Source organism: Vigna umbellata, chromosome 5 (genome assembly GCF_029865625.1).
Source record: "Vigna umbellata cultivar VRB3 chromosome 5, Vumbellata_1.0, whole genome shotgun sequence".
Lineage (NCBI taxonomy): Eukaryota > Viridiplantae > Streptophyta > Magnoliopsida > Fabales > Fabaceae > Vigna > Vigna umbellata.
The window spans coordinates 19272446-19416624 of NC_142169.1; the positions used below are offsets into that span (position 1 = coordinate 19272446).

The 144179-nt window shown below is 31.8% G+C and overlaps 8 protein-coding genes and 1 long non-coding RNA gene across 15 annotated transcripts; 6 read left to right on the forward strand and 3 right to left on the reverse strand.

Annotated features, from left to right (window-relative positions):
* The first annotated feature begins 1848 nt into the window (after positions 1-1848).
* On the forward strand, positions 1849-6874 carry LOC148197889 (uncharacterized). 2 transcript variants are annotated; one of them, XR_015786978.1, is made up of 8 exons: positions 1849-2595; positions 2671-2786; positions 4681-4806; positions 5225-5336; positions 6075-6160; positions 6232-6283; positions 6360-6494; positions 6640-6874. It is a non-coding gene; the product is annotated as an uncharacterized LOC148197889 (long non-coding RNA). The 2 variants fall into 2 exon arrangements; XR_015786977.1 differs by lacking the exon at positions 4681-4806 and having other exon boundaries at positions 1851-2595.
* Positions 6875-21522: 14648 nt separating this feature from the next.
* Positions 21523-24752, forward strand: LOC124848605 (cyclic dof factor 1-like). Its single transcript, XM_047326323.2, has 3 exons — positions 21523-21646; positions 21804-22125; positions 23079-24752. The coding sequence occupies exons 2-3, from the start codon at positions 22033-22035 to the stop codon at positions 24399-24401; spliced, it is 1416 nt and encodes a 471-aa protein (XP_047182279.1). The 5' UTR covers positions 21523-21646; positions 21804-22032; the 3' UTR covers positions 24402-24752.
* A 12291-nt stretch (positions 24753-37043) lies between these two features.
* On the forward strand, positions 37044-39580 carry LOC124830766 (peroxidase 44-like). Its single transcript, XM_047304572.2, has 2 exons — positions 37044-37323; positions 38635-39580. The coding sequence occupies exons 1-2, from the start codon at positions 37123-37125 to the stop codon at positions 39376-39378; spliced, it is 945 nt and encodes a 314-aa protein (XP_047160528.2). The 5' UTR covers positions 37044-37122; the 3' UTR covers positions 39379-39580.
* A 6931-nt stretch (positions 39581-46511) lies between these two features.
* LOC124830764 (peroxidase 44-like) lies at positions 46512-47894 on the forward strand. The gene is made up of 2 exons (XM_047304570.2): positions 46512-46902; positions 47072-47894. Exons 1-2 carry the CDS (start codon positions 46702-46704, stop codon positions 47801-47803), a joined length of 933 nt encoding a protein of 310 aa, XP_047160526.1. The 5' UTR covers positions 46512-46701; the 3' UTR covers positions 47804-47894.
* Positions 47895-69977: 22083 nt separating this feature from the next.
* On the forward strand, positions 69978-72436 carry LOC124825825 (WUSCHEL-related homeobox 11-like). Its single transcript, XM_047298538.2, has 3 exons — positions 69978-70722; positions 71791-71990; positions 72175-72436. The coding sequence occupies exons 1-3, from the start codon at positions 70059-70061 to the stop codon at positions 72190-72192; spliced, it is 882 nt and encodes a 293-aa protein (XP_047154494.1). The 5' UTR covers positions 69978-70058; the 3' UTR covers positions 72193-72436.
* Positions 72437-107666: 35230 nt separating this feature from the next.
* On the reverse strand, positions 107667-110375 carry LOC124825827 (uncharacterized). Its single transcript, XM_047298541.2, has 3 exons — positions 109465-110375; positions 108904-109320; positions 107667-108117 (listed from the first exon to the last, which is right to left on the reverse strand). The coding sequence occupies exons 1-3, from the start codon at positions 109880-109882 to the stop codon at positions 107876-107878; spliced, it is 1077 nt and encodes a 358-aa protein (XP_047154497.1). The 5' UTR covers positions 109883-110375; the 3' UTR covers positions 107667-107875.
* Positions 110376-116503: 6128 nt separating this feature from the next.
* LOC148197890 (protein ANTAGONIST OF LIKE HETEROCHROMATIN PROTEIN 1-like) lies at positions 116504-117931 on the forward strand. The gene is made up of 3 exons (XM_088115666.1): positions 116504-117088; positions 117180-117405; positions 117480-117931. The coding sequence occupies exons 1-3, from the start codon at positions 116504-116506 to the stop codon at positions 117929-117931; spliced, it is 1263 nt and encodes a 420-aa protein (XP_087971792.1).
* Positions 117932-129280: 11349 nt separating this feature from the next.
* On the reverse strand, positions 129281-135891 carry LOC124825826 (26S proteasome non-ATPase regulatory subunit 2 homolog A-like). Of its 6 annotated transcripts, none has more exons than XM_088091451.1 (10): positions 135617-135891; positions 135470-135530; positions 133149-135190; positions 132909-133013; positions 131865-132086; positions 131568-131679; positions 131252-131464; positions 131030-131089; positions 129780-129865; positions 129281-129548 (listed from the first exon to the last, which is right to left on the reverse strand). In XM_088091451.1, exons 4-7 carry the CDS (start codon positions 132948-132950, stop codon positions 131427-131429), a joined length of 414 nt encoding a protein of 137 aa, XP_087947577.1. In that variant the 5' UTR covers positions 132951-133013; positions 133149-135190; positions 135470-135530; positions 135617-135891; the 3' UTR covers positions 129281-129548; positions 129780-129865; positions 131030-131089; positions 131252-131426. The 6 variants fall into 6 exon arrangements, with proteins under 6 accessions (XP_087947577.1, XP_087947578.1, XP_087947575.1 ...); XM_088091452.1 differs by having other exon boundaries at positions 129780-129854; positions 135608-135891; XM_088091449.1 differs by having other exon boundaries at positions 135608-135891.
* Positions 135892-141257: 5366 nt separating this feature from the next.
* On the reverse strand, positions 141258-142417 carry LOC124825824 (uncharacterized). Its single transcript, XM_047298537.2, has 3 exons — positions 142085-142417; positions 141928-141980; positions 141258-141683 (listed from the first exon to the last, which is right to left on the reverse strand). Exons 1-3 carry the CDS (start codon positions 142167-142169, stop codon positions 141540-141542), a joined length of 282 nt encoding a protein of 93 aa, XP_047154493.1. The 5' UTR covers positions 142170-142417; the 3' UTR covers positions 141258-141539.
* Between the last annotated feature and the right edge of the window lie 1762 nt (positions 142418-144179).

A 144179-nucleotide genomic window follows, 5' to 3' on the forward strand; every position in this document is an offset into this window, starting at 1 on the left:
ATTTTAAATTAATTGTCTCACTCATTTATTAAATTATTTTAGAGTGTTAACATAATTAAGATATCAAAATTTATTTATTTGGATAAAAAATTGCATCATATTTAGACATTTGCTTAGATAAAATGAATCAATAATTCAACCAAGCCTATAGAAGTTTTTAAAATTCATAGGCAATTTTTTTCTCGGATTTATTTATTAAAGGAACAATGCTAATGGCATTATGGTTTATCTCATAACTTCGATTGACTTCATTTAGAATTTGTTCACAAGATTTAAAGTCCAATTTGCAAAGTGAATTTCATTTTGCAACATCAATCACCAAACCTTAAGCAAAGAGAAAATAAGTCTCTTCACAAATTCATGGAAGGATTCGTCTAAAAATCTCTCATGGTGCGAAAACTTTTACCTCATGTTATGTATACAATAAATACTAGGTCGTAATCTTGTCCTAAAGTATATAGTTTGTACATCGATTGTTTAAGAGATATTATAAGCTAAACGTATGAGCTTCTTAGTATATTATGTTAGAGAAAAATAACAAGATGAAAAAGAAAAAATAAAGTAGAATCAAACTTGTAACCAATGGATTGATTCAGAAGCAAAACCATAAGTGGTAAATAATAGCAAGATAAAATTCATATATGTCACTTAAGCCCATCAAAGACACAATAACTCAAGAAGCGTTCAACCTTCAAATATTATCAATTTCACCACCTCTTCCTTTCACCAATAAATGTGAAGTCAACCAAACAATGTTAATATCATCATAATACAAGTCATAGACAATCAAGGAACCTAACAAGTTCAACAATAAAAATCTTAGTATATTCGAGTAAAAATTAACACATTTTTTATGACTTTATTAGAGACAAAAGTTCAAATTTGACTAGAAAATGGTACCTTCAAAATATTTAAAAACCTTACCAATGAATTCTTCTTCTTTTTTTGTAAATATTTATTTTTTAGACAACATACACTAATAGCAACTTTAGTAACAACAATTTGTCACGGGAACATTCATCAATCAGTACTACCATTTTCAATTGCAAGGTGAGAAAAATGTGTATAGATCAAAGAAGTTTGACCAATAAGCTTTATCAAAAAACATCTTTAAAACTCAACATGTCATGTGACTTGTTGAGCCATATTTGAAACCTTTTCCCAACTTTGCAAGTAAATATCAACTAGAGGATTCATATATATTCTAACATCCAATAATTCTAGTGAAGAATGTCAAAATCTCATGATCGTATATATTTTAATTTAAGTTGACATTATTACAACATCCCTACCAAATGTTTATCATTAAATGAATTGATAGTTACTACTTACACATATAACATGAGAATGAAACTTTCAATCATAAATAATCATCATCATAGTCAAGGCCAACCCCAAAGAAGCAAGGGAAAGTTATACAAATACCTTATAAGTCTCACATTGGTGTTACCACTTGGATTGATGTTATCGGTGACAACTTCACTCGAACACAAATAATGGAGTTAGCAACAAAAGTAACTATACCACTACAAGAAATATGGCTATTACATACGGATTATTATATACGGATTATAATCCGTATATAATATATATATTACATACGGATATTATATACGGATTTTAAAAAGAAAATTATATACGGATATTATATACGGATTTTTACATACGACAAATCCGTATATAAAAGTCGTATATAACGTTGGCGCGTGATGGTGGAAAAGTTATCTAAGGATAGATCCGTATATACCTCCAATTATTTGTACGTAACTCTGTCCACGTTTTAGCTACCAATTTTACATACGGATTGGGAAAATAATTTACTTAAAAAAATTCTGATTCAAATGAAGCCAACCTTAAGCAAACCTCAAAGCCTATTCTTCTCAGAACCCTCTAGCTTTTCTCTCTCCCTCGAACCCTATTCTTCTCAAAACCCTCGATCTTCTCTCTATCCCTCGAACCCTATTTGATCTCTCTCTCAAACCCTCGCGATTTCACATCTCTCTCTGAAGCCCTCTTTGCTCTCATTGTCCCTCTCTCAAGCCCTATTCGCCTCGCTGTCCCTCTCCCGAGCCCTCTTCACTGTCGCTGTCCCTCTCTCGAACCCTTGCTTCTTCCCCCTTTCTTTCTCGAACTGTCGTCGCATAATAACGCAGCAATGTCGTTGTCCTTCGTTGATGAAGCAATCACCTTCATCGTTCGTTTCGGAGTCGTAGTTCGACGCTGAGAGAGTACCTTCATCCACCCTAGGTTCGTGATAATACTCCAGGAGCGGGAAGGGTTCGGAGAGGAGTGAAAAATAGGAAGATTGTTCGGTGAGAAATGCGATTTAGGTCGCGTGTTCGGTGGAAAAGGAAGATTCAACGGCTGAATCGGTGAAATGGTGCAAAAATGAGGATGTAATCGGTGGATTCGATGGAGAAGGCTATAGTGATTTATCAGAAAATATTCCGGAATTTATGTTCTTTCTCTTCTCTTCGACATTTATGTAAATGTTTTTGTGCAGGTTCAAGAAGTGTACGAAATTTCAGCTGAGTATGAAGAAAAGCGTGACCCTAAGAAACTGGATATTTGCACTTTTAAGGAAAAGAAAATGATGTTTGTACTGGATAACTGTTACTATTAGTTAACGTGATTGCAATGAATAGTGATCATAAATCCATGATCTTGTAGATACAATTGAAGTCATTAGCAGAGGAAATGCAAGCAATCATCAGGGGATTAGAAAAGGTTAAGAGGAGCTGACTGCATCAGAAAACGATGGCCCAGTGACTGAAGTTTTTCGTAAGGTGATTAGTATTCTTGATTCTTCATTATATCATTTGAAGTACACAAAGTATTTCCAAAATAAGTGTGTAAAGGTCTCTCTAGGCTATACAATAATGAAGTTATTTTTATAAGGAAGACTCTCACTAAAGAGGATAATACAATGCCACCTTGTGTCTTGTGTGTTTTTGCTTCGTTTTACTGATGTCCTAGAAGGACCGCTGTGACTTGTGTGTTTTTGCTTGTCCTTGTGTCACACCTTCAAAGAATGTGTTTGACTTTACACTAGAAAATCCCACTGTTACCCTCTATGCACACGGTAAAGAGCAATATTTGTCTCTGTAGCTACATCTACTCTTTTGATAGCACGAAAATGAACATAGAGACTCAGAATTTAGGTGTGCGTGTGTCAGAATATTCTCAGGGAAGAGTGAGCCAACTTTCTTTTATATGTATTTAGATTACCTATACCTATTACCTATTATAGTAAATTAGTATTGTGAATCCTGTGAAGTCTGATATGTTGGAGAAAGTTTTGTTTGAATTGGAAGGAATATTGAAGTGAAGTGCACAAATTAGAATATAAGTGAAAGTGTGAGGTTTGATTACTTTATCCAAATGATTTTCATTTCCATTTGGATGAGATTGGTATTAAATTTATGTTGCTAAGGTTTTAGACATGCAGAGATATTGTTATTAAAATGTTAGAAGGATGAACAATTATAGGCTTTGTTTGCTAATATCAATGCAGAGATATTGATTTCTTTGTAAGTGCTTCTTTGCTTAGTGATTCTGTGATACATCTTTTATTGAAATTTTTTTCAGGAATATTGAGAGTGAAAAAAGAAAAGCTCTAAAACTATTTTTGTTTCCTTTTCAGTTTTTATTTATATTTTATTGAAACATCTGTTAATTAAAAAACCGCTAATTCTTCAAAATAAGTTCAAACAACTGGCCTTATAATTCCATCTTTCTTAACAGGTATGCATTTGATATTGTTTCACATTTGATAATGACATGAAGATGATATATATGATTGTAGCAAATCTTAATTGTAAAAGATAAACTCAAGTAGGGAAAATAAAAGAAACTTTTGTTTGGGGATAGGAAATTAGAGAGTATATACCGACACATGTACTTCTTTAGCAGGTTTCAAGATTTTAGATATCAAAATAGAGAAGCAAGTCATATTATTATTATTATGGTTATAATTTTTGAATTATGTGATGTATAAAAAACTCAATGAAGTAAATAGAAACATGCTGTTAACTTTTGAATATGATGTATGTTCTAGATATTGTTTGTACAATGAATTTCATCAACAGCAAACAATTCTCTTTTTCATAGGTTTTTATGGTAATGGTCAAGAAATGTGGTCTAAACATCCAAAGTTCAGAATAATTTATTTATAATATGTATACAAAAGAATCCAAGTTAAATATAGCTAACATACTAATCAATAATTAAACTAACATACTAAACCATTTAATATTTATCTAATACATAAAAATATTATGTGATTACATAAAATAAATAATTGAATATTATAATTACTTTGGAAGAGGTGAAAGTAAGATAATGGCAATGACATGTAACGGGGCAACAAAGTTGAAGTCAGAAATATCAGAAAAATCATATTAAAATGTGTAGGCTTTCTCATCACATACACTTGCACTTTGTGGATCTATTTAAATATTTAGGAGATGAACCGAACACAAATCATAATTCTACAATAATATTTTGATAAGAGAAAAAAAAAAGCAATTATATAAGAAAAAGAAAGGAAACACAGAAAAGAAACAGAAGTTTAGCAAAAGGAATGAAAAGTGCTCAAAATGTATGGGACATTGATGGTTACATACTTTTGTCTTCATCTTGAATAATTTTTAATTCACTAGTTGAAACTTGTAACTTTAGGCAATTATCTCTGGATGTTCTGTGCTGGAGAGTTGGCTGCAATTTTAAATTGTGATCGATTCAAATCACTACTACCTAGAACAACTAAGTGAAATGCCTTGCAGATGCTGGTTATTTTATCAATGTGTAAGCTTATTTGTCATCTTTTTACTTATCTTTCTTTGTAAATGGAGCCCATGATTCATGGCAGGTCATATTATTCTCTTTCTAGAAAAAAAAATCATTTTAATTCTGAAATAGTGTTATGTATTGTTCCAACTTAAAACTGATACTATGTTTATATTCATTGATCAATTGGTGCTAGTTCTGTCCTTTATCTCACAAAATTCATATATGAGGATTTATACAAAACAATGTGATTAATTTTTCTTAACATTCCCAGTTAAAAAAAAACTATGATTATTTAATTAACTCTAGTGAAAATTCGGCTGTCACAAACTGAGCCAAGGTTTTTCTACAGAAGCAGGTTACTTATAAATCAACCAGTAGATGTGTCTTTTATGATCATTATTCTATAGTGCAGACTCAGAAATTCTTTATGCAGGTGGACAAGCTTAAAGGGGAACTAGAAACACAAAACAAGTAGAAAGGGAACACGAAAACTCGAGTGTTTGTTAGAGAAAAAAGTTAATGACTTGAACTCAAAATTAGAAGATGTAAGTTTTACGTTTACCAACAATTCTGTTTTAACTAATGTGCCTTAAGTGCATCTTATTATTGTTTTAACTAATGTGCCTTAAGTGCATCTCATTATTGTTTTAACTAATGTGCCTTAAGTGTATTACTCCAGCATCATCATCAACTGCTAATAATATCTACTCCTGTTGGCTTTAGGTTGATCCTACTCTCATTTTAGATCTAAGAGAATTACTATTGAGCTCTATTACTTCCAAAAAACAAATTAAAAACCATTATGTCATTATTTTTCACTAGTTACCAGCAGTAATTGATTTTCAAGTTATTCAAATATATTATGTCTAAGGATGATGCATCTATGCTCTAGTCTGTAGAATATTAATCACCATTGTCTCTATGGACTCGTGCTTTTACATTTAGATTTTAAGTTTCTGAAAATTTAATGCAATGCAGGTAATGTTTTGAAAATATTACTAGATGGTATTTTATCAAATCACGTGGCAGCTGTCTTACACAAATCAGATGATGTGTTGGGTTAGACGTGCCCAAATTAAAGAAGCTTTTGCCTGGATTCTCGAAGTTTTATAATTCTCCAAATGTTTGACACTTGTGTTTGAAAATAATTTTTTGTAGATGCCTTTATCAAAGAGTGCTTCTGCTGTCTAGCCGTAAATAATTCCATGTGGACCACTAGACTTTAGATTAAGTATTCTTTCTATCTGTTGACTGATTTTCTTTTTATGTTTTGATTGTTTTAGGATGTAATTCGGTTAAGCTTTTTCTCTCAACCTGATGGCCCACTGATGGGGAATGGTTCCTTTAAGTCCTCATCACTAGTTCCAGGGTATGTGAGTAGGTTTGTAGCCTTGGTTTAAATTTCTTCGTGTAATTGTGTTGACTTTTGCTTATTGGCAGTATAAAAGAAGGGCTGTATATTGGTCCACCACAAAAAGAAAAACTTCCCAAGGTACATTGTTATCCCCTGTCAACATTTCAGATATTGCTATTGACAGTATATAACGGTGTTTGTAAAATTTCTGCAGAATTCTCCACCCGGATCTGTATTGCTAGGGACAATTTCATATGGGAATCTATAATTTGCTGGTCAGGGAGAAAAAACAAATCCTGAAAAGCACCCTGCTTCATATACAATTTCTTATATAGTTCCCCCAAATAAGGTCACTCTCCGCCTTATAAAATTACTTTCACATCCCATACTCATAACTACTATTTGAGCAAGCATTGAACTGTGCTGTTGTTGCATCAACTATCATATCATATGTAACTAAGGCTATTGTCTAATTACATGTTTTCTTTTGAAAGATTGACGAGGACAAGGGAAAAGGTTCTTCCTTATCTTCCAAGAAGAATGTTACAGAACGCTTAAATGAAGAGGTACTATGAAAAGTCATACATTAGCAGAAGAACTTCCTTTGGTTATTTGTTTTCTGTTTTTACTTAAGGTTCAATTCATGCTCATTTTTGCATAACTTTTCTTAAGGAAATTGTGTTCTATTCGATATTTGCACCTTATAAAAATTCAGCATTTGAAATATTAGTTGACTTCTTTTTCATAATATTTTAGATAAAAACTCTTAAGAAAAGAAAATAAGAAAAAATCTGCTGAAAATTCTTTGCTGTTTTGATAAAAATGTTGCAGGAAATTATTTGATATTTGGATATAAAAATGCTGCAGAAAATTGTTTGTTGTGTTGATTCAAATGCTACATAAATATTTTATTGTATTAGTTGGTTAAAATCTTGTTTAATATATATTTGTATAGTGTGGATGCAGGGCATATATATTTATTGTATGGGATGTTAGTCTTGATTGATATATTGTTATATATATTACATTTATTACGTTATATAAGCTAAGATAAGTTTTCGAAACCTATGTCTTATTTTTGATAAATGTTGAAAGTTTTCAGTGAATTATATCTTTTATTAAATAGTTGTAAATGTTTATCTATATTAGATGATTTTTGGCAATTTGTTAGTTATGTTGACTTTTATCAGAAACTCATAACTATTAAATGCAGATGCAGAATCAACTATTTTTTTTTTATAAAATCATAAATTATATACGGATTTTTCCGTATATAATTATATACAGATTTTATATACGGATTTTTCCGTATATAATTATATACAGATTTTATATACGGATTTTCCGTATATAATTATATACAGATTTTATATACGGATTTTCCGTATATAATTATATACGGATTTTATATACGGATTTTCCGTATATAAATTATATATGGATTTTTCCGTATGTAAATTATATACGGATATATCCGTATATAACTTAGCTACGCTTCTTTTATATACGGATTTTTGTCCGTATATAATTCGTATGTAATATCATTTTATATACGGATTTTGGAGGTTATATACGGATTTTGACCGTATGTAACTGTGATTTTTCTTGTAGTGTACCAAGAATTTTGACAAATGGAACAAAGTTGAAGTATGTTGGGTAAAACTTTTTTTGCTTAACCTATTGTGATTTTGTTGCTTTAAGAAGAGTACTTGAATCTTGATATGCTCTAAGAACGTGTTAATGGTGTCATTAACACAATCATACGGAGATCGAAGACATCTAAGATGAAATATCTCTTTTCCCAATGCGTTGATGGTACTTTTGTTTTTTCATCTTCTACCGATCTTACACTTTTGAGTGTCTCAAAATCCTATTTTGACAAGTCATTTTGTAGAAAAAAATTTGTTGTTTTTAGTTGGCTAGTGATGTTCATTTTTTTTAGATTTCTAGGTTGGTTCACTATGTTGAAGCAATTGTACTTAACGCTTTTACATATGTTATTCAATCAACAAACGCAAATTCACATTGGGAATTTGAACGGACATAAATTTATGTTTCCCATAATTATGTCAAATCTATAATAGTCGTAAAAAACCTAAAATAATGAAATTAAAAGATGAGATTGTCCCATTTGGACATATATTTTAGTCGTTAACTATAACATGTAAAGACAATTATTCAAACCAATAGAAAAGTCAAATTAATAAATCAAAGCTTACTACAATTACTTAAGCATAAGAATAAATCATAAACAAACCATAAAACACTCATTAACATATGAATCAAATTTAAAAAGCGCACAACTAGTGATAATTAGATTCTATGTTTAAACTCATATGATATTTCCTCTGTTTAATATTCACAAATACACAAATGAGATAGATAACATCATATAATTCAAGGATATTACCATTGTTACTAGTTGTGATTTTTTCATCCTGATAGTTCCACACCTACTTTTGAAAAATTAACTTTAAGGTAATAAACTTGTTCAAAGTTTTTTAAATGTATTATTCGAAGAAGTCTTGTCTAAAATTATTATATCATCAATGAATTGAAGTAATCAAATCTAACGTTACCATCACTTATGTTGTAACTCTTGTACAACTCTTTTTTGCTAACTCTAGTCATCATTTCACTCCATCCTTTTTATTTCAATTGTGATAAGAAATGTGCTAGTAGATCTCTAGTCTTAGTCCTCTCTATATCCTAAAATCATTTGTAGAACTTCCATTTACTAAAATAGATATGGAACGTGAGTCTATATGTTCCGTGAGACAAAGTCATGTGCCTTCTCTGTAAGCAATTCTTTAATTTTCAATTGAATGAAAAACACACCAGGATCTTGAATTTTCATGATACTCACTATTCTCTCATACACAGTAGAAAAGAACTTGTATGGATCCATTATACAATTTCTTCCTGTCAATGTTCTCCCTTCTCTTACTTCTATTTAATGCTTTCTTGATGATATAGAAATTCTGAAGAATGTCTTTTAAGGTCATTTAAGTCATTCATTTAAGTTCACCTTTTGGGTGATTCTTAAACTGACAAATTCTATATATACTTTAATAAACAATCAATCATACTTAAGTCTATATGTATGTTATCTTTGGATATACAAACATATTTACTAATGTTTTCTTGATGATATAGAAATTTTGAAGAATGTCTTTTAAGGTAATCATTTAAGTCATTCATTTAAGTTCACCTTTGGGTGATTCTTAAACTGACAAATTCCATATATACTTTAATAAACAATCAATCATATTTAAGTCTATATGTACGTTATCTTTGGATATACAAACATATTTACTAAGTACATGAAATGTCTCACTTTAATGTCATCAATTCTAAACAATGGTTCACCTTTGGGTAATCCATAACATCCCTATATCAATGACTAATAACTATATATACATATATATATATATATATATATATATATATATATATATATATATATATATATATATATATATATTCATAATTTAACATCCTTTATATTATGAATAATTTTCACAATAATATGAGTAATTTAAAATAACAGTGGAATTGCAAAAACTTTTATATTTTATTAGAATTATAACTCATCCGAAATTCAACTTAATTGAATTTCCTTCATCCAAGATTAATAAACAATTACATATAATTCATAAAACAAAAAATTATATCATACATGTCAGTAGATGCACTCTTCAATTTAAAAACATTTGAAACCTTCAAACTTTTAATTCACATTTAATTTTCATTCAATGCACAACAATGTTAAAAATTTAACATAAGCACAACAGTAAAAGTACTTTACTGTGAGAACATGTGCATAACCATAAAATTGCGTGCAACATTAAAATTGCTTTAATGCAACAATGAATAAAAAATAATTTTCCAGGGTGAATGAAATTCACGTTAATTGAAACAATCATGCAACAGTAAATGCAACAATCAAAAGTTAAAAAACTTGCAGCAATGAGATACACGTTACAGTGAATTGAATAAAACCCTACGAATCAAATTCATGTTACTTGCGACAATGAATTGAATTCTCTTTCATCAAGATTTTAACTTTTGGCATTAAAATTGTTGCGTACGAATCAAATAAAACCCTACGGCTGGATCAAATTCACATTACAGCGAATTTAATTTTCTTTCATACCAATAAAATAATTAAACATCTGAAAAATTAAAATCCCTAAATTTTCACAATTCAAAAATTAGGGTTTCAAAAAATTGAGAAAATTACCATTCATGGAGAATCATAAAATTTAGAACCTGGCTCTGATACCAATTTGTAAGCAATTCTTTAATTTTCAATTCAATGAAAAACACACACGATCTTGAATTTTCATGATACTCATTATTCTCTCATACACAGTAGAAAAGAACTTACCTGGATCCATTATACAATTTCTTCCTGTCAATGTTCTCCCTTCTCTTACTTCTCTTTAATGTTTTCTTGATGATATAGAAATTATGAAGAATGTCTTTCTCTGTCAAAGTCACAGTTTCCTTCTTCCTTTTCCTGAGAACGTTACTTCTCTCTTTTTCTTTTCAGAAACTTAACATCAACTGCAGTAAAACTTTTTTCCCTCTTTTATGATATTTAATCAACTTTAATAAAATATCAAAATGCCCTTTATTGAAGTGAGAAGAGAGGGATTAATTTTAATAACTCTAAAATAATCCCTATAACTTTAATACCTTATATTCTAATAATCATCACATTAGAATATTTACATCAAAGTTATACTTTAAATTACATGAATCAATCTTAAATATTAATATAATTTAACATTATCTTTTTATAATCTTCTAACTTCATCCACCAATGGTGACCACCCATATACTATGCAACATGTTTTATATCATCCAAAAATGAACTTTACCTCTTACAATCACAATGGGAAGAACCTATTTGATTTTATTCATAAGGACCTTTAACATAATTGTATACATACAAACCATATACATGAAATCTCCTAATTCACTTAAATTCACTAAAAGCAAATACATAAAATCTCTTAATCCTTGATGACTATATATCTTTAATATCAATGTTATAATCCTTTAATACCTTCCTTTATCATTTGCTATAAATATTTGACAAATATAAAATCATGATTATGAGTGGAGACTTTTGTTACTTCTTTATTTTTATTATCTCTTTCAACTCTTTTTTTCAAAAGAACTTACCTAATATTCTTACATTTAGAGATTTTTCAAAATTTACCTCGTTCAATAATGATATTATGTCCATTGACTTTGTTATGCCTCTTGAAAAAAAAAACTATTTTAATATATCACAAAATGATTTTTTTAAGAAAATAATTTACAAAAAGTTTAAAAATTACAACTTAACCTTTTTTGTTATATTATCATTTGACTTACATGTATGTATTATGTATTGAAGTAGAAAAAGAAAGAAATTTTGATAAATGATTAAGAGAATAAAGTATTAGAAAAAGACAAAGAGGATGGAAAGGAGATGAAAAGATGAATGGACAGGGTTGAAATTCACATGTGAAGGTACTCGAGATGCGAAAAAAGTGGTAGCTTATGCATGTGAAAAACAAAATGCCTTTTATAAGGTTATTAGGAGATGGCTAATCGTTTCCTTTGGCTATTAACAATAATTTGATGACTAATGTTTTTTTCTTTTCAAGATTTAATGACCGACTTAGTGATGCTTATACATTTTCCAAATCACCTCTTCTATTTTATCCTTCATTTGTCTCAAGATAAATATATTTCTTCACATTATTAATATTATTTACTCACGTCTTAATTTTCACTAACAAAATAAAGAATAGTGTAAAAATATTTTTCACCTCATAAATATAAGTATAAAAACTTTTTTCTTCATTATTTTATAAAATACTAATATAAAAATAATTATATTATCTATTTTGTTTTTTCTCAATTTCTTTATATTTTTAGTTATTAAGATTGTTAGGTTTATCAAGAAAGACACAACGTTAAAATCTAAAGTGAGTCGTTCAAGAAATTAACATCACTCTCTATCCAAAAATAATAATTTAATAAATATTTTTATTTGACATGAGACTTTTGACTCAATATTGATAAACTTAAAATTTAATTTTTTTTATTTATCCTTTGAAAAATTCCATTTCTCCTAAATTATTCACCCAAAATGTCATTGTTTATACCATTGGAAAGGGTAGAGGGACCCAACCTCCTAATGGCTTTTTTTAATGTTTTTTTTAAGGTTTAATACCCAATTTTGTCCCCACTTTGGTTCGGAAATCTCAAGTTAGTCCCTTTATAGAAATGTGAGTGCAATGGATCCTTACTTGTAATTATTTGAGTCTAATGAGTCCCTTCCGTTAAATAGAAGGAAACGGAGTTAGTGGGCTGATGATGTGGCAGTTGTCTTTGGTGAGGTATCAAGACGCAATTGTTTGCGTGCTTACGTGGTGTTAGGGTTCCCCATTTTCAAATTGGGTTTTATTAAAAATTGGGGATAAAAGGATTTGGGGGTGATTTGTTGGAGATTGGGGGAGGATGAGACCTACCGCGCGACGCCAACCCAAGGACTCTTTCCTTCCTCCACCGCCACCCACTCCAGTCGACTTCCACCGCCGCCAGTACCCCTCCCGCGACTCCGACGTCAGCAGCCGCCCCTCATCCGTTGGCATCGACGGACGCCCCACTCTCGATTTCTACAAAGACCGCCAGTTCCAACAAACGGTAGTTTCCACCATCAACTCCTTCCTCTCCTCGCACAATTTCCCAATCACCTTCAAAACAACCTTCCCCTCTGCCAAAGACATCCTCGAAACCCTAAAATTCCTCCTCTCTCTCCTCGATTTCCCCTCCTCCAAACTAGAAGAGGATCTTCCTTTCCTCCTCAAACGCCTCAATTACCCTTTCAAAATCAACAAATCTATTCTCCGTTCCCCAGCCGCGCCTCACCAATGGCCAGGCTTCCTCGCTCTCATTCACTGGCTAGTACAGATCGCCAAATTTCACTTCCACGTCTCTTCTTCTCCCAAACAGCACAACGCCATCAACCAATACACTGTCAACAGTTACATGCACTACATCCGCGGCGACGACGATGCCGTCGAGGAAGTTGACCGCAACATCTAGGAGAAGATCCAACACCAGGGTTTAGGAGAAGATCCAACTGAAAATACATGGCAGCTGAAAATACACACGGACACCCCCAAATCCTTTTATCCCCAATTTTTAATAAAATCCAAAGCCTCTTTCTAATTCAGGGTATAGGGACCCAACTTTCACAATGATTCATTTTCTTTTTGTTTTCAAAATTTGTTTGTGTATATAATTTTTTTTATTTAATGAAACATACTTTAAATATGGAACTTCTAATTTGAGTTTACTAGGGCCCAATTGTACTTTTGATTCCTCTAACTTAATGGACAAGAAATTTTGCTTCTCGTTATTTTAATGGCTGGGATTTAGTCAGTATATTTAAAAGATGAGTAATTTTGGTTCAAATAATTTTAATCGACCGGTTTTGAATCAGAACGAGCCATGTCAGCGGTTTATCATCGAAATTTTTAATATATGTTATCATATAATAAACTCACACAAACATCAATATGTCAGATTAATTATATATTGATGTTTACAAATGTAATAATTTAGTATTAAACATTAGATAAATTATTATTAAATAAATTAAAAATATAAATGTCAAAATAGAGAAAGCATTATCCAACTTCAAAAAAATAATGATAAAATGTTTGTTTTTAAATTAAAATAGTCAAAGTTGCAGTTCAACTTAAAGATGTAACTTAATCAATTCGAGTGTAGCATCTTTTTCAACTGAAAAACATATGTCCTAACTTTTTGGATTCTATATAATAAAATTCATTACAAAATAGATGGAAAGTTAATTAATATTTCCTACTTCTTAAATAGCGACTAAAATGGAGCAGTTAAAACTATGGACCACTAAAGTAATGTATTATATAATCTTTATTATGCGGTTTCATCAAATTTCGAAGTAGTAAAAAAATAATGAAAAACAAGCCAAAGTAAATTCACGGTATAATTTGATTGAGATTCATTTATGTTTGAATTTATACCCGCAATTTGTTGAAAAGTGCACATATTTTCTTCGGCTTGTTATATACTATAAAAATAAACTAAAAGTTTGTGTTTACGTATAATGAAAGTTTTGAGTTGATGTGAGATTTATAATTAGTTGGTTTTTTTAAAGTGTTAGAAATGTATCGATAGAACACTTTTTATTTATGAGCACTTAAAATATTTTTTCTTTTATATATATATATTGGTACATTTGATTATTAATTTAATGAAGAAGATTTGATTGTATGACTTTATTCATTTGAGATAAATGTACCTTGTTGCAAGATACACAAAAACGTCGAAAGAATATACAAAAAAATTAGTATGATACTAAATCTTTTATTTTTGAAAGTTACATTATAGAGGAAATAATTGAGTTTAGTTTAAAGAACATGTAAAATATTGATCAAATAAAAATTCTTAAATCTTAACAAGATGGAAGATGTCAAGGTAAGAGTATTTCGGACTTAAAATACTTATTGAAAGAGGTGGAACAAACACATTTATACATATTGAATAATAATAATAAAATAATCTCTTACATATTTGGTCACATAAGAAAAATCAAGTAAATACGTGAATGAATGCGCATAACAAGATTTACTTAGGTTAGTTCAAGAAAAAAATGTAAATTAGGACGATAAACCCATGAGCCTTATAAAAATGTCATAAATTTTATTTATATAAAGACAAAATATGAAAAAAAGTAAAGTACAAAATGGTGAGATTACCATTCAATATAAGTTCAATTTAGCATGACAAAAGTTGAATTATATGTCACCACTTACATTCATGTGAGGGATATGCATTGTTAGAGCAAAGACTTATGAAGGTTAGAAAAGAAACATTAGGATATGAAGAATTTGTAGACCCTTCATATCCACTTATATAATATGAGATATGGAAGATTGTTAACAAAAAAATCATACGAGAAAATGACTTCTAACTCAACACGATAGATTGTTGATGAGATTGTATGTATTATAATATGTTTTAGGATTCTTTATAAGATTATATTGATATCTCAAGTAGCTAAGAATATACTTATACATTTTTTATATATCACTACAAAAATATTATATGCAGTAAAGTTTATTTTGTTGAGATTATAAATCTTTCACAAATTAACATGATTTAAGATTATTACGGTAAGTTGTCTAAAAATTAATAATAGTGCGAGTTTCAATTCTCAACAACAATTTTCAAAACCTTAAACTATTACATAAACAAGATAAGAACATTATTAGAACAAAATCTTTGATCTTCTATTCTTTAATTGGCTTTGACCCAATAAAAATCCCCATTGGGTTAGAAATCATCAAATACAATACATATGTTATCATTAGAGTGGTGATTGATAGCAATATTACTAGTAGAAGGCTAGAACAAAACAATCATATATTCTGAAATTAATAGTGAGTTTTAATACATACATTAATTAGTTCATTTACAACATTTGTAATATTTTATTTATTAGATACAAGTCATAATTATTGCTAATATTATTGATTATTCGAAGGAGGTAATATACAATACACATATATACTCTAAAAATTTAACATAAATTAAGATTTATTTTTATGATAATGAAGTATTAATATGTTTCAAATGTTTGAATTATTTCAAGATATGATCATATTATTTGACATTGATTCGTTGCATATACAACATCAATAAACAACATATCATACGTTTAGATTTTTTTTTTTAAATTAAGTTAAAATAGAGTCAAACTTGTTTTAAAAAAATAAGTGAAACATACTATGTTAGCTTGATTTTTGTCAATATATGTTTTAGGTTTACTTGAGAAACAAAACTATATATTTGAAAAACCATATCTTTTTTTAGTTTTGACCTTAATCAATGTATATATAGATATGTCGGTTTTTTAGAAAGGAAAAAATTAGGTCGTTTAAACTAAAGAAAATACATTCTTACAGAATTATACCAATAAATAATATAAATTGATGCATTTAACTAGCATAAACGTCGAATATTTTGGGCTTTTAACGGCAAAATCGCGAACAACGTCATGTTAGGAGATGTTAAATTGACGTCGAATTTAAAAAATTCGACGTTAACGTTGGATTTTTTCAATATATAACGTTAATGTTAACGTCGAATTTTGTCAATATTCAACGTTAATCAATTTTTTTTAATTAATTGTGATCCTTTTTTACAACTTTACGAAATCTCAAAAGGAGAAAAACAACAAATTTCAGTTTTTGGTATTTTATAAAACATGAACTATAAACGTGTAGTGTAATATCAACAACAAATAATAATAATCAACAACAAACAAGTTCAATCAAACAACAACAAACAAGTTCAACCAAGCAAAAAACAACAAACAAGTTCAACAAAAAAAAATCAAACAAGTTCAACACATAAGTTCTTCAAAACGAAAACGAAAACCAACCTTCAAAAGGTGGGTTCATCGGAATAAAGTTTTGTCACCAGTGAGAGAGAAAACAGAATGCGCCTATGAAGGACAAGAGGACAAAAATAATCGGTTAAAACAAACAAAAATCATACATAAAGTAGTTAATAAATCTGCATTTGTATCAAATGAAAGAATGATTACATGTGATGCTCGTCAAACTTCGTTCGAGAAAAGTTTGAGAAGAGAAGAGGGTATTGTGTGCTAAGATAAAGTGAATGAATTTTCAATCTCCCACTCAAATTTTTATTGAATTCACTAACCTTTTGACGACGTTTAATAATTGCATTTATTTACAAAAATGTCACCGCTCATTTTTAACGTTGGTTATTCAGTGGTTGGACATTGAACGCGTAACGTTATACGCTGTTTTTGTACTAGTGAATTTTTTTTTCACTAATCTATATATCATTTAATTTATAAACTAAAATAAAACAATTAAAATTATGCAAACCAAATTTTGTAACATCCCATTTAAATAGTATAAAACTACTAAAATTTAAAATGTTACATATATGATAATAAAACCACTAGATGAAAACAAACTTATTAAAAACGAGAGAAATCTACCTCTATAGAATCATCTAACAACCTATCTGCTTCACCCTCACTTCTCGCAGAAAACACTGAAATGATGTCATCATAAGCTCACACCATTTAGGTGATTATTGCAAAAGAGAAAATAACATATAGACAGACAACACAAAAGCAAGGGTAAGTTAGTGCTAAAAAAGCTCATCATAATACAATAAAATTCCATTAAACCTTATATCACACAAATAATAATCATTTCATGACATTAGACTTGACTCATCTGGATATGGTATGAATGTCGAGCTATGGTGGTTCTACACTTGTGGTGGGCTCTACTACCCTGTAGAGCCCTTGCCAATGGGTTTCACCCTACCACACACAAGGTTAGTTCTTAAACGCCCTTTTACCAAATGAAGAAAGACTCCTCAAGCTAAGACCTCATGTTACTCTCCATGACATAACCATTCATCTCTACTTGAATTGGGGTTATTGAGAGTGTCAAGATAAACCTCTACCGTAACTCTGGCCATTCATATCAACAATAATACAGGGCACCACCATGTATCCTCTCCATGAGGATCATGAAATTACGTCCATCAATACCATTTACATAACTATTCACATATTCCTCATCATCATAACCATCTCATAATTATATATACATATACTTCACACACACATTGTCTACTATCACATTAAACTTCAAATCATTCATCATAAAACCATAAACAATCCCATCAAGCATCACCAAGTAGTTGATAATAAAATTGATTTTCTATTTCACAATGAAAATTGATATTAAGATTTCTTAAGATCATAAGAGAACAATGAAATACCTAGCTTATATGTATATAAGTGAATTTGGTTTAGATTGATAAAAAAAATGCACATTTCTGGTGGTATTAATCGATTAGATTGGTAATATAATCTATTAAGGCAAGTCAGAATTCATATAAGGAAAAATAGGACAAAACTACCTATTTTAATCTATTATGTTATTAACATAATCTATTAGACTATAGTTTCTGTTTTATTCTATTATGTTATTAACATAATCTATTATATTGTAGTTTATGTTTTAATCTATCATGTTATTAACATAATCTATTAGATTGCAGTTTTTGTTTTAATCTATTATGTTATTGTCATAATCGAGTAAAACAAGAAACTACGGCCAAATAAATTTTTATGACTTTGAACACTTTAGCCATAACTTTAATTGATTCTTAGGACCCTCTAAACGTAGAGAAACTCATAAAACACCACTCTAACTCAAAATGACCACTCCAAACCAAATATACTTCTTTAAGTCACTTAAACTCAATTATACTTCTTATACTCCAAAACTTTGAAGGTTAGGGGTCTACACTAGTTTGAATAGACTTAACAACTCACCCAAACCCTCTAATTCAACCCAGATACTCTCCCTTAGAAAGTCACTACCCAAAACCTCCTCATTTATACTAAAAACCGTGCAAATACACCCTCACAAATCCTCTGCTACATTATACATTAGATTTTTACTGGTTTAAAGCTCTAACAAGTCTTAAATGACTTCAAAACACTTCCCAAACTTCTATTTTACCCAACCAATCCTTTTCTCATAATTCCACCTATTGAAACCACTAAGATAACATCTAAACAACTTGGTAATCCTTCCATAATGACCATCATTCCACTATAGACCATTTATTAACTAATTCTCATTCTAATCCAAACACAAAAGATCCAATTAAGTGTTCTAAAACTTAAATCTTTATCTTAGACCAGTATTTCAACAATTCATATCTCAACATATCACAAGTTTATACTATCAATGGACTTATAATTTTACTTATGCTCTTTTCTCTTAACATATAACCAAGGATCACACCATTATCATCATACCAATTACCTTCACTAGATCTCACACAATATTATACAAAGAATTAAGCATCATTCAGTTTATTATTTTCACATCAATTATAATTAGCACAAAAACAAGCATTTCATACATACATACATATATATATATATACATACATATATATATATATATATACATACATATATATATATATATACATACATATATATATATATACATACATATATATATATATATATATATATAACAACATACTCACAATTCCAATTTTATATATTATAATCTAATTTAAAAACAAACACTAGTTTCCTTTACTTTACACCGATCCCACTAAACTTTAAGAACAAATACGCTTTGCTTCCCATACAAGGAACTCTAGAAACACTTATGAATCACCAAATTGTGATAGGAAAGAATCCTTAAGACCACAAATTGACAAAGAACCAAGAAAGGAACACCAATGATACATGTGTCGGGGTTTCTTAATCATGATCATGAAAAGAAAACGAAAGAAAAAGAGGTAGAAACATACTTGTTCTAAACCAAGAACTGATCAGTTAGAATTAAAGATTATTTGTTGTGATCTCATAGGAACATCCTGATCGTCAAATAGATGATCAAGGACTAAGATAATCTAGAGAGAAGATAGAAAGAACTGAGAGAAATAGTTTTAAAAAGATGATTTGTGTTTTAAGTAATGAGACGAGTTTGAGAAATTCTATTTATATTAATGAATTATTTTAAATTTTAAAATACTCGGTCTCAATATTTTTGAAACACTTATAAACTCTAATACTTTATTTTCTAGGTTTTCACAAATTTATTTTCACATTAAATTAATAAAAAGATTAAAAAGTAGTATTAAACCAATTTCAAAACTCAATTTATATATTAAAATTTCAATATGTTTTATATCTTATAAAGAAAGAAAATTAAAAAAACATCACAAATGTTTCAAGTATTATGATGAATATATGAAGCCTCTAATTTCTTTTTTTTCTCTCTAGATTTTTTTTTATCTTCTCTTTTATTAATTCTACTCTTTTATTTTTTTTCTTATTTCTTATATATCCAAACCTTCCTTCAAATTCCTTTCTGATTATCACAAAAACTTGAGTTCTAATTACATATTAATTACTCATTTAAATAGAGATGATAATCTGGGATTAGTCATTTAAATGCACTAGCATGCATAAGTCGGCATAAGCCAGCTTGTCTGTCTTTTAGCTCCTTATTTATTTTTTAAAATATTTTTTATTATATAAATATAACTAAATATTTTATACATTATTTTATCAATATTATATTATTATTGATACAAATTTAATTTAATTTTATGATCTATTTTAATATATTTTCGCAATAAATTATATATTTCCTTAATTATTTATAATAAATAAATTAATCCTTAAAATTTTCTTTTAGTTATTATAAAAAATTATAAATTAAATATTTATATTTAAAATATTTAAAATTATAAATTAATTTATATTTTTTAATTTTTATTTTAATTCTATGTAACGGACGTCCACATTCACCAACTCCAATTACAAGAATTAATTAAAAATATCTTATAAAAACCACCTACATTTAAATACTCTTACTTTAATCCTAATAATTTCCAACACAACAATAGTTATTCAAAAACTACTAGAAGATGTGAAGAAAAGAAAATATAATAATAAGAAAAATAAAAAGATTTTGATATGCATAATCTCACATGATGAGAATGCGATGTATTGGCATGGTATGATAATAGTAGCAGTGAGAGGTGGGAAAAAGCCATAAACGTTGAAGGCGGCGTGAAAAGATCGTACCCATTTGCTTTGAACTTGCCAAATGAAAGCCATCACTTTTTCTCTTTTCCTTTTTCTCTTTCTCTTTCTCACGTCATCCTCACCTTTTCCCATTCCATTCTTCGCCATCATTTCCACCTTCTCCTTACTCATCTGCCACCTGTCTCCACCCCCTTTCCCCTCTTCTTCCACCCATTTTTACCAATGCTTCCACCCATGTTATGCTCAATAACACACTCCTCAATGCACCCATTTTTCATCCATGGAAGCAAATAAAAAATACACATTTTATAAAAAGACTCCATACCCTTCTTAAGCTTTCTTATAATAATCATACAACTAACCATTTCAACCAACCATACTTAAAAAGACATTAACTTTTCATGATGTTAATTTAGTAAATACCTTTTAAAGTCTTAAATATTTACTGGGTATCTCTGGTTCGAAGACACCCTGTGTACACTTTTATTTAAATAATATTTGTTGAAAGTAAAATAATTATTGTATTTATCAAGGTTCAAGATCATTTAGGAGATGATAATGGTTGTAGTCGGTTAGCATTGATTGTTATTTATGTATTCAAATATCAAGGAATAAATAATAATTGAAGAATTTTTTTTTTGTTGAAAGTAAATAAAATAAACATACTAAATTCTTACAATGAGGAAAACAAGAAACCAAGTGATACCAGAAGCATTTTATATTGTGTGGAGTAGGGTCACATGTTTGAACCCAAACGAGAAGCAAAGAGAAAAGGCGACACTTTTTTCAAAATTTAAAAAAAGGTAATCTTTTTTAAAAGAAAAAGACTTTGTATTAGAAAAAAAGAGAAAGGGAAGAGAGAAAGGTGTTTTTTTCTTTTAATTTTAATGAAAAAACATAAGAGATGGTACTGTAGAATAGTGTGTCTTTGATGCCTCACGTTGTTTGTGCTTTTTGCAGGGTGAGACTTTTTCTCCAGAGGGATTTTAGTGCAAGTGTGATGTCTGTCTACACTTGAAAAGTTGTCTTGTGTGGAAACAAATTCGGAAAGAGAAAGAAAGCCACTTTTTTGTTTATTTTTCTTTTTCTCTTTGTAAAATATTTGATTTTCTTTTTTCCTCTGCTTCCTTCTATGTAATGGGTGTTGGAGGAGCTTAGTTTCAAAGTGTGCAACACAATCACCATCAACATGTCTCAGACAGAGAAGGATCCGGGTATCAGGCTATTTGGCAGGAAGATTCCGGTGCCGGAATGTCAGATTCCGGCCAACTCTGGACCCACGGTACTTGCTTCTTTACTGTAGCCGAAGATAACTGTTTGAGTTCATTTCTTCTTCAATCGTGTATTTTGTGTTTTTATTCCTTGTCTGTATAAATGGGTTGGTCGTAAAATTGGATTTTGTTTTTCGTTTTATGTTTGTTGTGTCTTCGTGATGTTCTTAATATTCTTAGTTATTTTCTGGTCTGTCATGATAGTTCATTTCAAGCTTCAAAACCTGGTGGAATTTGAAGGGTGGCGTTGTATCTTAACAAATGAAAACTTTAGTTTGGCTGAATTCAGAAATAGTATATTGTGTGTTTAAGGTTCAGAGATTTGATTTGTTTACACAAATTAAGGCGCTGTCAAGAGGAAGCAAGTTATTATTCCTATCAAACGCAGCTTTGAAATTGTTTCATTTTGAATTGGAGCATCTTTAGCTTATGGTTTCGTTGTTGTTGGTGTGAAGAGGTTGTCTGCTTCATCTGAAAAACAAAAGCATCTTGTAACTGATTATTTTCACTAGATTAGATCTTGTGGTATCTTATGTATCTCTTAGCTTGATTTGTAACAAAGAATTTGGTTAGCTTCTTAGTATTGAAGGCATTTTCTACACTAACTTTCTTGGTGTTCTTTCTGGCGGTTTCTTTTGGTATTTATGTACAGTAATTGCTTTGAAACCTTTATACTTAAATAGTGAAAACCTTTTGTCTAGTTGTTTAAGTACATGAATTCATTTGAATGGTTACGCTGATATTGCATGGAATAAACTGGATTCGAGACAGTTAGTATATAGAACAGACCATGGTTATCCACCAAAAGAACTAAAAGATCATGACAGATGCATGTTAAGTTGAGGTATCAAAGAAGATTTTCGTGTCTGCTATGTGGTCTTTTGTAGTATTTGATGGAAAATGGGTATAACATGATCATTTTGTATCTTTTTGCTCGATTTGTCTGACTGGTTTAAATTTTTAGGATGCTTTGAGCAGCATAAAAAAGGAGGAGGAACTGGGAAGACCCAGTGAATGTGGAGAAAACTCTGAAAAACAAGAAAAATCATCTGATTCAAGAGATAGTAAACAAGAGTTAGAGCATAAAGTGCAGGAAAATGAGCCAATAGTAAATCCCAAACCCGCGGAAGATAACACGGAGAATGGTGGCTCAGACCAAGATAAAGTCTTAAAGAAACCAGACAAGATTCTTCGGTGTCCACGATGTAACAGTTTGGACACCAAGTTTTGTTATTTTAACAACTACAACGTTAACCAACCTAGGCATTTCTGCAAGAACTGTCAAAGGTATTGGACTGCTGGTGGAACAATGAGAAATGTTCCCATAGGTGCTGGGAGACGGAAGAACAAACACCTAGCTTCTCAATACCGACACATTATAGTATCCTCTAATGGAATTCCTGCCTCCAGACTAGAAACTGAGGAAGCATCTGGTTTCCAACATGTCACAAATCTTGAATCCTCGGTTCCTTTCAGGTCTTCAGCAGATAGCAGCACTGTTTTGAAATTTGGGCCAGATACCACTCTTTGTGAATCAATGGATTCAATGCTTAATCTTAGAGACGAGAGAAGATGTGTTGATGCAAGTTCTATAAACCGTGCAGAGTATGTTGGGGAACCATCTTTATGTGGGTCTTCTGTGACGAACAACAGTACTCAGGGAAATGAATTATCAGAACACAAGACATCAAATTGGTTACAATGCTACCCTGTTCCTCCATGGGTGTTAACTTATCCGGGTTGGAATAATGTGAGTTCCGTGGAAGCAGTTCATCAGTCTTCAGCACCAATGTGTAGTCCATACAACACTGGTCCTGCAGCAATGCAATGGTGTCCCACAGCAATGGTGGCAATTCCTGGCATGTGTCCACCCAGCATTCCTTTTCAGGTTGTTCCACCATCATGCTGGAGTGGAACACCTCATTGGAATGCTGGAACTGGGTCAGTGTCCATAGGATCCAATGCTTGTCTTTCGCCATCGTCCTCCACCAGTAACAGTTGCTGCTCAGGCAATGGCTCCCCAACCCTTGGAAAACATGCAAGAGACACTGTTTTTGCTGATGAAGAGAAATCAGAGAAGTGTGTTTTGGTTCCAAAGACCATCAGAACCGATGCCTCTAACGAGGCCTCAAAATGTCCTATAAGGGCTGCATTAAGCATCAAGCCTGATCAACAGAAGAAAATTGAACCAAAAGAAGGCAAAGATCGTGTGTTGGGTGCCTCTCAAATCTTGGAAGCCAATCCAGCAGCTATTTCTCGTGCTCATGCATTTCAGGAGAGCATATAGTGATTTTCTAGTTTCAAGTTTCTTCCAATTGCTATTCTTTTGGTCAAATAAGCTAGTACATATTACTGGCTTTTGTTTCACTTGCAGAAATCTAATTTGCAGATAGCATTATTGTGTAACTTTCAATGGTGTACTTAATCTATATTGAAATATATTCACTGCTAATGATGGTTTTGCCTTTGCCACAATAAACAACAAATTGATAGTGATTACTTCCTGCAACCCTTCTCATTTAAGGCAGTGTATATGGAACTTACAGAATGTTGTGAAGTTATGCAGTCCATGTCCAATGGTTTGAGATAATGAATAAATTCTGAGTGAAGCAGAATGATTAAAGGGTATGAATTTGATTCCTTTTGTCAATTTAAGAAAAGAGCAGTGGTGAGTTGAAATTATTTCCTCGGAAAGCACTATCTACTAAGGTGGAAAAGTGATGAAATTATATTATAGTATGTGAAATTTGATCATGTAAAAGAAGTGTCTTTTACGCTGGTGAAGTCATTATCCTTTTTCTTTTGGGGACACTACCTTTGAATTTGATTTGTGTAGGAAGGAGCAAGTCATAATTGAAAATGGTTTGAAGTGCAGTTGTAACCAGGCAAAGACTGAAGGTCCTTTTTTGCAAGTGCTTTTACTTTATCACTTTTTCCCATCTTTCTTGGTGCCATTTATCTTGTTTACTTAACCAAAGTTTGTATCTGTCCTAAAAGCCTTGTTTTAAGGCCCTACTTTTTACATGAAAAGATCTCTATACCAAACCAATAGAGGTATCTTCTTTTAGGTAACACAACCAATGGAATATATGCTTTTTTGACTCATGTCAAAAGAATGCCCAAACACTTCATTTCACACCATACATTCTTTTCACTTATTCAAGAAAAAATAATTAATCATTTGCAACACCATTTTTTGTTCATCATCAATCATGATGGGCCTTCTTTTGTGATCGCAAACTTTTCTTAGGCCTGCATAGCCTCCAGTTTTTAAATGAAATACTGGGTGTAAAGCCACCATATTTAACTTTTTTTTTCTTCATAATATTTTCAAAGTAAAAAGTAAAAAGTAGGGGTGAACCTTCATGGGCAAAGTAAAGTAAACATGCTCCTTTTATATAATTGGTTGTTACACACTTTGGTAGTTTTTTCTTGCACCTCCCTATTACATATGTATGAGGAAAAATAACCTTTTGAAATCTTTTACACTTTTCGAAAAGGGTGATGATTTATAGAAATTTAACTTTTTTTATTCTACACCTATTATAATACCAATAGAACTATATTATTATTTTAAAATATAAAAAGAATAGTTTTTTATTAAGTGTTGAATAAAGGTAAGAAATTTGAGAAGTTTACATATATAATTTTATTTTTAAAAAATTAAATTGATTGGTATTTTTTAAATTAAATCATGCAAACGAAAAGTATTTCAATGTTCTTGTTTGTAGAATTAATTTATTCTATTAAGATTTTCATCAATTATTTTTTTGTACTCAAATTTTCAATCTTCCACAGTAACTGCTTAAATATTATCCTCTTCTATTAGCAATGTATATATAAATGACAAGTGCGTTAGATTATAATGAATGTTTTAATAATGAATGTAATTAATGTTCTATAGAACGTGTTGTTTATATTATTAGACCTTTACTTGGATGGTCCAATAATCTTGTTTTAATCTTTTGTTAATCTTGTTTTAATCTCACCTTGTACTTAGACATATATAATTCTTATACTTAGATGGTTGATGTGTGTTCAAACATGTGTAGTACACTAGACCCTAGACTTAACATGCCATGTTGAAATCTTATATGCTATTATCATAATGTCAATTTTTGGCTTGATTGCTATGTGCAAAGAAAATTAATAGTTTATTGGTTATCTAATCTTATAAGTATAGTAGCCTTTCAATTTGACTAAACCGTTGTTAGTCATGCAGGAAATAATATGACATTGGAAGGGCAAAAATGTGTAATCTTTGAGTGTTAGATTTGAGAAGATTTGACGGTTGGGATGAAAGAGGTGGAACATGAAAGGTTACTATGAATGTTGTATAAATATAACATACATTTGTCTCACTTGATCACTTAAGTTAGCATCCTTTCTATACTGTCAATATACACTTCAAAAGTCTATAGTTATTGTAGTGTCAACTAGAATCATGTATGTCGTATAGTAGTTCTAATATGCTTGTTAGGAACAATCCAGAGTTGAGTAATAGTAGTTTGAATTTTAATTGTTCTTAACGGTTGTCCATAAGTATATTAATTACCTTGTTAATCTTACTTGTAAAATCCAAAGAAAAAATATAATGATAAAAAAATAATAATATAGTAAATTAATTTATGTATTTTATTTTATGGTTTTGTGTTATAACGGTAGATGGATAAATAAATTTATTTATAATTTTATTTATATATTGGGACTAGTACTCACTCGATTTGACTTGGGCCTGAACAAACTTAGTTCGACACAACTTGACCTAGTCTTGGTTTAACTAGGATTGACTTAGCCTTGATCGATCTAGGATGACTTGGGCCTAGCCTAATTAGGCTTTATTAGGACCCCAAGCATCCTAGGCTTAAGTTGGACCTAGATCGACTTGACTCAACCTTGACTCAGATCGATTTGGCTTGACTCTAAGTATGGAAGACTCGACCTAACCTTAAATGAGCCTAGTTCGGGTTAAAGTCCTTGAATCTAGCTAGATTTAACATTTTATAACTTGAAAATAATCACATTTACTAAAAATTAAGAAAAATCCAAATATAAAATATTTTGACTAAATAATATCAATCAAAATTATTACAAAAATTAATTATTTGATATTTAAGTAATTCTTTGAATTTAATGGTAATTAAAATATTTTTCTACGTAAACATATTTAAATTCACTAAATTTAAATTACCTTGTTCAAATAAAATATTTAAAAAATAAAATAATTTAAAATGAGATCAATTCAAATTCAAAACATTTGAATGTTTTAAAAATTATGAAATTTTAATAAGATTTCTATATCATTTTCACACCCAAATCAGGTTAACATTTTATGATAAAAAACTCCATTGAGGTAATAACATTTTAAATAAGAAAAAAAAATGAACTTTAAATTGGTGTTTAACATGATACTTCCTTGTTAGATGGACTTGCTTAAGCATGCAATAAACTCACTTGAGCTTGCAAATGTTTCTTCATAAGCTTCCATATCTTCAATCCCACATTTAATCGAGCTATATTTCGTATATATCAATCTCAGCTCTTCTATTTTTAAGCAAAATCTTAAATCTATTTTCACTTGCTGAGTTAAAAGCATTCATCAACCTGTACAAAAGATTCAATTTAACTTTTTTCTTTTACAAATTTAATTGTTTTATTTTCTAGACAATTAAAATTCATAATCATAGGATATATGCTTAGTATAAGGTGTTATGCTTACTAAACCTTTTTTTATAAGCCTTAGTGAAAGTCAATTTCTCACCAGTTAAGCTCGTTATTAATTATTTAATTAAGACCGTCCTATTTATTAAACACCCTGCTACCACTACTTAATATTATTATTATATATGCGAAAGTTCTATGTTATATTTTGAAATATTGGACGTACGAGCCACTGTAATTTTTTATTATTTTTGTCCAATAAACGTATCGATTAAATACACGAGGTAAAATATAATTTATTTAATATACTAAAGACATTTTTAATGAAATATTTAACTATATTGCTTTTGAACTCGCATAAATTTTCTTTTATCGTCGTTAAACCGCCAAAAACCATTTAGTTATTTTCAGTTTAAGTATTTTAAACTGTAATATTTGGTATTTGAAATGATTTGGAGAGTCTAAAATATGTATGAAACAAAATTCAAGAATATCAAACTATACAATCACGTTGCTATTAAAACTAGAATAATAAATAGTAACAAAATAAAATAAGAGATGAAAAGTAAAATTGGTTTCTAATTTTGAGATTACTTTCGGATAACTTGATATAATAGGTGGATAACTATTTGTTTCAATTCTCAACTACATTAATCAATATTTTATTACTCTCCATATTTGTATATGGAAAATACATTTTAAGAAAAATTATATTGAATTTAATTCGGTGTATATAATAAAACACTTTCATCAGCATTGAAAAAAAGAAGGAAAAGAAAGTAAAACTGTAAATGAACAGCAGAAACTAACAGACACGTTACATGTCTTTGTCGTTGGATTTAATCAAGCGGATTTTTCGAAGATTTAGGTATTATGGTTAATAAGATACGCTATTAATTAACGATATAGTTTAAACTAACTAAACTAATACATATGTTATTGTTCCAACATGCAACAACAGCTGGCAAACTACAAGACATCACCGTTGAAGTTTAAGAGTGTATTCTTGTGTGGTAGTTTCACTCTGTTAATGCATATTTTGTTTTTGTATTCCTGTAGATATCTTATTGGAAGCATACTAAACCCCTCCTAATAAAAAATAAAATGTGATACGCTACATTGTCAAGGGACACTACTTCTTTAACTAGATCCAACCATATGCAGCTTCCCACAAATATTTTTTTTTTTATTATTTTGATGAATATTGGGTCATGAAGTATATAAGAAAATTAATAGTCTCACATATTTAAAATTTTACTTTGACTTCTTTCCTTATTATAGAAGGAGTATAATGTTTTCCTAGTAAAAATTCTATTTTTTTTCTTTTCTTTTATATTACTTTAGCTTTAGTGTGGAAGAAAGTAACACAATGAAAAGTTCACATATACTTTTTTATGAGACTCATGTTTGTTCATAAAAACTCTATAATTATTCACAGATTAAGATTAAGAATCTTAAAATAATGAAAAATATTGATTTCTAATAAAATAATTCTAAATATTTTAGAAAGCAATGAAACTAATTATGTGATAGAGACTACATAGAGGTTGGATTTTGTGTTTCAATTCAATGTAAAAGCACTAAACAATATTTTCCGAATTTTTATTCTAGCAATTACAGCATAAGCTTAACAAGCCCTAGTTAGACATTAAATATTCACATGTTTATAATGACTAATAGATTAAATTCTATGTCTAAGGAAAAATTCATTAACTACAATTAGGAACAAACATAAAACATAAGTAATGAAAAAAAAATATATTGAATAATAGAAGTCGGAAAGAGTAAAAATACATTAAGTCCAATCCCAATAAATAAAGGAGTTAATTACTCCTAGACATTCTGAGCGCTAGAAAAGTGATAAATGAGAAAATAATGGTGATGATGAGTGTTTCCAACCTTCAAAATGAGTATTTGTCGTTTTTCCCTTATGCTAGTTCTATTCTCAAATATTGTTTTATAATTTTGTGATACACTCTATTTAATGTTTTCCGAAACATACAAGTCGTTGGACAAACTAGAATCTAGGCAACTTTGACCTTCTCGTTGGGCGAATTGGGCTGGCTCACAAGGGGAATGGATCTAACTGGATTGGACTTGGAATTTGCACTTGAATAAATTATAATTGATAATTCTTAATATATTTTTCAATCTTATGAGATTTTTACTTATCTACAACATATTTCATAAATAAAATCCAAATACTTATCTTTCCCAAAATTATTTTATAAAATCTTAATTAATTATCTAAATAGATAAGAATCAAAATACCAATAAAAGATAAAAAAAAATTCTAAAAGACTTCACTACTCGTTTGGTTCCCACTTTGGTTAGAACATTTAAAGTTGGTCTTCACTAGAGCTGTAAAAACGGGCCACTCGGCTCGACCCGGCTCGGCTCACTACGGGTTGGTCACTTAGTGAGCCAGCCCAACCCGGCTCATTTATTAGCGAGCCAGAAAAATTTGAACTTAAGCCCGATCCACCATGAGTTGGTGGGTAAACGGGTTAGCTCAATGGCTCACTAAATTACAATTTATTTTAAATAAAAAAATTTACAAACTTTCTATAATTCAAATATAAACAAATTTCACTCCCAAATTTCGCTCCTAACAGTGGTGTTTAATTAATTTTGAAAATAAGGAATTTAAATAATTTTTTCAAGCAAAACAATAAAGATAAATATTTTTTATAAAATTAAAATTAAATTTTAATAAAATGAAATTAGGTAGGTGGGTTGGTGGGCCAACCCGGTCCACCACGGATTCAACCCGCATGAACCGAGTTTAAATGAGCCGGGTTAAAATCTGACCCGCATAAAAAAATACAATTTTTTCAAACCCAACCCGACTCGAACTCGCGGTGAGCCAGGTTGGCCCACGGATTGTGATCCATTTTGACAGCTCTAGTCTTCACTTTTAAAAATGTTTCAATTGCATCCTAACTTTTGAAAAATGTTTCAATGATGTCTTAACTTTTGAAAAAAACTTCAATTAGGTCCTCTTAAAAAAATACTAACGATGTTAATGGCATGAGATGTGTTAATCTATGTTTTTTAACTTTTATTTTCAATTTTGTAAAAAACTTTGTTGCCACATGTTATGTCCCTATTATAACACGTGGCATTGTTAGTGTCACATGATATTGTCACGTATCAATGTCATTGTCAAGTGTCATTGTCTTAATTTCAATTTAGTCCTTATATTAATTTAGTTTAGTCTTAAATTTTTTCAAAATGGAACAATATTGTCTTTCTTGAGATTGAGACAACATTTTTTTTGTACAAATGTAATACTTTTATTTTTTTTATTTAAAATGACTTTTTAACATACTACATTATTATATATTATTAACTCATGTTTTGTTAATCATGACTTTAACCCCTAAAATTTAATATAAATATTAGTATAATATTTATATAAATAATAAATTTGATCCCAATTAAAACACGACCAAATTTATTATTTATAAAAATGGTATTAATTAATTTATTCTTATAAAAAACAAGAATTAATAATATATTAATTTTAAATACTTATGTTTTTTGTAAAAATATGTATATTTAAATAGTTTTAGTTGTATAAAAGAAACATGGATTTATAATATATAATGATATAATATGTTAAAATATCATTTTTAATAAAAATATTAGTATAAAATTTATTCAAATAGAAAATTGTCTTATTGCTCCATTTTAAGAAAAAATAGAATTAAATTGAATTAAAGAGACATATATAAGAATTAAATTGAAATCAAGATAATTATATTTGAATTAATATTGACACATGATAGTACCTTGTCACTTGACACACATAGTATCATGTGTCACACCAGGAGGGACCTGACATTTGGAAACAAATCTTTATAAAAAAAAAGTTAAAAGATTAAAAGAATTAAAAACCACATATTGATAGGTGACATGTTGTTAATGTGTTAGTAAATTTTTTTTAAGAGGACCTAATTAAAAACACTTTTTCAAAAGTTAAAACACAATTGAATTTTTTTAAAGAACCATGATGAACTTGAAGTTAATTAAAGTGGTGACCAAATGAGTAATTAAGTCTTTCTAACATTATTTAATAAACATTTAATCATTTAAAATATAATAATAACAATACTAATAAAAGATAAAAATAAACCTAATAAAAATAAGGAAGAAAATAATTTATTCTTTGAGGTCTTTCTAAAGTTATTTTTTATTTCTACTTTTAAGAGATTTTCTTTAATGAAATTTGATTGTATGTTATGTATTTTGTTCCTCTTTTCAAATTTAATATCACTTATGAGTTCTCTGGTACCTAATATTCATATCATTGACTCGTCTTTATGTTTCTCAGTTATTATCACTAAAATACTGTTGAAAAAAAAAACCTTAGTATGCTTTGTAATTGTAGCAGGTCTGATTTTTCTCTTAGAAATAATTAGTATTATTAGAAGGTGAGTTTTAAGCCTAACTCAATCCCACAAAACAGGCTTGTAAGGTGAGGTTTGCACCTCACTTATATATTATAATTTGGCCTTATTCTCTAGTCAATGTGGGACTTCCAACAAGTATTACGAAAAAGACTATATCAAAGGAGAGTTCGGACACTCTCATCAAATTTCTAAGGTTAAATAACTTCACACAATAATATTCTTAAAGAAGAAATTCTATATATTTTTTGAATACGTGAGTCCACATCGATGGCAAACCATGTCTACAATATGTTATTTTTGTAGCTTTGAACGATAAAATCCAAAATAGTTTAAAACGAGCATGTTGAGCTTATACTTCAAAGTATATCTGATTTGTAAAATCGACTCATCATTAACATTTACAGTTATTCTTGAAGAAGGATCTAAACAAAAAACATAAGTAAAAAAGATGAAAAACTCAAATCAAACATAAGTTTTAGCACAATGAAAGGTATATTAGAAAAGGGTTAAATATGTTTTTCGTCCCTGAAGTATAACTGATTTTTGGTTTTAGTCCCTACTCAAAACTTTGATGGCATTTAGTCCTCATTGTATTGAAACATGTAATATTAGTCCTTAAAAATGGACGGCATCAAGTTTTTGTTGATCTGGCAAACGACGAGGTCAGGTCCTCTGCGAGCTTCTGTCTTAAGTATCTGTCACGTTGCATTTTTAATTAATGGAATGAGATTAAGTAATTGGAACGTGTGTGGATGATTGAAATCGAGCGTTTTTCGTGAACCATGGTTGTCCTTTTGTTTTGTTTGGAGAAGAGGTGTTGTTTGCATCACCGTGATGGATCCTTTTGTTTTGTTTGTTTTTTTTTCTTTTTGGGTAAACTTACGCTGCTTTTCGGTTTGGGGAAGGCAAGAGAAGGTTGCTTGGGTGACCCAGCAGCAGCCACAAGTTCAGGACAGAGTACATGATTTGCGTGATATTGGGTATGACTATGAAGCCATGAACTGCATATGCGCCTTGCCTCATTCTGTATGGCGTCGTCCTCTTCAAGCGAAGCCCCAGAATCAGCAGGTTTCGCATTTCGGATCAGGGTCACGACCCGATTTGCAAGCTAGATCTGGCGCTGTTAACAAAAAGGGTTGCGCTGGAACAGGGGTTTTCCCTTCATCAGAACACCCAAACCCTAAATCCCCAATACTTATATTCACACGCAGAACACCAAAACAATACGTATCATCTTACCTCCTCAACAAGACAAACTCCAACCTTCAACTGAGATTGTGAAGAAGAACCCAGCTTTGCCCCAACTGAGATGATGAAGAAGCTTCGAACTTTTCCCCCAAGTGAGATGACGAAGAAGAGCTCTAATTCGTAATCTGATTTCAATCACCCACACACGTGCCAATCACTTAATCTCATTCCATTAATTAAAAATGCAACGTGGCAGATACTTAAGATAGAAGCTAGCAGAGGACCTGGCCTCGCCGTTTGCCAAATCAACAAAAACTTGACGCCGTCCATTTTTAAGGACTAATATTACATGTTTCAATACAATGAAGACTAAATGTCATCAAAGTTTTGAGTAGGGACTAAAACCAAAAATCAGTTATACTTCAGGGACGAAAAACATATTTAACCCATTAGAAAAATGTGGCTCTAGTGGGAGTAAAAATCATATAGATCAAAACCTCCAAGTAAGAAGCATCTCAAACACTGTCAATAAGGTGAGACTGCCAATAAGGTGAGAGGGACATGCAAAAAAAGATTTTTGCATTAGAAAGAATGTGGAAAATAACTTTGAAACATCAACCTTATAAGGTTGTGTTGTAAGTGTCTCAAAAGTTAGAGATATTATGGTTAGTGAAATAGTAATTAACTTTAATTATGAAAAACAATTACATGATAGGTGGATAGTGCATTCAAATGTAACCTAACACATGACTCCACATTGGGATTGATTTTACATTTATGAGTGTATCTTAGGTGGATCAATGTCTAAGAGAAATGATCATGTCATAGAGATTGTTGGAATCATTACTATCTGGATAAAATTGTATGATGGTATCATATGCATAGTTCAAGGGGTACAACATGTAAAAGACTTGAAGAAGAATTTAGTGTCTATTAGACAATTAAAACCTCATTTTATGTAATAAATTAATCATAAAAAAACATAATTAGTTTGAAGACACTAATGGAGATGTGGAAAGACAAACCAATTGGTTATGCTTCCTTATATGTGTTTTGTTGTCATATATGTACGTGATGTACTACTCCTAAGAAAGAACAAAATTGCATTCAAAATCCAATAAATCTATATTCTTGAGCTTTGATGACAATATTAAAAGGTATTGTCTGTGAGACCCCAATACAATAATGTTGTTAGTAGTAATGTATGTTTTCCAAAAAAGCAAATTTTAAAAAGAAAAAAAAACTTGATTTCTATGCTAACCAAATCTATATTAAAGCATGCACTTAAGTGTTGGTACAAAATAATTGAATTAACAATTGATTTTGAGAGTTTGATATGTATGAGGTAAACCAAAATATTTTAGGGATGCAAATTCAGCAAATCAAGAAAGATAAGAAGATTTGATTTTTTTTGAAGAATTACTTACTTAAAGTTTTGTAATGCATCAACATGCAAGATTGCAAGCAAATTTTTACCTCACTTCCTATCAATTGTTAGATATTTTGAAGTACAAGCTACAGAGAATGAAAATTTCTTGAGTACTGTATGCATCAATGATGGGAAACCATGTGTATATTATGATTTTTACAAAGCCATACATTATAGAAGGAATGAGAGGATTACATGGCAAAAGAGTATTAAAGTGTTATTTCTTAAATACATCAAAGGAACCTTATGTATTACATTATATTTCAAGGGATAATAATTAGATGTCGAAGACTCTATTGAGTTAGATTTTGCAGGTGATCTTAATTAAATGGTATCATTGTCTATTATTTACACTTGCAAGAGCGTTAAGAACTTGGTTATCCAAGTTATAGTCTACAATAAAAGTTGAGTACATAACAACTACCTGTAAGTGAGTTATCAAGATTCAAAGGTTAATCGTGTAACTCATGTATAAATAACAAAAGTTTGTTATATATTGTAATAATGAGAGTGCCTTGCTTAATAATTCATCTTATTCCTTGAAAAAACATATATGTATATGCTATTATGAAAAATAATAAATAAAGAAAATGTTGACATGTAAAAGATTCACACCGTTTAAAACCTAACATGTGTGATGACAAGGTCAATTAACATTAATAAGATCTATTAACATTCATAAGGTTGATTAACATATACCACATGAGTGACAAAATAAAATATAGTATAAAATATTTGATTAAATTCATCTAAATTTTTAAGTGATAAAATGTGAGAAAAGAAATTTTACATTAAGAAATATTTACTTTCACTAGTGCAGAATTGACCTTTAACGTCACCCCATAGACGTCCGTCCACCAAAACCCCAACGTAAATAATTGACCGGTGGCATAAATGTAAATAATTGAGTGTGGAGACGTCCGTCCTGGAGGGGGCCGGACGTCTATAATATAGTAGACGTCCGGCCCCCTCCAGGACGAACGTTCAAAAGGCTGACGGGTTCAACTACCCTGTCAACCTCTTGAACGTCCGTTCTGGAGGGGGCCGGACGTCTACTACATTATAGACGTCCGGCCCCCTCCACAACGGACGTTCAAAAGACGTTTAAAATAAGGACATACACACCAAAACGCGAACCCGCGAGGAGTTACGCGAACCTGTGAGAGTTCCCTCTGCGCCTTGCATTTCCAGGTTGGTTTTTATCTGTTTTGGACCATTTAATCTTACTTTTATTCCTATTAAATTGTTCAGTAATGAAATATCTTTCATTTGGACCGATTAAAAATCGTTTTCGGTGCGTTTTGGTGCAGTTTGTTGTGTGTTCTTGGGCGGCGTTTTTTGGCCTACGTTTTAGGTCGTGCACTCCTCCATTTCCCTCCATTTTCATTTCGAATCTGCTCTTCAGACGTGTGGCAGTGCACAAACAAACGTCCAAACCCCGTAATCCTAAATAACCCGTTCAACCATATAGACGTCCGTTTCGACACAAACGGACGTCTATATAGACGTTTGTTGTGTCGAAACGGACGTCTACATAGACGTCCGTCCTCACACAACGGACGTCTACATAGACGTCCGTCCTCACACAACAGACGTCTACATAGACGTCCGTCCTCACACAACGGACGTCTACATAGACGTCACCCACAAAGACGTCGGGGGGTCGTCGGACGTTAAAAGGCCCAAAAAACGGACGTCTATATCCCTTTCTGCACTAGTGTTTATACTTACTTTTCTTGTAATAAAAGAAACACGGTTTTCATAGTAAAACAAACAAAAAAACCTTTTTTTTTCTATTGCCTTGGTGGCTAAGAGAAAAATTAAGAAAAGAAAAATAGGTTCTCCTTTAAGATTATCCTAGTTTCTTCTTCTTACTTTTGTTTTCTCTTTAGAAATAGAAAGATATATAGGTAATCATAATTTGCTTTTCTTTAATGAAATTACATCATTATCTATTGTCTGATTTGTACTTATTCAAATATTTTATTTTAGTTTTAAGTTTTTACGTTATTTCTCTTTTTACCTAACCTGAAATAATTTAGTAATTTTCTTTTTCATGTTGCATTGTAACACTTTAAAGAAATAATACCAATGTGATGCACCTATCAAAATGTGAGGCCTATCTTAATTGAATCATTTTAAACGACAAAATCAGTGTTTGGCTGTATTAGCTGCATGAAATGGGCAATACAAAGTCATGAGGCGGCAATCTGCAGTCAGCTACACTTTCTTCTGTTTCTACATATATATGAAGTCAAATCCCATGAGTCACAGAACTTGAGCGTTAAAGAAGTACGAAATTTTAAGCATCCAAAATGATGAAGATCAATGTAATATGGTCCTTGTTTTGCATCATAGTTCCCTTAGCATTTGGGGAGTTGAAGGTTGGATTCTATGATTCTTCATGCCCAAAAGCAGAGTCCATTGTCAATAAACTTGTGCAGAATCGATTCGATCGTGACAAGACTATTACTGCAGCTTTGCTTCGCTTGCATTTCCATGACTGTGCTGTCAGAGTAAGATACACTTAACTCTGCAGAATCGATTCAATCGCTTTTATCTGTTCATTTTGAATTTCTGTGTCTAATGTTTATACTTTATGATCATTCTGTTTTTATATATCCTAGCTGATTGTTCGTTTTACTTTCTATTTCAAAATTTCAAGTTTTCATCACTATGAAATATAACTTTCCATGTTTTACAGTACATATAACAAATTTATATCTACAATAATGTGTATGATTTTGTTAAGTAAATTGATTCTCAAATATTAGTCCAATATTCTAAAACCATTAGAAAATCGAGACCTAAGGACCACATTGTAGGAGGAATTAACCGTATAAGAAAAAAAAAACGTACTAGTTTTATATGTACTTTTATAAGTATTTTTCATACTATATAACATTGTTCTTCAACAAAATTGAGAATATGTTAGAGTGGTAAGATTTGGATGAATTTCCCTATTGTAGATTTGAGAAGTAATGAATGTAAACTTGATTTTTGGAATGCGTGGGGGAAAAGAAAAGAACAGAAAAAGGATTGTAAATATAAACAATACGTGAAAAGCAAATATAGTGTTGTGTTTGAATATAATTTTTTTAAAAATATAATTTATTTTTATGGAAAATTTGAAATGCTTCAAAATAAAATAGGTTGTTTGAATAAAAAAATTTAGAAAAAAAAAAGAAATTTATAAGAATGATTTGATTTCTCAATGTTTATTTTTTCAAATTTTGATTGATATTAATATCAATTATTTTGATACTGATACTATTAAAATTATTTATTTGTCAATGACGTAAGTTATAACTATTTTTCGATTAATGTTTATCTTTCTTAAGCGATTTTAGTTAGGTTATTTTTTTGGGAAGCAAGTAGTTTTTTTTTATCATTTATTGATAATAATTTAATTTTTTGATACCACAATAAAAAAATAAAATAATCAATAAATTTAAATTCGATTCCAAATAAAATATTTAATAAATTAAACAATTTAAATTAAATATATATTTCACTTTTCTTAATTTGTAACTTTTTCTATCTAAAGAATTTGTACGAGTATAATTACTTAACAGATTTATATAGTTTATTTATTTATTAGTTTTTTTTGAATAATAACTTTAACTCATTTTTATGTCACTTTCTCCACATATAACATATTTTTTAACACTACTTTTTATTTTCATTTTTAACTGTTCCATTTATTTTTCTTCCATGTAAATTATATGTTAATGTGGTGTTATTTTCTGCATTACCAAGCTATTTGAACCAACAACAATTCACAACTAAAGTAATTAACAGACAGTTTTGTTAATTTGGATGAACAGGGTTGTGATGCATCCATACTTATAAATTCCACAACGTCTAACACAGCAGAGAAAGAAGCAGGAGCAAACAACGACGTTCGGGGCTTTGACCTAATCGATGAAGTGAAGGAAAACCTGGAATCTGCATGCCCTTCAACAGTGTCATGTGCAGACATCATAACCCTAGCTACCCGAACTGCAGTGGCCTTATCTGGAGGACCCAAATACCAAGTTCCCACCGGAAGACGCGATGGATTGGTCTCCAACGTCGACGATGTCACCATTCCAGGACCCTTCCAACCCGTTTCAGTAATTTCTCAATTTTTCAATAGGAATTTGGGCCTCACAACGCAGGAAATGGTGACCCTTTTTGGTGCACACACCGTTGGTGTTGCACACTGCGGTTTGTTTGCTGGTAGACTCTCGAGTCCTGACCCTACAATGGACCCTGTTTTGAAAGCTAAGTTGGTGAAGTTGTGCAGCAGGGGTGGTGATCCTTCTACGCCCTTGGACCAGAACACTTCTTTGCTTGTTGATAACGACTTCTACCAGCAGATTCTTGCCAAGAAAGGGGTGCTGCAGATTGATCAGCAGCTTGCCTTGGATAAAAGTACGATAGGGTTTGTGAAAGATTTGGCTTCTGACGAGGCTAAGTTCCAAAAGAGCTTTGCAAATGCGATGGTGAAGATGGGGAGTGTTGATGTTCTGGTAGGGAGTCAAGGAGAAATTCGCAAGAAATGCTCGGTCTTCAATAAACGCAGCTAGATTAGACAGTTGTGATGACTTAATATCTTGCGTTCGTCTTCTTTTCTTTTATTCTCATTCATGCTAAAATGTAAGGTACAAGTCAACGGTGTTCCACCTAGTTCATTACGATATGAACAATGAATAACTAGCATTGGAATTATCGGTTTCCGAAATGATACAAACTTTCACTCTCGAAATAGAAAAAATATATTTTGATAGTCTTCCCTACATACAACCACTAATAAACACTTTTATTAATATAATAAGGGTTAAATATGTTTTTAGTCCCTAAACTATCAAGCGATTTTGGTTTTAGTCCCTACTCAAAACATTGATGGCATTTAGTCCTTGTAGTATTAAAACATGTAAAAATAGTCCTTAAAAATGGACGGCGTTAACTTTTGGTTGATCTGGCAAACGGTAATGCCACGTCCTCCGCCAGCTTCCCTGTTCTCTATCTACCACGTTGCTTATATCGTGAAAACCCTATGTTCATCTTCCTCTGAGAGAAATGCCTAACCTAATAAATCCTCCGAGAGACGGAAATTTTTAGATTGAATTCAGGGGAGGCACAATCCACTCAAAATGAACACAACTGAATACAATTATTAAAAACACAAGCCAAATGTACTCGGTTCTAACCAAAAATCAAGCTATAAGCATACATGAAAAATTACTACCCTCCTTATAAAGCAAAACATTAAATCCCTAAATAAGATTATAACTGCATTTCTTTCTCCACGAAAAATTGCCCCAAAATCTTTACTTCATAAACAACAACTTAGAATCCTAAACCAAGATGCAGTTCCCAGGTTTCCTTCTATTTCTCACAGAATAAAAAACAAAACCAAACATTCCACCCAAACAACCAAAAACCGAAAACAGAGCACACATTCATTATTTCTATTTTCGAAACAAAATACCCCAAATCCATGGCAGGTGCAGAGCACATTGAAGGAAGAAACGTGGAGAGAGAAAAGCAAATGTACCGCGTCGAACGATGGTGAAATTAGACGAATTGGAGAAAGAAAGCGAAAATAAAAGGCATGGATTGAAGGAAAATGAGATATGCAAGGTGAGAGGGAAGAAAGGGAAAGTGAAACTTTGAATCGGAGTGTTCTGCTTAGAAAACGCCGCGTGGCAGATAGAGAACAGGAAGCTGGCGGAGGACGTGACATTGCCGTTTGCCAGATCAACCAAAAGTTAACGCCGTCCATTTTTAAGGACTATTTTTACATGTTTTAATACTACGAGGACTAAATGCCATCAATGTTTTGAGTAGGGACTAAAACTAAAATCGCTTAATAGTTAAGGGACTAAAAACATATTTAACCCATATAATAATAATAAAATATTTAAACTTTTGTATCTATTTATGTTATTTAGTATTTTATTAATTAAGGAAGCTATTAAATAATTGTGTTTTAAAAAGAAAGATGTGCTTATATATATATATATATATATATATATATATATATATATATATATATATATATAAAAGTACTATTTGAAATATCAAATAGTTTTGCAGGGTGTTGTTATCGTAGAAATTAAAAAAATATATGAAGAATTACCTGTCTATGTTCAAGTGATACAATGTATAATATAATACACACAAGGCTAACCCTAAAAGAATACAGCATAAAGCATAAGTAAATGGACTTAAAACATGAGCCTGTATTAATATACATCCTTAAACTCACAATGCTATTGTTAAATGTATTAAGAGTTGGTCAAATAAGAAAAGAAAACATAAAAGGTAAAATATAATATGTAGACCGGAAGGAACATACAATATAGATATAGTATCAAGTTGAAGATGATGACGAGTAAAATTACAATCTATTTTAATATGTTTAGTTCTTCTATCAGGAAAAACATTTCTTTTAACCTTAGTTTCATAAGAGATAAACTTCTCTTTCAATAAGAAGCTAGTTTTCTTTGCTCATAAAATCTATTGAGAGATTTCAATGAAACATTTGTTCTTAGGCGTTGTTTATAATTTTCCAATCCATTTAAATAGTTTGGTTTAGAAAGCATTATTTTAGCTCTTGGCTTCAGACGTTCTAAGATGCTTCTTTACTAGACGCTACTTGTTTCAAACAGTTTTTCTACATAGTAAGATTTCGATCTAATTGGTAAACTTCAAAACTTGGGTTACTTAGACAGTCTACTCTCTAGACGATTTTTGTTTTAACACTTTCTTCATGGAAACCCACATTATAGATCATCTCAGAAGTCCTCTTTTTCAGTTTCTTCCTTTTGTGCAAAAATGAAGTTTATTTATCAAGAAATTTGTTGTTTGTTGGGCTTATTCTTCAACTTGCTTTTAAGCTGCTACCAGACCATCCATTAATGTCTAATCTCACGCTCAAGATATATATTCCTATGCATCAGGGATTGTATTGGAAGTTTCACATTAACTAGTTATAAGGTCAATTTATAGTAGAGCTGTCAAAACGGACCACCCGGCCCGACCCGACCCGGCCCACCACGGGTTGGTCACTTAGTGAGCCAACCCAACCCGACTCATTTATTAGCGAGCCAGAAAATTCGAACCCGACTCGACCCACTACGGGTTGGTGGGTAAACGGGTTGGCTAACTGGCTCACTTAATTACAATTTTTTTAAAATAAAAAAATTACAAACTTTCTATAATTCAAATCTAAACAAATTTCATTCCCAAATTTCACTCCCAACATAAGTGTTTAATTAATTTTGAAAATAAAGAACTTAAATAATTTTTTCAAGCAAAAACAAAATAATAAATATTTTTTATAAAATTAAAATTTAATTTTAATAAAATAAATTTAAGTAGGTGGGTTGATGGGCCAACCCGGTCCTGCACGGGTTCAACCCGCATGAGCCGGGTTTAAATGAGTCGGGTTGAAATCTGACATGCATAAAAAAAATATAATTTTTCAAACCCAACCCGGCTCAAACCCGTGGTGGGCCAGGTTGGCCCGCGGGTTGTGACCCATTTTGATAGCTCTAATTTGTAGTATATAAGTGAGTACAAAAGGTTTTGTAAAGTTGAGTAGGTTGAAAGTCCACGTCTTAGCCATTTTTGTAATTTTTGTTGTAAGAAACATTATCTTTCTTATTATTAATATAATTTCTATTATTGATAAAAAAAACTCTATAAAAATAAATTATTTCTAGGTTATATATAAGAAAGTTGCTTCATAATTAAAGTTGGACAAGTGGAATAGACACACGGGAAAAATGCATGATATTTTGAACTATATTTACTACTTACTAATGGATGTATATGTACAGGGATCACTAGTGCAAGTAAAGGCTTTTGGACAGTTTATTTTGGAGATTATACTTTGATTCTTTAACCAAAACATATTCAGACAAGGTAAAATATATATAACCATCGAAGTATATTCTTTATGCTTCTATTTCTTTTAACCAAAGCTTATTCCTATATTTTGTTTTAAAAAAATATTGTTTCAATTTCTTCTATCCTCACATATCTTTCATTGTAGAACCATTGTAATCATTGTGCTTCTCATCAACAAGAGAGCCAACAATACATTTCTCACCTACATTGAATAAAATAGATTAAAAAATATTTGCATTAGAAAAAAAGAATTATGAAACAAAAAAAATGCAAGACGAAAGAACGAACCTCTAGCCACTTTCAAAAGTAGAAGAAAAGAGATGCTTAATTACAATGCGATGACACACTTCGCGTTGGCTACGAGAAAGGAAAGAAAGAGTGAATGAGTGAAAGTGGTAGCGTGGTTCACGTTTGGCGATGAAGAAGAGAACATAGTGTCTTTTGTAGTGGAGAACTAATGTAGCGAAGCAAATGAAAAAAACTTTTGTGGAAATATAATTTTAATCCAAACATATGAATAAACATTGATTTTTTTAGAACTGAAGCATATATTTATACAATATTTTAAAAAATGCCACCAATGACATTTTTGAATTATTTGTGAAAAGTAGTATTTTTGAAAATATTTATACAACTATAAACTTCGTTAAAGAATCAAAACATATACCATTATAGGCTTGGATTATTTTAAAATTGATGCCTATAGTTATACATAAAATTTCAAAAATGCTACCAAGTTTTGAAAACCTTCCTTTTTATTAAAACTCAAACATATTAAACATTTTGAAAGCCTTTTTGCACTGAAAGATTTGTTTTGTCACTTTACAGCCAGTTCTCATATTCAAAGTTCCAATTTTATACCGGTTTTATAAAGTCTTGTACCATTTCATTTTTGAACTTTTGGTTTCAAGCACCTTATCCAGTGGAATCTTAGAAAATAATAAATTAATTACGGATGAGGAAGTGTACAAGGGATGAAAACATGTTGGCATGTGACCCTTACCACTTGCCATAACCTTTTGGGGAATAATCAACGACAAAGAATCACGGATTCACCACGTTTATACGAAGTTCTTCCATTCATAATTTTATATAACATATATGTAACCAATCTACAAAGGGTAAATTATAGATTAGTTCCATTAGATGCTTTTTAGATTGATACACGTTTTAGCCATCCATGCATGTATTTGGAATGTAAGGGGTCAAAACGCGTGGTCCACAAAATCATCACTCTTCTTCAAGCAATTAAACAATTTCACGTACTATGCTTAATTTGGCAAGAAATTATAGATAGAATATAGCCTTGAATTTTGAACTGTGTATCTGCAAACATATACATCCGTGTATGCACACGCAGCATTTTAATATTGCTAGTGGCAGAACATTACAAAATAGGGTTTCGTCTGTATATTTAAAGAAAACGTGTCTGCATAATCTGAGAGTTTTTTTTTGGGAAGAAACATAATCGTTTATGCCAAATTTTCTATATTTGACCACAGCACTAAGAATATGTATAATCTTTCACATGCAAAGCAAATTGCTCTTACCATCATCAGTATATGAGTCATGTGCAGCTGGACCAATATTGTATGCAGAATATTAGCCTGATTAGTATATAACATACATACATATATATATATACATATATATATATATATATACATATATATATATATATATATATATATATATATATATATATATATATATATATATAATATAAATAGATATATGTTATTTACCTTACAATTTGTATTAACATCCGTGAACTAATGCAAAGTTAATTACTATTGTTTATTAGTTAAAGAACAGTTTATCTTTAAACGATAAAACCCTTTTAGATTCAGTAATTTCAAATTGTTTGGTGAAACATTTATTACTCAATGTGAAAACGTTTTAGATCCACAATGGTCATATTATAAAAAAGAAATCAATTTAAGTGATAAGAAAGTCATTCTTAATTTTTACAATTCATGAAAATATACTATATATAGATGATAACTTAAAATGATTTTGCACCACCATTTATCAATATATTTTATAAATAAAGCCTTAGTAAAATAGTCAAGGAAATATATGAGTGAATTAGCATTGTAAGTTTCCATCTCAAAAAGGTTATTATTGTAATTAAACCCTAACAATCATTTACTGCACCGTAGAAATGTGATTTAGCATTATATTCTTTTTTATTCAAGGGTTTGATTAGTTAAATTCTTGATCTTGTTTTTTGTTAGTGAATTGTGGATCTCACTTACAGCCACGTACTTTAAATATCACATTATGCAGCTTATAATAAAATCACATTGCTCTGAACATTGTTTTGTTTGTCGTCGACATCATCTGACAGTACAAGAATGCCATGGTTTAGTTTAAGTTGGCTATTGGCTTGTCTGAAAACAAGTCAGTCTGAAAGATTCCTAAGTAATATTAATGTGTTTTATATTGTTTTTAAAACAATACTTTTAGTTTAAATCGATCATTGTTGATACTAATATTTTAAACTTATTGTTGACCTAATTGAAATTGGTATTTTTATCTTACTGTAAAAACTAATAGCTTTTTTTTTTCTCTTATCTTTTATGTTTCAAGATCATGATTTTTTGAATTCTTTGTTTTAAACCTTTTGAGAGTGTTGCAAAGACATCTATTTGTATATTTTTTTTCTTACAACAACGACTTTTCTAATCAATATATTTATGTTAATATTTTTTTTCATCAACTTGGAGATCAACGACGAACACACGACAATAAAGAAAATATCAAACTTATAACTTTGGCTCTTTCTTTTTTCTTGTTTTAAATTACCTCAAGGTTGGACCCGATATAACAGGCATGAAAAATAACTATACATTCTTTTATTTATTTCTTCTTTATTCATTACTCAGTAATTTCTCTACAATAGATTTACTTCAACATAGTTAAACTGCTGATTTAAATTTAATTGCTGTATTATTTCATTAATTAAAATATTGATTTAAATAGATGTAAATTAGTCATGTATTAATAGAAAAAGTTTTCTTCTACAGATATAGACAAAGTCTTCTTGTTTAACGTTCAAGATTCTTATTCTCTTGACGAGAGGCATTCTTCCAGTAAAATTTGAGAACCACATTCATAAACCATTTCGCTTTAAACCACTAATGACTCATAAAAAAGTACATTGGCATATCTCTTGTCTTCCAAACAAGCAACCCCTTCATTAATGTTTCTTCTGCAACATCTCTCTTATATTAGATTTAAAGGAAGAGGAGGATGAGAAATCCCACCTCAGAAAAATATTCGTCTTCTATCATAATATATTACCTTGCAATTCCTATACAATGTCAAATCACCCACACTTTTTATACAATGAGAATTGATATATATATATATATGTGTGTGTGTGTGTGTGTGACGATTATTAAAGGCTAAATAATTATTTAATTAATTTAACTATTGATCAAGTTCAAACAAAATTAATAAAAATAAATTTGTTGTATTAATACTATAATTATTTTTATTATACTAAAAATAAAATATGTTAATATTCACTATTTTGAAGTAATTCTTTACCAACTATTTACATTTAAATGAATGTAGTATAAGGAAATTTGAGTGACTTAATGGTTATTGAGAAAAAAACGATATTATGAAAATTGAAAAAATAAAAGGTGTGGTTCATAACATATATGCATCACAAATTGCAACTGTTGTTGAGCACAAATTTAAATACACCATACCCAGTTGGCAGAACCATGAAACTTTAAAAAGTTTTGTTCTTTTCAAACTTTTTTTCATATAAACAAGTACCACCTAACTAAACTCATCTTTTTACCGGCACCCTTTCTGAAATATTCATACCAAAATCCATGTGCACTTTTCACAAAACCAAACAACAAAAAAGCTATTATCACAACTTCCACTCGTGAACCTTTTCCAGTGCCCAAACTATATATACACACATAAGCGTTTTCAGTTTCTGTGAAACACCACAAACACTAAAACACAAAATGAAGTACCTCATAACCACCATTCTTACGTTGTTCTTTGTGTTTCCCTTTGCATTTGGTGATCTGAGAGTTGGGTTCTATGGCTCTAGCTGCCCCAGAGCAGAGGAAATCGTTCGACAGATTGTTCAAAGGAGATTCAACCGCGATCGATCCATTACTGCAGCCTTGCTTCGCATGCACTTCCATGATTGCTTTGTCAGAGTAAGACCAAACTAAACTACTTTCAACTACTTCAATCATCATATTGCTTTAGCCTTTACTACATAAACAACGTAAGATTTTACAAATGTAGTGTTTTTTACGCTCATGACGTGATGAGTTAATTTTTAAAGTTTCAGTGATTCAATTCTGTTTACATTTTGTGTTTCAGGGGTGTGACGCGTCCATATTAATAGACTCAACCAGGGGCAACCAATCTGAGAAAGCCGCAGGGCCAAACGGCACCGTTCGGGGGTTCGAGCTAATAGACGAAATAAAAAAAGCGTTGGAAACAGCGTGCCCTTCAACGGTTTCATGTGCGGATATAATAACCCTTGCCACACGTGATTCCGTTGCCATGGCAGGTGGGCCCCGATACGACGTTGCAACGGGAAGGCGTGACGGCCTCGTCTCGAGAATCTCTGACGTGTCGCTGCCTGGGCCACGTTCCACTGTGTCGGCGGCGCAGCAAGCGTTCGCCGCAAACGGCATGTCGTTGGATGAAATGGTGACGCTGTTGGGAGCGCACACTATCGGTGTGGCGCACTGTAGTTTCTTTAGCGACAGGCTCAACGACCCCAATATGGACCCTGGTTTGCGGGCCAAGTTGGGCCGGATTTGTAGGCCCAAAAAAGGCGATCCCACAAGTTTTCTGGACCAAAACACGTCGATGGTTTTTGACAATGAATTCTACAATCAAATTATTTTAAAGAGGGGTGTACTTTTTATTGATCAGCAATTGGCTTTGGACCCTTTGTCGAGTAAGTTGGTGTCGGTTTTTGCTGGAAATAGTGCTGTTTTTGAAAGGAGTTTCATTAATGCTATTGTGAAGATGGGGAACATTAGGGTTTTGGTGGGGACTGATGGAGATATTAGGAAAAATTGTAGGGTTTTTAACAAATGAGAATTTGTGCCTGTGTTTCTGATTAATTGTGTTTCAATTCATTGCTTCAGTGATGGTAATGTGCAGCGATTTCACTGCAATGTTGTAACTTCTTCTTCATGTTGGTACAAGATTCATAGATGTTTGAATTAATGATTGATCACTAACATTTTTTTTTCAAATATTTAATATAATTGTATTTGCACCTTGAAGTCAATCGTATTAATTAAACTAGAAGAACTCTTTAATAGATCTAAATATTTTCTAGATTATATAATTATTCTATTTACCAAATGCAAATTTAAGTAGATTACATACTTTTACTTTTTTATTTCATAATTATTTATTTTAATCATTTTAGAGGTTTTTTTAAGTCACATCAATCTCAATTTTTCTTATCTCAATTAGATTTCTAATTTTGAAAAATTGGAAAATTGGAGCAATTTGACTCTTGTAGTCAAATTGGTTGAACAAAGTTAAGAAGACAATGATGTGACTTAATGAATAGGTTAATGTTGTGGAATAAAATTAATCAAATCCTACCACGTCATCATCTTCAACCTTAAATCAGAAACCCTAACCACGAGACCATTGTGACACTACCATTGAACCATATCGTCAAGTACCATTCACCTCCACGCGCAAACACGCCATCACTATTCAACCTACATCGTGACCCAAACCACAAATCCACCTCGCGCATCCATCTTCCATGAAGAGATGAAGGAACCATTTCACACATTTGCAGCAACTACAAAAAAAAACCACACATTAAAGTAGAAACCACCACACGAGCAATTTTGCCTTATCCATCGCATAACTCATTCGCGCCACCACCATAGAGCCACAAGCAACCTACAAGAACGAGCAACCATGAACTACTCCATCACTACAAAAAAACTATTAATTAGTGAAGTGTAATTTGTGAAGGTTTTTATCCTTGGCAAATCAATTTTCGAAGGTGTTTCAAACTCTTACAATTAGAGTCGCCACAATCGATTTGTTGAGATTTTTCATGACCTTTGGTATCGAAGTTATATTGAGGACTTTTTTTGTTGAAAGGTGTTAACCTCTTTCAGTGATTATTATTTCGTGGAGGTTTGAAACCTCCTTTATTTATATAATTACCCAACTACGTTAGTAATTTCTTAATTTAATGAAATCTTTTTTTATAATAAATAAAATATATGAAATTGTAAAGTACACAAAAATTAATCAAAATGAGTTTTATTGATAATTTAAGATAAAGGAAATTCATTGACAATTACGATATAAATATTAAAAAAAGAAACATAATGTTTAAAGAACATTACAAGATTGACTAAAAACTATGGCATGATCGAAAATAACTCTACATTGAAAACACATTGGTTAATGTTGATGACCTAAACAAAGTCACTAAACATCATCTGTTTAGGAGTGTAGAGTTAGTCCTTGCATTTATATAGCTTGTTTGTTTTTCTCTTCTTTCATAGATTTTTGTTTGAGTTCGAGGCCTTAGTGGTCTGATTGGTTTTCTTCCTGTGAGCAATTGGTAAGCATGGATCATTCCTCTGCTTGTGGTAATTTCCTTTTCCCTTACAATGATCCACCACAAAGATTTAACATGTTTTTTGAGTCTGTTCCTGAGGAATTTTTGCAGCCAATCAATCAAGATTTCCAGCAGCAACCACCACCTTGTTTTCTACCCTATGGTGAGCAGCCATCCTAGCCTATGCAGCAGAATCAATTAATTTAAACTTTCAAATCGATATATCTTGGACTCATTAAGTTTGTTGAGCTTTCTTTATGTTTTTACTATTTGGTAGGTACTTCCAATAATATTTATGAACTCCACTAATATTTTATGGAGTATATGCTCATGTAAGCCTCTAATAAAGCCATCAAACAAATAATAAAAAACCACAATATTTACGTTGTTTTTACATTATGAAAAGAAAAAAAATGTGATCTATAATTGAGATAATTATTAGTACTATGATATGAAACGTGAATGTATAACAATTCATGGATAAGTTGGTAACTCTATAACTTTTATGAATCTAAATCACAAATAACTAGATTTTTCAACAGAATAGAAAGTTACCTCGATAAAGTCATCATACTGAACAACAACAAAATCTGTTTCATTATCAACAACATAATTTGCTTCAATTGCTTCAATATCTTTGCTGGAGGACTCTGAATTTACACTCAAAACCTAGAAGAAAGCAATGCAATTAAGTACCCTTCTAATCACATAATTGATTAGTTTTGTACAAATTTCTGAAATCTTAATGCTGACATTTTGCTTGTGAAAGTAAATATAGGCTTCAATTTCCTATATAAATGGATACTCCACTATAATTGATCCATTATCAAGCAAACTGCCATTGCCTCTACAATCTAACAAACATTCATAGTAAGTCTTTGATATAGAGCACAAGAGAAGTAATGGAGAATAATTAAGAAAACAATAACACTAATAAAATTTTCAAATCAGGAGATATAAATAAAGCCCTGCAGGTTTTGGAAAGAATGAGTGTTGCTCCGGATGTTTTTACAAATAACACCATTTTGCGTAGTTTGTATCGTAGTGGGAAATTGAAGGAGGCAATGGAGTTTATCGACAGGAAGCTACAGAGGAAGTGTTATCCTTGAGTTACAATCCATTGCTTCATGGGTTTTGACAAGAGAAAAAGATGGATGGAAAAATTGAGTATTTGGAAATAATGGTGTCAAAGGGTTGTTACCCGGATATAGTGACCTATAACACCTTTCTTACAACACTATTCAAGGACAGGAAGGGAAGGTGGATGCTGCAATTGAAATACTGAATCAATTGAGTAACAAGGAGTAGTCTCCTGTCTTAGTTACTTATAACAAAATCGATGGTCTTGCAAAGGTGGAAAAAACAGAGTCTGTGTTGAAACTCTTAGATGTGCACTGACATAATTACATACTCTTCACTGTGTCGTGGACTTGGCGTAAAGGAAAGGTTGATAAGGCTATCAAAAATTTTCGTGACATGGAAGGATTAAATATCAAGCCCAATGAACTTACAATTCTATTATGTTCGGACTTTAGAGAGAGCATTTAATTAAGGTGTACTATATGAAATTAGAGTTGTCAAAATGGGCCACTCGGCCCGACCCGGTCCGACCCGGCCCGGTCTACTACCGGTTGGTCACTTAGTGAGTCAACCCAACCCGGTTCATTTATTAGCGAGCCAGAAAAATTCAAACCCGGCTCAACCCACCACGGGTTGGTGGGTATACGGGTTGGCTCACTAGCTCACTTAATTACAATTTTTTTAAAATAAAAAAAAATTACAAACTTTCTATAATTCAAATCTAAACAAATTTCACTTCCAAATCTCACCCTTACATGGGTGTTTAATTAATTTTGAAAATAAGAAACTTAAATAATTTTTTCAAGCAAAAAAAAAATAATAAATATTTTTTATAAAATTAAAATTAAATTTTAATAAAATAAAATTAGGTAGGTGGGTTAGTGGGCCAATCCGTCCCACCACGAGTTTAACCCACATGAGCCGGGTTTAAATGAGCCAGCTTGAAATCTCACCCGTATAAAAAAAATACAATTTTTTCAAACCCAACCCGGCTTAAACCCGTGGTGGGCCGGGTTGGCCCGCGGGTTGTGACCCATTATGACAGCTCTATATGAAATATGTCGATCTGCGCTAATTGTCATTTATGGATAATTAACAGGTATATTAGCATATATTAATGATTAATTAATGGTTTGATTGCCGTATCAAATATGAATATACGACATTAATGGTTTGATTGTCGTATCAAATATGAATATACGACATTAATGGTTTGATTGTCGTATCAAATATAAATATACGATATTAATGATTAATTAATGGGTTTGATTGCTACAAACCCTATAAATATACTGTTAATATCCACGTAAACATATTTTGATCTATCCTAATTAAATTGAGACCTCTTTGAGAGACATATCTGACTTGAGCATCTGAGTGTCTTTTGCAGGTTAACCTCCACTTGGTCAAGATTACTTGAAGGAGTTGGATCATTACGACGTGGAGTACGGACAATAATCGATCGGAGTGAATTACGTTCTTGGAGAGGATTGGACGATCGAAAGAGAGCAGAGCAAGGAAAGACAACCGACCCTCAACCCTTTTCAATTGAAAATTTTGGGTCCACCATTGGATCGAGCGACGTCCCCATGAAATCACAAGAAACCAAATGAGCGCTCGGTCTCGGTATCACTACTTTGGATCAGAACCAGGTTTTGCAACAAGAACAAAAAATTCAATAATAATTTCTAAAGACATGTCTTTTGTTTCAGGAATTTTCAAGTAAATAAATATCCATTGAAATTTAAGCTACACATGCATACCAATATGTATATGTTAGTTTATTATTATTGTTGGCTCGCAAAGTGAAAGCTACACCACACATGGGCCACAAACTCCATGTGAAATTTCATCATCAAGACATGTATATCCCGCACATGTGCCCTCAGTTTTTGCAGAAACCCTTGGAAAGATAACCACAATTGATAACCATTAAAGGTTTATGAGGCAAAAAGTTAAATGCCTCCACTTTCTTCTTAAACTTTAATTAAAAATGAAAATGACTTTTCATTATAAAACTATATTATAAAATATTGAAGCATTTACTTTATTTTGTTTGACATATATTTTTGTGAGTGAAAAGATCTTGCACAGGAAAGTTCAGTCCCTTCCCGCTCAACAGTTGGACCACTTATGTTTAGCCTTGTTAGGTTCTAATGGTTTGGCTCTCATGCGAGAATCAACTAGGCACCTCTATCCTCGTTCAGCGTAAGCGGTGCCTATTTATATTATCATAGTCACCGCCTTCATTTATTTTGCAGGTCATAAGGCAGTAAAGCACCTACAACTCACCGTGACACATCTTAACGTCGCTTTCTCATTTTGGCCTTCAAATAATTAACCGAAGACCGAACAGTCTCGCTTGCATGGCCATTTGGCCTTATAGCATAATCTATTTTGATATTAACTGTCTAACCTCATAAATGCATTGGTTTGATTGGCTATACTTTTTCTGACAAGTTCAAATTCGAATTGTTATTTTTCTTCAGTGCAAATAGCAAGACCCTGCATACAAATCACTTGGCCAACCTCGAGCATACCGCTCGGTGATAACGCTTTTGTAGCTCTTACTTGAAGCCTCTTCAACCTAGGGATTGCTTTCGTAGATCCTAGTGTCCGTTGCTCGATGAGAAACATTTCCGTAGCTCTCATCGACCTAGGGAACGCTTCTGTAGCTCCTAGTGTCTATCGGTCGGTGAGGAACACATCCATAGCTCTCACTGAAGCCTCATCGACCTAGGGAACACTTCCATAACTCCTAGTGTCCGTCGCTCCGCCGCTCAATAAGGAACGTTTTCGTAACTCTCACTGAAGCCTCTTCGACCTAGGGAATACTTTTGTAGCTCCTAGTGTCTGCCGCTCGGTGAGGAACACTTCTGTAGCTTTCACCTGAGCCTCTCCGACCTAGGGAACGCTTCTATAGCTCCTAGTGTTTGTCATTCGGTGAGGAATGCTTCCGTAGCTCTTACCTGAGCCTCTTCGACCTAGGAACACTTCTGTGGCTCCTAGATTTCGCCGCTCGGTGAGGAACATTTTCGTAACTCTCACCTGAGCCTCTTTAACCTAGGAAACATTCTAATTGAACTCCTAGAGTCCACCGCTCGGTGAAGAGAGGAATGAAGAGTTAAAGTGCATCAAAAATAAACTCTCTAATATGACGTGAGCCTCCACTCTTAAGCTCATAATAATCCTTGCGCACCTCTTCCAATAAAGAGCTTGTTTGGGCTTGGGGGACTTGTGTACTATATGAAATATATCGATCATCGTTAACGGTCATTTACGAGCAGTTAACAGGTATATTAGTAGGTATTAATGATTAATCAATGATTTGATTTCTGTATCAAATATGAATATACGACATTAATGGTTTGATTGTCGTATCAAATATGAATATACGACATTAATGGTTTGATTGTCGTATCAAATATGAATATATGGTATTAATGATTAATTAATGGGCTTGATGGCTATAAACCCTATAAATGTACGATTAATGTCAAGGTAAAGACACTTTGATCTATCCTAATTAAATTGAGACATCTTTGAGAAACATATCTGATTTGAACATCAGAGTGTCTTCTCCAGTTCAACGCCCACTTGGTCAAGATTACTTGAAGGAGCTTGAATCATTACGACAAGGAATAAGGAAGGACGATCGACCCTCTATCCCTTTCAACCGAAAGTTATAAATTCCAAATATGTGAGAAACTATAGTTACCAGCCAGTGAGCGTGACTGAACAAACTCAGGTGCATGCAATTTTGAGAAAGCCTCACATGCCCATGAAATGTGACCATCTGCAATCACACTGCCACCACAAGAAAATAATTGAATCAACAAACTAGAAATGCATGCTCAAAGGTATATTCAGTGATGACTTCAGTTGAAAACAAGGATTTACCGATGCTTCTGTTCAAATGAGTTCCTCACGTGCATGAAATTCTTCTCATCCTTGCTCACGACAACAAAATTTTCAAGCATCTGCAAGGTATCAATACCAATAATAGAAAGAGCTACAACAGACATTTCATAATCCATGGCCCTGGCTCAACCCAAACCTATGTTGACATCTGTTGGGCCTATATGGCAGTTGGGCTTACAAATAAAGTTTATAAGAAAGAACAAGGGTGTATTTCTCCCCTTGTCTTGATGCATTAACATTTGTGTTTTGAGCCTCAACCTGATGGTGGAAAATCATATTGCCAACTATTGAAGACAAATAAGAGAAGGAAAGAGTAAAGCAAGTAATAGGTGATGAAGGATAAATGCCTTTTCAGTTTCAGTTTCAGACAACTTATCTACTGTGACATACTCAAATTCAGAAAGAAATCCAGTCACTTGTTCCACAACATTGAAGACCACACCACAAGTTTTAGTAGCTCCACAATTACTTCCCACATCTTTGTAGACATCCCAATGCCCAATATCTGCACATTTCCAACCAATTAATTTATTCATTTGCCCAAATGAAACCACGTACTTGACTATTTTAAGAAATTATTAAAAGGTTTACCATCCAGAATTTCGGTTAATCAAAGGAAGCTTACTTTTATAAGAGGATGAGAATAAGATCTTATATATTTTATATAATAATTCTCCCATAGAGCCTGATCAAGCTAGTGATAGGTTTTAAAGTTAAAAGAGTTTGACTACCAAAAATTAAAGTAAAAAGGTATAGTTCCAAGCGTTTACGAAAGGTTTAAAAGAATATTTTGAAACTAGAATTATTGTTCCTCAAATCTGCACCAAATGCCCAAGAGTATTGGTATTGTTTATTATAGAATGTATCAAGTATTTAAAAAAAGGTTTAATTATGTCGGACATCCCTATTTGTGCAGGTTTTTCTCAAATAGGTCACCATATTTTAAATGGTCTCAATTAAATCTCTTATTGTGTAAAATTGAATTAATTTAGACTTCGCCATTAATTTGACTAGACGACGTTAAAAAATGTTCTGCGTGGCAGAGTGACATTATCCTGTTTTACTGACGTGACAGAGTTTGATCGACTGAGTTGGATTTGTTTTATTTACCAATTTACAAAACTTGAATGAAATCAAAACACCATATTATAATTAAGAATTAATTAGAGTTAAGATCGTATTATAAAAAATTAAATGTCTAATAAGTTGAACCCTAATTGAATTCTATATCAGAATTTTCTTCTCCAAGATTTAGTTAATTTCCTTGGAAGATTCAGAGAACCCTAATCACAGTCTTTTTTCCAATTTTGGGTTCTCTTCCTTCACGGCCAAACCCAGTTTTGGGTTCTTCTCCTTCTTTGTTCATTCTTTCTCTCGGACAAAACTCAATCCTAAGGCTCTTCGTCTCACACGAGAAGCGGATTAAGGGAGCACGAGCACCCACCTTCGTCTTCTCCTTTCTTTCTTTTCGTTCAGAAACTTCTCCTTCCCCAAATCATTTTTGGCCTTGCTTCGTTTTGCAAGTTGGAGGCTCTTTTTCTCCTATCTCTTCCTTGGGTTCTGGGGCGGTGCTCGAGTTCGTTGAACCAGGCGCGACAAAGGTCCAGTTAGGGTGTTCTCGTCGGTGGGAATCGCCGAAGCCTCTTGGTTCAGAGCTCACGGCGGGTGAAGTGCAGACAGTGTCGCGGTGGCGGGCGAAGGCGGCGGCGTAGTGTTGCGAGAGGTACCGGCGCGGTAGCGAAGTGCGTTGTGTTTCCGATTTGGAAATTTTTGGGTTTTTGGAGTTTGAAAACATCAAGGATTTTATGTCTTGGAATATTATTCCTATAATTGAGCTTGAAAGGAAGGATTTTTGGTTTCTGGATTGTCCCTTGAATTTGTTTTCTTTGCCGTTTTTGGTTTCTTTGTTTCGTGGATTTGGGGTTTCATAGTGGTTGTTGGTGGCTGGCGGGTAGCGTCAATGGAGATGGTGGTGGATGTCAGGGGGCTGGTGAGAGCAAAACACCTTGTCAATGAAATGTCTGATAATAAGACAAAGAGAATTAAAATAATAAACTTCTGATTCTAAAAATAAATCAATAAAGAAAAAGGAAATTGGAAATAAAGTTGCGTTTTGATTTCATTCAAGTTTTTTAAATATGAAAATAAAACAAATCCAACTCAGTCAATCAAACTCTGCCACCTCAGTAAAACTTGGTCATGTCACTCTGCCACGCACAACATTTTTAAACGCCGTCTAGCCAAATTAACGACGAGGTCTAAATTGATTCAATTTTATACAATAAGGGACCTAATTGAGACCATTTAGAATACGAGGACCTATTTGAGAAAAACCTGCATAAATAAGGATATCCGAGATGATTAAACCTTAAAAAATACATGCATTCATACATATAGCTTCAGAAATGTCTTGTATAAATGTCCAGATCAAGAAAGAAAAATAAATGACATTGACATAAACTTTACCTACTCTATTAACATTACCAGTAGTAAGTCTACCAACTCTTCCACCCTCCACCGAAACCCCTCCCATCCCAATACGAAAACCTCAACATCATCGGCCGCATTGAAATCCTACCTAACCTCCTCAGCCTTTGGTACTAATACGTATGATAACGTTGTTGTTGATGCAATCAAATTAATACTATTAAATTGTATTAGCTTCAGTATTACTAAGATAGTAGCTAACAAAATAGAAAATGTAAATTTAACCTTAAGTCATCTTCTAACAAACAGGGAATTGATTATCAATCAATTAGTTCTTATAAAAACTATACAAAAGAGTTAGTAATAAAGAAAATAAAAATAAAGAAAATATTAAAGAACGAAGTAACAAATTTATAAAGAGATTTTAAAAGATAAAAAAAATCAATAATAAAGAAAATAGGTTGATTTCACTATTTTTTCAAAATAGGATTCATTATTGGCTATCTAAAGATTATTGTTCAATTAATTATTATCTTAGATTTTCAAATTAATCATTGTAAATTTTCAATTAGTTTGTTGGCGTTCTCAGTTTTAACCAAAGTAAATTCTAAATTAAAAGCAAGAACTTTGTAGATTAATCATAGTAAATTTAAACAAAGTACATTCTCAATTAAATATTACTATGCCTAACCATGTCTATACCTCTTATATCAAGTAAAAAACTAATTAACCAAAGTACATTCTTGATTCATTCTTGTTAAACTTTTACCACTAATCAAAGTACATTCTCAAGTATTGACAAAAACTCATTCAATCATATGAAAGTTTCTAACTTTAATCAAAGTCAAATAAAATTAAAAGTTATTGAACTCATATGATTGATAGCTATACCCTATTCAATAGGGATGGAGATAATACAAAAATTTCATTTTATTGAATTTGAATATGAAACGAAAATGATTTTTTTCTTTAAAATAGTTGAGATAACGAAACTTGTCATAGTCCCACCTTATTCTCATCCTACTTATAACTCCTCTTATACCTCTTTTATATTTGTTTCATTGAAAAAAAAAATTTAAAAAGATTGTTTTTAATTTCAAAAGATATAACCATATGTTTATCAATGGTTTAAGAAGTAAAGGTCAATTTTCTCTAGTATGATAAACTCTCCCATTAAGTAATATCTCAATTACATAAACAATGGTTACATTCACTAACCAAGGCTTCAACAATCTTATACTTTTGGACCTCTATGATCAACTCTATACCAAGCAATACAACATTCCAATTTCATATAATCAAACATTTCAAAATAAAACAAAGGAAAAATGATGTAATCATATCGGTTGCTGATCAGTTATTTTGGAATATTCAATTTATTACTTTCAATTTGGTCCGTGCTTTAAGTAACCACAAATTTTGTATTACGCAATTTATTTTTACCTGCTTCATCGGTGTGAGTAATCACATATTTGGATTATACAATTTATTTCTACCTATTTTTTCGGTTCTCTGAATTATCATCTATTTTGTATTATGTAATTTTATTTATTTATTTAGTCGGTGTTCAAGTTATCTCATTTTTTTAGCAAAAAAAACTAAAGACGTTTAATAAAAATGTTAGTCTTCTCTAAAAATAGTGATAAAACTTGAGGTTGTTACGTGAAATTGAAATGAAAATACAACATTAGAAGTACTTACATGTGAAATAGTAAATGAACTGTCACTACAAAAGCAACGTCAAAAAAGTTTGAGATTCAACTTAAAATTAATGGAGTCTAACTACTTGAGAACAAATGTTAATATATTATCATTTTTGAAGAAAAATAATTTTGAAAAAATAAAAATCAATCCATGAAATGTTAATGGGAAACAAACACATCAATGTAAAAGTGTCATATTTATAGCCCAGTCTAAATTTAATAGTAAGTAAACAACTTTGTAGAAAACATTTTTCATGAAGGCAACCATGGACAAGCTAATTAATTTAGGAATTGATAATAGAAAATGGTTTCAACGATTTAGTGTTTAACCTCTTATCATTTAGTTTAATTTTTTAAAAATAAATATCAACTTTCTAACTTTTCATTTTTGTTTATAATCTATTTGGAGGGAATTTGTTTTTGTATTTTTCCTAGTATGAATTTTGGTTTGTCTCTCATGTTTTTGTTTTTATTTCTATTAGTAATATATAATTAATGAATTTTGGAGTATCGGTATAATAATAATAATAATAAATGACTATCATGAACATAATTTTAATAAAGAAACAACTTCATAAAAGAAACATTTATTAATGTCATATTTACTTCAAACTAAATTAAGCAATTCATTCAATGATACAAGTTATTATTTTTCTGTTATTCAAAAGTATCATTTTAGTTGAGGTAATTTGGCAAATTAATTATATTTTAAAATTATTATACCTACTTTAATCATAAACCTATGGTTTAATTAAGGTGAGTTACCTCCTTAGCTCTTTTCTTGACTAAACAATCTCTTTAATCAGCAGTCAGTTTGGTCAACCACATTTTAAAAGATAAAACAATGTGTTGGTTGGTAGTTTGAAACTAAAACAATTGAAAGAATTCCTCGAAAATATAATTTTTTTTTTCATAATCCTTAAATCTAAGCTTAGTTGCTTATTTTTATACTTTATTTTTGAAGCACATCTTAATATGTACTTATGTTACATGACTTCTTGGATTTTGGACTACAATAATTGACAGATTACTTTTTCAAAAACTTTTGTTTTTATCTTTTCAAAAATTTACCCTGTATACTTATTATAGTTCAAATTTTTATATAAATTTTTCAAGATTTCAACCCACCAACTTTTATAAAAACAATGAAAAAAATTATTGTTTTTATTAAATACCCATTTTTTACAGTTTCTCTTGTGAGAAATTTGATAATTTATTTTCAAAAAGTAATTGCACCATTTAGTTTTGCAGGTGTTTATTTTAGTTTTCGAAAATGCTTAGAAGATCCTTTGACTATTGCATAAGTTTACTGAAATAAGTTTGTTTCTTTTAGGGGCTGTTTCAATTCAGTTTATTTTCTTAAATTACCAAAACTAGCTACTTTAGAAACTACTAGTTTTTTTTTTCGTTTTATATCCTCACTATAATTTATCACACCTAATTTGTTTCAAAATTCTATAATATGTTATTTTATATAATTTATATTTATCAACTAGTGTATTAATCAATTTTATTAAATACTTTTAAATTCAATCTACTTAGATCTTCTTTTTTAAGCTCGTAGTGTATATATAGCGCATAAACTTCAGCTTTAATTATTTATTAATTTTAACAAACCACCCTGAAAATTCTAAAATACAATCAAAATCGAAATTTTAATGAAATAACTTTCATAAATTCAGTTTTGTAAACAAACATAATCTTAAATTCTCCTTTTTATTTTTTTCAAAAATTCTAAGAAAACTAATCACTATCTTATACAAAAATCTTTTGAGATAAAACAAATATGTTTTATTAAAACTACACATAACGTAAAAAATATTTTAATATTTATTAATAATATAAAATTACACATAACGTAAGTGACTATTAGTGAATGTATTTATTAAAATACAGACAATTCAATTAATCTTTTAGCCATTTTAAACAAAAGTAATATTAAATTTAACATTTTATAACTACTGAGAATTTAAGTGTGAATAGAAGTTTTAAGTTCAATACAAATGAGAAAGTGAAATAAGATATAAGATAAATATCTGTTAATATATTGTCTTAATATCTTAAATTGAAAGTGATATCAATATTTTATGTGATTAGACTTAAATTTTGGTATTGTGTTTTAGTGATAACTATATATTATGATCAGTAAACCAAAGAACTACTTGATCTTGAAGACTGATTTAGTGAAATATAAAAAATGCACTAGTGAAGTCAGGGGAAACGACAGCGGTTATTTTCGCTGATAGGCACCAGTTCCTGAACCTAGGCATATTCAAGCGAGGTAAAAGTGGTAGACTTTATGCCTCGGTTCCGAACCGAGACATAAAATGGTAGGATTTTGCCTCGGTTCAAAATTAACCGAAGCAGTAACACTTTTTATTTTTTTAAATATTTTTTTCGCTGGACTTTATGCCTCGGTTCCATGATGAACCGAGGTCGTTTCTCCCCCTCTACTGTCTCGGTGGGAGCTTGAACCGAGGCAGTAAGGTCTTTTTTTTTCTTCTTCTTCAGCCCTGCCATGCTCAGGCCGAGGGGGTGTCGCCTTCACAATCTGGCGTTCGATATGCACAATTTGTCCAACAATGTAGTTAGGTCTGCTTGGAACATGTTTTGCAAACAGGGCTACAGATTCATCAGATAAGTAATAATTAGAGCAGTTCCTGGTAATTGCCTCATAATACCCAGCATAAGTGAGCACAAAGGCTGCTATCTCATGAACTTCCAGGAAACCAAAACAAATCTTCTCTTTATTTGCCTGTAGAATGTCACAAGCAAAATATAACTCAATCCACAATTTTGAAATGGGTAAAAAATACAGTAAAAAACCATCCATGCAATCAAGTGATCATCAGACATTTGTCTGTGGATAAAACTTAGATCATCTCAGAGGCTCAAACATTTTATTGTCACATTAAGAAAACAAGGTAGTACCTGCTTCTCAAGTTGATGCTTATTGTAATAAGTTTAACTCAACCATTTCTATCAACGCTCGCCAAAACTAAATACGTTTCATCACTACAAGCCTACCACCACAAGTCATTTTATATTTTCAGTGGGAATGAGCATAGTATAAGTAAATTACTTGGCCAAAGACTGCGACAAATTACAAAGGGAATCTGCAAAACCAGCCACACCACTGGGAGAATAAACACAAGTCTTGAGTCTTTCAAAAAAGCTGCGTGTTTTAACGACAAATTCATCAGGCACCGTGTTTCAAATTTATATATCAATTTACATTATCAACTAATTCAATCCTAACAATTCAAAATTATTAAAACCTAATTCAGAATTATATAAACCAATTAATACAAATTATATAATACAAATTATATAAAAAATTATAATACAAAAACTTACCAGCTAGAGCACCACTCTCAGCTTTTGTTTGATCGAAATCATCGAAAAGCCATAGGTCGGAGTGATCATGTGCGCCAGTGAAGTAAGTCTGTCCGGAACTAGCAAATCCTAATTGCCTTGGAAAGAAAGTGAAAGAGATGATTTGTGTGTTGGTGGGACCGTACAAGAAGAGTTGCTTGGTTTGGATGTGTCTCTGATAGCAAAGTTGGCAACTGATCAAATCCAGCAGAGGAGACCCACGACGTGGAGGAAACCGTGGAGGAAGGCGCCAGACCAGCAGTGCAGCGGGGGCGGTTTTGCAAGGCGTCGTGCAGTTGGTGTGGAGCGCGTGCAACAGGCAAGCCAGTGCAACAGAGGTAGTAGCGTGGACTCGTCAAGCGGAGCACCAAAGAGCAATGGAGGCAGCGACAATGGTGAGGGAGACGAAGATGAAAGGGAGTGATGAATGAAGCAGAAGAAAATGGAGGGCAGAAGAAAGAGAGTGCGCAATGAAGAGGAGAAATGAAAATTTTTGAATATAGCTATTACACCGGTCCTAGAAATAACCGAGGCAATATACATGTATACGCCTCGGGTTAACATCAACTCGATGCCTATGCTGGTATAAAAAAATAAAAATAAACTCTGAAATCACCTTATAGGCCTCGGTTCTCTTCCACCCGAAGCATAAAAACATTTCCACACCGGTTCTGGAGCAACCGATGCCATAAGACTCGTGACAGACATGACAGAGCAGGTCAGGTGACAAGGAAAAAGGTGATTTTGACAGACTATATGCTTCGGTTAGACCTTTAACCGAGGTAATAAGAGCTATATGTTGCGGTTCTGCCATGGACTGAGGCAGTAGAGCAAGTAAAGGCCAAATATCAGCTTTTCAGAGAGATGTGAGAGTGTGTTAGGTATCGGTTTCGTCTTGAACCGAGATAATAAGCGTATATGCTTCGGTTTCACCTAATCCGAAGCCTATGCCCTTTTTTTACTAGTGATGATTACTCCCAAATTATATATTTTTGATAAATTTGATGGGGTGTTGATGAGGTTGATATAAAGACGGTGTGTGTGAAGAAAAGCACAAGGTGAAAATGGCGTTTTGCGTTTTGGTTCACAGAACACGATGAAAAAAAGTTGTTGAACAGTGCAGAATGGTGGAAGGGTACAGGGAGAGAAGCATTGCCCTCCTTTCGTTTATTATAAAAAGTTTGCAGAGAAAGGGGAAGCTTGCAGTGTTTGCTTAGCTTCACCACTAATAAATTATTGCATGGTTTCTTGCACCTACCCTTTGGATTCTTCCCCCTTTTTTTATTACTTTCTAACATCATTTTTGCTTCATCCTTTACTGCGACCCAGCTTTCCATGCATATCATCACATGCACTCCTTACTCCCACAACACAAACCCTAGCTTCCCCTTCTTTTTTTTCTTCCATTCACACCTCTTCAATATCTCTTATCTTTTCTTTTTCCCACCCACCAAAGATGAGCATGAATGAGATGAGTAAAGATAATTTATAGCTAGCTAGGGCATGCATGTGCCAGATAAGAAAACAAGTGCTTATATTATTTGGGTGAATCATAGATGGTCAGAAAACATGTAACAATGTCAGAAGACATATATATATGTTTCTAGTATCCACACTTGCACACGGTAAGAATGCCTGGATCAAAAGTAACATTATAAGATGGTCACAATAATAAGAGTTACATGGTCAAATCCTCCTTTTTCTCTTCGCCCTGACCTTCCCTTAATTATAGTGTTCCCGAAAACAAGCACTCTGTATACAAACACTTTTTATCTTTCAATTATCAATTATCAGGTAGCCCACATAAAGCATATCAATCATCATGAATAATGTGAAGCCAAGTTTCCAAAAATCTACCGTCTCACAAGAATATTATTACACGAAACATTCATGATCATACTCATACATAAATAAGTCCCAGATTTATGTTATATCTTATAAAGTTGTCATTCAATTTAAACGACATTCAAATATTCAAATTTAAATGGGTGTGTCTAGAGAGGAACGATGAGTGTTGGAAATTTATGTTTTGTTATCAAATCTTTTTTATTTTTTTTTACCACAATTATATTAATAGTGAACTTCTTCACATTATATCATATGAACTTACGTGAGAATAAGAACATGCACTGTTGAATGTAAAAGTTCTGTTAGACATATAATGTTAAGAAGGAAAACGATATTTTGTTGATTTTAAAAAGTAAATTTTAAACTTAATTCAAAATCAAAAATTGATTTGTAAGATGAAGTTTGTACTCATTTATATATTTGAATTGATTTTATCTTTAGATGATGTTAAAAAGTTAAATTTTAAGCATAACCCAGCCTAAAATAATCGACTTATAAGATGAGGTTTTCACTCACTTATATATTTGAATTGATCTTATTTCTAGTTGATGTGACACTTCAAATACATCACCCTCAGGTGGAGACATACACATCTCGTGCGTGAGACTAAATAGTTTTGAGTGGTCCGATAATAGATTAAACAATATACACAACAAACATTAAATTTCGTTAAGATAGACTTTTAACACATGGTTTTGTCACCATGTTAAGAAGTGAACTTTAAGTCAAACTCAATCTTAAAAAACCGACTTGTAAGGTGAGATTTTGCACTTACTTATATATTGTGAATTGATTTTATCTTTAGTCTATACAAGACTTTCAATAACTTATGACCACCTATAATGTTGGAAGTTTCATATTAATTAAAAAAAAAAGGGTAAATTTAGAATATATAAGTGAATGCAAATTACAAGTTAATTTTTTGTGGATAAGTTAGGTTTAAAGTATTACTCCATGTAAAGTCTATCATAATTAAATCTACATTGATTATAAATAAAACAAATATTAATTATATAAATAAATACAATTTTTTAGAATTAAATTATACTTAAAAAAGTTTACCTATATATAATATATATAAAATCGTATATTTGATTGTTATTCGACATATGAATTATAATAAGAAAACATTAAAACGTTACTCTAGAAGATTAAAATTATAGGTTTCTTAAATTTTAAATTAACTTATAATACACAAGTTAATTTATAGAAACTTATCATATAATTCTTAAATATATTTTTAATTTATATATAAGTTAATTTTCTTTAATTTTATTTTTATTTGCTTTCGACTTTATATATACTTTTGAAAAGCTCATCTAAATACCTTCTATATCCTTTTTCTTCTTATTTCTCTTTACCAGTTTTTGTAACGCATAAAATTTTATTGTTATATTTTTATCTCTTTCTGTAACAATAACTGTTTCATGTGATTTTCTCTATATTGTTTTCTTATATTCCCTTACTGTATAAAAAAAATTGGAAAAAAAAACTGTACAAAACTTATTTTTTATATATGTTAGGGGAAGAGAGCTGTATTTTTTTTAAAAGATTAATAAAAAAAAGAAGAAAATAGATTTAACACTCAGTTTTATAGTAATTACTCCTTTAAAATTAAGTAAAAGTGTATGACTAAAAATAAACACGAAAATGAAATATGTTAGTATAATACACTAAAAAAAATCATTAAATAGAAAACAGTTTTAGAAGCCAAAATACTAATTTATACATCATCTAAAAAGTTAAAAAGTTTTAGTATCTAAAATATAGTTTGTATCATATGTGAAAAATTATAATTGATTTGAGAATTAAAGTTTTAATTGGTCTTTAAATTAACTAACAAGATTTTAACTACTTAGTATTAGTCTCTAATTTTAAATTAAAGACTAATTTAGATACTAATTCCTAAATCTTGATAATTAATATTAGATATCAATTTAAATTTTAATTTAATAAATTTATTATAATTTTTAGTTATAATAAAAACTATTTTAAATACTACTAATTTTTAATTTATAAAATAATATTTAAATTATTAATTTTTTTGCCTCTAAAATCAACTACTATTTAATGTTCTTTTTAATGATAGTTATAAATACTATTTAGAACTATTATAACTAGAAATCAATCTCTTCATTAAAAACACCAACTTTACCTATATATATTATAAAAAAATCATTAAATAATAATTAAACTTAAAAACAAAAACAATTAATCATCATATGATTAAACACTAATTTATAAATTAAAATTTAATGAAAGTTAATATAATTTATATTATTAATAAAAAAATTATAATTAATTTATAAATTAAAATTAAAATTAATCTATAACATTATAAATTTTAACTAAGTTACAATAAATCAGTTTCTATATTTTTAAATTAGAAACTAATTTAAGGGATCAATCCTGAGGAAATGTTCTCTTTATATATACATATATATCCATTTCAAGTATAGTTTAGATAAGCATAGTATATGATTGTTTTGATATTAGAGTTAGTTTTTAAGAGTAAGACGAAATTTTCATTAGAAGTTAGATTTGACAGATAAACATATTTATGGAAATTTTGCTATGAGCTTAAAATGAATGTCCAGTTTTGTTTTTGTTTTTTGTCCTAAATAATAAGGAATAGTATATTGAAATATTTGATGTGAGAAAATGTGTAAGATAAAAAAGAGCATAGAAGGACTTTCGTATGAAAAGGGAAAGTTTCGACCTTCTCAAAAGTAATGAGCCTATGACCTGTTATGAAGACTGTCTTAATGATGTTACGGAAATTCGCTTTGAATACGGAATTTCTGGAATTCTGCGTTACCATCTTTTCATTTATTACTCCTTCAAGAGCTAAACTGATATTCCACCAGCTACGACAAAAATTATAATCATCTCAAATATTTCAGAGAATGTCCTTAACATTTTCATGGAATTGGAAAATTAATTTAAGTAAAAAGGAATACCAATATTGAGCTACAAAATGGATACATGAATAACTAAAATCAGGTAAATGCACTTATTAAAACAGATAGAATCAACGTTTATTAATAAAATATGTAATAATACAAAATAGTCTATGTTTTTTTAACATGTTTTCATATTATTGTGTATATATATATATATATATATATATTTTAATAATTATAGTACCAGTTAGAAAGACCTCATATAGATAGGTTAAAATTAGCAAAATAAGTATATTGTTTCATTCTACTTTGCACAATTTAATTTCATGCCATCTAAAAGAATTTTGTTTGGGACGCATGCATAATGATAGTGATCAGACAAACATCTTTTAAATAATTTTTTTAAAATTAAAAAACTATTTTATCAATTTTCCTTTTTAAGTGACATTTTTTAAATTTAATTATTCTTTTATTGAATCATTGTTTTAAATTTAACAAATTTTTTAATTATAAAACTACTTAAAAAACAATAAAATTGTAAATAAAATTATTTATGTTTAATTTTATAAGTATAACAATAAAAATAATAATATATATACCACTAGTATATACCTCTCTCTCTCTCTCTCTCTCTCTCTCTCTCTCTCTCTCTGTATATATATATATATATATATATATATATATATATATATATATATATATATATATATAAAGGAATCTTTTTTTTTTGTGATTACATTTTATTTTCAGTTGTATCCTTTAAATAAAAAAATTAAACTAAAATTATTATTTATCAATTTTTTTCTTTAAGAATTCGTTTCTTATCTATAATTATACATAAAAATTATAAAAATTATTATTTTTTAAATTTAAATAATAATTCATAAAAAAAAGACCATTTTTCAGTTTTATCATTTTAGTAACAACGTTTTTTAATTTAAATAATTATTCATTATAAAAGAATTATTTATTCTTTTATCATTTTGGTAATCCTTTTTTTAAATTAAAATAATTACTCTAATAAAAAAATTATTACAACAATATTATTTATAATGTCTTTTATTTCAATAACTAATATTTATTTTATCCATAATTATATCTATAACTATATATCTATAATTATATATATTTTTTGTTTTTTTAATTTTACACTTTACTATTTTTAAAATTTAAATAATTTGTAGATATTTAAAAATGTATATACCTGTGTTTACTCTAATATACATGGAAGAGGTTTCCAATGGTGTCCGTATTTGATTTCCAATTTTACCTTTTAAACAAAAGAGATTAAATTTAAATTATTGTTTATTAATTCTATTCTTTAACTAACCGTTTCTTTAAATTTAAGCATTATTTTTATTTAATAGTTTTTTAAACTTAATCATTTTTTTAATTATAAACTACCTTCAAAATAAATAGAAAGTTATAAAAATTATTTACATTGAATTTTATAGTAGCAATAATAATAATAATTTTATTTTTTTATTATCATAAAAAAGGGAACACAGGTGTGTATTCACACGTATGTTTTCACTAATATATCCAGAATGTATCTTTTTGTGTTCATATTTGTTTTTCAATTTTATCTTTTAAATAAAATTTTTTCCTTTAAATTTTTTTTAAGCATTTTAAAATTATATTATCAAACATTTTATAATAATAAAAAAAGGCTTTAAAAATATAGAGATTCAACTTTCATAATTCTTATCATATCTATACTTTCTACTTTACTTTTTTTTATAAATAAATTACAAATAGTTAAAAATTACAATATAAAATAATTATAGATATAAATATACTGTAAATATAGAACCTCTAACTGGTGCTGTCAAAATGGGTTGTAACTCTTGGTCTAACCCGGTCTATTACAAGTTTGAACCGGGTTGGGTTTGCAAAAAATATAATTTTTTTATGCGGGTTAGTGTTCAACTCGGCTCACTTAGAACCTGGTTCACCAGGTTGGCTCATCAACCCACCTAATTTAATTTAATTATTTATTATTTTGTATTTCAATATTATATTAGTTAGGATATTTTTTATTATATTGTAGATAGTGAAAGAAGAAGATGTTTCAACAGAGAAAAATATTATAGATTTATCTATTCAAAACTCTAATATTATAATTGGACAAGTGATACAAAAATTATCAATATTAAAAACATATTTGTTTGTCTTTTGTACATGTTTTGGATGAGTGTATGATACATTTTATTTATTTATTTTGAATTGCCTTTGAAGTTTAACATCATTTTACTATGAAATTTATTTAAATTTGAATTAAAAAAATTGTAACTTTTTTTTTATTTCAAAAAAACTTATAATTAAATGAGTTTGTGAGTCAACCCGTTTAACCCACCAACCTGTGGTGGGTCGGACCAAATTTAAATTTTTTCAACTCGTTAATAAGTGAGCCGGGTTGGATTAACTTACTAAGTGACCAAAACCGGGTTACCCATTTTGACAGCTCTACCTCTAACCATGAAAAACCTTCAAAAGTGATATCATATATATTTGTTAATTGCTAATTAACTCAAAATGTACTATACTTAATTTTGTTGAAGTTCAAAATTTTGTTTTAAATGGATTAATTCTACCTTGTGAAGATTCACTGCTCTCTTACTTGCTATCTTGAAAAGATTCTTTGACAAAATTACAAACATTCATTTGACATTGATGGTAGGGATATTATAAAAAAGTAAACTTATGTATTTGTAAAGAAAAGAGTAAAGGACAGTAAAGGATAGTTCTAAATGAGTGTAAAAATTAATGTCCTTGCTATCTAGAAGGAGTTCATGATTTAACCAACAGTTATTTGACTGTGATTGATAAGCATAAAAAAATATAGTATCCGCATCTTTAAAATGTCTTGCTAAGTTGTCATTATTATTAGAAGGGTATTTATGTAGGACTATAATAAATAGATTGAAGGATCCTATAAAGGTAATTTCATCCCTTAGCATTCACCACCTCAACTCTTATATAAATTAAGACCCTGTTTGTTTTATACTGGGAATCAATTTCACACACACACTGTACACACTCTAATCCCACAACATATTACAATTGGACACACATTCCCATCACCAGCATGTTTGGTTTCGAGGTTAAACGCATGTTTGACGTCAATTTCTGAATATAAACAAACCTTATTAATTATATATAGCTTCTGTATTTAATTTTTTGACCAATTTAATACATTTTCTTGCGTTACAAACGCGTGTACCAAGTCCAAATAAACGCTAGTTCAACCAGTCAAAATTAACTCTAAGCAATCAAACATTAAAAGAAATGGAATAAATATTATTTCTAGCATTAATTTTCCATAAAAAAAAAATGAGTGCATTAAAGGAGTTCACTGTGTTCAGCATATGATTTATTTATATATATGTATATACATATACACAGAGATATATGTGTAATAGTATTATTATTTTACCTAGGTTTCAGGTTCGTGAATCATTTTGATATTTGTTGGTGTGTGCATTGGAATGGAAGATGAGAGGCAGAAAGAGGCAAAGAGTCCAAGGCATGGCCCTGAGAAGAGTGAAGCGGTTCGGTCGAGGTGGACTCCCAAGCCGGAACAAATTCTCATACTGGAATCCATCTTCAACAGTGGCATGGTGAACCCTCCCAAAGATGAAACCGTAAGAATAAGGAAGCTGCTTGAGAAATTCGGTGCTGTGGGTGATGCCAACGTCTTCTACTGGTTCCAGAACCGCCGCTCCAGATCCCGCCGCCGCCAGCGCCAGATGATGCAGCAGGCAGCCGCCACCGCTGCTGCGATTAACCAGCCTCAGCCACAGCCTCAGCCACAGCCACAGCCTCAGCCTCAGCCTCAGCCTCAGCCTCAGCCTCAGCTTCAGCCTCATGGTCTTGTTGCTGGTGGTGCAATTCAGCATGATCATCATCATAATCAGGTTAACCTTGTTGCAAGTGAAAGTGCTACTTCAAACATTGGTCTTGGTTCTTGTGTTTCTTATGATCTCCTAGGTGGTTCCTCTTCATCGTGTAGTGGTGGTGGACAACAAGGCATGGGTGGTTTCTTTTCTGGTTCTTCTCCTCAAATGGGTTTTCCTGAAATAATTGATCACACCCCACCTTCCCCATCAGTTTTGTTCCCTCCTTTTGATCCCAATTTGACCTTCCAGACTGGTAATTAAATTGCATGCTTCTATATTATTACTCAATTTTTTAGAGTTTTTTTTTATATATATGTATATTTTTTCACAGAAAATCTTGTTTGGATTAATTCTCATTCTTGTGTGTTTGTGATTCAGAATTTTTAGATTTTAAAAAATTACATTTTTTTTTCTGGGAGAATGTTAAATTCCATTAGGGATTCGTTTCCAGAAATTAACTCTTTTTTTAAGTGTAACAGGAGGTTTAAAAGGGGTGCTGTGAAATAGAAGTTATGATTAATTGAAGTGTTTATTACCTTAACAGTATATTTTAATGAGTTTTGTTTTTAAAAGTTCTTATTTTTCGGCTGACTGGTTTCGGGTGGGCTACAGAATAAAGTAGCAACCTTTTCCCTGATTTGACAGTTCTGTGTTTGAATTGCATGAAAGTTGTACTTTCCGGAAAAACATGAGGCTACTTTCTGGTTGCAGTTTCTGCTCCTTCCTTTTTATTCTCTCACTTCTTTTTCTGGTTTCTTCAAAACTTCTGTACAAAGATTTCCAAACCCTAGATTGTTGTTTTTTACCCTCATTTTCATGTTTTTTTGTTTCTTTTCTCCTTTTCTGTAATTTGATTTCTTCTTCCCTGTATATGCATCTCTCACCCCATGTTACTGATTCAAAGGAATCTACTATGTTCATCATATTCATAAGAAATACATTTGTATTCACTCTTTTCAATTTATTTTTCTTTTATCTGTTTTCCTTTACATCATTTATATTATCTCATTTATTTCTCTCCTAATTTTTTTCTTTATCTTTTTCTATTACTAACTATATGGTAATAAGCCTAATCTTTTATATAATTTATAATATTGTGTTTTGACTTTTTTTTTCACCTTAATATTTATAATTAGCCTAAAATTTGAGGAATGTATATATTCAGGTTCAGAGCATTTTTGCTTAAACATTTGTAGGATCCTCTTGCTTTGTTTTACCATCTGAAAATTAAAATTTTAAATCAATCATACTATATATATCCTTACGTGAGAACTGGCTGAGGTTCTAATATTGATAACCATTGTTTTATTTTGTGGGGTAGGATATGGAGGCACTGATATCTCAGCATTCATCACAGTTTTCATCAATGGGATTGCAACAGAACTTCCAAAGGGACCAATAGACATGAAGACTGTGTTTGGAGAAGATGTTATGCTAGTTCATTCCTCTGGAGTGCCTATTCTCGCCAATGATTTCGGATTCTTGATGCAGAACCTTCAGCATGGAGAAAGTTACTTTCTGGTTGGCAGAATCTTCAAATCAATTGCTTCTTTTCCAAATCATGTGTTGCCACTTTCAATTTCTTGTTTATTCTTTTACTTTGAATAATATAACTTTGCCGATTTTCTAATATATCTGAAAAACCCTTTTCTGTTTTTCTTTTATTTATTATGCAAATTAAGTCATTAGCTCTTATTTTCTACAGGTATCAAAGACAACATAAATATGAAAGCATCAGCCATAGCAGCAACAGAAGCTTCCTTTTGGAATTTATCAGATTGGCCTTGGCTGCTCCTCTTGTTTCCTTTTAACTTTTGTTAATGTCGTAATTTTATATATGTTCTCAAATAATAGACATACTCTATTGTGTGATTATAGGATTCAATATCTATATATGTACCCTAGAAAATATATATTATATATTTATATATACTGTACCTTCTTGGTTTTAGTACAAACATGCGTTTAGAAACCCTATATATATTATCAACTTGTGTAACGCATATTTTGACTAGCCTTTAATAAGGGAGAGTTGTCTTTTTGATACATGATTTCGTGAAGAAAAAAAAAAGTGTTTTCGACTTTGAATAGGGGTGTGACGCGATTTACTTACGTTTCAGATTGGACTGAAACACACGTGTTATTAATGCATCTTCCATGAATTTCTCAAAAAAGTTCTTTGGCATGCATCTGAATAAGTTTTGTGATTAAAATAATGAGTTTACATGAATCTTCTTATAAGAAATTAATCAGAAGCTGATTCAAAGAATTTTAAGTGCTGAGATGGGTTTTGTAAGCGGTGCTGATAAATATAAGGATAAATAATGGAAGAAGAAATAATGAAGACCACATGGAATGTTACTTTTGATCCTTAAAATGGTGATATAAATAGAGACAAGGAAGTGGCGGTGGGGAATTAACAAACCAAAGTGAAACATTAGTACTCGGTTGGAAACATATCTAACTTTGTTTGACTTGTGTTGTCTATCTTTTTCCCATCTATTCCTTTCTTAAGGAGCAAAAGAGGGGAATTCAGATAATTGTTGACGATCACATAGACACAGCTACAAAGTCTATGTTCATTGAATTTCATTCATGTTCAGTTTACGATATTGTTTTCTTTTCATGCACATACCAATCACTGTTCATCAACACTCTGCCCTTACTAGTGGAAAGTGATGAGACATAGTGCTGCTGGATGCTGGTTTCATCTTCAAAACAATTCATAAACTTGGCTCGTTTCACAATTTTTATATGTTACAAAATTTTGATTAATTCTTTTGAAAAAAAAAATCAAGTAAATACAACAGTAATAAGACAGTCTACAATTTAAAATATTAAGACAATAAATTTATAAATATTTTATTTTATAAAATATATAATTTTCTTCTATACTTAATATACTAGTTAACCTTACACTCTAATTTCGAATAAAACTAGATGAGATAGTTTATCAGAATTAACATGGTTAATTTTAAATTTTGTTTGTGGATTATACAGATAAATCTTTCAGATAGTTTATTAAGAGATATGATTTTATTAGTGTGAACTGTGTTTCAAGAGAATTGAGAATTGCTTTTGGTGTGCACGTGACATTGGAAGATAAAAGACACTAATTTATTAAGAGAGAATATTCTAACATTTTAAGGCCACTCCAAGTGTGTAAAGCCTTCTTTTATCATCTGCTACATTCAAAATAATTCAAAAGAAGTAATGAATGTATTAGCAGCCTTATTTTTTTATTTTATAATATATCAAGTTAAAAAATAGTCTATCTTATGTTATTGCCTCTAATGATTTAACATTTATGTAATAAAAAATAAAACTATTATCAATATAGACATTGAATCCTATATTTATCATTTACAGGGATTTCATAGGTATAAAAATAGATTTTACAATGTTTATACTATATATATTACTTTAATGTTTTCCACTCAGATAGGGTTCATACTAGCTAAAACACTGCTGTTAAACATATACAAATCTTGTAGTCATTAACTATTCTATATAGGTGTCTCTTTCCACTTTAGGTAATAGTGTCAAATAACCGAATTTGTAACCTAGGCACAATTTTATGACTTTTGTAATGTGATTAGAAAAACATTTCTTAAATATTATCTATTATAGTTATTTAAAATGAGTTTATTAGTCCTACTCAAAACATGTTGATGTTACATATTCAAATTAGTTGTGCATTAAATATGCTTATTAGACACCTGTTTTATTATATATCATTATAATTAGTGTACCAAATAATGCATTAAATATTTCAACAAATATTCTCATTAGAAAAATGTTTTATAATCTTTTAAAATCCATATGAAAAGTTTTCACTTCATATAAAAAAACCATCAGTAGAAAGTACATTATATCTTTGAGTCTATGTCTTATTAGGTTGATAATATAAACAACGTTTTGTAAACTCTTATATTTACAATATACAAATGAAAAAATTAAGCTTAACTTTAATAGAAAGATTTTTTTTTCTGAGATTTAAGCAAAAATTCTATTATTATACTTGAATTTTCAATTTAAAATACTCAAGTTATCTATATCTATATATATATATATATATATATATATATTATATATATATATATATATATATATATATATATATATATATATATATATATATATATATGAACCATACATTCATAAATGTAATGTTATTGCATTAATTTGTGATAGTTAACAATAAATACAGTCAGTGGAACCGATATATAGAGTCAATGAAACCGATATTTAAACTGCCAAAATCAGTTAACTTTTTCAACTTAATTAATCATATGATTAGAAATAGTCTAATTAATTTTTTTTTTTTGTGTTATTCTTAATTCTCATTTAAGTTTACAATTAAGAATATGATAATAGGTCAAACTTGCAAGTAGTGTTTAGCCGCTACTTACTCCATCTAAAAGATGTTAGCTCATTACTAGTCTCACTAGTTGGTATCTATGAAAAACTATTCGTAGATTTTTCTTATGCATACACTGTAAATATTTTTTATTATGACATTTGTAATTTCTACACCATACAAAATTTTTGTCCATTAATATTGTATACTTTTGATTCACTTGAAGTAACCATGGTGTTCCATTGGCTCTTTCAATTGCTAGCTTAATTTCTTGGAACACGCTATCAGTCACAAGTGATTGTTGTTATGTATGCACTAGTGTAGTAAAGAGAAACGATAGTGATTATTTTTTTTTATAGACAACGATTCTACAACCGAGACATATACAGACGAGGAAAAAAGAGATATGTTTTTTGTCTCGGTTATAACCCGAGGCAAAACGGTGTAGGATTATGCCTCAATTCTTAAGTAATTGAGGCAGTAGCGTGTTTTTTTTTCAGACTTTAGTCTTGGTTCGTACTGAACCAAAGCGGTAAGTCGGACAATATTGGTCGAACCTACTAGCGCCAGCAGTCACGCCAGCAGTTGTTACACGCATGGCCACCTCCATCTGCACCCTCCTTCACATCACTCTTGCAACCATAGAAAAAAAAGGAATCACATCACTTGCGCAACCATAGAAAAAAAGGAATCAGATACAAACCCCAAATTACAAAATTGAATCATAAGATTTTCCAATTTCAGAAACAGAGAAGCAAGATTTCCTAACCCGAGATCAAAACAAAGACCCAAAATTTCCCAATTTTAGAAACCCAATTTGATAGAACCCCAAGGTTGCAATTTTTGAATGGCAATGATGCTTTCCCTTTCCGCTCCGCAACTGAACCACCATAAAACAACCTAGAACGACGCCGCTACAATTCGCGATTTCTTTGCTAGTTCGTCCTCCTCAATTGACGCAACCAGAAAGCAAATCACGCCTCCTTGATTCAATCTTCTCCACCCCAACCTACACACAGATTCACAGAAACAATGTTCGCTCCATCATTCAACTTTTTCACCAGGAACCTGAAAACACAGAAACCAAACTTAGAAATCGCAAATCCTTTTCATGAAGCCTACCTCCATTGATGCGGACGAATTCTTTTCTTCCTTGCAAGCACAACCATGAGCTTCAATCGCGAACTCCTTAAGTTGCCATCCATGGCCGAGAGTTGTGCGCCTCCATCCTCTCCACAACAGCGCATGAATAAGAAGGCAAAATGTTTTTCCCCTTTCCCTCATCTGCAAAACCCTAATTTTAGAACCATGACCAATTTGTGGAAACGAAGAAGAGTTCTTGCAAAGCCCCAAATCAAAACATTCAATCAGGAGCTTTGTTGCCGCGAAACTGCCTGAGAACGGAGACCACCACGCCGCGAAACCACCTGAGAACAGAGACCACCACATCACGAACGCAAGCCTGCTCTTGATCACCATCAAACAAGGCTTCTAGCATTGTAAAGATGACGAAGATGGAACCCTTGTAGAGGAAGCGCCACTACAACCCTCATTGTGCGCGTCGTCATCGTTCTTTCGCTGCCCTCGTTGTGCCCTTGTCGCCCCCTCGCCACACCCTAGCCTAGTCACCATCGTTCTTTCGCCATTCCTCCTAGGTTGGGTGCAAGAAAGGAAGAAGAAAGAAGCTTGAAGTGAGAAAGGGGGAAGAAGATAGGTTGTGTTGTTTGAACGAGACTTAGGGAAATTAAACTTTCAACATTGAAATTACGTAGGCTTTTATACCTCGGGTCCTCTCTCAACCGAGGCATTAGGTCTCTTCCAGACAAAGCATCAGATGAAAAGTCAGATTTTGTAGATTATTATGCCTCGATTGCTCTTATAACCGAGGCAATAGACCCTTTCTACTTCGGTTTCCAAAGAACCGAGACATTTACCTTTTCTATTATTACAAAAACATCACCATGTTTTTATATGCTTCGGTTTTAAAAACCGACACTAGTAAAAAAAAGCTTTTTTAACGCGCTATATACGCCTCGGTTCTACTGAAACCAAAGCGTATAAAAGTGCAGTGACATTTTGGTAAATATTGAGCAGTTATATGCCTCGGTTATATTTGAACCGATGCCTATAGATGTTATTATCTCGAGTAGAAGGCCAACCGAGGCATATAATATAAATTTTAAATGGTTTAGGCACCGGTTGCTGTGTAACTGATGCACTTAAAGGGTTTAGGCACCGGTTTTAAATATAACCGAGGTAGTACCCTTAGGTTAAAATCAAAAAACCTCTCTCAGACTCTCGCACTCTCGCTCTCATCTCTCGCGCTCTCATCTCTCGCACTCTCGCTCTCATCTTTGCCTCCCTCCGTCACGATTTCTCCTCTCCACCAAACCCCATCATCAGACTGCCACCATCACCAGCCATTACGATCGTCGCAAGCACCGCCGTTCAACCACGCCGCCGGCCACCACGTGCAAACTTGCAAGCCGCCACCACAACTCCTTCGTTCTCGTCCAAACTCCATGGAGGCCGCGACCACCATCTTCATCTTCTCACGCCACACGACCGCAAGCCGCTTCCACCTCGCCTGCGAGTGCATCGCCTCTAGAGTGAAGATCCTGATCCCGATCCAGATCCAGATCCCGATCCCCTTTCTCTTCCTTTCCTTTTTGTTTCTCAGATCCAGATCCCGATCCAGATCCCGCGGCTCGTGCCAGTGGTGGAGTCGCTGGCCTAGCACCCGCTTGCCGCTTGCCGTTGGGAGCCGCTTCTCACTTGCTGTCGGGAGCCGCTTGTCGTTGACGATTTTCAGAAACTGGGAAATGGGGTTTGAGGCTGGGACGGATTCTATTGCTGAAGCATGAAAATGAGGAGGTTATTGAGTACATTGAGTGTGCAATTTCAAAAGTATGAATCCCTGGTTTCTTTGTTTTTTTTTCCTATTGTTATGCTCTATCATGTATTTGATTTTCTGATGCGGAAGAACCTTTTGATTGTTTCATCCCAGTGCCTTTTGTTCCTGACTTGCGTACCCAAACCCAATACTGATTATTTTGTTACCTGAGTGAAAATTGCACCTCAATTCTGTCTAGAAAATAGATTCTGGGAGTTGGTTTGTGTTTTGAAATTAGTTGGCTTGGTTGGGACAGGGCTGCTGTATTAAAGGTTTGAGGAAAAAGACCCAGCAGGTTCAACAGTTTTTTGAATTTTTTTTATTGAATTTTCTAAGATACGGTCTCGGTTCAAAAGAGGACCGAGGCGAAAATCGATTCCTTTTTGACTCAATTTACAACCGAGGCGTTAAACTTATCATTTTTATCTCGTATGTATATGCCTCGGTTGCAGAACCGGTGCCTATAAGCGAAATTAACCAGTGTCATTTTCCTTTATTGCACTAGTGTGAAGCATATATGTCGCGTTAAAATGCAATTGTTTTACTAGTGATAATAAGTGTTAAAAGCTAATAATGACTCTTAAGTGAGATATTGTAAATATATATAAAATTGTTTAAGAGTAGAAGTAGTATAGATGTGATGTAATATAAATATTTATTATTTATGTTAAAAAGCTTATAAATAAGAATGATTATTTATTCAACTACATTTTAAAATAATCATTATTTCTCTAAAATACTTGTTTTTTACCTTATCTATTTTCTTTCTAAATTTATGAAAGAACTAGATGCTACAAAACTACCTTAGGTGCTAATGTTGATAAAGCAAGCTTTGATGATAACAAAATTAATCATAAAATAAAAGACATAAGTTAAAATGATTTAAATAGTTAAGTTCTAGTTTAACCAAATAAATAAGTATAATATAATCCTACAGAGACTTGTCTAATTATTTGTCAAATATAAACTATGATTATATTATCTATTGTGTGTTACGAGTTTCAAAACAAACTTTATCAAAAGAAAGAGTAGTAAAGGTAGTAGAAGAGATGAAATATAAAGATTGGATGAAACATATAAATTGTGACCATATTGAACTTTAGCAACAAATGATTGTGACCATATTTAACCTTAGCAACAATCCAACAACAACAAACACTTTAAATTGTGACCATATTGAACTTTAACATTAGCAGTGAAAATGTTGTTATGGTATAGCAAAAGATAATAACAAATTTACACTAGTAAAAAAGAAGATTTTAACTCGTGCATTTGATAACGGTTTAGTTGGAACTGAAGCAAAAAATGGTGCGATGACATTTGTAATTTTTCGAAAAGGTATATGTCTCGATTCAAAAAGAACCGATGCCTAAAACTAGCACGGTGACATTTTTGTAATTTTTCGGAAACGTATATGTCTTTGTTCAAAAAGAATCGATGGTTAAAACTGGCGCGGTGACATTTTTGTAATTATTGTAAAAGTCTACGACCTCGGTTGTTTAGAGAACCTAGGCATAAAAGAACTAAATTTTTTTTGAGAGGGTTTAGGCATCGGTTCTTTATAGAACCGAGGTCATAGACCCTTATTGCCTCGGTTAAAAAAACAAGTGAGGTATAATAACATCTATTTAGGGTTAAATTTTGCGAACAAATGAATTTGCAAACAAATGCATTTTCAAACAAAAGCTTTTGTGTTTATGGTGTGCGTTGCTGCTCTCTTTCTTCCATTTTTGTAGCCATCCTCTTCAACTTTTCGTGCTTTTTTTCTTTCATTTTATGTTGATTAAGTGCTTAGGTATGATTTTCTTTCGTTTTAACTGATTGATTTTGTGCACAGGTGTTCTTCAGCTCTTTGAATAGACGTTTTAGGATGTTCATTTCGTTTCGCTTTGGCCCCAAACTCACCTTCAAGGTTAGTTTCGTTTTAGGTTTTTCAAGTTTCCGTTTAGTTGCTTGTTCTTCATACACCATACACATCAAAACATAGGTATATGTAAAACTGAGAGTATACTCAAACGAACTCTAAATGAAATGAAAATTTTTATGGAGAACCAAAAAATCATGAAATTCCCTCACAAAAATTTTCAGCTCAAAATTCAAAATGTAACTATTTTAATTTTTTTTAAAGTTCAAAAAAAAAAACAAAAACAAATTCCCGATAAATAGAAAAAATTGTTATATGTGTTTGTTTGTGTTTCTGGGATTTTTTCATATGGTTTATGTGATACAGAAACAATAATTTTTTTAAGAAAATATATACTTTAGACCGCGATTCTGGTAAAAACTAAGGCAAAAAATGGTCTATTACCTCGGTTCTGGATCCAACCAAGGCAATAGGCCCTTTAATTAATTAATTTTAAGGGTCTACGACCTCGATTCAAACTAGAACTGAGGCAATAGACCCAATTTTTTATTTTTTTTATTCACTTTACTGCTTTGGATTTTTGAATCGAGCAAAATCCTGACTTTTTACCTCGCCTGAATATACCTCGATTGCAAAACCGCTGTTATAAACCCAAAACAACCGAGGCAATATCCCTTAATTGCATTAGTGATAATGTGATTTACCTCATGAAGTCCATGTTTATTGGAAACATTGATCATCCAAGTCTTGATCATAATGTGGATGCACATGACTAATACCTGTTGAAGTGTCTGCATTTTGTCTTTCCAACAATATGGTTAATTGTCACTTGATCAACTTCAAAATCATAGCATATTTCTTATTTGTGTCATCCAAGCCCTCAAATGTTGCATAAACTCTCTCATCAACGACAACTGCTTTATGATTTGTTTTAATAGCTCTTAGAGTGGTTTTTATTTTACTTCTTCCTAAAGTCTCTTTATCTCATGCAATTGTTCCTGTGTTGGAAGAATTGTCTAGGATAATGTTGAAGGATGAGTGAGGAATGACATACCATGATGAATGTTGGTAGCCAAGTCACCAATGCCATAAACTCTACCTCTTCATTTCCCTCTAACAACATCTTTCCAGTATTGAATCCTTGTTGATGTTGTAGATTCTATCGAACTATACGATTCTTTATCTCACACATTAAACGTTATACATGCGTAAATGTTATCCTAAACGCCAAACGTTACTCTAAATAGACTTTGCATAAACGCTAGTACACATACCATGTTAAATGCTAATGAACGTCTAACATATTACACTAGAAAAAATATGGTTTTTTAACGCACCTATTATGCATCAGTTGACAAGAAACCGAAGCATAAGTTGGCACGATGGCATTTTTGAAATTCTTGCTAACGTATATACCGCGGTTCCTTTACAACCGTGACCATAGGTGGTATACGGCCTCGGTTACCCAAACAATCGAGGAATAAAACCCTTGTCAAATTTTGACTTTCCCCACGTGGCACTCCTGCAATAAATGGGAAGGTAGAGCGTCAGGGAATAGACCGTGGTCCCCTTGGAACCGAGGCATAAAACCCCGTGTCAAATTCTAACACTCCCTGCTACAGTCTGAACACCATAAAGGTTAGGGAATAGACCGCGGTTCCCCTACGAACCGAGGCATAAACCCCCTGTCAAATTCTGAGTTTCCCAACGTGGCACTCCTGCAATAAATGGGGGCAGGTAAGAGTCAGGGAATAGGTCGTGGTTCCCCTTTGAACCAAGGCATAAAACCCCATGTCAAATTCTGACATTCCCACTGCAGTCTGAAGACCATAAAGGTTAGGGAATAAACCGTGGTTCCACTATGAATCAAGGCATAAACCCCCTGTCAAATTATGACTTTCCCCACGTGGCACTCCTGCAATAAATTGGGGTAGGTAAGCGTCAGGGAATAGGCCGCGGTTTGACAATGAACCGCGGCATAAAGTTTGAAAAAATTTCAAAATTGTCATTTCAGATGTATTTTGAATTTTTTTTTTCAGGAGAATAGGCCTCGGTTAAGTGGGGAACCGAGGCCATATCCCCTTTATTACCTCGGTTACTCAATGAACCGAGGTAGTAACCTTGCCTAGGTTAAAAAAATAAAACGCAAAGGAACAGTGTCATCGTCTTCCTTCGCACAAACAGTTTCAAAGAGCCTCCATCTTCCTTCCTCTAGCACGCAACTTTGCTTCCATTTTCCATCCATTTTCACCGTTTAAACTTGTTTTTATTCGGTGTCGTGGCCATTTTCAACGTTGACGAAGATTTTTAACCGATCAAAATTATTTGAAATGTCTTTTTCATTTGGTTTTTCGATTCTTCCCCTTAGAGGTAAATTGTGTTTTGATGTTTATTTTTATTTCTAAAACTAATATTTGTTTGTATATTTTTGCAGGTTTGAATTTTTTAGAGTTGAATTTTCTAGCGTTTTGATCGCGGGTTGTCCATCGTTATTGGCTTTTCACACTATCAGGTTCCTATATTAATGTTTAAATTTTACTTTTATAAGATTGTATAATTTTGTATGATTGAATATGTGATTCAATGATCATATAATTTTGTATTACACTACAAGAAAAACTGAAATTACATACCGATATTTATATACGGATTCTAATTCGTATGTAATATAAGTATTACATACGGATTTTATATACGGACTTAAAAAAACAAATTATATATAGATTTTATATACGGTTTTTTATCTACCTATAATTCGTATGTGGATATGTAAGTAAGGCGCCACAAAGACTGAAGTTTATGTAATGGCCCCAATGTGTGTATAATTAAAAGTGAATCTTTCCTACCAAAACTACATACGGATCTGGAAAAGATTTTATTAAAAAAAATTATATAGTATTTGTATTAAGCAACCCTCTTGCCCCAGGTCTTAATTTCCTCTGCTCTCTCAACAAAGAACCCTCTTTATAGAAGACGCTCCTTGGACTTCTCGAAGCTTCCTCTACGAGTTAACAGTGAGACCACGACCGGATTCAATGAAGGGCCTTAGCAAGAGAACTCGAAAGAGGAGGAACGCGCCTGGAAAACCCTAGGTTCGCGATGATACTCCAGGAGCGGAAAAGATTCGAAGCGGAGTGAAAAATAGGAAGATTGTTCGGTGAGAAATGCGATTTAGGTCGCGTGTTAGGTGGAAAAGGACGATTCAACGACTGAATCGGTGAAACAGTGCCAAAATGAGGATGTAATCGATGGAAAAGGCTGTAACGAGGACAAATGAAGTCGCAAAATATGATTTGGTGATGTCAATCACGACGATGAAGGCTCTGTGAGAGTGATGAGGTGAGGACATTCGCGAGCTCGAGAAGAAGCTAGGTTGAGGTTGTTGGACTCGTGAAAGCTTAAACCGTAGCCGCTGTGTGACCGGGCTATTGTTCCATAACCACCATTGCATCTTCTCACCTCCTACGAGGGTTTCCAAGGTTAGTGCATTCATATTAGGTTTAGTTAATTACTTTGTTAAATATGGTTTGGATTGGGCATGTTTTTGGAAAAGGGTTGTTTGAGACCTATAAGTATAAAGAATAAAGCCACACATAATGGGGTTATCAAACTGATGTTCCTTTGATACCATACTTTAAGTATAATCTTATCTCAGTTTCGAAGCTTGTTTCTCCAAACATGTTTCTCATTCAGAAGTAATTTTTTTTTACTAATGATGGTTATTTTGTCCAGGATTCGAGAGTGGAGGCAGCGGGAGGGGATAAGTTGAGAGTGAGATGTTCAAAATTAAAGCTAGAAGTGTTTTCATTTCAGTTTTACATAATTTATTCACTTTTTTTTTCTACTGTCATTGTTATCATTGTGTTTTGACTAACAATATTTTTTTTCTTTGGTTAATAATATGACTATTGTTTACAATAAGTTGAGTCTTATATTTTTATCATAATATCTATAGGTTGTTTACCTTTTTCAGCCTTACTTGATATCTGTGCCTTATTTTCTTTAGTCCATTTCAAGTATAAGTGTATCTAACTGCCTAACTACTACTATCCATTAGGTGTTTCAGGGGAATACTTGAACTTCTACAAACAGATCAAAGTTTCATGTAAGTTTTGATAATGAAGCTTTAAATGTAATTTTGAAGCCTTTTTCTTTAATAAAATTGAAAGAATGCTATTGGATTGCTATACTGTAGGTTAGCACTACAACCTGTACCAATCATATGTTGCATTCTTGATAAAAGGAAAAGAAAAAAATAAAAAAGTGGGGGCACTAATTATGAAACCTTGATTGAGGACTTGACAGTGGACGATTTGGAACTTTTGTTGAAAAGAGTACTCAAGTAATGATTATGTCACTTGAGACAACTTCTCTTTGTTTGTTAGACAATACTATATAAAGGTCACCAGAGACATAGCAAGAAGAGTTTATTACATTGTATAAAGGAAGAACGGGAGATTTAAGAGGGCAATTATTGTTACTTTTGGGATTGAATTAGACAAGTATTTTAGGAAGATTAGGATCCCTGCATAGTCCATAGAGTATGATATTTTCTTTGATTTGTCTTAATAGTTCTTTTTTGGTTATGTGGAAAATAATGTTTGACATTTTATTCCTTGTACAATTAGCTGAACAGAAAATGAACATTCAGTTGGTTTCAAGCAGGAGGACCATCTTATGCAGTAGAGCTGGGAAGGCCAGATAGGAAAGTTTCAACAAAATTATGTGTTAGATACCATATACCTCATCCTGATTTTTAAGACCATATTCTCTTGTAAGTTGTGAAAAATTTCAAGCATAAAGCTTTTGAAGATTACTTTAAATTTAATTTATGCCTTTTCTGGTTGCTTTTAAATATTGCAAGTGCATGAATCATCTGATATTTGGATTGCTCTGTTTGCATTAATGGTCCTGTTAAGTTTTTTTTATTATAACCACTTATTAGTTATGAACCTGTTTGGAACAATGCAAATATGTTTATGTCATTTATTGTTTAGTTTAGAACATCTTACTCACATGCAACTTCTAATCTTGCTACCAAATCCATGATTTGACCACACAATTTATAATCCTACTACATTTTTTATCTTCTAAATCAGGTTTAGTATAGTCTGTTTGTAATAAGTTGGAGCTTGCATACTTCAAATCGGGAATTCGAGAGCTCAATCTATATTCTTGGTTTATATATATATATATATATGATCATAAAGTCTAATTGCATTCTCCAATAATAACTACAATGTTATTATTGTTGGATGAAACTCCAATTCTCTAATCCTTTTTAACATAGATAATGGCATTAAATTGATATGTTGTACTGAGTCAAAAATTGCCTTACATACTGTCAAAAATTGCCTTACCCATTATGATAGGAAACATATAGGAGGGAAATAGAAAGTTTTCTAACCTATTTTCTCAAAATATTAGGAGTATCTCGTCAATGTTAACCCTATTTGGATCTTGCGACAGGTAATTAAACTTCCAAAACTCATTAAAATTTAGAAAAATGAAAAGTTATACTCACTTGGCTCTTTAAAATTTAGAAAATGAAAAGTCACACTCATTAAACTTTTGATACATTAATCTTATTTTTTTTCTTTTATCATGTTCAATCCAAACCATGTGTTAAGTTCATTTCTAATTCACATTCACTATATCAAATTTTAATTTTAATTTTACAAGTTCTATCTATTCCCTTAATCTTTAAAATTATTTTACAACTTTTATTTCAATGTAAAAGATATATAAGATTTAAAGATTAAGAGTCTGGTTGAGAGATGTTTTAATTAGAAATTTTTTACATGGTTTATATTTAACCTTTTATATTTTATAATACCTTTCTATTTCCCTCCTACATTTCCTGTCATGTCCCACTCCTACATTTCCTGTCATGTCCCACTCCCTCTTAACATGCAAACTGATACCTAAACAAAGGACTCATACCACCAAGTAATCAAAATACCTTTGTGCAGATTGCAATTGTATTTATTTACATACTGTTGTATAGAAGGGCTCCAACAACATTTAAATCACATTCTAGTAGATTAGGTTACTGTGCATTAATCTTGGTTTCATTCTTCTTATCCTAACACAATGTAAGAAACCTTTTATAATGCTATGAGTTTTTTTAAATTCATCTTAATGTTCTTCAATGTTTTGAACATCTTAATTGTTTAATAGAGTTTGTCAACTTTATGTATGACCATCCAATTGCATTTATTTTTGTCAGGACATGGCATCTAGTGGTTCTGACCCACCTCCTCCACTCTCAGCACAATCTAATAAGGAGAAGGGAAAAAGCAATATGTGGTGAAGTTGTTATCATGGTGATGGAGTGCAACAAGATCAACGCCTAGATGAAGAAAATCCTTAGTGATTGATTATTAGGAAACTCTAGACCTGTCATTCTATGTTGTTTGACATCTTATGAATTGTAAAATTTATTGATTGCATATTAGGAAACTCTACACCTGTCATTCTATGTTGTTTGACATCTTATGAATTGTAAAATTTATATTGTTTTGCATCTTAGGAGCAATACAATCTATTTATGAATATATTAGACATTTTGTAAACTTATTTTGATAATGATTTTTATGTAATATATATCTCTTTTAAATGTGAAATGTTTGATATGGTGTTGAAAAAAAGTTATTGTGATTACTAGTTATATGTATATTACAAGTTTGTGATTAATGGATGTGTAAGTGCTGAATAATTTTTTTTTTTTTTGTAAAAAATGTTATATACGGATTTATATACGGATTTTTTCATATATAATTATATACGGATTTTACATACGGATTTTTTCGTATGTAAATTACATACGGATTTTTTCGTACGTAAATTATATATGGAAAAATCCGTATATAAGTTATATACGGATATATCCGTATATAATTTATCTACGACAGTTTTATATACGGATTTTTGTCCGTATATAAGTCGTATGTAATCAAGTATTATATACGGATTTTGGACCTTATATACGGATTTTGGCTGTATATAATTCTATTTTTTCTTGTAGTGTTATTGAATAATTTTGTATGATTGTATAATTTTGAATGATGTTATGATTTTAAGGTTTAATTTTTTTTTATTTTACAATGTTATTTTTATGTTGAATATGTGTGATTATTTCAATGTTTTTTTATTGAATGATTGTATGGTTGAATTGAATTAACCTTAATTTGTCGTTAAATGATGAATAATTTTTTTTGTATTGTAATTTTGTAAAATATATAAGTCAGAATATTTACGTATGGATCGAAATTGGATTAATTTACCACGCATTAGTGCTGAGTACGAGAGAGGGTAGAGGAATTTATACAATTTGCACAACGTAATGAGGGTACAAGTGATGATGAAGTGAAATTTAGATGTTCTTGTGTGAACTGTTTGAATGCGAGAAAGTTGAACGCAACCCAAATTAGAGAACATCTTATTTGTGATGGTTTCCTAAGATGCTATATAACATGGATATGGCACGACGAAGAAATGCAATTTCCGACTGACTCCCAAACTGAAAATGTTATTGATTCCACCATGGAAGAAGATCGACAGGATGAAGACAAACTAGACGACATGATCCACGATGTTGGCGCAGAAAATTTTGCGATGATCCGCGACTGTACAGGAACAGGAACATGTTGTGCCTCCTACAGGTAAAAGTAATAAACATTTATGTTCAATAATTTCTATGTTTAGTATAATCTAACATTTACTCTAACAGGGAGAAGCGGGAAAGGAAGTTGTTCAGCACCAGCCGTCCCAGGGGATGACATGGACGATGCTAGTCCATGTCTACTATATATTTTAGATGGTACCGGGACGATGCTGGTAGCTCGTGGAACAGTGTTTCAGGCAGCGACTGTTGTTCATGGTATGGAGCTATCAGAGGATGAGGTGAAGGTCTCAATAGACGACATTATCATACCAGATGCCTCAGTTCCTCTGCCCACAGCATTTCAGTCTTTTATCGCTTGGCCTAAACACTTGGTTGGTTCGGTTTCTGACCCCTAGTATGGAGTTCTACTCTACACTTCTCAATTTTAAAGTTTACATGTTATTGATGCAAAACTTATCTTATTTTTCCATGTAACAACAGACGCATGCATAGGAAAAGATTCATTTATTTGAGGACGATCCTCTTGGTGCATTGCAGCAACTTGCTGACATCATTGGAAATAAGTCTTTGGAGCTTGAATATGATGCTAATGTATTTGGGAGAGGCTTTGAGGTCCCAATATACCTGCATAGCCAAGATGTCAGAGAGCTTGCGTCGGGAACAGAAGAGTTGAATATTACATTAGTTCAGCTATGGATGATGTAAGTTTATGAGCAATTATTTATATAAAATTGATTTATATATGAAATATACTTATATCAAAGGTAATTTTTTATTTCAAGTATATGTTTTGTGTCAGTAACAACTTGGGGTACAATGATGTCTATGGATTCATTGATCCCCAAGTCATTCACGAAACAAATGATTTTGATTAGATCACAACATATCTCACAAGCAGATTTGCAAGCGGGAAGAAGATAATTTTTATTCCTTATATATTTGGGTAAGTGAACTTTGTTAACATAATTTTTATTCCATATGTGATTTTAATATATAATAATTAAGTTATTATGAATTTCAGGCGCCATTGGCAGCTGCTTGTTATTTCTGTATAGGAGAGCTATGCTTTGTGGTTCTGCTCATTGCACAAGTCTCCTCCCAAACATCTCAAACAAGCAGTTGATTGGTAAGAACCTCAATGTTTGGAATTTCATTGTTATATAAATGGATGCTAAAACCTTTCTTTTATATATAGTTCTATTTCAGCAAGTATGATGTTGGTTGGGAGATCAATTGCTAACAGTAGAAAGCTTGCATGGATTGCTCTCAAGGTTTGACATATGCTAAAGCCATACTTTCTTATAGTTGTTTTGTTTTAATGATTTTCACTAACTATTTACAACTATGATGATATATTGTAGTGTAATAAACAAAATGGGTCATATGAGTGTGGATACTATGTAATGTATTGGATGACCCACATTATTTGTGCCCATATCACAAGAGGCTGGGAAACGGTAATATTTAAATTTAATGAATTTTGATTTTCTCCAACATTTGGAATTCATATACACTAATTAATAACAATTGTCTTGTGCAGAGATTCAAGACTCCTACTCCAATTCTTGAGAAGCCACTTACATTCTTGAGGAAAGCAATTGCAAAACATTTAGTTAGATTATATAATAGTTCATAGTTATTAGATTTAAAATACATTAGAACATGTTGATTTATAGTTATTAGACTTTGTACATTATGTGATGTAAATATTGACTATTGTGTTGAATCTGTGTTGTTATGATATTGTTTGATATGCAGATCTATTTTTGTGATATTTTGTGATAATGGATATCACAAAAATAGACCAGCTATAAAAAAATTTGTAGGAGAATAGGTCGCGGTTGTGGCCAAAACTGAGATAGAAAGCCTACCTATGGCTTCGGTTCAGCCACAACCGAGGCCAAAGGTTAGACGAAATTTTTTTTTTTACAAAAAAGGGTTTTGGCCGCGGTTCCAACAGCAACCGTTGTCATATCCCCACCCGTGGCCAAAGGTTACACGAATTTTTTTTTTTTAAAAAAAAAGGTTTTTGGTCGCGATTCAAGAAAGAACCGCTGTCATATCCCCAGGTTATTACCGTAGTTGTAACCGCGGCCTAAAGTCCTAGACTTTTTACCTCGCCCGTATATGTCGCGGTTCTAAAACCGCGACTTATATTCAAAAACAACCGCGGTCATTTCTCTTCGCTGCACTAATGTTAAATGCATGTACAAATAGTACTCTCTTGTTTGTTGTGTATATTTTCTTTATCTGTACAACTCATAAAAGGTAAAAGCTTTATTCAAAGTTTTACATTAAATTTGAAGAATGTTAAGAGATAACAATGTTTCCTCAATGCCTTTTGTTTGACGGATTCGTACAAGCAGCACAATTGTCTCTACAAGAAACAACATAGCACTTGACCTTGTACCAAAAGGATACACACCTACGTAAAAGTCAATGTTTCTAAGTAACAAATCTTTTTCAAAAAAACATATATAAAGAAGATTACATGAACAGAAGATCTAGTCAGTTGGACTAGTGTAAAACTAGGAGTGTTAATATTTGTTTGTAAATCAAGAATGGTAAAACTTGTATAGTCAGTTGGACTAGTGTAAAACTAGGAGTGGTTAAACTTATGTAATCTTTTAAAGATTACTGAAACCCCTTAAGAGTACTTAAAGAAGAACTAGACATAACTCAGTTTGGAGTAAATCAATATAAAAATAAGTATTTTCTCATCTTATCGTTTTAAAAGTTTTTTAAACGCTTTCCTAAAATCCTCAAGTGTTCAACATTATCTACGAACCGTTTAACCCTTATAAATAACATCTAAATTCCATTTTGAAAAGGTTTTAAACTTTATTCAATCCAATCCTCCCATGAGTTTACTTGGGTTTCATATGCAACTTTAACATTAATTTATAACAATGTAGAAATTTAAACATTCGTGAGATGAGAATTACACAACACTCCTATTTAACTAGCTTTTAATTAGCCTATAATATTATTGTGAACCTTTAAAATTAATTTATGAACACAAGAAAGTTACACAACACTTATATAACCAGCTTTTAACTAGCTTATAATGTTATTATTATGCAACTTTGATATTAATTTATGACAATGTAGAAATTTAAACATGCATGCAGTCAGAATTGAAGTAAAAAATACTTTAAAAAAGTAAAAAAAAAAAAAAAAAAAAAACTATGCAAATTAAGACTTTATAGATATAACTGACATTAATAGAAAGTTCTATTAGTACCGAATCCGTTAAATCATTTGAAAGTGAAAACTATAAGAAAGTGAAAATTTAATTCACTACCACACATGTGCAACCACACATGTGGGAAAAATGGGCCCAGCTTACATGAGGAAATTCCCTACCCGAGTTAATTTCTCGACAGATATTCCTTTGATTCTTTATCAATAACAAGATCGGGGTTTTCAATTTAAATATATTATAATATTAAAATATAAGAATATACAAAAGAAATTAAATCGAATAATTATATTTAGAAGGAAATAGGAAAAAATTAAATAATTTGAGATTATAAGATGAGATAAATTACAAAAACAACAATTTAGAAGTAATTTAAGTTATTTTTTTTTCACGAGAAAAAGAAACTTCAGTATAAAAGGGTATTTGAAAATAATTAACAATTAAATAATTTTTCTAAAAAAGTACAAAAGTATCAAATAATGATAGATTTGCGTGTTACAAAGAAAACACAGAAAAATATTATGATGACTAAAATTGTATTATATCTAATAACTAAGAGGTATGCTTCTTATTTCATTTATGCATATTTTAAGTAAATTAATTTCCCTGAAAACATCTTGCGAAAACAAATTTTTAACTTTAATAACAACAAATGATCCCAATATTTTTCTTCTTATAGCTCCACTGACAAATACTTCCTACACCTCTATGTTTTGTTCTTATAGCTCCCTAAACAACATAAAAAAAAATACTATTTCATGCAATTTTATCCGAAAGATTTTGAATTAATGATCAAAAAATATTCATATACTACAATTTAAAAGTTAAAAAAATGGGTTAAATATGTTTTTAGTCCCTAAACTATTGGCCGTTTCTGGTTTTCGTCCCTGTTTCAAAGTAAGGTACAATTTGGTCCTCATTCTTTTCGAAAACGTTTGTTTTAGCTCTCGAAAACTAAACAATGTTTAAAAATTTGGTCCTCATTTAGCAACAAATGAGGACTAAAACCAAAATTCTAGGAACTAAAACGAACGTTTCGAAAAGAATGAGGACCAAATTGTACCTTACTTTGAAACAGGGACGAAAACCAGAAACGGCCAATAGTTTAGGGACTAAAAACATATTTAACCCTAAAAAAATTAGGTGATGTAATCTTTTTATTACATCTAAAAGCTATATAAATCATTTTATATTGAACAATTTTAAATTTTAAATTTTCTTTTAGACTGTAACATCCCAGATTATATAGAAGCATATAACATAGTAAGTCCACATTTAAATAAGAGAAAACAGTTAGAATAGACTGTAAACAAAGTAGTTAAGCTTATAGTCATCCCAGAATGAGGCATAATTTAAAACTTAAACACAAGTAGAGTGTTTCAAAAGGATAGGAATCATTGGGAAAATCCTTAACAGTTAAATAGTAATTCAAAATACAAGAAATACTAAGAGAGTCCTAAGGAGACTAAGCCGCAGCATCGCCTTCCTCCAAAGCCTACTCCAGAGGCACCTCATCCATCTCTGCTCACATCCAAGGGGATGATCATTGTAAAAGAAAGCATACCCAAGCAAACACAAACACACAAGCAAGGGTGAGCTAGATATAAAAATCATGTTATAACAGTCATAGGCAACATGCAAGTAAAGCGAATATACTATACTATACAAACATGACTTGTTGCACTTAAACTTGACTCGTTCGGACTTAGAATGATTGTCGAGCTATGGCGGGTTATGCACTCGTGGTGGCTTCTACTGCTTTGCAAAGCCATTGCCAATGGGTTTCACCCTACCACACTCACGAGATTAATCCGTTATCACTCACCTTAGGCCATACTGGAAGCACCCAAGACTAGGACCTCCTGCTACGCGTCACCACATGATTCAATCCTCTCTACTTGAGCATGAAGGACCATTGGAGCATCAGGAAAACCCCCAAGACTGAGCTACCATGCAAATCATTCTAAACACACTGAAAGGGCACCACCATGTATCCCCCTTGGGGATCATGGAATTACGTCCAATACTAATACTTTCCACTTTAACACCAACATGTTAACACATACATAAACCCTTAAAGCAACTAGAACAATTAAGTAACATGGCATACTGGGATAAATAGGAATATAGGCCGAACAGAAAACAGCAACCCATAATGGGCAAGATCGAACACCCTGTGAATGGTGGAGACCGAACGGTATCTCACTTCCCGAAGGACAGGACCGAACGGTCCATAAATGGTAAGACTGAGGAGTGACCGAACACTATTCAGGACCGCTCACTAAGAGAGATCGAACGCTACCTGAGACCGAACGCTACCAAGACCACCCACTAAGATTGTACGCTACTTAAGAGGCCAAACTCTCTTTAAGAGACCGAACGCTACCTGAGACCATCCACTAAGACCGAACGCTCAACAAGACAGAGCACTAAGGTCGAACTCCACTTAAGACCGAGCACTAAGATCGAACGTTATTTCGACCGAACACTAAGATCGAACGCTCAACAAGATAGAGCACTAAGGTCGAACTCCACTTCAGACCGAACGCTAAGACCGAACGCTATTTCGACTGAACGCTAAGACCGAACGCTCAACTAGACAGAGCACTAAGGTCGAACTCCACTTAAGACTGAGCACTAAGACCGAACGCTCAACAAGGCAGATCACTAAGGTCGAACTCCACCTCAGACCGAACGCTAAGACAGATGCTGAGACCGAACGCTCAATAAGACGGAGTACTAAAGCCGAACTCCACTTAAGACCGAACGCTAAGACCAAACGCTCAACAAGACGGAGTACTAAGGCTGAACTCCACTTAAAACCGAGCACTAAGATCGAACGCTCAACAAGGCAGATCACTAAGCCAAATTCCACCTCAGACCGAACGCTAAGACAGACATTGAGACCGAACACTCAACAAAACGGAGTACTAAGGCCGAACTCTACTTTAGACCGAACGCTAAGACAAACGCTGAAACCGAACGCTCAACAAGACGGAGTACTAAGGCCGAACTCCACTTAAGACCGAACGCTATTATGACTGAATGCTAAGACCGAACGGTTATCAGTTGCGAAACTGCATAATTCTGCAGAATTTCTTCTGAATTATGAACAACACCTAACCCAACTATTCCTAACCATTTTTACCACTTCTAACATGTTCTAGTCCAGTTTTATGATCCTAACAGGTCACAAATGACTTGCATAAGATGTCCCCACAGCCCAATCGTGCCCAAAACCCCTACTTCCCAAAACCACTATCTCACTTTCTCTCAAGTGACCCCAAAACACTACCAGTTTACTCAAAACAACGCATACATCAAACATATCAATCTCAAATATCATCTCAGCCCAACCAAATCCACAGTCATAAATTTCCAGCATACAGTTCATACAGCAAATCTCAGAACCACAATTTCAACCCAAACAACATAATTGCACAGAGATAAGCACATTTGCACATTTCATAATAATAAACTTTAAGAAAACCTAGCTCCCCTTACCTTGAAACTTCTTTGCTCAGCTCTAAGACCCGCAGCTCCAGTACCCCACACGCGAATAATCTAGACAACACCATACAACCCGCAATGCGGTGACCAAGAACAGCTCTTATAGCTAGAATGAACGGAGGAAAACATAAAGAAGGGTACACTAGGCACATACAACTTGCCCTAGGTCCCAAACAGCGGAGAACGGTGAAGAGCTACTTACCCGCTGAAGAATGAAAATCTATTCGGATGGTTGCGAAGGTCTCTACGCCGCGGTCACTTCAGCACCACCTAAACCAACATGCAACCACTAAACGTGAGGGGAGGTAGAGAAAAGGCAGAGAGAAATGGAGGAACAAGCTTTTTAGAAAGACAATGGGAAGCTGAGATAATGAACTCAGATCTGAAAGTCCCTCCTAAGGTCATAGTATCCTTAGTGTTATGGGTTTGGCTACTTCAACATAAGGCCCAATTGCCATATATTTTTAGGCCCTTACATCTGTTTAATCTGAACATATATTATTATATAATACATTTTTTTTCTAATTTTTAAATTGTCAAATTTAAAAATACATTATAAATTATAAAGTAATAAATTATGTAATTTGAAAATACATTTAAAATTTCGTTATTGTTGAATTGGAAAGTTTATTTCCTTTGGTTTATTTAGAAGGGTGAAAAGATAATTACCATCAATTCTCAAGAGGCAAAATGGATATTTCAAAGAGAATTGGCGGTGTAGGAAAAACGCAGAGCGGTACAGAGAGCAAATACTCACTAATTTTCAAGCAATTGGGCTCCTTCAAAGTCCAACTAACGGTCCAAAGAATGATTGAAATGGTTTTGGAAAATCTTATCATTTGAAAAGCATGATAATAACATTCTTTTTCCAATTAGAAAATGTAGCAATATAACGTTCTTTTTATTCATCACTCTTTTTTTCTCTAAAATCCTTTTAGACAAATTTTAAATACGAGAAACATGTATATTTCCATTTTTTAACCAACATGAAACATTTTAATTCAAACTAAATGATAACAAAACATGTTTTTATTGTTATATTTTTTTACTCTCTCTTTCTCATTGTTATTGTTTTATATTAAACTTTTTTATCTTTTTAATTTTTCTTCTTTTTAGTGTATATATATTATTCAATAATTTATTTATTTTTAGTTAAATATCCTCTTGAGAAAAATTTCCAAGTTCTTAAACAAAAACTAGCTATATGGTATTGTTCTTTGCAATGAGAAGAATTGGGAGATGCAAGTAGGTAGTTGGATTATGGTGACTCAATGAGACTATGAGTAAGAAAATTAACTTATTTCATTTTAGATAATCAATAAAAGTGGCTCCAACCCTAAAATGATTATAGAATTATTTTAATCTTATCTGAACAACTTTTATTTTGATTTCTTTTATCCAAACTACACTGCTATTTATTTTTTAATTTAAAAAATACGCATTTGTACTTTACAATGAAATAAAATATGTTCTGTTTTAAGATAGCATAATGAAGAACTCTTTGAAAAAAGGACAGAATTTCTTGTAATGCAAAACAAAGTTGAGATTTATCTCGTCATAATGAGATTTTATCTTAAATCTAATTTTCTGTAATTGTTTATCAAATTTTCTATGTCCAAAAAAAAAAGAATGTAAGTCTATTTATTCCCTCTCACATTTTATTTCTTTTGTTTCCTTTTTATGCTTTATAAAGACTAATTATTAATTAAACTTTTTATCTTACAACTATTTTAGTTCTTTGCCCTTATATTTTACATTATTATTTATTCATTTATACACATCATTTTGAGTATTTTCTGTGCCTGCCAACTAAAAGTAAAAATAGCATGTGTAGAAATTAAAATAGGTTAATTTTAAAATATAAATGTTGAAAAATGTTTTTTTGTAGTTATAAAAATCAAATAAATAATTAAACCTAAAAATACTAACCTTTTTTATTTTTTTACTTTATTGTTGTTTATTTAACCACATATGATTTAGCAATCGAGAATGGAAAAAAAAAAATCACAAACAAATTTACAAAACAAGGTGAATTATAAAGGTCATTCTCAGAATTTGTAATCTCAGTACGGACAATCGACCTAAATGTTTTTTCTTCTGGTATTAACGGCTGATAAAACATCAAGGCAAAATAATATGACTAATGTCCTAACCTAATTTTGAAGCTTAAATTATTTTTCGTGTTCAAAATTATTTTGTTAGGATGACTAAATATCTCAACCTATCATAATTTGGAACTTTGTATTTATTGGATATGTTGTTCCTCTTTATCTTCTTCTTGTTTCTATTAGGTATGTTAAGTGCTTAGGTTTTTCTTCTTATGTTATATATTCTCTTTTTATTTAAGTTTTTCTGTATCATGTTTTCTTTTTCAATAATATTATTTTCTTCTTTTTGTTAATAATATTTGTAATATGGTATTAACACATGCAACACAAATTTGACATATATGTGGAAATATATATTTTATTTTTAGTGTCTTTACTAATTTCAAATCTAAATCGATTCTAAATATGTTACATCTTTCTTAATAGTTTGTATGACTTATTCTCATATATATATATATATATATATATATATATATATATATATATATATATATATATATATATATATATATGGTTAATCCCGGTATCAAATGAATTAAATGATGTCCAAAAATGTACTTCCAGACTTCTTTTCTTTGTCCTTTTATAAATGATTCATGTTTACAATTTTACAAAACCTGAAAAATAGAAAACTAGCAAATGTAGTCGAGTTTCATATTTCATATATATCAAGGACACATTTTCAAATTTGTATAATCTAATCAAAACTATAAACTAAAGTTATCACAAGTAAAAACCTGAAAAATCATGTGAATGTGGCTAACACATATTTGTATGCACCAACGCCCATAGAATGAAGAAAGAGTTGTCATTTTGTCAATCATTATTATCTATGTTAGTAGTGGAGTTAGAGTAGTAGTAGTAGTAGTAGTGAATGATGTTATATTCAGTATATATTGATTATTTACTTATTATTTAAAGTTTGTGGTAGCCTATTGCCAACTGTTCCTTCTAGAATTTTTTTTTAAAAAAGGTCATTTTCTATTTTTCTTCAATTTATTTTGTTTTTTTTTTCAAACTTTGCAAAATATTTCACATACTTAGACTTTGAATTTTGATCTAAAATTTTTGTGGGGGCTTCTCATGATTTTTTGATGCTTTTAACAAATTTTCAAGTCATTTGAAATTCTTTTGAATATACTCACAGTTTTACCCTAAGTTTGGATGTCTACAATGGATGAACAACAAACAAGTTCAACCATACCAATATCAACAATACCAACAACGAAAACGAAAGTTCATCAAAAATCCAAAACGAAACTAACATTCTTAAAGGTGGGTTCGCTGCCAGAATAAAATATTGTCGCCATTGAGGGAGAAAGGAGAACACATATATGCTCCAAAGAGTACATGTGCATGAAGCCAACGGTCAAAATGAAAGAAAATCATACCTAAAGTAGTTAATCATCGCGCATTTGTTTAAAATGAAATAAAGATGACATGTGTTGGTCACTAAAAACTTTGTCTGATAAGGCCTTGAGTAGAGAAGAAGGTTTTGCGCAAAGATAAAGTAAATAAGTTTTCACCCTCTCGTCCAAATTTTTAATGAATTCACTAACATATAATATCTGAAAACTGATATTTCAACGTCTTACAGCTCTTTGATGTCTGAAACTAGGACATTCGATGTCATATGTGGGTACATTTTCACATATTCACCAAACATTATCATGAAATTTACCTAATATGACGTCGAAAATTGATAATTTCAACATCTAAAGAGCATATAACGTCAGAAAAGTTTAAATTTCGACGTCTAAATTGAACATTTATTTACAAAGATGCCACTGATCATTTTTAACGTTGACTTTTTCATATTTGGATGTTGAACGGGAGAAGTTAAAGCTTTATTTTGCACTAGTGATTATTACGACTAACATCTATATGATTATTATTTAAGAAATTATGAATAGTACGATAGGATGCATGGTCAACCCAAAAATACCACTAAAACAAAGTAAGTTTTATGGTAGTGTAATTAACAGTGAGAACATAAGAAGAAGAATTGGGGATAAAAACATATAATCCATCCTTTAGGAAGCCATTAAGAATTATTTGCTTTGTGTCATGATGTTTCATATAACAATCATTAAAATGCAATTCAAAATATACATGATTATCTTAAGAAATATGGATACAATAACTAAATTATTTTATATGTAAGGAACATTCAAAGATTTTTTTAACAATAGTGGTGTAGTGTTTGAGGACTAAGAGAACCAATGTGAGAAATGGACATAACCATGCCATTACCTAATTTGACAGAGTCAATACTAGTATAGGATTTCTTGTTTGAAAAGTTATATTGATCATGTGTGATATGGTGTGTTATACCAATATCTGAAGAGGCAAAGTGGGTCGAGTCACAGTCAAATCGTGAAGCTTGAACTCTTACGCTCTTAAGTAAAAGAGTTATGCCCTAACTAATGACTATAACTTTTGGCCTAGTGGTAAGCGCTCTATCCAATAGGGTGGAAGGAGTTCCTAGAATTTAGGGAGTATCATCTTGAATTTCTTAGGAACAGAATTGAGAATGATTAACACAAGGTTGAAAATCATGATGAAACTTGTGTTAGCATTGTAGGGCTACATAGCCATATTTATTATAGATTTTGTTAAGTTTATCAAGGAGGAGGTTCACTGGAGAGACACAACCCCAATGAGACATAAGCTCAACCACATAAGAAATTGTCACCACTATCTACCCAAAATCTTAAGACAATGGGTTAATGGGTCTTTACCTTTATATGATGTTTCACTTTCTCATTTCTACCCAATGAGGAACTTAGACTCACACTTGGATTCCCAACTATCTCTCCTTAAAGGTGAGTCCTTTCCACATTGGTACACTACCCTATAGTTGAAGCTTTCCCAACAACGAGTATCTCTTATCGTACCATCGTTCATCATAATGAGACACATTTACTTGGAAGCCTTGCTAGGAAGACTTTCGATATAGGGACCATATTGTACTTGTCTGAGTCGGTCACCAAAGACTAACCATCGACTCTGATATCACTTGTTAGGTTTATTGAGGGAGGAAGTTCACTCGGGAGACACAACACTAATGAGACTTGAGCCCAACCACATAAGGGATTAACACATTCTCTACCCAAAGCCTTAAGGTTTTAGATTGAGAGTGGTGTCAATCCCTTATGTGGTTGAGCTAAGATCTCATTAGTGTTGTATCTCCGTAGTAAACATCCTCTTTAATAAACCTAACAGATTTGACACTATTATTTTGGTTGCTACTAGGAAGTTCTTGTTGCATTCTTATTATTTGAAAATCTTGAATTCTTGGTGAAGAAGGTTTGCCAATTGGAGGTTCTATTATTTTTCTGGTGAGATTAAGACCCTTTTGTGGTTATGTAATTGGTGGCAAATCCAGATGTGATAGTATTGTTGATGATAACAAATTCAACTTGTTTATATTTTTTCAGATGCTCTTCTTCTTAAAAGGAAAAAGCTTTTATTTCTTCAATAGTATATGGGTCACTACATGTGAGGATAGACATGACAAAATTGTCATATTCTTCTGAGACCATCAAAAATATCTTCAACATATTCTTTAGTGGAAAGGAGAGATCCAATGGTAGTCAAAGTGTCTATAGTCTTCCTGATGTCAAGAAGATAAACGACAATGTTTCTATCCTTCTTGGGTTTACGAAGTTGAATCTTAAAAAATTTGATCTTTGATCTTGATTGAGATGCATGATAAATATGAAGCTTGTTCTGGATCAAAGAAGTGGTAGTAAGACCAATCATTTGTGTGAGAACAAATGTGTCCATAGAAGCAAGGAGTCAAACAACCAAGAATTGATCTTGTTACTCATACTGAATGTAGACATGATTGAAAATGTTATGAATAAAATCTTCAAAAGTGGGGTATTTTGGTGGTGTGTCTTGTCCATCGAAGAAACATAAGAGTTGTAATTGTTTTATGGTGGCAAGCACTTGTTGTTACTAGATTAAGAAATTTTTAATAGTATACTTGAGAGATAAGTGTATTCAAAGTACATGGTGATAAGATGAGAGAACAATGAAATTATCTTATTTGGAAACAAAAGAAAATTTGGAAAAATCATGGTAAGATGTAAGAAAAGAGAACATAGATAAAAATAGACAAAAATAGAGAGCAAAACTATAGAAAAGAAAGAATATTATTGATTAAATGAAAAATTATAGGAAAAAAACTAGAAAGTACATATAAAAAAGAACTTAAATGATATAACTAGAATCAATTTATCTTGTGTTGTCACCCTTTCAACTATATTTTTTTTTTCTTTCTAGTATATTGTAATAGTAGTATTCACAAAATTAATAATAAATTGTATAGATGCAAAGTACACCATTTCTCAATAATAAGAAATATATAAAATCTAATGATGAAGATTTATTGGAGACATAACACTAATGTGGGACATTTGATACTAACTTTAAACTTACATAAGATAATAGGGAATCCTTTCGTATTAGTATTTTTATTTGATTTTCTAAGAAAAGTATAGTTCAAATATATTATTAAGTTATATTTTCTTGAAGGTATAGGCTAATGAGTTATAATTTAAATTTCTATAAAATATACTAAAAGCATGATTTAGTAACAATGATACAACTTTCCAATTCAACGTGCTGTGTCTCTTTTCTGTTTATCTCCTATAATTGCACACGTGTGCAAGTTTGTATATAAAAAGATTAAAAGGAAGTCTAAAAGAAAAGGCAAAGTAAATGATATAAAGTGACAAAAAGTATATATAGTTTTTATACTTTATGAACGATTTATGTGGCACTTTTTAGATCATACTAAAGTCACTCCAAAGGCAAAGCAATGCCGTTAACAAAGGCTTTGTAGGTCTCTTTCAAGGACCAAATGTCCCACCCCATATTCTCTTGTCTAAAATCTTCCTTTGTCTTTCGGTTCTTATGTTATAATAACTCACATTTTTGTTGTAAGCATGCATGAAGGACAACTTTATGATTTGGATCTTTGGCCACACTCCATAAACTACCAAAAGAAAAAAATAAAAAAGGCATCCCTAGCTAGCTAGTTCCTTTCATTTAATTTAGGGTAGTTGGGGACTTGGGGAAAATGATGGTGAACTAAATAGCTAAATTTATTTTAAATTAATGCTAAAAAAATAACACTAATGAGAGGCTTTGCTAGACAAAATTCCATTGATTCTTATACTTTTAATTTTACTTAAGAATTAAACATTTGGAAGTATTTTAATAACAATATGATAGGCTAGCAACATTTATTAAAATAAACTCTCTTATAATAGTATTTTACAATTCGGAGTTTAATCAAGCTTAAACTTTACAAAGCACACTTGTCAAATAAATCAGTTTTATTTTTAATTTAGTCATTGATATGACATCTTAAACATTGATTTTAAAATTTAGTGTAGGTATTTTTTTTTTGGAAGAACTTACAAATAACTTGACAATTGACTATCAAGTATCAATAAACATTTTTAACTATTTGTTTTATATCTATAAAATTTTAATACTTTAAAGAATATTATGTGATAAAGTTTTCTCTTTTTGGTTTTACTATTCAAATCTAGAAGGAAAATGTACATGACGATTGATGATTGGTACCGATAACCAACAAAACCTACACTACTAATATGTGTCTCTATGTTTTATGATTATGATTATATCACTTACACTTTAACCTAACCCTAATTTGAAATTGCTGAATTTATACCTGACTTTACGATTAATGTTTTCCTAAGGTCAATTAGTCGCTACCCTTTTTCTCTCTTGATTAAAAAAATAGAAATTTTATTTTATTTATAAATATTATATATATCTATAGCTATACCTAAATATATATATATATATATATATATATATATATATATATATATATAAATATATATTATTTTAATTATATTACTAATTAATCAAGTTGGAGATCTCCACATCTTATTCCCAAATATTAGAAGTAGTAAAAGAAGCAAATATTAGAAGTAGGACAATAAGAATTAAACATAGGTTCTTTTAATGAGTGACGTTCTCTTGGTAGATTACGATAAGAACCAATTGATATTTTGGATTTTTTCAATTCTTGTTATTCGCATAGCAATATCTAAAAGCTACTAAAATTACGTTTCCAAGGATAAGCAACTACTCCATTATAGAAAAACCTAACCACTTTTAGATTAACGTACATTCAAAGCATAAAGAACTTTCAATTTTCAAGTCCAAACAAAAATCTTGGTCGGAGATCATTCCAAGTGAAAACAAACATCCATTTATACCTACACCGACACACTCTAAGCACAAGACCTACATTCATGTGTACTTTAATTATAAAATGGTAACAAATGTGTTTAACATGTGGGAAGTCTATCCTAAATTAAGATCATAATATATTAATACCACTTTTGATAAATAAAAAATAAAAAATAAAAATAAAAAAACTGGTCTTATGTAATGTCTAAATCAGCGTCCTAGGGATGTTGGTTTACGTTTGCCAAAAATCGAAAACAAGAAAAAAGAAATATGAATTAATTCATTTTCAATACAATTTTACTATAGTTTTTAATAATAAAAGTATATTTTCATTGATTCGTCGATTGCTTGCTTCGATACGTTTCGGTAGATCACTTTGATGAAATAACAATTTCAGTTTCTGAAAATCTAAATTTGAAGAAATATTTTTTCATATAAGTTTATTTAAAAAATAAAAATAATGTATATGGAATCCTTTTTTGTCAATTTTCATCACACCATTCTCTTGTATGAGAGAGATTCCTCATTCTCAATCCTGTCGGCTGAAACATTCTGATTTGTCTAAATTGTTTATTGACGTTTTTAATGATTAATTAATATTTGCGCATCTTAATACAACACTCCAAATTATAGTCGCTATCATGAACTAATTTAGAAGGTTTAAATCTAATATACACAAAAGTAACCGAAGTATTTAAAGAATTAACTGTATTAAAAGCTTAATTTTAAAAATTATAATTCAGTTAACTACATATTAACTTAAAATTATTTTGTTTCAAAAATTTTATTTATTTATAAGTTTCTAAAATTACACTTTAGTTTAAATATTACTCACTCGATCAAAATTTGGTTGGACCAATTCGATCAAATTTGATTGATTTTTGATTTGGGTCAATTCGGCTGAATTTCAGTCAAAACCAATTCGAATTACTTTTGGTCATGGTTGATTCGGTTGATTTTCAATCAGGACCGACTTGACTAAATTCAGTTACATTTCGGTCATAATCGTCTTGTCTATCATCTCGCCTAAGTTTCGACCGAGACCCATTCGATAGGGACCAATCAATCCCATCAAGTTTCAACCATGACTGTCTTGACCAAATTCAATAGACTTTCTATGGAGGTCAACTCAATCCTACTACCCCTCTTGACCTTAGACTCAACCTGGCCCCTCTCGACATTTAGTCCAATCTAATATGTCTTAACTTTTGGCCATATCTGACCCGTCTCGACCTTTAGCCTATTCTAATCCATCTCAAAGTTGTATTGTGTGTTAAAGTGGAAATCAAATTTCAATACAATTTAATTTGGAAAAACAAAAAATTGTTCACTTCAGTTAATTTAAATAATTTTCAATTCAATTTAGTACAAACCAACTATTTTTTTATTTATAGTAATTTTTAACAGTGCACTTTATTTTGTTACCCCTAAATCTAACACATCATATAATCTCATAAGTAAAAAAATACAAATTAATATAAATCTCAAATGAATAGAATAAATAAATGTAAATCAATAAACTACACAAATTAATAGGACAAAGAATGTTTAGGCGTATCAATAAGCACCTTAGATCGATTACAAAAAAGGAAAATACAAAACACCATAATCACGCTTAAACAACAGTTAAATAATGATTAAGAATATGAATCTATTCTCAAATCTTAATATAAATAGACAATTATCTTCAAATCAATTGTACTATACCCTAGTGACCGATCGATTAAGGAGAATCCGGAGTCAAAACAGGCAACCGACCGGCGGTCAGACACACCAATCAGAAAAGATAAATATTATTAATGGTCAATTAATACGTTTAATGATCATATTAAATGCAAATATACGCTGTTTATGACTGATTGCAGGTCATATTGCACAAGAATATGATATTAATGGACAGTTAGCAGGTACATTAAGTATTATTGGATTTATTGTCATATCAAATATGAATTAATGAGCTTAATTGCTACAAACCCTATAAATATAGGATTAATGCCCGGGTAAAGACACCTTAATCTATTATAATAAAATATAGACCTCTTTATGAAACATTTTGGTGCCCACCGCGGGGCCGAGTAGCATCCCCATGAAGCCACGAAGAACCAGACGCGTGCTCGGTCTCAACATCGTTACTTCGGATCAACACCAGGTTTTGCAACAAGAGTAAAAAAATATGTTGCACTCAGTCCTACGTTCAACCTTGTCAGGTTCCACTTTTGATTATAATTTATAAATTATAATATATTTGTTTAACTCATAATTTTGTGAGTAAAAATATCCTGCACAGGAAGATTCAGTCCTACGTCCAACCTTATCAGGTTCTAGTAATTCATGCTCAGTCACTCACTGGTTGCTAACTTTGTTAAAGTTCGTATGCAATGACGAAGACTCTTAGGAAGAGTTTGAAGCTAAAGACCGAAGGGTAAATTCCACTCGGCCGAGAGGTAAACTCCTCTCATTGAAGTTAAAGACCAAGAGGTAAATCCCTCTTGGCCGAGAAGTAAATCCCTCTCGTCAAGATTGAAGACAAACACCGAGCTGTAAATCCCACTCGGCCGAGAGGTAAACTCCTCTCGTTGAAGTTAAAGACAATCCCTCTCGTCAAGATTGAAGACAAAGGCTGAGCAGTAAATCCCACTCGCCCGAGAGGTAAACTCCTCTCGTTGAAGTTAAAGACCAAGAGGTAAATCCCTCTCGTCAAGATTGAAGACAAAGATCGAGCGGTAAATCCCACTCGGCCAAGAGGTAAATTCCTCTCGTTGAAGTTAAAGACCAAGAGGTAAATCCCTCTTGCCCGAGAGGTAAATCCCTCTCGTCAAGATTGAAGACAAAGACCGATCCCGCTCGGCCAAGAGGTAAACTCTTCTCGTTGAAATTAAATATCAAGAGGTAAATCCCTCTTGGCCGAGAGGTAAATCCCTCTCGTCAAAGCTTAAGTTAAAGACTGAGAGGAAAATCCCTCTCAACCGAGCGGTTTACACTTTCGTCAACCATGAAGCTCTAATAAAAAAGACTACGTGTCAAGTATGCAGTCAGTCAACTATATAGTACAAATGACAAAGATTCAATACGTGAAACCGTTCGACTCAAATGGGGCTTAATGTACTATACCTGGTGACCGATCGGCTAAGGAGAATCTGGAGCCAAAACAGCCAACCGGCCGACTGTCAAACACACTAATCAAAAAAGGTAAATATAATTAATGGCCAATTAATACGTTTAATGACCATATTAAATGCGCATATACACTGTTTATGACTGATTGACAGGTCATATTACACAAGAATATGATGATATTAATGAACAGTTAACACGTACATTAACAAATATTATTGTTATAATAAAATTATAGACCTCGGACAAATTTCACCGAAACATCAGTTATCTATATCAATTATAACGTGGTGATAACGTTTGAATATGGGTGTTAAAATGTCTCTGCAAGCGCGTCTACCCTCTTAAATAGATCAAAATTAAGACAGGAAGACTTCCAAACACATTAAAATTAAAATTAATAAAAAATTGGTGATGAAATTTTATAAAATGTTCTTTGGAGCTTATATAGAACAGCCACCGATGAAAACTATTTGGAATAACAAACGATATATTTGATAATATTTATTATAATCAGTTTCACGAGGAAATAATAATTTATAAATAGGAAACTCTTCATATTTATTTTTCAATTTTATTCTTTTAAGTCAACTGATTTTTTAATTTAATTTTTTTAAAATTAATTATTTTATAATTATTAAATTACGTACTAAATAAATAATTAGAATTATGTACAAAAAATTATAAAAATTATTTATATTTAATTTTATAATAATAAAAATGATAATAAAATTATTATATTTTATTATTATAAAGAAAATTAAATACAGATGTGTTTTCAATAATAATAATAATAATAATAATAATAATAATATCACGTGTTAATTGTAAGCTTTTTTTTCAATTTAGTATAAATTATTTATGAAAAGTTTCCTCTGCCCGAAATCTGCTCAATTTATTTACATTTTCAGTTTTATTTATAAACGTGTGCTTATGAAAATCAACGCAAAACCCCCAATAATCTGATCTCTATAGCGGAGCTCGTGAAACCAATCTGAATTTTAAATTTCCTTTTTGTGGGTCGTATGTACGAAGAAGATTAATTTCTTGTTTTAATACGATTTTCAACACTTTTCATGAACTTAAGATAATCTGGTTTTTCCACGTTCTTGTTGTTACCAAATTATTCGAACTAATAATAACTCAATGTTTATTATCCAGTGAATTTGATGAATGTTAATAAAAAATAAAAGAAAAGTTCGATTATTACAAATTTAATTATTAGGAATTTAATTTTTTAATTACTTTCGTGTATCCGTTTATGGAAGTGGTTTTCTATAGCCAGTCTTAATTATATCTAAGAGTACGGAAAAACTTTAGAAATTAAGAAAAATACTCTTTCAAAAAAAAAAATACTAAAGAATTTATCATTATGAAATAAGGAAGATAAATATTTCTTCTACAATTTCATGTATTGATATGTTTTATAGTATTTAGTCCATTTAAATAATCTATTTCGATCTTAGTCTATATTAAAAATTTCCTTATTTTCCGTTCATAAACTTTGCATTGTTTTAGATCCTCTAAAGTAGGATAAATCTAATCTCAGTGTATGAAAATATTTTTCTTTGATTTTTTTTCTTCTAAAATTTTAAATAAATATTCTCAGTCTCCAATATTTATTTTAAAATTAAAAAAAATAAATTAATGTTATAGATCTCATTTTTTTTTATAATGTGTTAAATGTTAACAATATATCACATAAACTAAACCAACGCTACTTGAAACTTAATTCCTAAGCTTTGGTTCACGACCAGTTAATGACTATAGCATATAATTCCACAAATAAAAAAAAGTATACATTTTAATTTTAAAAGGATAAAAGAAAATTACACGAATCAAAGTCAAAATCGATTTTACTTTATACGAACTAAACTATATTTATCCTTTTTCTACATTATCATTCAAGCACACACGTGGGTTCCACATTTACCTGTTTTGCCTAACCCCCTTACTTTCTCTTTCTTTACATTTTCTGTAACAACAGTTTCTTCAGTTTTATATTATCATTGTCATGACACAATTTCCCATCATTGGCTAAACCAGTTATTTAGCTCAAAGAAAACATTTGTTAGTGTAAATTCGGGAAGAGTGATTATGAGTGCATGTTGAATATGGTGGAAGTGCCAGCAAACACAATGTCAGACAATAATGCACAAAAACCAGAGACATGACATAGCAGTGATGAAAATTTGGGTTCTGATTAACAAAGTGACAAAAGTGTCACAGGATTACAAGTCTCTGCTTCTGCCGTGACAGGAACAATCCAAAACCAAAACTTTAAATATAATTATACTATTTCGAATCACATAAGTTGATAACAAGACCCAGTCAAAACCTCTCTACTTAAGTTGTATCTCTCATTTCATCATCTTTTTTTCCATCTATTTATTCTACCATTTACCTTTTTGCCTTTTATGGAAGCAACTGTACAAAAGCGAATGTTATACAACACTCCTCACTAGTGGAGATTTCATCAGCAATTTAGCTAAGTAGCTCCTACTCCAAGAAAATCAATGAATGAGATGTTGTTAATCTTATCACTCTCTTTCTCTTGAGAAATTGAGAGATTAGACCTATTGGTGACACCTGACTCAGATGCTGATACTTCTGAGTTTGCATCTGAAAAACTACACTGCTCCACTCCCATTACCCTTTTTCCCACCATACCTTCTGACCCTTTCCAACCACCAAAATACTTCTTCAACCACACATCCTCTCTTGATTCTCCTGAAATCACATAGTAATAAAAGATAAGGTAAATAGGGAACTTGTACCACCCATCATACAAAACTATTCATAAATGCATTACACCAAAAAGGGCTCTTTACGTTTGTTCTCTATTTTCCTCTTCTTTCTCCAAAATAGATCACTTTTCATTAAATAATCAAATATATAAAGCGCGTTTCGAACCACGTGTTTTCATGAAAATTATATCTCTAATCACCATTCAATTTCAGGATTTCATGGATGATTTCAATACAAAATGTAAAACTCCTTATTGCATACATACACAGCTTACTTATAAATAAAAATTCAAAATAATTTATGATGGAAGTCGTGTACGGGATGGCGATATTGTTTTTTTCAAATAATCTTTTTAATTGTTTTATTATCCTTGTTTCTCATAATCTTTCCGTTTACATGTGATTGTATCACGTGTCTATTGTACAAGGAGTTTCTTAAAATAAACAATGATATTTAACCTAAGATCATCTTTCTTAATGGTCTTGAAATCACAAAAAAACTCAATAAATACGTGGAAATATAGTTTATCTGGAAGGAAATTTTCCATACAATAAAGGGAACAGATTATTTTTTTTTATAAGATTTTTTCCAAACATCCTTGTTATTTTTTTTAAAATTTTTCACAGCATAATGAACAAGTGAAACAAAGAACTAAATAGAAAAGGACACATATGTTATATGCTGTATGTTAGAAATGTTGTAAAAAAGGTCAGTGTTAAATTTCTTTTTTTCTAACAAATAAAATATTTAAACTATTTTATGGTGTACCTGGTTGGTGTAAGAGACCAAAAGGAGTGAACTTGGCTGAAGAGGGAGTTAGGGAGAGGTTGGTGCAAGTTGAGGCAGATTCATCAATGGTGTTTGAGATGGTTGACTCATCACTGGTTGCATTGTTAGACAGTGTCAGATTCAAACCCTTTGGAAGAGGTTCATTGATAAGAGGTTTTCTCCTTCTATACACGCCACTAGACTGCTCCCTCTCCCTCTGCCTCCTAGACATCATCACATGCCAATGGTTCTTCACTGCATTATCTGTTCTTCCAGGAAATAGTCTTGCAATCATGGCCCATTTGCTGCCATACATTTTATGAGCAGTCAAAAGCCTTTCTTCTTCCTCCTCACAGAAACACTTTTTGTTGATCTTAGGATCCAACTGGTTAAACCATCTCAATCTACAACTTTTTCCTGCAATCCCAAAGATAAAAGAAAATCCATGCAAGTTTCATCACACTCCTTCCATAATCCATACAAAGACACATACCTCAGAAACATGACTAAAAACACAAACTTTGAAACGAATCAGGAGTAGATTTTAGCTAATAATATCACCTGATCTTCCTTCTAAATGTTCAGCGATCAGGTTCCAGTTTTGGGGACCATATTGGGCCACCAGCTCCTTCAGTTTGTCATCTTCTGCTGGCCTCCAGTGACCTCTGGCACAAAGCTTGGTGAACCCGTTTTTCCCTGAAATGGAGCCGTTAGCTTCTTCTTCTTCCTCACGTTTCAAAGACAGGTTCTTGTTCGTAACCCCTTCACCACTGGTTCTCTTTTTCCCCCTACTCTCCTGCTGCTGAACCATGGAAGGGCTCAACATCTGAAGACCCATCTCAAGGTTTGGACCCAAAACCCCCTTGCCGTGACCCAAGGGCGGAGCTTGAGAACGCACGTGAAAAGAAGGGATGAAACTCATGACTCCATTGAAACCTTCACCAGCAACATTATTGAAGTACCATGAAGAAGAATCCATGGAGACAAAAACCGAAAAAAGAAAACAAAAGCAAAAGACAAGCAAAAGGGTTCACAAAAACGGGTTTCTCTCTCCCCTATGAACTATCGCAATGCCAGAATCATCGAGAATATATGGAAGGAAAACCGTTACTAACACAATATCGTTCCAAATCCATGACTGAGGTGAGACTAAGTCCCACAAAAAGAGAGGGACATGGAGAGAGAAGACAGAGTGGGGTTGGGTTACAAGAATGAGAAGAAAGAGCTAAAACAACATCGTTTTTAAAGAAGAGAATTTTTGAAACATGAGAGAGAAGGAAGAAATAAGAAAAGGTTGAGAATGTGTGAGCCCACGCGATTCTGGTGAATATATTTTGACGTTTCTCTCTCTACATTGTGTGAAGAAAGAGAGGAAGTGAAATGAGATCAGGGTTCTTATTTTGAGACTGATCTCACAGTGAGAAAGCAACAACTAAATAGTGTGGTGAGTGAGCGAGTTAGTGTGTGGGGGTTTTCAATTTCTCTCTCTAGAAAAGTCCATGATGTGTGCAGTGCATGCAGTTCGAGAACCGCTCGTGTGGCTTGTCAATAAACTAAGGAAAACGCAATGTTTAATGTTTTGTTTTGGGTGATGTTGTTTCCTTCCTCTGCACTCTCTGCACACACTCTTGGACTTTGGGCTAAAAAGATAAACCCCACACTCTCTTTTGTCTCTTTCTGATACCTTTTGCTTTTCTTTGTTTCTTTTTTTTTTTCAAAAGAACAGAAATTTCAGACAGCAACCATATTAAAATCATCCATCTCCCCCAATTAGTTGTTTCCGTATTTTTCTACTAATTAATTGCCTAGGTTGCTAGCTCACTGCAAATTACAATCGTTATCATGGTAGTTACCTCTTATCTGTATTTAAGATTTTGATTATGGCAAAATCTGATTCATTCGATGATTACGTTATTGCAGTTTTTTTTCTCAACACATCCGGTTGAAATCATAATAATTTAATCGCTATAGTGGAGCCCGTGAAACCAATATGAATTGTGGGTTCAAACTTCAAACCAAGGTTTTTGTCGGTCATACAAAACAGGGCTTGGTTTATTAAAATGAATAGGGTTTTCACTACTTCTTCCTCTGTTATGTGTTTTTTTCTCAGTTATAGTACAAACCAAGCTTAATTTATTCAAAAGAATACGATTTTCAAAACTTAATATATTGCCACATTCATGAATCATGTATCCTTTTACTTTGTTTTTCATCTTTTGAAACTCCTTTATCAACGCTTCCCCAGTTGCATGTATGATGTATCAGTATATATACCTTACAAAACTTGCAGCCACTGTTCCATTTTAAACCTATGATTTATTCCTACTATATATTACATGAGCATGCATTATTAATTTAACAGTGAATGCTAACTACATTCGAACTAGTATGCTGGGAGCAACCATGCATGAATCACAGAAGTAGTGAAGCTTATTATTTATTCTCACCACAAGAAATAGGGTCAGTATGGAAATAGTTAGATTCAATAACCTTCAAAATGTAATGCTAGAAACTATAAAAGGGTCACCATCTACGGCACTTAATAGAAAGTGATCATTACATTAGTTTGTGAATGGCGTTTCAATAGTATAATAATTAATATATGGTGTCAATCCCTATTTTGGTGCCTTAGAATGACCCAAAGTAAAGATTAGATGCCAAGATGTGATTTATATTTAATACGTGTGTAAAGTTTTGGTAGGGTTGGAAACTTTTCACTGAGAAGGCCAGGCAATAATATTTGTCTATCAAACACTCACATGTCAAGCAATAAGTATACGATGCAAGTAAAACTGAAATTTCTCTCTTTAATATGATAATTAGTTATAAAGAAAAACACTCACATTTGAAATTGAAACTTTTTAATTCCTTTTTATTTACCACTGTCTCGGTTACTTTTCAACTAACACAAGGTAGTGTAGTAGGTAAGAAGCCTAAAATTTCATGTAGAATCTTATGATCTCATAGTTTCTCCTAATATATATCTAATTGTTTGGAATTTGATGAATGAGTTTTGGAAAACCGTGAATGGTTTTATGATGTTGTCAAACACCTACCTGGCTTTTCTTGTCAAATCGAATACACTTATGAAACAAAAATAAACACAAGGCTCCTTTGATAAAAAGAAGTGGAGGGTCTTCGTTGGTCACAACTCACTAGACACTGGTCTTTATAGATGTTTGTGATACCTTTTTTAGATTAGTTAAAGTCTGTTCTCCAATATTAAGAAAAAGAAGCACAAAACGCAGCCTTTATTGACAACATACGGAAATTTGGTGCCACCCCCCTTAGTCCTCTCATCATATCACATCATATAGTTATACAATTTTTGTGAATCTACATATTATTAATTATAGCTTATAGATGATTGAAAATTTTAATATGCATTAGCGTCTTATATAAGATTACAATTTTTCAAAAAAATATAAAGCTATGTCAAAGGAGAAAATATGTTAAATTCAAAAAAATATATACATATTTAACTTCCTCCTTTATATATTTCATAAATAACTTTATTACTACTTATTATTTTCGTTTATATCGTTATATGTTCACGTATAACATATGAATCAATTACTACTTAAAAAATAATAAAGTAAGTTAGTGTACTATAACAGAACATACAAAATATAAATAATTTTATAACAAATGTAATTATCATCATCATAATCATTCAATTACATATAACAAGAATTTAATATAACATATGTTCTCGCTAGCACCATAACCAGAATCCAACTGGTTATAACCACAATTCAATTGGTTTAGTATATAAGATTCTAATAACTTAAATATTTGACTATACTTTCAAAGACATGTATATTAAGTAGACTTAGAAATTTTGCTTGTCATACTATTTCTCACTCCCACATAGCAATAAATGAATCAAAACTAATATCCTCCTTAAGTATGTCAAGGTAAATTTCTTCTACCCACATGGTTCGGTCTTGTTTCATATTGAAGCATCAGAATGTGGAAACATCAATTGGCTCTCACAACTAGATATCTTCCTTTATGTGAGTTAGATACTAGCATAATCAAGATAATATCATCAAATCATTATTCAATACAATCTAAACTCACTCATTATAGTATTTCCTCTTTGGAAATCACTACACCTTTAACATCCACACAATCATACATTAATACATATCTCATCTCAAACAATTGATTAAATCTACATTCAAAAACAATTATCAAAAGTTAAATGTTCATATATTAAAATGAATAACTTCGCTTAATGTCTTCATTCCCTTGCCCAGCAAGTTGGCCCTAAGGAGTAGCTCTCAACGACATCCTGACTCACTAACTAATAAGTGTCTAATTTATGTATCTTTTCATATCTTTTTGACACTTATCTTGCATGAATTTAATATAAATATTAGGTGAATTAAATCTTTTTAGCTTAGAATCAAAGAATAAAATACTGAAATTTAGAAAAACTTGAAACTAATGATCTTTTGATGATTTGCTGCAAATATTTCAAGAATTTAAGGATGTGCAGCTGAAGCCCCAAAAACTATGCTAAGCACTCAAAAGGTGGTTAAAAAAACATTGTACAAAAGGAAACCTTAGTAGTTGAGTGCCAAAGTTGGAGCTAAGCACCACTAAACATGAGACCCAGTGAAAATAGGAGTCTTAAAAATAAGGTAGTCTAGAGACTTTTATGTTTTGGTTGACAAATTGTGTGATTGAGTGTACATATTTGTTAAGACATAATTATTATGTTATTTTCTTTTATTATATTTATATTTTGGTCTAGGGACAAAAGGGTCTTCAATATTTTATTAATTGGGTGCATAAATTAAAATAGTGGGTGTAGAAATGAAAAACATGTAAATTAAATAATATGAAAATTTAATAAAAACATATTATGTATTTTTTTAGAAGGTTTAGTTGTTGTTATTTTAAAAATTAATTAAATGAAAATATAAGATATAATCTTGGTGGGTTTAAAGATTAAAAGAGATTTATTATTAAAGAAAATCATTATTAAATATTGTTAAATATTTTGAGATATTATTAATTAAAAGATATCTTAAAATATTATTGGGTAAAATATTATTAAACCGTATTCTACGTAAAATGTTTTAAAAACTCTATTCTACCCTTAGAGTTCTTTATGATATTTTAGCATAGCTAAAATTAAGAAAAAATTAATATTTATGATAATATGAATAGAATTCACTATATAATAAATTGAATATAATATTATATCTATTAATTTATTGTTATATCTTGATGCATATTTTATATCTTATTTGTTGTTATTAGTATACTATCATGTTCATGAAAACCTATAAATACATGATAATGTAGAAAATACACTAATTTAATTCTCATTTTTTATTCATATACTCACAAATATCCTTTAGGCTGTGTTCATTTCAAGCGAATTTACTTTTTATAGAGATTTGCTAGCGAGGAATGAAGGTTTTATACGCGTTCATTTGCGTGGATTGTAGACGACGGAAAGCGATAGATTTGCGGGATTGCTCGATTTGGACTTCTTCGCTGAAGTGAGATGATTTGTGCTGATTCAAATCACAATTACATATTTGTCCTGATACATTTTTAAAATACCTTGTACATAATAACATAAAATAATATAGCTAAAATACCCATTAACTTAAACAAATGTATAGTACAACGATATGCACATGAGGAGTTAACTTTTACTGTTGGTCAAAGCCCATGCATCACGAGTTCACTATATTTACTTTGGCAGCCATGGTTGGGTTATGCAGAGATAAGATTTTGTGGTTGACACAACCTTACACTGGAGTGCTGCAAAGATTCCTATCAAACAGTGATGGTGAGCTGATGAGCTTTTGAATTTTGAAGTTGACGAAGACCCATTAAATGGGTAGGCACATTTGTTTGGTGTGGGAAATAAGTGACTGTATTAAGTTGGGAGTGTGGTGTATGAGGTTGAGCTGAACTTTTCTGGCTTGAGAGGAGAAGTTCATATCAGGTAATGTGCAGCTGTGAAATGTTGAATTGTTGTTGCAGGTTGGAGGCATGTGTGTGGTCGTCTGCCAATGTTGAAGACGAAGAAGGGTGGTGTGTTTTGAAGGGAAGCAAATGGATGGGTGAAGATGAAGCATGTGGTTGAAGAGGAAGAAGGCACCTGGGTGTATTCGGTTACGGTTCGAAGTATTGGATTCCGGTGAACGAAGTGAAATTTGAGTGTGCTGTATTCGGTTATTGGTGGCTGTATCCGGTTACGGTGAAGCATGTGAAAAGCAAGGTTGTTGTATTTGGTTACGCAGGGAGTATTCGGTTCCCAGCTGATTTCGTTTTCAGCCATCTTCTTCTTCTTCTTCTTTTTCCAGCCTTCTTCTTCTTCTTCTTTTTCTTCTTCTTCAGACGGATGATGCAGACTGGATGAGATGCAACTTCTTCTTCTTCTTGACAAACTCGCATGAAGGTGAGGAAGGTGGAGGATGGTGGAGGGTGGACGATGCAGAGTGGATGGGATGCAACTTCTTCTTCTTGTTGACAAACCCGCATGAAGGTGACGAAGATGGAGGATGGTGGAGTGTGGAAGATGGACACTGGATGGGATGCAGACTGAACCATGCAGTATGCGTGACGAAGTTGAGGATTTACCACCATGCAGCAGCCTAACCCATTTGTTTTGTTTGTGTTGCAGGTGAAGGAGTTGTGAAGAAAGTGGAGGTACATGAAGGTCCTGTGAACGTTGTGGAGGTGAAGCTTCCTCTAGTTGGTGTAATTCGTGGACTTTGGTCAAGGTGCAGTTGAAGGAGTTTGGTAAAGCATTTGGATCTAGTGTTGTGAACCTTGTGGGAGGGGGGTAGTGGACCTTTGTGCTGCAAAGGTAGCCAAGGTTGATGAAGTGTGAAGGTGTTTAGCTAACTGATTTTTGTAGTGGTGAAAAGCTTGTTAACAATTTTGTATTGTGTTGCAGGTGGTAGCAAAGAGCACGGTGGGTGGTGGGTAGTGAAGGTTGTGAAAGTGTATTAAGGAAAAATTTATTTCTTTGCATTGGAATTTTTGGTGGTTGTTTTGGTTTTTATCACTCAAAGGCAGCCAAGTTTTTTGTGGTTCTTGATTCGGTTGAATTTCATTGAAGGTATATCTTGGTTAACAAAATTTTTATTGTAGTATTGTATAATATATTGATATATTCTTAATTATGTTGCCATGTTTGGTTTATTAGGGTGACACTTTCAAGTTTAACATTTCAAGGGGTCAATCTTATGGACAAATTTTCAGTGACATTGCATTGAAGGATCACTGAAATTGTGTTTGCTCAATCTTCATTAAATTTTGATAAGTCTTCAAGAGGTATTTTTTAATCTATATTTTAACTAATTATTTATAATGAATATATGAATGCGTGTTATTTTATTTGTTTTTTCTGATTATGTGAATATAATAATGTATTATATTTATTTAATGTATTAATGTATTATGTTTATTTAATGTATAATATTTATTTAATGTATTGATGTATAATATTTATTTAATATATGAAGATATGATATATGAATGTATGAATGAATGAACTATGTTTAATGAACATATGAATGCATGATTTTATTAATTGTATGTAAATTTGTTTAAGTAAATATAGATGGAAGAAAATATAGATTTATCATATTTGGACCGTGAAGATATAGATGATGATGTGGTTGGTGTAGACTTCAATATTATCGCAATGATACGTCAACAATTACAAATAACCACTTCATTGGGTGCATTGACAATGTTATGCATTGTTGCACACGCGTTGAATATCTTGAATATGTACTCGAGTGATTCAAGTAGTGTAAGCAATTACCTACCAGACACAGACCGTCGTAGGGAGCCATTAATGTCATATCTTGTGCATACTAATCGGTGTCGCGACATTATTAGGATGGGTTCAGAGGCATTTATTAATCTTTGTCAGACCGTAAGATCAACTGGGTTAGTTAAGGACGCCATTTGGTCCACAGTGGTGCAACAAGTTGCTCAATTTCTTCATATAATTGGCCATAATGTTAAGAATCGAAGTGTCGCATTTTTCTTTCATCGATCTGGTTCAATGGTTAGCAGACACTTTCACAATGTCTTGGATGCTATCTTAACTTTGGAATCTGAATTTCTAATTCAACCCTCAGGAAATGAGGTTCATCCATATGTCTTGAACAACAATCGGTTTTACCCGTACTTTAAGGTACTGATTTGAACATATTTGTAGATGTTCTTTCGTAAAAGGATGATAACAAATTTAGAGTTGTATGATGACTTGTTATTTGTATGTTTAGGGTTGTTTAGGGGCCATAGACGGTACTCGTGTTCGTGTTAAGGTGGCAACATGTGATGCTCCGAGATTTCGAGGAAGAAAAGATTGGCCAACTCAAAATGTGTTTGCGGCGTGTGATTTTGACATGAAATTCACATATGTTCTTGCTGGGTGGGAAGGCACTGCATCTGATTCAAGAATTTTAAAAAATGTTGTTGATCGAGATGATCCGTTGGTTATCCCCCAAGGTTAGTGTCTACATTGCGATGTTGACTATTTTATGAATTAGTTACTAATTATGTGTATATGTGCAAAATTGTAGGAAAATACTACCTAGGTGATGTTGGATTTATGTTGAAAAGCACAGTTTTGACTCCACATAGAGGCATAAGATATCACCTTAAAGAATATACACGTAGAGGACCACAAAATGCACGCGAGTTGTTTAATCATCGACATTCATCGTTGAGAAATGTTATTGAAAGAACTTTTGGTGTGTTGAAGAAACGATTCCCTATCATTGGAAGTGGCACTGAACCACACTATGGATTGGAGACAATGACAGACATTATATTAGCTTGTTGTATCTTACACAACTTCCTTCGTGGCGTGGATAACGATGACTCATTACTTGATGAAGTTGATAATGAGTTGAATGAAAGGAAAGAGCATAATGTTTCATCATCTAAAGTTAGAGAAGAGGACCATAGGATTGGAAGTAGTATCAGGGATTCTTTAGCAGATCATATGTGGCAAGATTATCAAAAGTCTTAGTTATTGTATTTTATTGTGTTGTATGACTATGAAATGTTATTATAATGACAAGGAATCAGTGTAATATGAATGTTTAATCTTAACTTCTTACCATTTTGTTTATGAATTAGGTATAAAATGAACAGAGGTAAGGCAACCGCCATTGAGTCCTCTGGTCCAACTAGAGAGTTCATAAAGTGGACAGAGGACATGGACGCACGTCTTTTGCACCCTATGATTGAGGAATCACGAATCGGTAACAAGGTTGACGGAAGCTGGACATCCCAAGCATATAGTAACATGGTTGATCATCGTCATAGCTCTGGGTATGTCGCAATTACGAAAAATAATGTTAAAAATCATCAAAAAGTCTTGAAAGATAAATGGCGTGAGGTACATGACCTGTTTTCTGGATTGAGTGGATTTGCGTGGAACCCGGTAAGTATGAGATTTCAAGCTGAGGACGAAGTTTGGATGGACCTGATTCAGGTATTTTATAATAAATACTTAGATTTTGTGGATATATATTTTGACATAATATGAACCACTGTCTTTGTAATGTTTGTTGTTTCAGTCGAGGCCAAGTGCGGCAAAGTGGAGAGTTAATAGTATTAAACACTACGATTTAATGGTGGAGTTATGGGCGGTTGATCGAGCTACTGGGAGTGGTGTTCGAACCGCTCGTCAAGCACGTCGACAACGGGTTGGGCCTCGTGTGAGTGTTGATCTGAATCAAAATATTAAGTACATTCCAGAACAGCCTAATTGGACGGGGTATAGAGACCCAACTCCACCATCACCTCCTCCATCTGTGGATGAATATAGTCCAGGGCAGACTCAATCTGTGCCTTCCGTCCCATCCGGTGGAACTTCATCCTCACGAGGTTCCAAAAGGAAGGCACCTATGGTCGATGTCATTGATTCTCAATTTGATAAGTTGACAACCAGCCTGGATGGTTTCGCAAATGTCCTTAGCTCATCAAATGTTCATTTTGGTGTAATTTCCGATGCAGCCGTGCGTCAAGTCTCTGCAATGGAAGATAGAAATCAAATACTATGTTCCCAAACCGAGATCCTTCGTCGCACCCCAAATTACACATATATAGAGGCGGACATTTATGAAATGTTGAGTGCTATGAACATTTCTGATGAAAATTTGCTAGAGCAATGTTATGATTTCTTATGTGGAAATCCCACATGTACAAAGAGATTAATGGGACTTCCACCATACAAGCGGTGGAATAAATTATGTAAAATGATCTCGGGAGGTGACTGTTAGGAAGTGTTATCTGACTAGTTGTATTACTATTATATTCAATAATGTATCTGTGATGTAATTACTGTTTATTGGTTTTCCATCCATCTTCAAATTTTAAGTTATGGTTATGGTTACGATGTAATGGATTGTCCTTGGTTGTTGTTATTTTTAAATATAAATAATTTCTTATAACTTACTTTGTTGTTGTTTTCATCAATTGCTTTGTTCAAGAAATTGTCAAATGGCCTCATCATCAACCAAAAGGCCAAGAAAAAGTCGTAAGGAAAAAGAAACCCTCACTAAGGCAGAAGATGCAGCCCATGTCAGACCATATGTAGAGGAACAATTAGATCAGCGTCGTTTCTTCACTCACAGCCATCAGATGGAAAACTATGCAGTTGATTTCTATACAAGGAGTATTGTTGGTCCAAAGATAATGAATTTTGAATCATTTGCCGGATCGAGGTTATTTTTCCAAAATCATCTTCTATTTCAAGGGGTGGTCGAATTTCTTACATTGTAGGGACCCTACTATCCGGATTTAATCAAAGTTTTTTATTCAAATCTGAAGATTTCTGGAAATGGATATTTGCTCAGTGAGGTAAACAAGAGAAGAATTAGATTGAAACCTGCTGATTGGTGGAATGTAGCTAATATGAAGTATGAGGGTCAAAAATTGTGTTTTCAAATATCCGAGAGGACTTTCCATATGACCGGGAGATGACATTAGCTACTATGGTTATACCAGAAATGCAGGGTCAACATGTTAAAACGGTTGGTTGTTTGAATATTAATGAGAGACTTCTGCATTATGTTATTGTGCACATGTTGACTCCACGACTAAGGAATTTTGCTAGGTTATTGCATGAAGATATCTTTATGATATGGGTGCTTAAAAATAATATAGCTATCAATTGGCCTCATCACATCATGCAGCATATGCTTAAATGCAAGGCCGGTGACACACCCCTACCATATGGTGTCCTTATCGCACAGATCATGCAATATTGTGGAGTTCATGTTGATGTCAATGCTAGCACTCATATTGGGACCCGACATCATTTTTCAATTAATTCTTTGAAGAGGTTGAATATTGTTAATGTCAACGGTGTTTGGCAACACGATGTCGGTGATGATGAAGAAGAAGAGCAACCACACCATCATGACAACCATGTGCAACCTCCTCCACTTCTTTCAAATCCTAATATGATGACTCAAATGTGGGAAGGGGTACAAGACTTGAAACACAGAATGCAGGGTATGGAACAAATGCAAGTGCGGGTTCAACGTATTGAAGATAACTTGGCAAACCTTTCCCTCGACATGAACCGCCAATTTGCTCACCTCAATCAGAATGTTAACTTGATTCTTCACCATTTAGATGACTAAGTTCATTTTTATTCCGATAATGTATTACATGACTTTTTTTCCTTAAATTGAGTTATGTGTTTGAAATATTACATTACCTATTTTTCAATGTTATTATCTTTCACATCATCTTTGCTAGTTTTATTTATTGTCAACTTAATGATCTGCAGAATAGATGGATTCTCGAATCATTGATGAACTGCAAAAACAAATTAATCAATCAAGAAGACTATTTGCTGCTCTTGAACGACATACACAGGCCATGGAGCGTCGAATATCCTTGGTAAATGCTAGGATTCAATCATCTAATCCAACTACAGAAGAAATTGAAAACTTATTACGGACTATGAACATTGAAGATCATAATTTATTCAGACAGTGTTTCGACTTTTTATCTGTGCATCCATCCCATACAAGACGTCTAATAGGGATGCCAATACAATATCGTTTCAATGCATTGCAACGATACCTTATTGAAACAACGTCACCTTATTGAAGCAACGTCATCATGAACTATTACAAATATATTTATATGTTTAAATGTTGCCACTTTTTTTTAGGTCATGTAATATTATAACTTCCTTTAATTATTTGTTTGTTTAAAATTAATCATTCTCACTTCCGTAACAAATAAATTGATACTATTTGGTAGTAAATTATATTACAAACAAATACTACATTTAAAAATAAATTCATTTTACTACATTATAATTTTTATAATTTTTAAGAATTAATTTTATAAATTATTTATAATTTTTTTCTATTTATAAACATTTTTATAATTAAATTTAACATTAATAAATAACATTTTATATTACTTTTATAACTAGGTGTATTTTGGTAATCTTTAATTTCTACTAGTTAAACTAATTTTTTAAATATATCACATCAATCAAATCCTACACTAATTCTCATAAACTTTACTTTCAAATCCACTCTCAATTACCTACAAATCCACTCAAAAAAACAACTCAAAAATTACCCTCAAATCCATTCAAATCATCTCTCCCAAATCATCTTCCCTAAATACAACAAAAAAACCAAAAAAACAAAACCTTAATTACTTGAGTGTCAGAATCCTTATAAATAGACTTCCTTCCCTCTTGTGGCAAATAAGATATCTGCTTTGAATATTAGACTAATCTACCTCAGGTTTAGCATGTAAATTTTCGGTAAAAACACTTATTTTTATCGTTCACTCTTTTTATTCTTTGTTCACCTTCTATTTGAAGGTTCAACTCTTTCTTCCAAATCGGTAGACTATTAAGTGTTTTTTCTTTCTTTTTTAATTCCTTTTTCATATTTAACTCATTCGTACTGTACATTTTGGTTATCAAGAGCTCACATTCTATTATTAGGATTTTGCTATAGTTTGATTTCCAAGACTTCGATCTTTGACTCGTTCAATTACATTGTTTGGTGTCTAGAATTTTAATCTTCCACTCCTAATTAGTAATTCAATGTGGCATTTTATTTTATTATTTTATTGTAATTATAAAGTTATTTTGATTTTATGGAATGATGTCTCAAATTACATTTGTTGTACACACATAAAAAGTAGAGTAGAGTAAACATAGGTTCTTTCCTAAATATCACGCTTCAAGAAGAAAAAATGTTACTTATTTTAAAATTTGCATAATATGATATTTGCCAGAACACACTAAATATTCCTTAAATTTGATTATGTTTTTTGTGTTTATTTTTTATTATGTTCTTTATATATTTTCTTAATTACCTTTATACCTTCTATAACATTATAGATTTTTAAAAATAAAAAATGAGAGTTTAATAAGAAAATCTTTGGACATTTTAAGACAGGAAGGAGTAGATGATTCGTTTTAATTTAACGAATGAAGTGTATGAAACGATGGGTCCAACTTGAAATTGTGCACGTGAAACATTATTGGTGAAAATCATTGTCATTGGCTACTAAAGTAGTCTCGTGTGTCTATGCAACAACATCAATATCTCTCTTTTTGTCTCTCCATTTCTTTCCACACAACATCTTACCAATAACCAAAATCCAATTACTTCAAATTCACAATAAGGTCTGCTATACCTAACGTTTACTTATTTCCTGCTTCATTAATATATATATTATATATATATAAACTTTTTAATATTAACACTTTCGTCTTTGACGTTTCTTCCATTTTTTTTTTCTCAACTCTTGAAGTGACTCACTACAGAAACAACGCACATATGTATAGATATTTACAGAGTGAATAGGACTTCTTTCTAAAATAGTAATGGAAAAAGGGAAAAGCTTTTAATTCTAATTTTCATTTTTTTTAAGTAAAAATTTAGCATATTTCTTATTTAATTTTTTTGGCATATTTCTTATCTATGATGTAAATTTATATGAGAGGATATTAAGACCAATTATAAGTATAAATATGTTATCAAAATAGAATAAGAAAGTTGAACGTCTTTCTGTTCAATCTCAACTTATAAAAAGGTATTTATTTTGTTATCTTTAGTAGTAGAATGTTGCATGAATTACATTGATCAAATGTATCCTTTTATGATATATCATTATCTTTAACAACCAAATTTGTTAACAACGCCATGTGTCATTGATGCACTTCAAATAAATTTTAAAAACTAAAATGATGAGGCAAAGGACAATTTGGAAAGGAAATAATGTTTTACAGTTTTCTCCAAAATCAATTTTCACGTTCTTCGATTTCTCTCTTTGGATATCATTGTTTTATCTCTTATCATCTTTGGTTGCTCTCTCTCGTCCTTTGTCCTTCTTTCTCGCCAGCAGAAATATCCACCGTCAACCTCTACGGTTTTCTCTCTTCTTTGTCTCTCCCTTTCTTATAGACAACTTTCGATATTTTTCTCTCTCTCCCTCTCGTCATTTGTCCTTCGCTTCTCACCCCCTGTGTCATCGAGGGTCACCTCCACTGTCACCTACACCGTTTCTCAACCAGCGTTTTCGCATTCCTCCTCTCTCTCGCTCTTGACCAAGGAGTAAAGATTATTCCTTTCCCGAACATGCTGGCGTTTTTGGGTGAAAGAAAGAGTCTTTGTTAGTGTTGAGGTGCGTAGAACCATAAAGTCATGGGTTATGTTTTCTCTTTGTGTTATTGTTGTTGTTTTTTATGATTATGTTGTTGTTTGACTTTTTTTTATGTTGAAAATTAGGTTGTTGTAGAACTACAGTGTTAAGGTGCTTGTTGTTTTACTGTGTTTTATGTTGCTTTGTAAAGGCGGTTGGTGATGAATTTATTATTTTTGGTATATGTTGTTTTAGGAGATTTTGTTGGCATTGGTGACAGTTGATCCTTTTACCCAAGTTAAGCGGTCATTTAGGATTCGAGCTAAAGTTATACCATCATTTGGTTTTGTCAAAAAAAGATGATGGAAACTAGGTTCACAAAAGAGAATGGAATACGTGATGTTCGTCGAGCGTCTCCCCTTTCGTAAGAGAGTTCTTCTACAATGTTGACTTAAGTTATCAACGACATCCGAGATCTTTACACGTTTATGGGAACATATTTGATAGCATGGGGAATAGATTTGACAACATCGATATTCGAGTTACACACCTAAAGGAACAAATGGATTATATACGCAGTATCTTAGATCAACAAGGACCTTCTTATGTTTGATAGTATAGTCTTTCTTAGTTTTTAAATGAAGTGATTTTTTATTATTGTAATGCTTTTTCAATATTGTAATGTTTTTTTTATCAATGAATGAATTGCATTTTTCGATTTCTCATCTATTATGTTATTTTCTTTAACTATGAATGAATGGATTATAACGTAATGAATTAATTCAAATTCAACCATAATTTAATTTGAAAATCATTATGAAAATAAGTTTCTTTGATTAATCGTCTTAATTATAATTGAGGTCGATGATTTTCACTCATCCAACACAAAGAACTAAAAAATGCAGTCAAAACAACCCTGGGGAGCCTAGTTCTCTTGATGGTTTGTACAAAAAGTTGAACGTGGCTCCCCAGTTGGGAGAACTAGGCTCCCCAAAATGGTTGTCTCTGTTCTTGTGATTTTTTCCAACTTTTGATATGGGTAAGTGAGTTTAATGGTCATGGATGGTATTTAGTGCACCAATGAACACGTTATGTCATTGAATTATTGAAAAAAAACACTTATGTGCTTTCGTGTAGGTTAGATGAGCTCCATGAGCATTATTGCCCATTTTCTGCCTTGGTAATGGATTACAAGGGTCTTGTAATCGATTACCAGAGGCTTGGGAGGCATTTGTACAGAAAGTTCAACGTGACTTCCTAACTGGGAGAATTGGACTCCCCAAGATGGTTTTTCCTTTGCTCTTGGTGACTTTTTCTAATTTTTGAGATAGGTGAATGAGTTTAATGGTCATGGGTGGTGTTTAGTGCACCAATGAACACATTAGGTTATTGAATTTTTAAGAAAAAAAAAAGGTCATTTAGTTGCTTTCATGTTAGTTAGATGAAGTCCATGAGCATTGTTGTCTATTTTCTACCCTGATAATCGATTATAGGGGTCTTGTAATCAATTACCAGAGGCCTGAGGGGCATTTGTACAGAAAATTCAACGTTACTCCTCAACTAGGAGAATTGGACTCTTCAAGATGGTTTTGTCTGTGTTCTTAGTGACTTTTTCCAATTTTTGAGAAGGGTGATGTATAGTGCACAAATGAACATGTTAGGCCATTAAATTATTGAGAAAATAGGTCATTTAGATGCTTTCATGTAAGTTAGATAAGGTCCATTAGCATTGTTTACCATTTTCTGCCCTAGTAATCGATTACAAGGGTCTTGTAAACGATTACTAAAGATCTAATGGACATTTGTACAAAAAGTTCAACGTGATTCCCTAACTAGGAGAACTAGACTCTTTAAGAGGGTTTTACTTGTGTTATTGGTGACTTTTTCCAATTTTTGAGATCACTAGTACAGGAAACGGAAATGGCACCGGTTAATTTCGTTTATAGGCACCAGTTCTGCAACCGAGGCATATAGAGACGAGGTAAAAAGGATAAGTTTAATGCCTCGGTTGCGAACGAGTCAAAAAGATATCGATTTTCGCCTCGGTCCTCCTTTGAACCGAGACCGTATCTCAGAAAATTCAATAAAAAAAAAATTCAAAATACTGCTGAACCTGGTGGGATTCATCACAGAGCATCAAAATTCATTACAGAGATCAAAGTTCAGATACATTACAGAGCATATAACAAAAGCCACTGGGATGAAAGAATTCATGTTGTTCATCATAGAGCATATAACAAATGGAAACAAAATCAGAAAATAAAATCCGAAAATCATATGAAAGCATCAAAGTTCAGATACATCAGAAAATCAGAAAATAATAGTTCAGATACATTACAGACCATATAACAAATGGAAAAAAAATCAAAGAAACCAAGGATTCATACTTTTGAAACCCAGCCTCAAACCCCATTTCCCAGTTTCTGAAAATCGTCAACGGCAAGCGGCTCCCAACGGCAAGCGACGAGCGACGGCGAGCGACAGCAAGCGGCGAGCGGCAAGCGGCGAGCGCGAAGCGGCGAGCGACGGCAAGCGACTCCACCACTGGCACGGGATCTGGATCTGGATCTGGATCTGGATCTGGATCTGGATCTGGATCTGGATCTGGATCTGCCACCGCTTGCTCTTCACTCGAGAGGCGATGCAGTCGGCGTGGTTGAACGGCGGTGCTTGCGGGTTTGCGCGTGGTGGCCGGCGGCGTGGTTGAACGGCGGTGCTTGCGGTGCTGATGATGGGGTTTGGTGGAGAGGAGAAATCGGAGGGAGGGAGGCAAAGATGAGAGCGAGAGCGCGAGATATGAGCGAGAGTCTGAGAGGTTTTGAGGGAAGAGAGGTTTTGCGTGAATAAAGTTTTGAACTTTAACCCTCAAACCCAGTAATCGAGGCAAATATAGGCCTCGGTTAATTTCCAACCGGTGCAGTATACTCTTTTCAAAAACGGGTTTAAAAGAACCGGTGCAGTATACTCTTTTCAAAAACGGGTTTAAAAGAACCGAGGCATATAGTGTTTCCAAAATTACATTTCTGCCACCACGTTTTTATATGTCTCGGGTCTTCAAAAACCGAGGCATAATACGCGATTTCAAAACTCTATTTTTTAGTAGTGGATGGGTGGTGAGTTTAATGGTCATAGGAACATTCCATTAACATGTGAGTGAGTTTAAATCCATTAACATGCCATTATAAAAACATAGTTTGGTTCAATCCATGAATATTAACATTGAAAGAAGACGTTGTGAATTGGAAATGTTTGATACAATCCATTACAATAATCGTTAAAAATGTTAATGTGAGCATGATAAGAAAGTAGACATTCCATAATTTTATCAAGTAGACATTCCTCCTCCTGAGTCAATCTTTCATTCAAAGCACAAAACAACTTGGTTTTGAAAGAATGTCGCACACACAACTGCATAAAAAAAACTTTTCACATTAGAACAATCCAAAAAATAATCAACAAAACTGGAAACACAAAATGGAAAAGGGAAAAGGAAAGGGAAAAGGGAAAACGCGAAAGGGGAAAGGGGAAAGGGAATAGCAGAAATATTTTACTCTCATCATCGAAATCACTAGAAGTTTCCATTTCACAACCTACAACTCAAATAAGGGGAAAGGAGAAAGGTGTCTCATCGGTGAACGTTGAATCGAAAAAATAAAAGGCCCTAACGAATGAGGGCAACATCTTGACATTAGTGATGGTGGAAGAAACAGAAAAGGAGTCGTCGGAGAAAATGATGGAACGAGAGAGAAAGGAAAGAGAAGGGAGAGAACAAAAATAAAAGAAAAATAAAAAAGAGAGAACCAAAATGAAAATAGAAGAAGAGAACCAAAATGAAAATGGAAGAGAAAACGAAATTAAAATGAAAAAAAAGAAAAAAAAATGAAACTCTGAAATGTATGTCTTTCTACGTCAAATTTTAAACCGACCAATGAATTATTGAGATATGGTTGTTGTCAACAAAATTGTAACTGGTCCTTTTAAACATATACATATGTTGTTATTGTACCTATTGATCTGATTAAGTACCTAAAGAATTGGTGTTATCACTTTAATTGCATAATTTTGATGATGTTGAACAAATTACCATGCTTAATTGTCAATCATCTTACAGTGCATGGCTAATTGTCAACCCACACAGTGCATGTTTAATGCCCTTTCTTTTCTTCCTTTTTTACCTTTTCCTTTTCATAGGGAAGCATAATAATGAATCAAAGTAACCATTGTGTAATTGTCAACCACCTTCCTGTTTACATACAAATAATTGCTCATGTACTGTACACTAAATTTAAATAATTTTACCCTAAAGTCTCATATCTAGCTAATTCTAATTCCAATATTTTAAAAATATAAAAAAAAATCTGTTTTTTATTTTTATAAAACAACTTTATTCTATTTTTTGTTTTTAGCACATCAGTGTTTTCGCAGGAATTTAATTAATGAGGTGCGGAATTCAAACACTTAAATTATAAGATTCATGAAATGTGCACAAGTGGTATATCCAATGATTTAAAAAACAAAACTGATAATGTCGCACTGTTTTACAATGTGATGTATAAGCATTAATTTATTCTAATATTTTTTATCTAATTTTTTAATCTTTTTACTTATGTATGATGACCCCGCTGTCATTATTGACTTTTGATTTTTACACTAATTAATCCAGAAAAAAAGAGAGGTAACAGAGCACAATAAACCCAAAAAGGAACATGAATTTAGACTTGGTGAGGCATATGAATTGCATTTGTACCTGTGCATTAGAGTGAACATCTTAATCTTAATCATATTAATTTGCCACTTATAATGCAAATTAGTCTTGAGGCACCCCCACCAAAAAAGAAAAAGAAGAACATAACAAGAAAGGGTGGGTAAAATCACAAGATATTATGACATCACTTGGACCTCAATGTTGGGGTGAAATTTCAAGCTTCATCATGTGGCTTGACAAAGAGGAACAACAATTGAAGTTACTTTGGCCAAGGTATCTTTGTCTACAAGCAAAACAAAGATCTTTCACTGCTTCAGATGCTATTATTCTCACACAGCAACATATATATGTGCTGCATATTTATTAATTTTCAATGGATGCAGTGTACAAGTGTGAATTAGTTCTTTTCTTTATGTATAATTTTTTTCAAGATTCATGTCATAATCCATTCCAGTATCTGCATGAGTATCCTTAAAGTGCACCATTTATGATGATTCTTAATTTCTGCCGTATAAGGTTAGATAATACAGATGCATGCGTCTACAACTTGCAAAATAATCAAAAGGGCAAAGCCTCAAAATGTGTTCCTCTTTTGTCATTGTTTTTGTCCGAATTGATAAATTCAAATCGAAAGGTGAATTATTATTGTATGTAAAATATGTTTAAAAATGGATACCATTTTTTTCTGAATTAGTCTTTAAAATTCAATTGGTTAATTCTTTTTGAAATACTATACATTTCGGATAATAATATGCATATTGAACACATTGTGTCGTATAAATTATTATATTAACAAATATATCGTTATAGTTATCGTTTTAAAATAGACAGAATCATAAAAAGTAAAGAAAGAAATGTAAAAAGTGTATCTCCCCGTTACCCAAATTAAACGAATAAGACAATCATTAATGTCCCTCAAATAATCCTTCTAATATAAGCATTATTCCGATCTGTTAATATAAGCAACCGTAAAAAAAACTAATGTATATTAAAAATGATCAGGCCTTATTATTTTATGAATTTGAACCAAAATTTAGCTGGTAAAAATAAGATATCATAGCATTAGATGTAAATTTATACATGCACAGGAAGTTATATCTGGTACAAAGTTCCTTATAGCAGAAGTTACATTATCTCCAAAAATTACACCTTGTATAATTCCTCGGGGGATTTGGGCTCCGTCACTTCAATATCACGAGCAAGGGTGAGATATCCTTAACTTAGAATTGTTGAGGATATCCTAAAACATTTCCATGCCATCATCTGCAGCCATCTCCTCATCAAGCTCAAAAGTAATTCCCTGCAGATAAATAATAATCAACAATAAATATCTCACAAGACGATAAAAAAGGAGCCCCCAAAAGAATTTGATAGCGGAATCTTGTCAGTATATATGTATGGCCTTTTAGAGTAGACAAACAAGTTAGGCCAAATAACATAACTGTTAAAAAACTTACGGATCATAGCTACCTCACAAAGAAACATGAACCAAGATAATTTTACAAAGTAATAAACAGAATGCAGGACTTACATGACGTGCAAGCATGTAACAGAATGACTTCTTTCGCAGCACATCATTACAAGAGGTGAATACCTCCCTCACATGCTTTCACAACACTGCAACTAATCAGTTTCATGCCACAGTAATAGATACAAAAGATAAATATTTCCTGATTCATATATCTATCTATCTATATATATACACACTCTGAGAATTGAACCTCTGCATAAATACACCCATAAACCTCTGCATTATTATAAAATAAAACATCACTCTCAAATTTCAACACCAAACTTAGAAGCTTCGGAACCTCTGTAACTATAAAAAAAAAATTGTCAGTAAAACCAGACTTCCCAATCTACAGTATCCTTAGCACAATTGTAGTAAGAGATCCAACGACAACTTAAGCAAACAGCAGTTCTCATTCCCAAAGTATTGGAACACTCGTCACTTATAGAAGACCAGGGTGATAAACTAAGATTGTTTAGTTACTAAATAATTTAGTATAGGGATTTAGAAATTAATATAGAGAAATCATAGAAATAGAAAACCAAATGAAAAAGCATGAAATTGCAAAACAAAAAATACAATCAAACCATTAAAGATACAAACGTTCATATGCCATGATAAATTCTTACTCCCTCCAGTCATTATTATAAGACCTTCTAGAAGCTCTATATGGTCCTTTTCGGAAGGCACTTTATACTTCCAATGATACATTTAACGTTTTATTACTTATTCATCCTTAGTAAATGTTTTCGGTATGTATTTTGGGGTTTGTCTGCAACGATGAGAGCTTATAATTCACGTACTTTCCAATGAAATGTTATTTGGACCATTTTCAATTCCTAAAGATTGTGCCATTTTCTACATAAACTTCCATTCATTTATAGGTCACTCAACTGACTATCCAGTTGTCATTCATGTAAGCTTTGATAAGCTATTTTCTCACTAAACATTCTCATTCACATATCATTTCACTCTTGCTTTGAAAAAACTGATTACAGAATTTTCAATTTAGTGGGAGAAGTTATAAAGGGAACTTATCAATTCTTGATTAACAATCTCAATGTCTGTTCAGATAATTTTGGTTGTGTAAAAAATAAAATCTCAATGTCTCAACGCATTAGTAAAAATATCAGAATAAACATATGGTTGATCGTTCCAGCACCTATTAGACCCAAGGAAATTACTGCCGCCTAAAGCATATAAATTGTTTTAGCTACAAATAAGCAATGGTATATATAGACTCAAATGTTCAAAGAGACTTGAGATCTCACCATAGCTACTTCTGAATCCATATCATGGCTCGGTCTACTTAAGGTATCCATAACACTGACCTGTAATGTTTCAGTAAAAATTTAGCAAATGTTATCAAAAGTGATGTCTGCACCCATACAATGATATAATAGTTTGAACTACAAGTAATGTTTTTCAGAGCACGGTTAATTTGCTTCACTTTCACACTGTTAAAAGTTAACGCTGCAAAGTGCACTTTTTACCTTTGGATTTGATATGCAAAGTAGACCAAGTGCCAGAGGAACTGCTCTACAAATATTCTGCTCTCCATACTGTAGATGTTCTAATGATCGAATTGTCATCTCAAGTCCCAGTTCTTCAGCCACGGCTACCAGAGCAATTCCAAGCACACCAGGACCTTGGTGAGTTTTACATTTATCAAGATGTTGCAAACAATGACCTAAGAGATTCTGGACCTACAAGAGCCAGAAAATACAAACATAAAAACATGCATACACAATTATGAACATATAAAGGTGCCGCAGAAGTTTGTTTTTTAAAAACTTCATAACATTGTACCTTGAGAACATTTCGAGTTCCAGCATAGGCACATGACAAGCGTCATGTCACAATACTTTCTAATTTTTTCATTAAAAGTCTTTGAAACTTCGGCAGTTGCATCAACACTGTCCTGCAGTAACAAAGCACAAATGAAGAGTGAGTATTATACCTTAACAACTTTGACCTCACCCAATAGCAGGACCCGCACAATATCAATTGTTATTCAAAAACTAAAGAAATAAGATTAATGAGGTGAGAAGAAAATAAACTCTAATTCAAGAAATAAAAACAACATACTGCCGACCAACTGATTACCTGCTTCCCAAGATATAGAAGATCAAGGCCAAGAGGTAAAAGTCGGGTAAGGGGCTCTCCTAACTCTGACTCACTCCTGTCCATTAGTGTATATATAATTTCTTGGGCAAGTTCCTCATTGCAAGAACCCTCAAAGATCAAGCCCAGAGAAATAGCAGTGAAAGCAAGCACATCAAGTGATGCTTTAGGATCATTCAGTACACCTGTCAATTTCTCAGGTAACTGAAATAAACAAAAACAAATTAAAAACTTTACACATTTGCATATAGTGTGTTACGATCTAAGGTAGGGGTAATAATAAGGGTTAGAAAGTATATGAGCAGAGAGAATATTTAGTATACGTTAATTAGAGTAAATAAATATAGTATAAGTTAATTAGAGTAAATAAATATAGTATAAGTTAATTAGAGTAAATAAATATATATTTAGGGAAATATTCAATATAAGATATTTATAATTAAGGATATATGCTAGGATAATATACGGAGAGATATTTATATTAAATATTGAATATTAAATATAGGGATATTTATATTAAATATTGAATATTAAATATAGGGATATTTATATTAAATATTAAATATTAAATATAGGGATATTTATATTAAATATTAAATATAAGGATATTTATATTAAATGCAGATATATTCTAGAGGAATATTTAATAAGAGATGGGCGGGAAATAATTAATATAAATAAGGTTAGAGTCTAGGGTTAAAAGGATGCTTTTGATTATTGAATTTTGTGACAGACATTATTGTCTTGTGAGGGAGGTTATGCTCTCAAAGTAATTGAAGGAGGTTATGCTCCCAATTATTGTTTACCCTTGTTTATTCAGATATTACCATCAATAAAAGAGATTCATTCATCCATTATTATTCGTTTATTGTTCTATTACGTGTGTTTATTGTTCTATTACGTGTGAGAGAGTGTGAAAGGTTGTATTTGGCTAGTTTACGTACTCAGGTACGTAACATAGTGTGTATCTCAATTCGGAACAAATATTATTACAAGATTTTCCAAAATATAGAGAAAACATATCACCTGCTCACTCTGGGAACCAGCATATGCAATACCCAAACCCATTATAACACCAATCCTGATTGATGTGTCTTCTTTATCTGTATAATCACCAAGAAGTGCCCTTGCCTGAAAAGAAATCAAATCATATCTAAAATATAAATAAAGAATCTCATGTATATGTGTTGCCAGATTCTGGTAGTGGAAGAATCTTATGAATAAGGTGTGGAAAAGGGCTTAGAGGTTTTGGAATTTCAACCGAACCTTTTAACATTTTCACCACAACACTCATTACAGGTCTTGAGTCTTGCTTATATTGAACACATGACAGAGCTACCTTCATCATTCTTTTTGCAGTCTCTTTATTTTGATCATCTATCCCACTTGCTACCATCAATTCTTCTGCTTCTTCAACCTCAATTTTTTTTCCAAATCCACATTGGGAACCACTCCAGGCTCACAGCAAGGTCAACTCAAAGTTTTTTCTCCTTCCAAGGATTTCAAATAACAGCATCCCAAAGTTGTAAACATCACATTTTTGAGTTACAGGAAAATTTGGCGACCAAAGATCTGGGGCAGCATAACCAGGAGGGCCTCTGATAGTGGCATATTTTATCATGATTTCAGTATTGAATTAAGAGAAAATGTCAACTTTTTCTTAACTTTTTGCCTTGTAAATTATAGTTTTCTTTTAGTTTCTTAAGTGGTTGCATCTTAAGCTTTAATAAGATAATTTGATCACTAATCTCTGCTTTTATGTGCTTAAAGTAGTTTGAAGAAGTCTATGCATCAAATGAAGGCACTGGAACCCAAGGAGAGCAAGAAAAACAGCATAATAGGAGAATTCTGGAATGCTGCCGCTGGGCTACCATTGAGCGCTCTGTCACTGGAATTTCTGCCGCTGGGTGCCGCTAGGTTGCCGCTACGCTGATGTGGCAAAAATAGGTCTATTTAGGTCTGAAACGTGAATGGCTTGACATCTTTGGGCACCCAGACGCAATTTCTCTCAATTGGAGTTCTTGGAGGCGAGTTAGGAGCTGTGGGAACAGTCCTTCTTCTTCCTTGGGTTCTCTCCCTTCTTCCATTTCCACCATTGTTGATAGGATGATGAGGGTGTATGTTAGGAGAAAGAAGAGTATGTGAGTAGTTAGTTGTATTAGCTGGCCTAACTGTCTGACAGTTAGAAAAGGGGAACACTTATTGTGTATAAATAGTTAAGGGGAATAAGGGGAGGGGGATTGGACAGTTAGTAGTTTCTAAAACAGGATTTGGTTATCCTTGTTGGGGAAGGTTAAGCTTCCTTTGTTCTTCCTATTCTTGCATTCTTTCTTGAAAGTCAATAATATCAGAGGTTATACAGACTTTCTGTACTGTTTCCGAGAGTTGTTGAGTGAGAGATAGGAATTCTTTAACAAGAAACCTATCAATTGTTGTAAGCTCAAGCTCTCCGGTCATGGAGTGGAGAGCTAGTTTCATTATTATTGGGGGATTGATGTAGTCACTGAACTCTTATGTAATTGCTATTGATTTGAATATATTTGATGCTTCTTTCATTGATTGCTAGTATTTTGTTCCTTCTCTTAATGCTTGTTGTGAAATTGCTACCCATGGCATGATTATTGGTTTGCTTGATATTGAGAAATATTGTGTAAACCTAGAATTGGAACAAATTACCAAAAGGGAATTGTATCTAGGGATAAAACTTGGACTTTTGGTTGTCTTAGATCTCAATTCTTAAAGTGGATTAACTTGTTAGGTTTTCCAAGGGATTGGAGTTTAATAAGGAAGTCTAGACTCTCTCTACCAAGAGATTGGTTTTGAGTAAATTAGAAGATTGGCATTAGTAATTTAATGAAGAAGGTGTAATTTTATATGCATAAGAGTGAAGTAGGTGAAATCATATCCCCAACAATACCATTTCATATCATTTCTAATCTTTCCATTCCTAAGTGTTTGAGTTACCAAAGTTCACTTTATCATTCTTGTATGTTTACTTTAATTGCATTAAAACCCAAATTATGGAATCATTCTTAGTCTATATAATTAGAAATTATACGATTGTTTGGTGACACAAGTCTCGTAGAAGACGATATCCGGTCTTCATATTTATTACTTGAAACGATTTGGTACACTTGCCAAAGTCTCAACCGTCTCTATCCTTAGTCAAGGTAATGAAGAAAGTAACCGGAAGGGTAGCACTGCATCTGATCAAAACTGACAGTCGTCGACAGTCAATTCGGCCAACTCACTGAAACGCCATATCTCTTGTAGTCTTGACCAACTTTTGAGATATAGTTCGTGCAAAACTGTGAAATACGGACGTGCAAAACAATAAGGAAAAATACGAAACTAATTATTTACAAGCATTAGTACTCCACGAAATTTAAAACCAGTAGAATTACATAATCTTCGATATGTTTCGACTACTTAGTACAATTGCGCTTAGTTTATATCCAAAGTATCAACCAGATTCAAGAGCAATACACAACCACCTTTTTCTTCAGATGAATTAGAGATCCAAAGGTTATTTCTTCAGGAAAAAAAAAGAAGCTTGAGAGTTTACAAAATGCGATTAAAAGTCATACCTGCGCTTCCACATTGCAATGTCAATCTTGGTTTCTCCAGAACTTGAAATGTTATCTGGCACTGGAAGTGGAGAAAAGGAATATAAATTGAAATTGGAAACCCGAAATGGATCTTAAATGGTAATATAAGAATCTGACCTTGTGGACCTTAGGAATAAAAAATTCATTGGTGGATTGACCTTGTCTTTGCAAGAGACACACTCCTTAGAGGAACTTGTTGTGTCCAACAATCCATTAGATGCCCTAGGTTTTAAAATTGGGGATTGTCAGAACTTCATGAACCCTACAAAGAAAATTGTCAGATTTGATGCAAACGGAGAACAACATTGTGTTTGTGTTGTTCTAGGAAGGGAGGAACCCGAAGAATAACCAAGAAAAGAGTAGGAAATCACGAAATAGAATCGACACCGAATGCATCTTTATTGATTGGATGGGAATTTGAATGAATATTATATATATATATATATATATATATATATATATAATTTCATTTACACTTAAACAACTAATGGCTTATAAACTGTAACTTGTCCGAAGATTAACTAATTATTTTTATGCATCTCGATTATAAAGTTAAAGTTAAGTAACTCAATATTGGGTTAAATATGTTTTTAGTCCCTAAACTATTGGCCGTTTCTGGTTTTCGTCCCTCTTTCAAAGTAAGGTACAATTTGGTCCTCATTCTTTTCGAAACGTTCGTTTTAGTCCTCGAAATTTTGGTTTTAGTCCTCATTTGTTGCTAAATGAGGACCAAAATTTTAAACAGTGTTTAGTTTTCGAGGACTAAAACGAACGTTTCGAAAAGAATGAGGACCAAATTGTACCTTACTTTGAAAGAGGGACGAAAACCAGAAACGGCCAATAGTTTAGGGACTAAAAACATATTTAACCCCTCAATATTAGCCTAGATTTATCTTCTTTTATCAATTCTTCCTTTTTAAGCTAATCTTTGTTTTTAAATAAAAAAACACTTATATTTTTCGGAATGCTTCTTACTAACAACCTTATTTCCTCTTCTGACTATCTTTTTATTTAGGATCGCTTTTCAGTATTAGATTTTTATTTCTTCATCATTCCATAGACTTGTCTTTAAGGGTGTAATTTCACAAACATTAAATCTTCAATTTCAAAGGCCATATAGGATCTATTTTTGTCAACTAGTTGTTTCATTCTTTCTTGTGTTTTTTTCATGTGGAACTTGACCATCTTAAGTTCTTTCTCCCTCTTTTGTAGATTTATATCAACAAGTTCAATCTTGGATTCTCCTGGTAAATAGAGTAAGTAAGTTGGAGGTGTTTGTCCGTACATGATTTCATAGGAACACTGGCCTTAATAGTGTTGTGATATTTAGAGTTATACCATCATTTAGCTAAGGGAAGTCATTTGGACTATTGTTTAGGATCATTTGAGCACATACACATCAGATATGTCTCAATACACATTTTTACTACCTTTGTCTGCTCAAATAATCTATTTGAGGATTGTAAGTAGTAGAAAGTTAAACTTGAATCCCTTGGTAAGCCATGAAGTCCTTCAAGAATTGACTGACAAAAATTGGATCCCTGTCACTTATTATTGAAGATGGATAACCATGAAGCTTAAAGACATTATTCATAAAACATTGAACTACATCAAAAGCAATATATGGGTGTTGTAATGTTATGAAATGAGCAACCTTGCTCAGCCTATCAATAACAACAAATATCACTTGTTTTCTAAAGGAATTGGGAAGACCCTCTATAAAGTCCATGGTAATTTGATGCCAAATCAAATCAGGGATTGGGAATGGTTGTAGTAACCCATGAGAGGCAGAATTATCATACTTACATTGTTGACAGACAATACATTAAAAGATAAACCTTTTAACATCCTTAAACAATCCTTTCTAGAACACCATTGTCTTGACTTTTTTATAAGTGGCATATCTACCTGAATGACCACCACAAGATGAAAAGTGTAACCAATCAAGTAATTTCCTTCTCAGTTCAGGATTTATATATACATATATATATATATATTATTTATATATGTATATATACATATACATACATGTATACATACATACATATATATATATATATATATGTGTGTGTGTGTGTGTATGTATATATATTGCGTATCTATTTATAAATAATAAGTAAGTAAATTTGGGTCTTGTATCATGGGCCAAATAGTATAGAATTTCCATTTGGACCTTGTATGATGGACCAAGTAGTGTAGGGTTTTTGTCAACTTGAGTTAACAAAGGTTAACATTTAATGTTGACCCAAGAGAGATGCATATTCTAGAGTTGACTACATGGACCGAAGTTTTGTCTTAGCTTGGAAAGCAATTTGGGAGAAAATTTTTGAGTGTCATCCTCTCAATGGAAAGAATTTTCAATAGGTAGTGGTCATGTTTCATTCTAGGAATGGAGAGGATTCTTCCATGTTAATGGCCATATGTCCTCTTCCTAATGGAAAAGATTTTGGCCTTAGTTTCCAAGCTAACTAAGTTGAGATTTTTAGATTTTTATTTCTATAAATTTGGAGACATCTTAAGCTTATAAATAGAGGTGTTTTCTCCCATGTAAATTCACTTTGAAATTAGTATTGCTATGATGTCAACTTATTGTTCCATCATACTTGTTTTTAAAGTCATGGTTAGAGCATTTCATGTGGTTTCATCTAGCCACCTTCCTTGAGAGTTGGCTTAACCTCTTTTAAGAGCCATCAAGTACCACCATACCTTCACTCCAAACACTAAATCGAGAGCTATCATCACTCATTCCCCATTTCTTGAGGGCATCTCATATTTATGGTCTCATCTTCATGTTTTGGATCATCCTAGATTAAGAAGGAGATTATCAAACCCATTGGTCACCTTCAAAATCACCATCCTTAACATCGTTGACAACCATGTGAACTTAGTTGAACCAACATACAAATGTGTCTTTGCATCAGTAGACATTGTCTCATACGCATGTGCTTGGGCAAAAACTTAAATGTTAACATCGCGAATCATCTCCTTTAATCGTGAGACAACATGTTCAGTTTGGGAGACAACAAGTTCAGTTGGGGAGATAGTTGAGAAGTCTATTAATTCGTCGTGTCATGTCGAAGGAAACCATCATAGATAAGATGTTCCCTAATTTTGTTTGCATTCAACTTTCTTTAGTCCAAACAATTGTCACAAAGATATCTAAATTTCACTTTATCACCATTTATACCCTCATTATGTTGTGCAAATTGTATAATTTTTTCAAGTCCTCTATCATATTTATCACTAAATGCATGGTGAATTAATCCAATATCGATCCATACGTATATATACTAAAATTGTGTGAATAATTTTAATAATCTACAAATGAATGAGGACCTCCCCTTTGTATTCAAGATGCGACTTTATCTCATTCAAGAAGATTCATTTTTTTAGTTTATTGCTAAATATCAATTTTAAACAACATATCTTAAAGTTCACAAAAATTTTCTCGCATTTTCCATTGGTCTTCAAGTTACACGAAATGAAAGTGATTATCAACCACAATCAAATATGCACTCAAAGATCAATACAAAATATAATTAACAAATATTCATGATTTTTAAGATATATATATATATATATATATATATATATATATATATATATATATACTAATAAACTATTAAAAAGATATTAATCTTCTTAAGTTGTCCAACCAAACAATCCAAAATTCAATACGTAATTAATAGTGTCTTCTCTTACATATGATTTTTTTTTAAATACAATTTTTTCATAAAACTTAGTGGTAGTAAATAATTTTCATACTACATCTCAAACAGGAAACTAAGGTTAACTCAATAACAATATCAGATAAACAAAATTTAAGCATATATAATTATGAATTATAGAAATAGAAATAATACAGCATATATCAAGCATTAAAAAATCATATTAAACATAAAAAATACTTTAGTATTAATATAAAGAAAATATTAAAAACATATTTATAAAAAATTAAAAAATCTTATGAACCTGAGAATGGAAAGCAAAATGGAATGTCAAGTCTTTCAAATGTTCGGAATGCTAAGTGAAAAAATGTGTGTAATGTAAATAACCTGACAAAAAATAGTTGCATTAGAAAGAAAAGTTTACGAAATAGAAAGAAAAAAATTACAAACGCTTTCGAAATAGGAAGAAAGGAAAGTTCATGTTAGGGATGTGAAAGGAAGGGAAGGGAGGAGAGTGAAGGAGTGGTAGGAGTGGTGGCTCACATTTGGCAACTAGGACAACAAAAAAGGAAGGGAAGGGAGAAAAGTGGTAACAAAAGCGATAGTGTGGTCGTGTTTGGCAATGAGGAATAGAGGATAGTGGAGGAGTGTGGGTCTTGCATTCGCAAAAATTAACCCTAATTGGATCTTTAGGGTTTTGGTTATTTTTAAAATCAATATCTATTCATTTTCAATTTTTCAAATAGCTAAAGCTTAAAGGGATGCTACATAAATAAAATATTTTAAAATGAAGTGAAAGTTATGAAATTTAATTGAACATTTAGGCACTAGTTCTTGGACAACCGAAGCTACTTCTCTTTTAGGCTTTGATTTTTGGAGAACCGAAGCCTAAAGCGTGCAACTAAAAAAGAATTATAAAGTATAATGTCAATTTTGAAATTAATAAGAACGTACATGCTTTGATTCCTAAACAATTGAAGTGTTTTTATTTATAAGTTTCGGTATTTAAGGGAATCAAAGCTTAAACGTTCCCAATAAATTTTAAAGTGTCATCGTATTTATATTAACTTTTGTTTTCTTTTAACTCAACGCATATTAGACGAAATTAAATGAGATTTTTACACTAGTGTGATAGGGGCTAAGCTATGATGGTGAGGAGAAAAAAATATTGGAGAGCATGCTAAAACTATTGTGTGGGGGTGCTAGTGAAAAAGATGAATATGAAAGTTGTTGTGATGATCATGTATGAATGAAAGAGAGGAAAGTTTCAAAAAGGCATCACATATGTTAAATATAACATGTTTATATCTGCGTGTCACTTAAAGTGAAGAATGTATTTTAATTATATCTAAAATATAAGAATGACTTTCATATAAACTTTAGAGGATAAATGAATTCTAATTTTACAAGTTTAAAATATTTATCTTATTTATATCAACCTAGCATACTAACTTGAAGATGAAGAATGTCTTTGAAAAATCCGAATTCATATTTCTTTTCTTTATATTGAGAGGATTCAAGCAAAGTGGATAGATTTCGGAATAAAAATGGAGGACAATGAACCTCAATGGCACATCTCTCTCGATCTAATTAGTAAAATTAACATTTACATGTACATAAATATTTTATTTCATTAGCATTTTCGACATGAGGTTATAGAAATTCTTAAATACTTTTGTCTTCTTTTTTCATCCAAAAATGATACACAAGTCCCTATGTATAGATCTATGTGGTAATAGTCACCAAAATAAAATATTTATTTTCAATGACCTATAAAAATAGTTTAGTTAATAAAATCTAAAGATTTAATATTTTCAATGCACCAAATATACAAAACTCCACGTCTCATATCTCGTGGACTTCATATTCTAATTTCCCAAAGCTAATTAGTGGCAAGCAAAAGGCATGCACTGTTCCTTCCACCTCTAAATGTCCTTCACCCATTTTCTCTTGTTTTTTTCTTCCACTCATATAAATTCACACCATTTCCTTGTAGAGTCAAATCAATACTTAAAACATTAATTTGGTGCCTTTTTTTTCCGGCTGGATAAGAGCAACAAACTGAAATCTTCCAATTTTTGCAATTGAAAATTTTGATATAAATAGAAAAATACCATTTATTAATCTCCTAATTTTACTATGTAAACAATACAAGTGTTTAAGAGATTTGGAATTTTTGCTACTATTTGCTTGAGCTCTAAAGTGTACAGAGCCAAAGCAAAAACCAAAGACTGACACATTCTCCTGCACAAAAATATCGGGGATGAAAGGAATATTCTATCAGCTAGCAGCAATAATTAACAGTATTCAAAATCCCATAGAAGATTTTATAGCACTCATTCTCTGAGGCCTTAAAATCTACAGAAAGTTTATGCATTTGCTCAAGGTGTTCCTGGTGTCTTTGGATCATGCCTGTTGTTTGCTCCAGTCCCTGGATAATCATTATTTTCAAAATCAATCCTTCTCTCCATAAACTCTTCTGCTAGATCAAACAAATCTTCTCCACTTCTCAATTCCTCAACACCCTGAAACCATAGACCCAGAAATTGTATTTTCAGTTATATTACAGACCCCTTTGCTGCATGCAGATACAGTACAGGAACATCAGAATATATCAAAAGGTAAAACTTGAAGACAGTATCATAGCATTGGTGTTAATTTTCAATCAGAATGGTTTTGTTTTGTCAATCACTTGTTTGAAAGTTAAAATCTGATTGAAAGGACTAGGATTAGATTAAGTTCAATCATAAGGGTCTAAATTATTATAACCTTATCTGATGAAATTTGGGCTGAGAGATTTTCTTTGTTTGGCAAAAACCTTCCTGCAATCAGTGAAATTTGCACATAGCATTAAAATGAATTATGAAAACAAGAGAAGAGATTTAGCATAGATTAATTATATGAAAAGTTTAATTTATATTCTTACTGGTTTGCACAGCAGCAGAAGACATAACAAAAGAAAGGGCCAGAAGAAGGATAAGGAGCAATTGCATAGGAGATTTGGGGTTCATGTTGAAGAAGAAGAAGAAGAGGGATCTGAAAGGTGACAAAGAAATGGTAAGAAAGAGAAAGTTGAAGAAGGTGAATTTTATGGAATACTTTGGAGATGGTGTTTATATGGAGAATGAGAACCCAAGTACCATTGCTTGATCCAAAGTCAACCTAAACTTTAACATTTTCATTAATTATTGATTCTTCCAAAGCATTTCAAAATGAAATATTGTGGATGTGTTTCAACTTTCATGTCCATGTACCACAATCAATGTGCCTTTCCCCACACATCACTGATCTATTTTGGATTTGTTTTTATTAGGTATTAAAAAATAATTTTGAAATCAAATAATATTTTTAAATTCGGTATAGCTTTAATGAGTAATTTTTATATAAAGTCAAAGTTCTTATAGTCTATTTTATACACAATGTAAAAATAGTGTAGGCTATTTTTTCTTCTTCTCATATGTTAGTGTACTATTATTACTTTGTACTTGAATAATGTATGTAAAACAATTGTATTCTTCTTAATTATTCTCTCAAGGAAAAAAATATATATATATAAAGGTCAAAGCTATTCCTATTGCTGTTAACATACGTCCATGAATAATAACTAATTTTAATTTAAATATTAAGAGGTTAATAATATATAATATAGTTAACTAATTTCTTTTAATTTTGTGTGAATTTTTTTTTAAATTGAGAGAGGAAAGGTATTTGTATTAATTATATGTGAAATTATAAAATAAGATTATAGGTTACAATTTTTATATTTATTTGATATATAGTATAGGAATAAAATATTTATAAAGGAATGAAATTTTATATTTTTTTAAGAAAAAAAATAAAAAAGAATAATATCAAATAAATGTAGAAATTATATGGGTGTGAAATTATAGGTAAAACGTTTTTGTTAGGACGATATTTAGATAACAAAGTTTTGGATGGATTGAAAGTTGTTGCAAATTAAAAGCTGAATGTGCAACAGAAACCACTGGAAGAGTTCACGGGTTTGCATAGGTGTCGTGCAAAGGAAGGATCAGTTTTGGAATTATTTATTTTTATCACCATTATATTTATACCAAATATTTATTGATTTTGTTCAGGAATCATTTTTTTCCGACAAATCTCTTTAGTTTTTATTGTAAGATTTTTCTTCTTATAGATGATATCATATTTCAGGATAAGAACCTGCATCTTTCGTTTTTCTTGGTTGTTATTATAAGGGTTTCCCTGTCACAAGATATAAGTGTCACATATCTGTAGTATTTGAAAACAAATACATGTGTAATGTAAAAAGTAATTATATAATATCATTTTAAATATATAAATGCTTTATAGAAAAGTTTAAAAAAATTGAACTACAATATAATTTGAAAATTTTCATAATTTAGTTTTATATTTTATGCGAGATGTCAAATCCAAAATCCAATTCCACTGCTACTCATCAAAGCACTGAAGAATTCCTTGCTAGGTTTCATTTTTGTAACTCAAGAAAATAACATGTAGAAAATAGAGAAACTTACAAAATCAGATAAAAGAAAATGGATTGAGGAAAGAGTACGGAGAGCACACCATCGGAAAATATACTCAAAACATAAGTGCAAAGAAAATTCATCTTTAAAAAAAAAAAAAAAACTCTCCATAACAAGAATCAAAGCTTAAATAACCTTTCATACTAAACATTCATTTCTTATATTAACAAAACAATTTAGCACAGAATTCATTTATTATATTTTCGTGGAATGTGTAAGTAAAATTTTTTTTAGAATCCAAATGTGAGTCCAAATCTTACATTGTGTAAAAATGAGAGAGTGAAGTAATATATAAAAGTGAACATTCATTAACCAATTATAAGATTTTGAATAGAAGGTGGTGTCAATCTCTTATGTAGTTGGACTCAGGTCTCATTGTTGTATCTCTTCCGTGAAAGGTGAAGACCCATTATCTTCAGGTTTTAGGTAAAGAGTTATATCAATCCTATTTATAGTTGGACTAAGATCTCATTGATTATATCTCTCCAATGAACC

What these genes read in the sequence shown, in the direction of transcription:
- LOC124848605 (XM_047326323.2), top strand. Translation starts at nt 22,033, where the DNA reads ATGTCTCAGACAGAGAAGGATCCGGGTATCAGGCTATTTGGCAGGAAG. An exon ending in CGGCCAACTCTGGACCCACG is followed by an intron (nt 22,126 to 23,078) that starts GTACTTGCTTCT and finishes TTAAATTTTTAG; the next exon opens with GATGCTTTGAGCAGCATAAA.
- LOC124830766 (XM_047304572.2), top strand. Translation starts at nt 37,123, where the DNA reads ATGATGAAGATCAATGTAATATGGTCCTTGTTTTGCATCATAGTTCCC. An exon ending in TCCATGACTGTGCTGTCAGA is followed by an intron (nt 37,324 to 38,634) that starts GTAAGATACACT and finishes TTGGATGAACAG; the next exon opens with GGTTGTGATGCATCCATACT.
- LOC124830764 (XM_047304570.2), top strand. Translation starts at nt 46,702, where the DNA reads ATGAAGTACCTCATAACCACCATTCTTACGTTGTTCTTTGTGTTTCCC. An exon ending in TCCATGATTGCTTTGTCAGA is followed by an intron (nt 46,903 to 47,071) that starts GTAAGACCAAAC and finishes TTTGTGTTTCAG; the next exon opens with GGGTGTGACGCGTCCATATT.
- LOC124825825 (XM_047298538.2), top strand. Translation starts at nt 70,059, where the DNA reads ATGGAAGATGAGAGGCAGAAAGAGGCAAAGAGTCCAAGGCATGGCCCT. An exon ending in CAATTTGACCTTCCAGACTG is followed by an intron (nt 70,723 to 71,790) that starts GTAATTAAATTG and finishes TTTGTGGGGTAG; the next exon opens with GATATGGAGGCACTGATATC.
- LOC124825827 (XM_047298541.2), bottom strand. Translation starts at nt 109,882, where the DNA reads ATGGATTCTTCTTCATGGTACTTCAATAATGTTGCTGGTGAAGGTTTC. An exon ending in ACATTTAGAAGGAAGATCAG is followed by an intron (nt 109,321 to 109,464) that starts GTGATATTATTA and finishes TTGGGATTGCAG; the next exon opens with GAAAAAGTTGTAGATTGAGA. An exon ending in TGGTCTCTTACACCAACCAG is followed by an intron (nt 108,118 to 108,903) that starts GTACACCATAAA and finishes ATGTGATTTCAG; the next exon opens with GAGAATCAAGAGAGGATGTG.
- LOC148197890 (XM_088115666.1), top strand. Translation starts at nt 116,504, where the DNA reads ATGGAAGAAAATATAGATTTATCATATTTGGACCGTGAAGATATAGAT. An exon ending in GGTTTTACCCGTACTTTAAG is followed by an intron (nt 117,089 to 117,179) that starts GTACTGATTTGA and finishes TTGTATGTTTAG; the next exon opens with GGTTGTTTAGGGGCCATAGA. An exon ending in TCCGTTGGTTATCCCCCAAG is followed by an intron (nt 117,406 to 117,479) that starts GTTAGTGTCTAC and finishes GCAAAATTGTAG; the next exon opens with GAAAATACTACCTAGGTGAT.
- LOC124825826 (XM_088091454.1), bottom strand. Translation starts at nt 132,950, where the DNA reads ATGGGTTTGGGTATTGCATATGCTGGTTCCCAGAGTGAGCAG. An exon ending in CTGGTTCCCAGAGTGAGCAG is followed by an intron (nt 132,087 to 132,908) that starts GTGATATGTTTT and finishes TGTTTATTTCAG; the next exon opens with TTACCTGAGAAATTGACAGG. An exon ending in GAACTCGAAATGTTCTCAAG is followed by an intron (nt 131,465 to 131,567) that starts GTACAATGTTAT and finishes TGGCTCTTGTAG; the next exon opens with GTCCAGAATCTCTTAGGTCA.
- LOC124825824 (XM_047298537.2), bottom strand. Translation starts at nt 142,169, where the DNA reads ATGAACCCCAAATCTCCTATGCAATTGCTCCTTATCCTTCTTCTGGCC. An exon ending in TTCTGCTGCTGTGCAAACCA is followed by an intron (nt 141,981 to 142,084) that starts GTAAGAATATAA and finishes CACTGATTGCAG; the next exon opens with GAAGGTTTTTGCCAAACAAA. An exon ending in CCCAAATTTCATCAGATAAG is followed by an intron (nt 141,684 to 141,927) that starts GTTATAATAATT and finishes CTATGGTTTCAG; the next exon opens with GGTGTTGAGGAATTGAGAAG.